The sequence below is a fragment of the Barbatula barbatula genome, assembly GCF_947034865.1.
Source record: "Barbatula barbatula genome assembly, chromosome: 8".
NCBI lineage: Eukaryota > Metazoa > Chordata > Actinopteri > Cypriniformes > Nemacheilidae > Barbatula > Barbatula barbatula.
The window spans coordinates 19,724,379-19,868,557 of record NC_136771.1 but is presented as its reverse complement, the minus strand read 5'-3'; the positions used below and the strand labels follow the sequence as shown (position 1 = coordinate 19,868,557).

Genomic DNA, 144,179 nt, shown 5'->3' with positions numbered 1-144,179 from the left:
AGCAACACCATGAGTATATTTACCGGGGTACTTAAGTATAATGTGTGATATCTTTGTGTTATATAACAAGCAGACAAAAAACAGCAAATCTGCATCTGTGTATAACACGGCTATTAAAGGCTACTTTGTACATTACGCATTTATTTGATTTAAGATGGAAAGTAGCCTATGTATAGAATGTTTAAAGACTAGTGCATGAGTCTGCTTGGACACAAATCTAAGCAGCATGAATTTATGTTGGTGTTGCTTCTTTGTGACCAAGGGAAAGTTCTGCACTATATGGAGAAAAGTATCGGGACACCCCCTTATAATAAACATGTTTATCTATTCCAATCAAAACAATTATTAATGCTATATCACACAAAACCATAGTGAAGAATTTTGTTTCCGTCCTGGTTGCAACATTTTTGGAAGGGCCTTTTTCTGTTCTAAAATGATGTCGTATTGATGGGTTTGGGGGATGAGTTTTTGGCTCAAAGGTGTTTAGCGAGTTTCAGATCTGGCCTTTATGGAGACCAGTCAAGTTCTTCCACACAAGATTGAATAAATAAATAAAACTATTTTTGGACCTTGCCCAAGCATACCCATAACACCCAGACAATTGATAGAGAAGTCACTAAGAGACCAACTGCAACTAATAGAGTTGCAAAGCTATTTGGCTCGAATTGCAGAAACAGTCTAGACATCAGAAATCTTTGCAACCCTTTACAGATTTGCCTCTGGGATGGTGGCTATAAAAAGGTGGCTATAAAAAGTCAGCATTAAATCTTGCCTACAGTTTGGAAGTCATGTGTCAGAAGTTGAAAAATTTGGGAAAAGCAGTTGTGGTCTGATGGGACCAAACCAGCAGCTTCGGTCTGAAATAACACCAAATACTGCCCAAAGCCTGTTATTCCTGTCCTTTTACAGTATCGCACCATAATGCTTTGGCATTTCTTTTCAAAACCAGGAAATATAAATCGTATTGCTGTGGATGGAGCCCTTTACGGGTAAATCCTTAAAGGTAAGATGTTTCAGTCAATCAGGTTGAAATGTAATTCCTCTCTCACTCCATACATTCTAGACATGTTTTGTTTTGTTATGGAGGAACATTTTTATTTCATCACGTTACAATTCTGAGATTAAACTGCTGCAAAATATAAAGAACGGCAGGAGATTGAATAGCTGCTTTTAAAGGCACTGAACAGCGTTTTTACACCAAAACTTTGATTATGAGACTAAGCTGCGGTGTTAATCAGACTTTGAAAACACATTTATTCACACACACCTCATTGTTTGGTAAGAAACACTCATTGTTCTGCCACAGAGAGATGGCTTTGTCACCTAAATGGAGCTTTTCTGCCGGAGCTCTGAGGGGACTGACAGGACAATTGTTTTACAAAACAGCTTAAATACCAAATTATCCAATGGCCTTATGTTGGCAGTCTTGCGAACATCAACGCTGTTTTATTTAAGTGCTGATGGAAAATGTCTTGCCTTTGTAAATCTCCATTTACCAGAATGGTTAAATCACTATAGATGGTTTCATCGGACACGCATGGTGTCATGTTGTTTATTGGTCTCTATAATATAACAATTTCTAATATAATTAATTTATATCATTATTTTAGATTAAATTGATTGTAATAAAATAATGTACTCTACATGGACTCTGTTGTTATTGATTCTTTGCAGAAATCTACCGGAAGTAAAGTTTGAGCCACATAACGTTTGTTTGTGTTTTTACAACTGAAACTGATTTTTGTCAGGTCCAGTGTTATATAATAGAAATTAATCTTCACTCAAAAAATACTCAAAACCAAATTATAAATAGAAATAATTTATTTAGCAAATTCGTAAGGGGACAGTTTTGAACACTGCTTTCTCTTTCCTCATCCCTTAATTTTATACAAAGTTAATAATGATTTATACTGTGAGCTGTTGGTTACAGTTTGGCAAAAAAAATCAGTTTGATGTAATTTAACATAACGATAAATACAGAAAGTAACCTGTTATTTTATGTTTCAAACAGAGATGGCGATAGAGAGAAAAAAAGTTACAAATTGCAGTGGAAATCGTTTTTCAATCTGTCCTCCAGTGTATCTTTACCTATCTGTCCAATCTTTGCCATTTTATCAGGTATACCAAACCTGTGGAGTCACATGTTGTAATGCTGCAATATGGTGCCGACTTTAAAAACTATAAAAAACATCTTTCTTTGAAATGGCTACATTTATTGTGTATGTTTTAAAGTTATATACTGTAGAACATCTATTTACTAAATGTTTACTTTACTGATTCACTTAATACTTTTTAAACAGATTTAAAACACAACCATATTTTGAAGGAGACTAGTATAAATAGCCTATTTTCTTTAATATTTTGTTAACTTTTTAATCATATGTGTCATATGTGGAGGTGCTGTAGGATTTAGGTAACAGTATACATGATTTACATGGCCCCTTGCAAAAGAGGGATTCAGATGGATTGCCACACCTGAGATACATTGACATCACTCAACCGTCTAACAGAGTTCCTTCCACCTCCCACCTCCCAGGTGGTCATGTGACATAACAACTGTTGGCATGCTGACCAAAGAAACAGTGTGACAATGTCTTAAAATCTTTATATGTGCTATATTACCTGCAAACTAGTTGCTTTCCGGCAAAATTCACAGTTTTGAATCAAAAACTTATGTTAGTCGTGTAAATCCGAAGTTTTTTTGGGTGGGGGGGGTCTTCGCCGTCTACCCTGGAGCATCTGAAAGGTTTTTGGTCCTGCACCTGGATTTGATTGGCCAACCAGAATCAAGATAACAGCCTCATCTTTTTTGGTGGGTGGTCCAAGTTTGCAGCGACTAAAAACTTTAGTTAAGCTATTCGTTTGTTGCAGTGCTTAATGGCATTTCTTTACTCAAGTGATGTAAACAAATGTTTGACAGGGTTTAGAGATTAATTTGGGTGACAGGCAGTGTAACTAGCCTCAATTAACAGTGCTATTCATCTCTGTCGTGTGTAAACAGGGCTACCCAGTTTTTAAGCGTCCTGAAGATCCTTATTTAAGTCACTAGTCATTTTTCAAAGGCATCCAGTGATTGTTTCTCTTTAGGAGTGATTAATCTTGTTGCAGGTTTTTCATTAAAGATGAAGTGATTCATTAAGGAGAAACTGTGGACCATGCAATTAAAATAGGCTTTAGAGATGTAACTGTATAGTACATTCAGAAGGAACACGCACGCAGACGTTTGTTTTGGTGATGGTACACCTGACACTTTGTATTATTTCTAGGAGCTAATGATAGTTTATATCCCGTCCCTAACCCTCACACAAAGCTTTTAGCATTTCGGATTTTAATTAAGAATTGAATAATGTTTGATATTAGAATTTAGTTTATGAAGCTGTTTTCGTCCTGGAGACTGTTGGCTGATTCCTACGGTGCTGGGGATTTTAGTTATTATAACTACACAGTAAACTGGAAAAGATGTTTGGAGCCCCAGGTGTTGCTCACATGTTACATCAAAGCCTAAACAATGAAATAATAGCCAGTACAAAGTGTTCCTGAAGGTCCGCACTAGCGAGTTGTTTCAAAACACTACATCTTTGGCAAGATTTAGTTTGAAATCACTTTAGCTTGCTTAGTGCAAGTCTAGTTTATGGACTGAAATTCAGTCATCATTTACTCACCCAAGTTGGTCTAGACGTTTACACATTTCTTTGTTCTGTTGAACACAACAGAAGATATTTTGAAGAATGTATGGAAGTAAACCGGTCTGGGGCTATGGTAGTCAGCAAGTTTGTTACAAGAATTCTTCCAAATATCTCTCTCTGTGTTCATCAGAACAAAGAAATTGATACAGATTTGGAACAACTTGAGGGTGAGTAAATGTTGACAGATTTCTTAGGGGGTGAACTGTTCCTTTAAACCCACCCGAAGATGAGTCCGAAAGTAACCTGCAATTGTATGTTTTAAACAGAGACGGAGATATAGAGGCAAAAGTTACAGCCTGCAGTTTTCAGATCAATTGAAATATCAAAATAATAAACATTTTCAAGATGTTTGGTCTGTTATTAAGAAAAAAGGTATCGTAAGATATGCATACACATCAAAGCCTCCTCCGCATCATGCCATTAAATAGAACAAGGGCTTGCAAGGCAGCAAAAGAATCGTGTTAATGTTAAGTTAAAACTTTAGGCTTTGGATTTTACATAAATGAAATGCCACTCATCAATCGGAATAGAAATGTATTCTTCTGGATACATCACACAATATTGAATAGTGTGAATTAAAACCCATATTAAACTGCAAACCCATTCAGCATTGCGTTCATTTTATTACCATTGGCATTCCTTCAACTATTTACTCTCAAACTAAAACAATCTGAAACTGTGGTTTAAAATGACCCACCAAGATCCAATTAATCCATTTAATGAGAAACCAGAGCTTGAAGAAAGGTTTTTCAGAAACACCCCAAAACAAATGTATTTATTAATGAAATCCAATTTAATCTTGATTTTTGTTTTATAGGATTAACAAAGTAATGGGAGTGCCTTTTTCTAGTACTCCCTGCAGCCTGTTTAAAGTACCCCCCAGGGTACAGCCCCTGGGCGGGTATTGCTGGTTTGCAGCATGTGGATGTGAAAAGCTACTTAAAACAGTAATTGCAGCAAAACACAAACTGATACAAACGTATTCAAGGGTCCCTTCATGAACTCTTGACCCTTTCACCCCATGTTGTTTGTCGTCCTTTGGTCAGCTGTGAGATGAAGTAAGGTCACAACAGCGGTCAGTGAACTAGGGCAGGAAGTGAGGTCAAATTACGCCTGTTCGCATAAATCTTGACCATTTTCACGAAGCTAAGTGTGGTGTGCAGAGAAATGGAGAATATACTTTTTTTTATGTCTGTCCGACCGGACTAGCACGTGTTTGTCCTGCACGAGGGGCTGGAGCCTCCTCAGTGCCAGATGGACTGCTAGCAACTCTAGGCAGTTGATATGCCACCGCAGCAGGGGACCCGTCCAGTGACCCGATACTGCGTGCCCGTTGCACACCGCACCCCACCCTTGCAGGGAGGCGTCTGTCGTTACCACGACATGCCTCGAAACCTGTCCGAGCGGAACCCCCGCTCGGAGAAAGGTCAAGTCTGACCAGGGCAGTATAGTGCGAAGACACTGAGGCATTACCGTAATCCACCTGGTGCCGGCGTGCCACGCCGTCCAGGGAACCTGACTCTGTATAGACGACATCTCGGTTATAGGGACGGGTTCGACCGCACCCTTCGCCAGAAGGGCGGCAACCTCCTGCCGAAGTATGGAGGCATTCTCTCCTCGCACCGAGGTGAACAGAATGCCCCGAAACTTGGGTCGAGTAACCGAGATGGATTGTCCTCTCTATCCAGTGTGACGGGCTGGTGCGCTGCCAAGCGCCCAAGAACCGCGACAGCGGGACCAGAGGGACAATCTGCTTCACCGTGCCGGGGGAGGCTGGTTCGGTGGCTGACAGTGCGGTCACCTCACACAGGGGGGACCCCCAGGGAGGTTGACGGCTCTGTATGTTTACCTGCTTCAGGCTGCTTGACGCAACGTCCGGGGGAGATTGCAGTCGGCGGCCCGATCCATCCAAGACACCGTCTAGATGAAGGTGCTGTGGAGGAAAACCCAGGGGAAATATCTCTCTTTGTGAGTATGTGGGCGCCGGGCCCTGAAAAGGACTTGATGGAAACGCGGCAGGCAGCGTCATTCTCCGATCCAGCCTTGGAAAATCCGGGATCGGGCCTAATGAAACTTCCCCCAAGTTTCATCCCGTCAGGGCCGCTAAAAAGAACTCTTGGTCTGCTTCTTGGTGGCACTGTTGTGCCACGTCCTCCACGGTATCACCGAACAGCCCGGCTTGCGAGATGGGCGCATCCAGAAGGCCGGCCTTCTGAGCATCGCTCATCTGCGCAAGATTAAGCCACAGATGCCTTTCCTGGACCACCATTGTGGACATCGACTGACCCAAGGCACTCGCCGTGGCCTTCGTCGCCCGTAGCGCGAGGACCGTGGCAGTGCGCAACTCACTCATGCGAGTTGGGTCGGACTTCCCGCCGTCCAAATCCCTCAGGATTTTCGCCTGAAAGACTTGGAGGACCGCCATGGCGTGGAGAGCAGCAGCACTATAAGCCTTCGACACGAGTGTTGAAGAGAGCTTACATGCTCTGGACGGGAGTCTAGGTCGACCCCTCCAAGTGGCAGGCGTCTGCGGGCACAAGTGGCCCGCGACCGCACACCCAACCGTGACCGCAACACCCTGATTGCCATGTCCGCACACACGGGACATGCCGAATCAGTGAAACCTGCCTCAGCATCCTTGATCCCCAATGACATGCAGGTGTCATGGCCGTCTACTCCGGGATGAGTCTGTCGCACCCGAGGATACAGCTACGAGACATGCTCGTAGCCAGAGGGACTTACCTCTTAAGGTCTGTAGCCTTCTGCCGAAACGCCCATGGGAAGTCCACCGAAAGGAGAAGTCCGCTGCTCCGCGCCGTAAATCCAGCAGGTAAAAAAGAATCTCGAATTCGAGTAACGCGTGTCGCATGTAGCAAAACACACAGGTTCCGAAGAACAAAGCATAAGTGAATGACCGCCGCCATCTTCCTTTATACCCGTATGTACGGGGCGGAGACTGGCGTGCGCGTGCCATTCGCCAAGCCCATTGCCGTTTTATAATGAATTATCTCGGAGAAGGTAGGTTCTCAAGATCAAACCCCAGTCAGTCTCTCACAACGTCGAGAGACCGACTGAAGGGGAAAGGATGTTATTATATGCATATTTAATCATTTTTTCTCTTACGTTCGTCTTTTCTAACATTATTTACTCTCATCTTTTGTCTGCGCAGCATTCTCTGTTATCATCGGAAAACCTACTAAACCTTTCTAAAGTTCCTTATGTTTGTTTTACATTTATACAACCTTTGTCTTTAATATACTACGTCTAATCCAGATACATTTGAGTTTTCCTTACAATTGGAGTTTTTCTTTCAGAAGGTGCAGAAAGAATCGTCAGGGTTGCCAGAGTCTACGCAGTAGTGAGCACAAAGTGGAGCGTGTTATCAAGGACCTGCCCATATTCCCTGATGACTCAATCGTAAACGAAGAAATCATGTTACCACACCCCTTTTATACCATCTTATAACTTACTATACCAAACTTATTCAAACGTTTGGGCATAGATCAATGTGATAAAAACTGATTAAATTAACAGAAAAAGTCTTTAGAAAAGAAATATTTGAAGTGTAATTGGATTTTATATTTTGGCCCCTGTCCCATTTGTTTACATGGAAAGGGCGGGGTTTATGACCTGTACTGCAGCCAATCACCAGGGGACGATCAAAGAGACCGCAGCTTCACTTTTCAGGACGTGTGAGGCACCCCTGATCCACACTAAAACATCTGAAAATGCTTGCATCAGTTTCCTGTCATACGTCATTTCTATCAGGCATTTATTTACTCTACGCTTCTTGCTGCGATGTAGATGAAAGGCACAGACGGACGGACAATGGGATGTGACACAAGACTAAAAAGTTGCAAAAGCGAATTAAAATGTCTTAGCGTTCCACCGCTGAACAACAACTGCGAGTGAAGATCTAGTTTCCTACACTGTAAAAAAACTGTAAAAAAAAATTTTTCAGTACAAAATGATGTTAACTGTATTATATTGGCGAGCAAGCTAATTATGTGCATCACATGAGGAAAAATATTGAATCGTTTTCTAAAGCCTGCATTTCATAATCCACACTACAATGCGAAACTGCAATATATTTTTGGGGCTTTAATGATATAAAGTACAGTGGAGTAGACAGAAAGGCATTAGTAGGAGACAGGGGAGCAGGGCCAGCAAAAGAACGTGAATCAAACCCAGGTCGCCGTGAGTGCAAGGGCGCTTTGTGTGCATGCCACAAGACTGTCAACGCCAACCCAAACGGCGTTATAAAATGTATCCACTTTGAAGATCCTTTTTGGTTTTGTTGACAAAACATTGCGTCAGTGTGGATGGACCGGCGTTGGATCAACATTTATATGTAAATTGGACTTATTATAGATTGAGTTTTCTTACAACACTTTATTTGCCAGGTGCAATTAACATTGCAATATTACCGCCCACTGAAAGCATGGGGTAAACAGACTTTCGTGACAAAGAGACGATTCTGTACATTTAGCATTTAGTGCATGGCAGTAGTAGTCTATTAAATGATGTGAACGAGCATTATAATTATACATTTATCAAGACACGCTGTCTAAGCAAGTCGATAGGTGTTTAGATCACAGTGGCAGAGCGATGCCAACTCAGTATTGTCCTGCAAGATCAGAAATCACGTTCAAAAGTTTTTTAAGTTTCCAGATTTATAAAACTTTTACAAATAAGGTGCTGAAACAATGTAAAGTTTGCAAAAAAAAATGTCATAGTGAATGAATTCACAGGCTCATTGCTCAGTCCACCACATGCAATGTTTTCTTATCAGTCTAGGGAGGTTGTGTGAGCACTCAGCCATGTTGTATCTATGTGTTATGAGCAACAGTCCTCATCCCCTGGACATTTGTTGTTGAATTGTCTTCACCCAGCATGCAATGAAAAAAATCATGCCCCGTATCTCCATCCCCCTACCTACCGTGTGACTGCTAAATGCTCAGGGCACTTGAGGATGACCTTCTGACCCAGCACCCCAATGCCTAAGCCAATCAGAGCACAGATGACACTCTTATCTGTAATTGGATAAAGATGCTACCGAAAGTAGCAAGATTTCTTCATGAGAAAAGAAAATCACATTTTCTTCTGTATTTTAGCATACGATTGCAACGTTTTGATGAGATTAACCCTGTGTGATATTTTTATCTAGATTTCATGGAAGGGAATCCAAATTGCGGTTTTCCAAATTGCAGCGCATTGCACCTGCACCCCATGTGACACGCTGAGGATATAAAATAAAACCCAGAAATTATAGACTACATAACACTAACCAAATGCTCCAAATGTGTGAATCTAAATCAGTTACGGACCTAAATTCAGCTGTTGGCCCCAATAAACTTGTGTAACCATGGTAACACGCTTTAGTGTATTGAATGATGCTCCATTGTTGTGTGTACCATAAAGCCTTTTATGCTGGTTTGAAATATCCTTAACATCCTGTCATTCCCTCTTCATCCATGTTGGCTCTTTTCTAGCCCCCTGTGACATCATTCTTTTAGCTTTGTTTTGATTGAAACAAATACCTGTCCATAACAGAATGCAAGTCTTTATAACACACTTAATTCTAGAAGTATTTTAAATTCAGTTTTATTTCTGTAGTGCTTTCTCAAGTGTAAATTGTTTCATAGCAGCTTTACAAAACAATATTATTAAACAACACTCTTAAAACTGCTTCACAAAAAGGTTCTTTGTGGTGAAAAAACCTAAATAAAAGTACCTGTGGCATAGACTGAGAAATTGTTTAACGCTTGCCGCGTCCAGTGTAGTTACAAAGACAATAAAAAAGATTAGAACCATTATAATTTAAAATTTTGTCCACACTGGATGCCATACAAGGGGAGATGCTATAATGGCATTAGAACAAGCCGTGTGTCGTGTCGTGTCCGGTGCAGACATGGAAGGAGACCATATTTTTGTTACATCCATTTTTCATCATGGATTCCACAAATTCATCAATTCAACAAATTCTTCAGTCCAAACTTCTAAGAAAATGGTCAGCTCACCCAAAATAGTTCACCCAAATCTTTATACATTTCTATGTTTGGTTGAACGCAAAGAAAGATATTTGGAAGAATTACTGACCTGTCTGTTTTTTTAGAGAAACTTCCAACTCAATATATTTTCTGCTGTAAGTCATTTCAGCACCAACTGGAATTGCAAGATTAATGACTAATGTTTAATGACATTTTTGTTTGTTTTGCTGTTTCCAGAGCCTAGAGCTGTTACAGAAATAAGCATGATTTTTATGTTCAAGCATCTGAACTATTTCAGTGAAATTTTTGGAGAAAACCATTGCACTGTCATGGAACTAGTGTATTGTGGGTAGATATGAAGGGACTTGACGGAACACTGTCCTGGTGGGATTTTAATGCTGAAAACAAAACTATTCCTTAGAGACACCCTATGAGATTACTGCCCTGCAGCTGTGGAGCTATCAAATCACCTATACACACACACACACACACACACACACACAGCAGCAGTATTTATGACAGTTACTTCTGACCTCTGTGCCGTCTTCTCTCTGCCCGAGGTGACGGAAGTGTCACACTTATTTACCCAGAGACAGATCACTTACTCTCATTGATGAAGCATTCCGTGTGTGTGTGCGTGTGCGTGCGTGTGTGTGGCGTGTATGTGTTGTTTGTGTGTGTGCTCCAGAGAGACTTTAAAAGGAAGAGAGAGGAAGACAAACCGGGTGGTCTGGCACATCAATCTGACAGCAGCACATTTAACCTCCTCTACATTTAAACACAGACTAACAAATGAGAGCCATAACGGTTGCATCTTGCTTTGGCTCTCTCGCTCTCTTTCTTTTCCTTTCTTAATCTCCCTCTCTCTCTCTCTCTCTCTCTCTCTCTCTCTCTCTCTCTCTCTCTCTCTCTCTCTTAATCTCCCTCTCTCTTTCTCTCTCCCTCTTAATCTCTCTCTCTGTATGAATTTGATCAAATGGTCTGGTGTCTCTAGACTTCCCATGCTGATTCAGTTGCATGGAGGACAAAGTGACTCAGAGTCAGAATACAAAATATTTACAAAGGAGGAAGGTCAGGTCAAGTGCGGATTCAAAACTGAGTGAGCTCGACTGTCCTGCTTCAAAACGGAACGGATACTTCACCCAAACATGAAAAGGTTTTCATCATTTATTCACCCTCATATCATTCTAAGCCTGTATGACTTTCTTTCCGCTTAACACAAAAGAAGATATTTTGAAGAATGTTGATGACCAAACAACATTGGCTTTTCATTGTATGGACATTTCTCAAAATATCTTATTTTTTTGTTCTGCAGAGGCAAGTGTCTTGTACAGGTTTTGAAACATTTAAGTAATGCTAATTAGTCTCTTTATGCATTCCTCCCCCACTTCGGGATGTCCACCAGGCCCAGATGAATGTCATATTCCCATCCCTAACTAGAGATTACACCAAATCCAGATGAACATCCCTGCGAGAGCCTGCCGACTGACTGACCATCCCAGCTCCAGTTCAGGCAATCCCATCACCAACCAAGAGCAAGGTACCCATCTGACCATCCCAGCTCCAGCTCAGACAATTCCATCCCAAACCAAGTAAAAAGACGAACTACTTGTCACATTAATGCTAAACAGTATTTATAGTACTTAGTTTTTAATGCTAAACTTACATCACATGACAGTAGTTGGAAGTTACAGCTCAGTTACATTATGCCATTACTATTTTCCCTGCTTATAACATTCCTCTATTGTCTGATATCAGTCACAAAATAAGACTAAATTAGACCTAAGGAGTTTCAACAAGTGAAATTTCCTAAATCACAACTCTTAAGCTCTCCCTATTATTCATAAACATTTACTCAGTAACTTGTAATCAAAGTAACTGAGTGCATCTGTGACGCGTCAGAGGAGACCGGGCCCTCCCGGCTGAGACTGGTTTCTCCAAAGGTTTTTTCTCCATTTATTTAACACAGGGCTGTGTTGGTTGCTCACCGGGAGACTGCTGATAATAGATTAGCTTAAATGTTCTGTAAATTCTGTTAACATTGCTTTGAATGATCTTGCTATTGCTGATCTCGACTGAGTTTTGTCTTTGTTTTCTTATTTTTTCCTGTAAAGCTGCTTTGGAACAATTTACACTTTGAAAAGTGATATATGAACTAAACTGAACTGAACTTAATTTAAATAGTGTACGAGGGTTGTCACAAAATTGCAACATTGTATGATTTTAGTTGTTAATTGTTAAATAATTTAATGTAAATGTTAATCTTTCTGCTTATTTTACCTAAAAGAAACATTAGATTTGTGTCGGCAGTGCTTCTCACCCACTGGTTGCTTGTCAACTTGAAACATTATAGTAATAAGTATTGATCCCTAATCTTTAGATAAACAAATCTTTCATTGAAATTAAAAAGGTGCATGTGGCAGACAAAGAGTACAAAGAGTCCTCTATTAACTCAGCACTGGTTAATACCAGGCAAAGTCAGTGCATACGTCTCTCTGACAGTGTAATTGTTTGGAGGCGCAAGTGGCCAATTTCAATTGAGTGCAAACAAGAGTAATCTGTGATAGTGGACAGTAAAGAAAAAGGCCAGTGTATTGAGGAGTTGAGGAGAGAGAGAGGTTCTAATTTCAGATTGTTATCAGTTCTGTTGGAACCACGGTCATAATAGCCTGTTTTCTCCAACGCACAGAAGACAAAGTGGTCGAAACGTTTAAGGGAAGTAATCTCGATTGACCTTGCCCTTTAAATGGATGACCAGCAACCGCGGCAAATTAAGTTGTTTTTTGCGCGGGCCGGGGACGCCTGCTCCGTTTGCTATGGTTGAACAAAGCTTCATATCTACGTTTGATTTATTCACCCATTCGTTCGTCTCCGAGAGGTCATAGGCAATTATTAAAGAGAGGAGAACGAATAAGTTTAATCATCTCCTGCCCCCAATATGTTCCACACAATGTTTGTCAGTGATCGACTCATTTTGACCCCTGGGTAAACTGATACGGCAGCAGGAAAACATCCATTTACTGTCTGGTGCTCTCTCTTTAGCACAGTGAAATCTCTGTTAAAAAATCTGTTGAGAAATCCAGGCAGCACAGAGTATACTTAGGTTTTAAGGCAACGTTTTAAACAACTATTTTATTCATATATTTCAGTATTGCTTTTTTACATTTAAGTTGCAATCCATAACTTTTGCCTGTATATCTCAACCCCTGTTAAATTGCAGGTTGCTTAAGGTACTTATCTTTACATGTTGATACAAAAATAATAGATGATCACAAGATGCACCACTGTAAACTGACTTGGGTTTAGGTCAAATAAAGTCTGACTGACATTTCCCGAAAAATATATCCCAATATCTCAATATATCAATCATTATTATAAGCTTACACTGTAAACTATTTCCTTGTATTTTACTGTAGGTTACTGGCAGCACGTTTGCCAGCAAGTTACTGCTTTTTACAGTACACAAAATATTACTGTATAGCTACAAAAATGTACTTTACTGTATTTTGGTATTTTGGTCCATTTGTACTGCATTTTTATAAGACTGTAATTTAGTTTACTACCTATATTGACACAATACTATTAATTAATATTGCAATAATTATATTATTATGTGTGTATGATTATATATGTTATAATTAGTTAATATAATTGTAATTAGTTAAGTATATACATCTATAGTTATTAATATTGTAATAACTATACTTCAGAAGTACATTATGAACCAAAAGGCAATCCAAGCAATGTTTGTAACAGAAATGTTTTTATCGAATCATTTCATTGAAACATAATAAAGATAATAAAAAGGTTTGAATTAATATCTGTTAATGCTTTAGCTACTATGAACTAAAAAAGAACAATATTTGATAATGTTAGTCAATGCATTTTCATTCTGCATAAACTAATGTGAACAGAGACAAATTGATAAAAAATGTGAACGAAATGTAGAAATGTGTTAACATGAATAATGTTAACAAATGGACAGTATTTTTTACATTAAAAAGGAAACACAAATAATATATTTAAACAGGCGTTTATCCAATAACAAACACAGTCATTTTACATTGCTTACCTTTGTAAACTCACTTCAAACAATTAGACAGTAAATAAACTTACCAAAACCCTAATTTGGTTTAAATAACCCTATATCCGTTGATTGTTTAAGCAGCAGGTATACACCTAACTCTGTAGGTTTCATTTCTGAGTGAAATTGCAACTTTCATTGGCAAACTTCTCTGTCTCAGTCCACGTTTAAAACAATACTGTGACAACATTTTTAGCAAAATACTAAAAACTAAAGGATATAGAATAAACCAAATTTACCAAACAACCAGAATTGTGCTTTGTGTGACTTGACAATAGGAGGGGCCCTTTCGCGGTTTGCAGCAATCCTGTATTATTGCCTGACATATTTCAGCAAGGCTACAGCAAGGTTACAGCAATACCAAAATTTACTCCCGCTCAAATGTATTCCCGCTCAATCAAAATTACCCAGATCCTTTATAAACTGCATTATTTTACTATAATGTATAAATGCGGTATTGTACTGTGCATTTTTACAGTAATGTGCTGCTAATTCTACAGCAACATCTAACAGTGTAACATTGAAAAATTAAATTAGTTTGAACACCATTTTTATGTACTTGCTGAATACGTAAGTTTTTTTTTTTTTTTTTTTTAATTGCAGCTTTAATATTTATGCTTTAAGTTATTATGGGATTAATTTATTTGCTTTGGTACATGAAGCATTGCCTCAAAAAAGTTATTTTAGCAGACAATTGAATTGCCCACTTTTATGTTTTAAAGTAAAGAGGTGCTTAAAACGCCAACCATTTTGTTAAATTCTTTTTTTATATATGTGGTTCGTCATTTTTTTGGATTCTAAGAATGATAAGAATCATCCTCTAACTCTGCATGGCATCATGGGGAAAAGGCTCTTTACCCAATACTGATTTCAGACACAAACCAGCAGTCCGAGTGACAGGTACACGGAAAGGAGGAGAGCAGAGAGACCACTGACCTGCAGTCTGAGGTCACTGAATCCTATTACTATCACATAGAGCTTCTGCCAGTATCAGAGCAATGCTGCAGAAAAAGCACGTCTCTCAAATCCACAAAGTATTGAGTCGCCTAAGCACAGCGCTAACAGAATCGTGTGTATGTGTGCTGTTTAACAGCTCTTTTGTAATGCTTCAGCTAGAAATAAAGATGCCATCGTTATTACTTCACCGTGAACATGGGTATAGTTACTATCTGAAACTGTAAAATTACATTTGCTCATCCTTGTGAGCGGAGGATCATAAGGCATCACAAGAAAACCTCTCTCCTTTCAAGTATTTCAAAGTTATTGGCTACATAAAAGTCAACTATTACCTGCCTCCTGTTAACCACTATTAAGTAGGGAGAAAGGTTCCTGTAAAGAGTGACAGTACCCATGATTTCCAGGGTATACTTTTTTTTAATCCAGAAACAGTAGCCGTATCTCCCTTTGTCTGCTTTGCTGGGCTATTTTCAACTGCACTGTTACTTATTATTTCTCGCTTTCTATTGTAAATAAATACGGTGCTCTTTGCTGATTTGGTCTGGGTTTTATGTCCCTCCGTTGGCATTCCCTTTCTGTTACTTGAAAGTAACACCTGATTTTGTTTTATCACGAAGTTACACCTGAAAGAAGAGGGCTGAGAGGAGATTCATCATTGTTATCTGCTGTTTCCTTGTGGTAAAAACAGATGTTTTCTTGCAGGAAGACTAAAGAAAATATGCATCAAGAGTCACATAGCATCTTAATGTGTTATCTTAATGTGCATCTTAATGTATTAAGCTGTATAGCGTGCACTCCTGAGAAGGATTCATATGCTCCCAAAGCCAGAGATTTGATGCAAATGTTATGCAAAGATGATGATGTGAAAGTAAAACACCTGCACTGTGATAGTTGCAGGTTAGAAAGCATGTGAATTTGCTGTTTTGTAGTTTATCTTCACAAACAGGGAAGTTTCAAGCTGCAAATATTTAGGTTTTTTAAATATTATTACTTCCACACTTCTGTGCTATTTAAAATAATAGTTCAAATGCATCACCTTCATCTCTCAAGTTCCATAATGGCTGTTGCTGTTTTGCTTCTCTGTTTTTGTACCATCAGCAAAGCTTGAAGGAATTCTGTTTTGTACGGACATGTTTGAACTCAATGCTGTGCAAGGTCATAGGTTTAACGTAGTGAAGAGCAGGCAGGGTTATGTACATTTGAGATCTGGTGTTAGAAGAATGATGCATGATCTGACTCTGAAAAGGGGCTTATGAAACTAATTTGATGTGTGAAGCTAACACAGTCGTAACCCCGACAAAATGCATCCAGTTTACATGAATTTAAAATTTGTCTTTTTATACTGAACTAGAAACCTTTGTGCAACAGTAGCCAGTAAGATGATATTTGATGTGTAGTGCACAGGATGAATGGGACGAATGAGATTTCACTGTGGGTTTCAGAGGAAATGTTGTTTTCTTGTTGATTTTGGGTTGAACTGTGCAATAAAGAGGTCAGTTTTAAAGACCCACTGAAGTGCCTTGAAATGCGCAACTTTGTTCAATGAATTGACCATTTTCAGGGAAACAGGAAGTTAAAGGGGTTGTTCATGGTCTTGTCATTTCAAATCTGTATGCCCTTTCTTTCTTCCGCAGAGCACAAAAATAATATATTTTGCAGAATATTGTTAACTGGCACCCATTCACTTTCATTGGTTTTGTGTCCATACAATAGAAGTGAATGGGTGCCAGCACTGTTCGGTTATACCATTCTTCAAAATATATTTTTTGCGTTCTGCCGAAGAAAGAAAGTCATTGGGGTTTGAAATGACAAGACCGTGAGTAAATTATGACAGTTTTCATTTTTGGGTGAGCTGTCCCTTTAAGGCCCATTGACTTCTATTGTATGAACACAAAACCAGATATTCCTTAAAATATGTTCTTTTGTGTTCCACAGACGCAGCTTTTGACATGAGGGGGAATACATGTTGACAATATTTTAATGTTAATGACACAGGCTGTATAGGCGAAAGACTGTAATTACTGCATACTTTTATCTTCTAAAAGTACATTTAGTCAATGTTTTGAAGCACACTTTAAAGTGAATAGCTATCCCTATAGATTAACTTACTCATACTAATTTAAAAAAAATGATTTGACTTTAAAGTTATTTTTCATTTGATCTCACTCTGTGACATAGCCTTGAAAAAACCACAGTAGAAGATACATCATGACAGTAACATTGATTCTCATTTTTAATTTCAACTCATCCTTATGAACTCTTCCTCCTGTGACTTTTGTGTGAGGTCTGAATGACCTTTTAAAGTGGGTAAGCGCCGGAATATCAGGAAGCAGACAGCGGTTTGTTACGTCTTTGTGATGGACCGGTATTGACTGAACTCATTTGACAAGGGCACGGTTCTGTGAGACTGAGCACACTATAAAACTACTGAATAGGATATGGTAAGGTATTTCAATTTAGTTCTATCATTCTCTCTCTTTCTTGCACTCTCACTTGTTCTCAGTCACTATTTTCGTATTGGTACCTCGCTACCAATTTGCCGACAATCATTTGACACGCTTTCTGCTGCTTTCTTTCGGCAGCTTCTAAAGTAAAAATTGCTCAAAACATTGGTATTTGAGCACGAGTTGAAAGATACATGTCAACTTTTTGTGTGCGACACATGCAATCAAATTAGTTGCTTTGCTGTCATGCTGCAAGACTTCTTGACACCAAAGAAAACATAAAGTGATTGAAATGTAAAAGTAAGGGTGATTGATGACAGCATCTTAACCATGGTTTGGGGTTTAAAAGAAATGGTCAGCCTCTATCTTGCTATTCTTGTGCCTCGCTCACAGCTCAGTGTCTGAAATAACAGACCTCCCAACGCTCTGTGTTTGTCCTTTATTCAAGCAAATAGCTTTTCTGTTCAGCTGTCAGTCAAACTGACATGAAGATTCTGAGAGGACACAACATATAAGTGTATCAGAATAGACACAGAAAGAGAGAAAAACACAGATAGAAAGAGACAGACATGCCTTTCTCTGTTTGAAATCAAAACCCGGTCTACACATGTTTTTCTCTGGATTTTATCTCCTTTGGCAAAGAAATGAAAACTTGACGACGGGTTTGTCCTGTGTCAGCTGCTTTAGTGCTGCGAAAGGGAGCAGGCAAAGTCAGTCGTTGGTTGCAATTCGCAACCTCACCACTAGATGCCCCTAAAATCTCCACATTGCTCCTTTACGATAACATCTAAAAAAAGATGAACAAAATTATAATTTGTTCACTTTTTATAGATAGAGAATGATTTTATTTATGTTACAATAGTCATATTCAAGAAAAACAGCTAAAACGTTCTATTGTTATAGGGATGATTTTTATTGCGATCGTGGTTATTCATTTTGTTCATATACAGAGCCAATAATAATTTGTTCCTTCAACTTCACATCCCAGTTACTTGTTGATAGCGTAAAATAAATGGTGTGTATATGCCTTGAACCCAAAAGTTAAACAATATTTTGAAAATGAAATGACCTCCCACATGAAATGACATGCACACACATTGAAATATACATCAGGTGACGCTGAGTGTGTGCGTCAGAAGGATAGAGGATGAGTTCTGATGAAGGATATAAGGCCCATGTGGACACTGCTAGAATAGCTGAGAAACATTTTGTCTAAATAGATAAAGACTTTGGTCTCTTAAGTGTCCCTGTGCCCCTGAAGGCTGGAGGAAAGATTGCAGAGAGAAGAAGAAAAGCAATAGAAAGAAAGAGGGAGACAAACACACAGAGAGTGTGAACGAGAGAGATTCAGATTAATAAAATGAGAATGAATAAAGTTTTACTGGTGGATTCTTTTGCAACAATCGGAATGAAAAATAGGATCCTTTATTGGCTGTCACAACAATACAATTAGTTCAGCAGAATTCAAAAGAGATGGATGTCAAGGTGTATATTTTTTAGACTTTCAACTCAATGTCCAACACTGTGAAAAGTACCGTCATGTTGTTCCTCCGCAGGGATGTTGAGTCATCTTTCACTTTCCTTTGATCTCGGTGATAGCACATCCACGCAACTCAATTACTAACAAGATTTCATGATTCAGAATAGTACATTTCAGAAACGGCGTTTGTTCTTTTTTCAGGTATCTGTTCGGGTATATTTCATTTTTGTTGGACCAAAGCACAAACAACTGCTGCTGTAAGCATTTGTGTATGTGTTGCTTCGATTTAAAAAGCTGAGACATTCATTGAGCTCAAAATACGTGTAAACTGTTTAACTGTGTCCTTTATACAGTGTACGTATATGGGTAATTCACTTACAATTCTCAGTTACCACATTTTTCCCTCAAAATCTGTTTGATTTTCTTTTATCTGTAACCTACAATTGACTTAAATGTCTAACAAGCTGCTATTTTTCACGCAATGAAATTTGGCGATTACAAAGATGTGAGTGTGTACTTGGAATATTCTTTGCACAAATTGTATCTCACTTTAGGTGAACTTTTTAAAGAAAATGTGATATAGATCATTTGTGCTTTGTGCTGAGTCTTTTGATTGATTGAAGGGTTCATGTTTTATTCAAAGGTGAGAGAAAGTGAAAGAATGGGTATTAGACTCCTAAGGGTTGTATGCAACAGACAATAGTATTTACATGGGATGCAAATATCTGGAATGTGTACTAACTCTGTGAACATTTCTTAGTAATGTACTACATTACCATAGATCGGATTGGAACGTTTCAGACTTTAGTGTTGCCTAAATTAGCGTGAGCAGAATAACGTGTAGACTTGTTGAGTGTGACTTTGGCATGTGGAGCTTTTTTCAGTCAAAGGGCGGTATCACTTTTCAGAGGTGTAGGATTAGAAACATGAAGCCCAGGGCATTCTGTAAGCCTGTAAATCTCATAGAATTATGATCTTCTTACAAAGGGGAAGGTGCAAACTAGTGAAAACTTGTGTTTTTATTTTGTGTGTGTGTGTGTCTATACATTTTTCGGACGAAAAGTATTGGGAAAAAGTGCACTCTTAAAAATAATATTAATTCAAATGCAGAAAACTTAAAGGCTATCCACAAATATAGGCTATACAAATCTGACAATACTCATACAGTATATGTCTCATATATTACTTTTCAACCTTTTCTTGTTTTGATTTGTTTATAAAATGGTTTCTATTTCATTTAGGCTTATACATTACCCAAAGGGCCAACACATCACCTCCAGTGCACAAAACTGAAATGAAACCCAAAAATGGGACAACAGTAATTTGCTATATTTATGCCACAGTGCATGCTGAGTACATTTTGTTACAAAGAGAAAGATTTGGACGAATGCTTATGCCCAACAGTTCTCGGACCCCATTGACTACCATAGGATAAATAACCTTTTTTGTTTTATTGAACACAAAATCTATTTTGAAGAATAGGACAGCAGACAGTTCTGCGGCACTTTTGACTGCCATTGTCATTTTTTGTAGTCATTGGGTACAAAAACTGTTTGGTACAAGCATTCATCCAAATATCTGTCTCTGTGTTAAACCAAACAAATACATTTATACAGGTTTGGAACAACTAGAGAGCGAGTAATTCATGACAGAATTCAGTTTTGGGTGAACTATCCCTAAGCCACCAAGCAGCATTTTTATTTTACTGAGTAACATTGCTCCAGGTTTTATAAATCAGCACATTTTTATTATAAAACAGAAACTGTAGCTCATATTTACTACAACGACTTTGAGAAACACCTTGAATGATTACCATGTGTTTTATACATGTGGTGTTCGTATAGAAATGCTTTGGTGAAACTCGACTCGGATGGGTATTCACAAAAATCCCGAAGGGTCACAAGGACGAAGCGATCAATCATCAGGTCAATCCCACAAACGTCTCAGACTGGCCATGTTTTTCTCTGATGCTGATCCATTTCCTGTTTGCAATAAAGGCTCAGAGATCCTTTCATGAAAGGAACACATGGGAAAATCGCCTGTTGGAGAATGCATCAGAGAAAACAACAGCTACACTTACAGATAATTCACAGCATAGCTGAGGCAGAACGACACCGGTGGTTAACAAAGAATCTCCACATGGTTTTAATGTGAGTGTGCGGAAGTGCCTCAAGACTGTACTAATCCAAGCATGCAGAAACATGTAGAAAATGCTGCTTTTGTGTGTAAACCACAATTTCCATGAGATTATTATTAAGGGCATGATAGGGAATTGAGAAACTCAAGTCTGTCAAAATAAGACTGTGACTCAGACACCCTTCAGAGTATTTCTGTTCAAATAATCACATCTCTAAATGTTAATGTAGATTATTCTTTTGGTAAGAATCTTTGCATGAATTTGATGTCGCCACATTTCGCTCTGGTGTAAGATTGTTTTTAATATTTTATATAAAATAATTGGAATGCGACAAGCTGATGCTATATTATGTCAAATTTAATTGCAGATCATTGTGACCGTAGGCTATGTTTATACAGTTGCCTGCAAAATATACGTTTGACATACAGTTTTTGAGATCCTATTTGTCATTCCTGATGTAAACAGTATGTCAGCAATAACAATATCTCTGAAACTAGCAATGGAAATATAATGTGGCATAATTGCAATGAAAATAATTTTATGATGACCAAAACCATCCTGACTTTTTGCTCGCAGATGAAGTTTATGTTACAGGGTTGATGTCAGTCTTGGACAGAACAAGACTCTCTCAAGATCTTTTGAATCAACTAACAAAGATCACATTAACAAGCTCTGTTTGTCTGTCGCTTAACTGCTAGGATCTTCCCTTGTTTAATAAAGCTAATCGCAAACTTTGGTCACCTGATCTGTCCGACCATAAAATGCTGGATTAGACTTTCGCTTACTGTACATTCAAGGACAGTGTTTTGGTCCCTCTTTAACATTTGTGCATTTATATATTGTTTTTTTATTTTATATGTATAGTCCTTTTTCAACAAGGCGCTTGTGCCCAATACGACCCCCAACTACACAGAAGAAAATGATGTTCTGGACCAGAAAAATTGGCTCCAGTGGAGTCTTAAAACTGAACCAGGAGGCACTAACACGAGTGGCTGGAGTGAGAAAAAACTTTATAGCCGTGTAAATTTCCACAACAGCTGAGTCTGAGTCTTGTATTGTAAATGTAATACAATTGTTATCCTTATTTTAAATAACACTTTCAGGTGATAGATACTGCTTAAACTTACATTTTATTAGTTATATATTTAAATAACTTGGCAAACTCTGAATTAAATGACTTTGGATGTTAAATTATTTCAGGATGTTCTTAAAACTTGTTCATGTGTGATGACCTGTAAACTGCTGTACTATATGTAAGATCCAAGTGTAGGGTTTTTTACTATTTGCATGTAGACCGGACCGAGTTAGGAAGAATGTTTTCCTTATCATCATCATCATAAAAGAAGATAACATGTTAATTTGTATGCAATTTTTGGCATGTATTAGTGGGGTGTTTCTCCTCTCTGATAAGTGGTGATTATAACGAGTCTTTCAGCTTGAATGATTTATGGAGATAATCTTTCATGTTTACAAAAGGAAAAACTGAAAAGTTTCAAGTTCACATGACAGTGTTATCAAAACGGTCTGCATTTACGCGGATCCATGAAAACGGATAAAAATGCTGTAGTATGCATGCCAGGTCAGTGGGTGGCAAAACAGGACGTGCCTTGGCACATACACATGCATACACATGCACAGTTATAAGCCAAAAGTGCTTTTAATACTGTTGGTTGACGTATATGTGTATTTAAAGACTGTAGAATGTAAATAGTGTGTCTAAGCTGGTCTTATTAGTGCAGCAAATCCATTTTACTGGGAAACGTTAATATGCAGTCGAGCTCACAGTATGGGAGACCGCCATATTGTTTTGGCTAGATACGCGTGACGTCATCGTTTTCAGAAAGTTCCGTCTTGCAATTTACAGGGAAATGAAAACGGCGTCATTTTCAAATAGTTACACATTGAGACCCATTTTCAGAAGTTTGCGTTTTCTGTCTTTAAAAAAAGAGTTGTGACAGCCAAGTTCCTCGCAAGCTGCCAGATTTTCTAAATACTTCTGGACTTCAGTCATGCCTCTTTTTTTCTATTTGTTAATTGTTTTATATGTTCATGTTTTTGTTAAGGACATGCTTGTTCATTACCATATGATCTACAAAAATGTTTGCCACTATCTTGTATACAGTATGCACTTATTACCACTCAATGAGGGTAACTGCTCTTGTCTTATATATTTGTATGGGTCATTCTAAGTTTTCAGGAGAGCAACGGTAATCTATGCCTGCAGACGTGCTGCTCTCTGTTAAGCCAGCACTCCTCAAACTCCAGACTAGCATTGGAATGTTTTGGCTCTGGCAGGATCAAAAGCACCGGCAGGCTCCCTCACGTCACCTGACCGGAATCCAATTAAACCTTTATGGGGGGATCAGAGTGAACCAGCGCGTCTTTGTGAGTGTTCAGAGAGTTGCAGTGGTAGTGGCAGGGGTGACTGAATGACCCTGCCTCTCGATAAACTAACAGAGAAGAGGAAGGCACACAGGCACACACACAAGGGACAAAAGTTTTATGAACATCAGGTGGTCATATTGAAGCAGTATGCCACAGTCCAAGGCATCTTAAGCAAACTTTCAGAACTACTAAACCGTATTTTTTATAAAATAGGCAGGATGTTCTATTTTGTTGATCCTAATGTGATGGATCGACACAGACAGCTGGGATCTTGAGTTACAAAGTTCCATTACGCTGATAATTCAATAAACGGCGTTCAATGTCAGCGCGAAACGTCCAAGTGTGCGATAGAGGTGAACCGAGATCACCGAATCAAATGATCGACTCCCCGAGAGAGCGAGGGGTGACGTCACAACGGCGGAGAGCCAGCCAGGCATCCCGGAGGATCCGCGCACCTCCTCCACAGCCTGAGCGCACGAGCTTCGTGCTAGTACTGTGTGTGGATAGTCTGCGCGCGTGGCCGCACGGAATGCAGCTCACGAGGATCTCACGTCTGTAAGGAAATGTAGGAGTTACCGCATCGCGAGCCGGATTTATTAGCAGTTTTTATTGAATCTCCATGCGAAGATATGCTCACGTATTCTTTTTGCCAAAGCGTCCTGGAGATCATTTAGGCGCAACTTTGGAGCGGCTGCTTTCGCCCGCTGAATCTGGTGAGCTACTTTTACACTACCTTTCCAACTTTGACAAATGTTACCGATGGGTTTTAATGCGAAATGTAAGAAAGTAACATTCAGAACACTTCCTATTCCAACCCGTTTAGTTCAACCACGTCTGGCATCATTTTGTAACTTAAACAACAGTAAAAATCATAGTGGTCATTATTGGCGTTATTTGGATATATTTTGTCTGTAGTAATATCAATGAAAGATCATTCGGATGCAATGGGTACACGCAACTCGATGTAAGGTTTACAAAGTGAGTTGCACAGATACAGAGCGCACAGCCTCGTGCATCGCTCGCGCAAAGCAGTGAGACAGCGCCATCATTCGCGAGCAACAGTGTGCATGTGAGGCGCTCAAGATCTGCGCTTTTTAGTTGGGGTTTAAGAAGGGGTTTCTTTCTAAAACTCCACGTGTTGGTACATTTCACAAGTTTTGTTATACTTAACCTCAACGTCTAAATATCGTAGGTAATAGGTAAGGTACCTTTACCTCGGTGCTTTTATAGTGTCTAAGAATCCAAACGCGGACTGCCATGATGAGGACGTGACTTCTCCAGTCTGTTCCAAAAACGCATGGTGCAGCATATTTCTTCATCAAAGACAGAAGATTGGCACATACAATGAAACATCAAAGACTTCGTCCGTCCCACAGCGAGGGGAGAGCGACGGCTGTTTCATCTTCGTGCCAATAGGAAGTAGATCCGTGCGCAGAGCAGGGAACGCGGAACGATACTGAGCGCTTTGTACGTGTGCGAGAGCGATCTGGAGAGTTGAGTGAGTTGGAGTGAGCGGCTGAGACTATCAGTAGCCTACCATGCAGATATTGGGAATTTATAAACTTCATGGAAAGCCACCAAATAAAGGACGCTAGTTTTGTGACAGAACAGGTAAATACGATTAAAGAATGCTTACAAGTTCTCGACGTCTGTTCTTTGGTTATTGCATAGTGTTGTGCTTTTGTCAGAAATGCCTAAAAGTTTCGCTCGGGTCTCTTCGCTAACCGTTGGCTCTCCGTTCTCGAAGTTTTGTTTACTGTATATGGTCGAAGCAGTTAGGATACACCGTGTGTGTGTAGCTGCGTTTGAATTATTTAAGAGTCCAGAGTGGTCCGCGAATTGTTTTCAAACGGAACTCCATACATCTGCCTGGCTCATAAGTGCACCAGTGTGGCGACGTGAAATGAATAGGGACCGACGGGACTGGGGGATGGGGATGCACTTTAACAACAGAGCAGAAGCTCTTCTTTTGTTTCTTTATATTTCTTGCGTTTCAAAAGCTGATTTGACGCATTTTGAAGAAAGGGTCTTGTGTTATGTAAGACACCTGAGTCATAGTTAGTCCGCCGACAATAAAGTTGTTTCTGAGGTGTTTGTTGCTGAGAAACTTCAGTCAGATTTTTCATTTTTGAGCTGAACGTTACTGTAACAGTTATGAGGCTTTGTACACCCGCGGGCACGAATAGTTGCGAGGACACGTTAGAAAAGCTTTGCGGAGTGTGAAGTCCTCTTCTCCGCTATACATGTCTGTTCACGTAATATACATTATGTGTATATTTTAGGTACTGCTGCATAGTTACGCTTTCATCGGATCGGGTTTGATTTGAACAATGTGTGCCGAATTTATATTATCTTTCAGCGAATCGCTATATGCGAACACATGATGGATACGGACGCTGAAAGTTTTCCACAGATTTGTTTAATATGGTTAGACATGCAAATGGTATTTTCACAGAGTTGATCATAAATAAGACTAAACAATCTTATTGTACTGCTAACTTAAATGGTAATAACGAATAAGTGTGCGTGGGTTTAATATTGTACACATTATGACTATACAGGTAAAAAGCTGGTGTTGTGTCAGTGGTGATGGTTCTGTTCTGATATACTGTGCGGATCAATGTAGTGGGGATGATCTGTAAAATAAAACTAGTAGGCTAGTTTTTTTAAATGAAGTATTACATCTATTTGCATTTAACAGTTTTTCAGATGAATTAACAATATTGGTAATGTTTGTTTTATATTTTGTGTTTGTATTGACATAACGTTGAATACATCTTTCTACACAATGTGCTGTTTATAGGTAAATAAGATACAAGGAAAGAGCATTTTGAGAATAATATAATTTATTCAGGGAACAGTGGAATGTGGCTGTGTATATATACCAGAGGCACTTCCATCCTCACAACCGTTCATCATTTGGCCTATTTGCTGTCATGGTGTCTATGGTGAAAGGGGAAATATAGACCTAAAGGCAGAGCCTGCTGCTTTGGACACTGATGCCCTAATCATATCTGTTCACTGTGTCATGATGTGCCATAAAATAACATCTCAATTAATTTGTTCAATAAATTTGTAAACTACATCTGCTGCAACCTATTATTAACCTATTAACAATAATTTAACAGTTGTTTAGCATTAGTCTTTAAGCTCATTCTCATAAATGTGTTGAAAATTTAAATGAATTGATCAGAAAATGTAGGCAACATTTTTGGTGTATATACAGGAGCTGTATTATCACTTAACTTTGTTGCTCTGTTCCCCACAGTTTCAGTGAAGAGTGCTCTGCTGACATGCAGAACCACGTGACTTCACTGCTGGTGGCTCTGCTGCTCCTGTGCGGCTGCACCGGGAACCAAAGCCTCGACACCGCTCCCATCCCCCAGTTTACCCTGTCTGTTTACAACGCTACCATTTATGAGAACTCTGCTGCTAAGACCTATGTGGAAAATCCTGTGAAAATGGGAATCTACATCACAGACCCCACTTGGGAGATACGGTACAAAATCGTGTCGGGAGACAACGAGAACCTGTTTAAAGCTGAAGAGTACCTGTTGGGAGACTTTAGCTTTTTGCGAATAAGGACCAAAGGAGGTAGCAGTGCCATTCTTAATCGGGAGGTTAAAGACAACTACATTCTCACAGTAAAAGCCATGGAAAAGAACTCAAATGCTGAGGCTCGGACAAGAGTCAGGATTCAGGTACTCGACACAAATGACCTTAGGCCACTGTTCTCCCCAACCTCTTACAGTATATCATTACCTGAAAACACAGCTATTCGCGCAAGTGTAGCCAAGGTAATGGCAACGGACGCAGACATTGGTACGAACGGAGATTACTACTACAGCTTTAGAGAGTGGACAGACATGTTTTCGGTCCACCCCACAAGTGGTGTGGTTACGCTCACTGGGAAGCTGGACTTCTCTGAGACAAAGCAGTATGAATTAGAGATTTTAGCTGTGGATCGTGGGATGAAGCTTTATGGCAGTAGTGGGTTTAGCAGCATGGCTAAGTTAACGGTACGGGTAGAGCAGGCCAACGAGCACGCACCGGTCATCACTGCTGTAACGCTAGCACCATCAGACACTGACAAAGACCCAACTTATGCTATTGTCACTGTTGAAGACAGCGACCATGGGGCCAATGGTGAGATAGCGTCCCTCAGCGTTGTCGCAGGTGACCCTCTTCAGCAATTCAAAGCCATGAGAACGAGTCCAGGCAGCAAGGAATACAAAATCAAAGCGGTCAAGCAAGTAGACTGGGATAGTCAGCCCTTTGGATACAACTTAACACTGCAAGCCAAAGACAAAGGAAGCCCGCCCCAGTTTTCATCAGCAAAGGTCATCCATGTCACATCCCCCCACTTTAAAGTAGGGCCCCCTAAATTCACAGAAGCTGTATACAGAGTCAACGTTAGCGAATTTGCTCCGCTGCACACACCTGTTGTAATGGTAACAGCTGTGCCAAAGTATCCTCAACTTAAGTATGCATTTAAACACAAATTGGCAAAAAATCATTTTGTCATTAATGCTGATTCAGGCTTGATTACAACAGCTGGGCCTCTTCATGCGGACTCCGTGGCCAGATATGAATTAGAAGTTGTGACCAGTGACAGAAAGGCAGCCGCTAAAGTCATCATTGATGTGATAGATGTGAACAACAATGCCCCAGAATTTAGACAAACGTCTCACAGAGCCAGCGTTGATGAAAATATGCCAATAGGTACTAGCGTGCTTACAGTGAAAGCCACTGATCTAGATAGTGGCGAGAACGGATATGTCACGTACAGCATTGCCAATGTGAATCCCCAGCCGTTTGTGATAGACTACTTCTCTGGTGTCGTCAGTACTTCAGAGGTTTTGGATTATGAACTGATGCCAAGAATTTATACTTTGAAAGTTCGGGCATCCGACTGGGGTACTCCATTTCGCCGGGAAGTTGAAACTCAGGTTACAGTCACGCTTAACAACCTAAATGACAACAAGCCACTTTTTGAGAATGTGGACTGTAACGTAATGGTGCCAAGAGACCATGGCGTTGGCGAACAGATCACAACCGTATCTGCTATCGATGCAGATGAGTTGCAGCTGGTGCGGTACATAATAAAAGCTGGCAATGACTTGAATGTTTTTGATCTGAATCCAAACTCAGGCGTACTGTCCTTGAAGCAGCCTTTGAGTGAAGGTGAGGCATCAAAAGTGTCCCTCCACAGCTTGCAGATAATAGCCAGTGATGGAGAACACGAAACCCAACCTATGTTTTTAAACGTTACGGTTGTCACAGCACGTAAACCGGTTCAAGTAAAATGTGTCGACACTGGAGTCGCCAGCATGTTGGCCGAGAAGCTCCTTCAGGGTAGCAAGCTCCACAGCCAAACTGAACCCGAAGACAACTTCCAAGACATTCACTCAGTGAACCGTTATGCGCCCCAGTTTGTCGACACTTTTCCGAGTGTGATTGAGGTCAAGGAAGACTTGCCGGTTGGAGCCAGGATTGTCCATCTTAGCGCCTCAGATTCTGACAGTGGTTTTAATGGGAAAGTGGTTTACGTTATATCTGGGGGCGATGCTGGGAGTCGATTTGTTATTGACATGAACAGTGGGTGGCTCAAAGTGTTTGCTCCCCTTGATAGAGAAACAACTGACCACTATACATTGAACATCACTTCATATGACCTTGGGATACCTCAGAAGTCCTCTTCACGCTTACTGGATGTAAAGATTTTGGATGCTAATGACAACAGCCCACAGTTTTTACAAGATGCATATTCAGTGGAAATAAGCGAGAGCACAGCTGTTGGCACAGAGATCATTCAGGTTGAAGCAAAAGATAAAGATCTAGGGGATAATGGTGTAGTAAGGTACTCCATATTAGCAGACACTGATCAATTTGCTATTGATGCAGAGACTGGTGTTGTTAGGGTGAAGAAGCCTTTAGATCGTGAGCTACAACCCAGTTTTGTGCTGAAGATAGCAGCTCGTGATCAGGCCGCTGCTGAGCCACAGCTTATTTCAACTGTGTTACTTAAATTCACACTGGAGGATGTAAACGACAACCCTCCAAAATTCATTCCCCCAAACTATCAGGTTAAAGTACGAGAGGATCTACCCATCGGTACAGTCATCATGTGGCTGGAGGCTCATGACCCAGATGTCGGACCTTCCAGCCAGGTCCGATACAGCCTCGTAGACAATGGGGATGGGAAATTCGAAGTGGACAAATTAAGCGGTGCTGTACGAATTGTGCAGAATTTGGATTACGAGACAAAGCAGGTGTACAGTCTCACCGCACGAGCAAAGGACAAAGGGAAACCGATATCTTTGTCTTCAAGCAGCCATATTGAAGTGCAAGTTGTGGATGTGAATGAGAATCTCTACAGACCGTTGTTCCCATCATTCGTGGATAAGGGATTTATTAAAGAAAATGTGCCCGTTGGAACATCGGTGATGAGAATCACGGCTCAGGATGAGGATAAAGGAAGAGATGGAGAAATCCGCTATTCCATTCGGGATGGGTCTGGTCTGAGGATCTTCACTATCGACGAAGAAACTGGTAAGTTATCTTCCTTTTTTTTTTATCTGGTAAGGGCAGGGGCGTGTGCAGGGGATATTTTGTCGGGTCATGAATTATTCAACTTACAACTCTCCCGTGCATGAAAATGGACAGTTATTGGGGTGCAAATGTGAAAGGACTTGCTGTATCAGTGGCATTTTTGCGTACAGAGGGGGGATTTTATTTTCTGTGGCATGAGTTGGATACTTTGCGCAGGTTGGTGGTAGCAGTTGGCTTTGAGAGAGCTAATGAAGAGCATCCTGATTCTTTTCATTTTTCTGCTGGAGGAGAGAAAATTGATGGTAGGAACAGATGGAGCAGCTGTCTCTTAGACCTGCTATAGACATTCCAAACAAGTTGCCGTGGTATTAAGAGGATTGCCTGCCCCCCCACCCCCAATTTCCACGCACCACATATTTTTCCACTCGATTTTCACGTGTCTATTTTTCTGTATAAATAAGAAAATCAAACACTGACTATTTATCATTTTATTGTTCATTTTTAATGTAGGCCATAAGATACTTTACACTTATTAATGTGTTCTTCAAAACCGTTAATAGTTAGACTGTTGCTTTTTGAACCAAAACATTTCTGTGGCAAAAGTCAACATCTGGCCCCATTATCTTTATACAAAGAATGTATTAATATCTCACTCAGCTGCCCGTTCCGAGCACCTGTGCCAAGAGTTAAAATAAGCAGTCTGGAATTCCAACGGTCTTTTCACACAAACCGGTATTGGCCACCCAGTAATGCCTAATATACATATCTATTGCAACACTAAATATGAAATCTGAAGTTGTATTTTTCTCAGATTTATGTATTTTAATGCTTGAGCTGAATGGTTAATGTACAGTTAGGCTGGAGAATGAGCATACATAAAGTATTTTTTTTTGCATACATGTGATTAAAGTCAGCTAAAAAGGATCCCTGAAGTTAAATCGAGAAAGAAACAATATATCTAGTTTGATTGTAAAATTGCCAGCCAAATATATCAAATGAAGTAAATCAACATTGTCTCTTTTGAGATTTCTTGCTTTCTTTGGTTGTAAATTTAGGATGACAGGATGAACTGGCATAGGGTTGTCCTGCAACAAGACCATCTGTCAGCCGTTGTGACTGCACAGTTAAATACTTACAATGGAGTACAAGGATTATTTGAATGCTTGTAAATTGATTTAGAAAAATATATATTATATAAACTGTTAAAAAGTTTTCAAGACTTTTTTAACTTATATGTGCCTTGGTGCAGAATACATGCTTCATGTATGCATGTTAGTTATAATGTAATTTATATTAATTACCACAACTTAATTTTACTCACTAGTGGTACTAAATAGTGTCCATGACGGTCCTCAAACTTAAATGTATTGCTCCACATGAGAGATGCAGGTCACCAGGACTCTGATGACCTGCTTCCTGTCTTTCTGACCCTCAAATTGATCTATCTACTCTGTTGGTCATGCCATTGTCTTTTTCTGAGTCCCATTGTTAAGGATCATAGGCAGTACTGGTAGCAATGCAAATATGCCTGAGGTATGAGCAACTCTCCTGGGAATGGAAAGATTAGAACTGGGTCTGATCTGGAGGGCTGGGTAGGAGGTTTAGAGGTTTAAGGTCACTATATGTGGGTTGAGGATCACATTTCATGTAGGAATCAATCTTAAATCCAAGGCTGGATCTATGAGTAGTAGAGTAATTTGCTGATGTGCAGTCAATGTTTTTTTTAAAAGAGGTGGTCACAACTAGGGCTGGGCAATCTTCGCAAAAAAGCATATCCTGTAAGCATTTTCATAACAAAAAATCTCGATACATGATCTCAATTGAAATCCAGGGTTGTACATTAACATTTTTGCACATAGCACTGGTGCTACAAAGGTTTGAAGTTTTGTAGCACAGGCCAAACAGTTGTACAGGTAGCACAAGTATAAAAGTCTGTTATCATCTTTAAAAAACACAAATGCACATATCATCACATAAATAGACTGGTTAACAACAAAGGACATCAATGTTTGTTCACATAAAAATACTGTCGTAGCCATTAATATTTACTAGGCCTATAGTACACTGCAGTAAAATTCCTAGATAAAATAGTGTGTTTGAACCTTACTATAGTCAATATTAAAGTATACTTCTATTACTTCAATTGATCAATTTACAACAAGAATACCACATTTTGCATCTATAGAACACTACAGTATCATTCGAGTGTTTAGGTTAACCTGTGTTTTATTATGAAAGGTTGTCGTTAACACGCTCCCACAATAGACACTTTACTTTCAGCATAAGTAGTTCAGTGACGATAGTTTTTTCAAACAGTGAAAACAGTTAAATGCACCTGAAACAAACTCTCAGGGCAACTCTGTACATGATGTTCATGTATTTATGTCCTCATACTAGGGCTGGGCGATATATTGTGTGATTCTTATGCTCTCAGTTTCTCAATGACTTACGGTTAAATGCCGCCAAACCCAAAAGCCAAAGGGAGAAAACTCAGAATATGGAAAACAGAAGAAGAACAATTAGTTCCAGGAAATGCAAGTGGTCATATTCTGTCGCTTTTTCTGGTATTTTCATGATAATAAAGTATATTTATAGTGACGATGTTGGCGATTGTTGCTTATTCAAATGTATGTTATAAACTACTTAATCTCGTAGGGATTTTAGATAGAGCAGTACGTCCTACTGATCAAAGAGCGGAAGCGCTGTGCATTAAACTTCGAATCGAAGTAGCATGAATTGTCATACACCAATGGGTCTGTGAAGCTCTGAATGTTGTCGAACACGCCTCTTGTTTTAGACAACAGACAGATCACGATCCTCGCGATTAGGTTGAAATGTGGATTGAGGACGCCTTCAAGATCGATCTCAATTTAAGATCGTCAGATCGCCCACCCCTAGTCACCACCGCCAAAGGCTATGGGGTCATGTTTTACGAGAATGACTGAGGCACATCTGGACTAATCTGGCTAACTGCGTGTTGGACTATGTTTTCGTGTTTACCTGTTTTATTCTCTCATTGAAGACCCTTAGGGGTTGTAGAATGTGCTAACTTAATCCTCTCCCTTCTTCATAGCCAGTAGTTTTGCCCTGTAGGAACGTGAAGCTTTCATCATGCATGTCATGTCCTCCAATAGATGTATTTTTAGTTGAGTGAAGCCAAAGTTGCCCTCAAAACCCTCAGATTCAAACAATGTTGATTTGACATGTTTTAGGTTTCACTTTGTCAGTAATGTTTTCATTAATTTTCTTACCATTCGGTAAGATTAGTTATGCTTTAAACCTAAATCGGGTTTGTCATTTTTATGGCCTACCTTTCTGCTTTGCTTTAGTAACCAATAGCTAGCGGGATGTGTGTGTAGAGTTGAACCTTTAGCAGCAATGTTTACATCTGTAGCTCTCCCAAACATAGCAAGAGCTTGGAGCTATGTTGAGCCCTGGTGAGATGTTAGTGTTTAAAGCAGGCTAATTCTATGACTGGTGTGTGTATGTTTGTTTGAAGCCAACACACACACAAGCACAGATGCACAAGGCATTGAGGTATGCTGCTAAACTGATTGATGTCATCAGAGCCACGCAAAGAGTCTTATGCCTTTATTTAATAAGCCTCCTATGGTAAAAATGGAACGAGCAGAAAGTAAAACTTAGACTACAGGTCAAATATGAAGCTAACAGCATTTTATATTTATAAAATGAAAAGCTAAAATGAAAGTGTGAAAAGGGAGAAAACAAATGCTGGCCAAAGTTGTAAGGTTACTTATTTTGATGCAGTTTTTAAATAATTAATTAGAAGTGATTTAGTAACATTTGTTTGTATTATGAAAAAATCCAATGAGGCTAATGACATTAACTTGTCATTTTAGTCGTAACACCTCCTCCTCTTTGTCCTCCTCCTTTCAGAGCAAGGATCACATGTACCAGGCACGTTACTCATCTGTCTTCTGAGAATAGTACATTTATGTCTATACTTTACAATTATGTCCATTTGCCCTGTAATAAAGTCTGCTTAGATTTTTTGACCCATTGAATACACGAGATGTGATAAAGCAAGTTTCTCCTCTGGTAAAAGCTTTTAGTGTTCACTTAAAATTTGAAAGGTTTATATAAGGTGAAACTAAATTTGAGCTTAAAGATTGTGTTTCACAGGCAGTTTCTGCCAATCTCATATTAATCTCGAGTGCCTATGCAGTATTATTACATACGTCGTATCTTCAAAGAGTATTTAGTTTGATCAAATTTATAAAAAGAGATACAGCTGTACGATTATTTCCAGAAAAATACGAGATGCTAGAGGTGGGACTAGTGGGGAGAGTGGTACGGAACTACAACACAAGCAAATCATCATCACATCATACCTCTGTGTTTTGTAAATTTTGCACGTACACACCGATTGCCAGCAAAGACAGACATATGACTAAGTTTGACTTACCGCACGCAGTTCATGTCCGACATCTTTTAGCACTGGGACTGCACCATCTATCAGTTTTAAAATCCAGCGTTACATCCACCGTTTGGTGTTGTATACACCTAAACTTCAATATCGCAAGAGTAACAAGCTGCAGCGCAGCCCATCTTGACGCAGCACAGATAAGCTTGGCGGTAAGTGGCTCTAGCTCGTCGGTTGGTGTGTGGGCAGGCTCTTTCTTTCGCCTTGCCATGCTTTTCTGGATGACACAGCAATCCAGAATTATAAAAAAAACTTTCTTAGAATGCATGATACCCGATCTTAAAGTCCGTGTTCTTGTACCATCCTGATCTTAAACTGTACATAAGTGCATGTGTAGGCCTACCGTCCCATTAAGTAAATTAACCAAACAGCTTTTCAAGAAGTTTAACATACTTGGATGAAAAAGAAACAATATTCACCGTGGTATAAATAGGGAGATTGTTAATAGGGAACAGGTGTGCGTAATGAACCAAATGATAATTGGGTAAAACAGCAACCAGTCGGGAGGAATGTTGGAAATGACAAAAGTAACCAAATATAACAATATATAAATAATACAACTATAGAAAAAAGGAGAACAAAGTGCAACAAACATAACATGCTGGACATTTATTGCTGGACAACAGATGTATAGAATGTGTAGATGTGAAATGTAAAATCCAGATGTGTATTTATATTGTGAAATAATTATTGCATTTTCCCAAAAATATGTTTATGGGTGGACCATCTGTATGTCTACTTCACATTTTAGCCTTCTTTACTTATTTTGGCACTCCTGTCAACATCACCCTATAAATTTGTGTAATTTGCAGTAACATTGCAATTGAATTTACCGCTAGTGTGTGCACACGATGACTAATTCATGTTTCATTACAACCATATATATAGCAATTTGTAATTTCTCATAAACAGTGGTTCCAAGTTTTGTGGCCATAAAATAGTTTTGTCCCAAAGCATTAGGGCTGGGCGATATGGCTTAAAAAAAAAATCTTCGATTTTTTCACAACAAACCCGATTTTCGATTTTAATCGATTTATTTTTTCTATTTAAAAACAAACTACAACTGACAAAGAAATTGCTCAAAACAAATGTACTCTTTATTTTGTTCTGATTTTCCTTTATGCAGTTTAATCTAAATTTCCCATTGGGGCATAAGTGTAACAGGAAACAAGCCTAAAAACATGCTTATAAACGAGATGGCAGGCCCTGCCATTGTAAACAGTGAAAATGTAGCTTATCCGTTTTCTAATAACCTCAAACTTACAGTGACACAATGCACCTTCAAAATAACTTAAAATATGAAAAAATAATTTAATTGTGTGTCCCTTTTTGGTCAAATAAATGTGGCAAAAATGACTGAATTAGAATGTACAAAAATACATACAGCAGTGGTATTCATAAAGTGCAAACAAAACTTTAAACAGTTTTCCTGAATCCCTGAAATTGTAAACAAAATGAAACATCTACATCCATTACTTTAGTTTCAACATTCTTCATTTACACATTTTTAGCCAGGAAGACAAGCCTGTCTACTACTACCTCTGGCTTGAGGCATGCCCGGTTACATGTAACAATGCCCCCTCCCAGACTGAAAAGCCTATCTGATGGGGCACTTGTAGCAGGGACAGACAAGTGTTATTTGGCCAGATTACTGAGCCTTGGGAAGTTTGGTTCGTGACGCTTCCACCACTGCAGTGGATCAGTGTCTGGGTGTGCCGCTACCCTCTCAACAAAATCCATGTTGCAATTAGACGAGAGCCGCTTGCCAGAAGCCCCTCCCATAACGCGTATTTCACTCACGAATGGCGCGAATTACACGCGCAAATGGCGCGAATTACACGCGTGAATGAAGCGAGTAAAATCAAAATGTTCAAGCGTCCAACTACTCGCGAATAGCGCGTTTTATTCGCGCAACTCGCGTTTGGTGTGAACACTCGAGAGCGTCGGTCGTAGAAGTTAAAGAGAAAACCGATTTTCATTAAAAAAAATCGCCCTAAACGTCAAATTCGAGTTAATCGATAAAATCGATTTATCGCCCAGCCCTACAAAGCATCTTTAAAATTTGGTGGTCAAGACATACTGATTCAAGCTTTCATCAAAATACACATGTTTTTGCTCGAGCCAGACACTGTTAGGTCAGCGGGCGCCCCATAGCACTGAGCGCGCAACCATGTCTGATTCCTCTCCCTGACATCCACAGCTCAAAAATGTCTTGTTTGTTTCACGAGCCAGCGTAAAAAGCCAGCTGCGTTTTAGCACTATTCCTTGTTTGATTGATGAGTATAGAATACAGACTGACTTGTGATATAAGAACACTATTTGGAAAACATTTACAACTTCTGGTTGGGATGCTTCAAAGATAGATTACTCATCGGGTGAGGCCAAAGATATCTTTCCTTCATTTAAGCCTATGCTCTAAAAGCATTTAATTTATGTACTTAGTCATTCAGTTCTGTTAACATATTTCACTCATTTAAGCATGTGTACTCTGCCAGGCCATGTAAGAATTTGGTTGAAGGCTCATAACCACACTGTCATTTCAATGTGTTACATAAAGCATTTTGAGCATTTTTATGGTACCCAATGTAGCATTCTGGAAAATGAAAACACTCTGTCCGCTCAGTAGCAGCTTTTTTTGTGAAAAGCTATACGAGTACCTCTCTTTTGGAAATTAGTTTGATGTAAAAAGTGTCTAGTAGTAGAGTGTACATGTACTGTTCTCTGTGAACTCTAAATGTATCCCCCATATGCCCTTCCTGTTGGTTGGAGGTTGGTTGATTCTTTCTGATGCCAGATAACAGAGGAATGTGTGGTCAGCTTTGTCTTCTCATGTTTGGCTACCTCTCGTTTGGCTATGGAGAAGGGAAAGGGGGTCATTAAAAAGAAAACAGGCAAGTAAAGAGATTCATATTGAGGTGAGGTACCAGACAGATATCGCAATGGCCTATCTTTTTCTCTTGTACATTTCTCACCATGTGTCAAAATATTGAGCCTCCGTAGCCCATCTTGCCGTTAGTTTAGTTCTCTCAAGAGTGTGACCGCTTCTTTTCCAATATTTTTGCATCGGGGGCATGACTGACTGACTGACTCTGTGTAGTAGAGGTCTTCACAGAGGACCCGAGGATCCAAATCTTATTACTTCGGGTCCCGGGTCTATTTAATATTTCTTATAATACCCGAGTCCGTTGGGTCTGGGGTAGTACATTTATGGCATTTCTCGGGTTTTAAGGGGTTCGGGTCCAACTTTAAGAATATTGGACGGGTTGGGTCTGTGTAGCACAATCACGGGTCTCTTCCGTTTGGGTGCACATTTTTGAACCTGTGAAGACCTCTACTGTGTAGTCTTTGCTTGAGCCGTGTTGCTGGGTCAACAGGGGTTTGGAATGCATAGGGATCAGGACTTGATTGTAGGGTGCTAAATTAAAAGTCTCATTTTTGGAAACTTGTGCTGATGTTAATGCTTGTTGTTTTAGTATTGCCCAAATAGAAGTCAGCAAGGTTGAGCAAAAGACCAACTATGACTAAACAAATCAGAAACTGTTTCTGCTTTTAGAAATGCACACTGAAACAAATGTGGCTCAGTATGTCATATTTCATCAGATTTCGTGTGCCACAAACTGCCTTCCAGCAATGCCAGTTCGCATTACAGTGCCCAATATCACCATGCTCACTGTTCCCCTGTGAAGTCACACACTGTTATAACAGAATTGAAGGCGAATGACAGCAGATGTAAACACAGGGCTGGTGAAAGCGTAGCGCGAAAGCAGAGAAGCTCGCCACCGACGCGAGACAAACAGTGTGATGCATCTGGTCTCAAACTGTATCTGACTGTGCGTCAAAGTTAACTGGCATTTTAGCATAGCACATCTTGGGACCATGAATGTCACACCCACGCCTTTTCCACTCAGAGGTTAGGGATGAGAAATGAAAATGAATGTTTTTTTATTTCACTGTTGGGCTCCTGTGTTGGGCAGATAATCACAAGAGCTTGCAACGAAGGCAATAGAAATCATTACATCATGGAGAGTTAGTGAATCTGCCCTTTTATCATCAGAAACCTGCACCTTGTTGGAATGTACACTTTATAGACTGGTCTGTTTGATTTGATAGCTTTCTTTGGCAACACAAACTATAGTAGTAGGCGCAACATATCGTTGCATCACGGAACGTTAGTAATTTTTTTCGCTATCATGCTACAATGTTGTTATTTGTTTTGGACTGTCGGTGTTCAACGTTTTCCTTAAGTATAAATTCACGTTTGTAATAGTATATAAAGATGTAATTAGGAGCCTAGTTAAGAGTCAAACATCTGGGGTTTGAACCAAATGACTTCTATTCCCTGTGTTTTACTGCCTCGCCAGCCTCCTCCCCGCCACATTTAAACGCCTTTGATCCTCGCCACATAGAAACACTCCAAGGAGCGTGTGTTTATAAATAGAACGTGAGAGGAAAAAAGAAGCGAGGCTTTCAAAATGTCAAGGCGGCACCCCGTATGAAATGCACTTCATAGCCTTATCAACCTTCCCAAAAGAGGAGAGAAAAGCTCTCTGGCACGAACCTGGATGCTAATGCTCCATCCGGTGATAATGCCAGCACCGACTATGCCATTGGGCAGCTATTTCATGCTTCAGAAAAATGTTGTTCTATCGACGATAAGTGGTCCTTATCAGGAGGGGCTCGTGATCCGGGGGAAAAGAACAACCTCAAATACTAAATGTGATATTTAAGCAATCAAACTCGCTGACCGCCAGACTACAAGGCCTGTGCGATAACATGAGGTGTTTGGAAGAGTAAGATTCGTTTGGACAAGTGACAATAGAAGCTCTCATCTGGAATTAATAGGGTAAAGCAGGAAGGAAAAAACAGTCCTGTCAGCCGTGTTCAAATCGTATCACTCCCTTTCATTCGTTGATACATTTTCTTTTCTATTTTCTCGTGCGCCTCGAAAATACAGGCTTCCAAATTGTCTGTTTCAGGCTCCATGCTCTAAGAAAGCATGTTATAACAAATTTGCTCATTTGATTAATTTGTTAAAAGTTCTTTCCTCAAGCTTTCCTGTTGGAACATGGATGTGCTTTATATCTTAATGGTTGTGTTTTATAAAATGCATTTCCGCTTAGCATTTGCTTTTAGGATGAGATTAGTGGGATAGGTCGTGCTAGACAGTGTGCCTGTATTAAGTCGCTCAAATCATTCTGTTCCTCTTGAGTACGGGTTTTCCCTCCAGCCAAGTGGTACTTGAAGTTTCTTTAGCGCTAGGTGCTTTGTTTGCCTGTACGATATAGTGAAAACGCAATGATGCGTAACACGGAAATAGAGCGTTGAGTCAAGAGCCTCTGCGAGGCCGTAATCTCTTGTCCAGGATGCCCAGTAGATAAGATGGCTTTTGTTCACGCAGTGTTTGTTAAAGTCATCAAGCAATCGTTGTTTAATTGCTTCCTTGATTCAGTGGCAGAAGTTGTTTCTCCAGGTTTTTGCTTGGAATTGACTCATGAAAACAACTTTTACCAAAATGTACAATTAGAGCGTTATTTAATTCATACAGTTCTCTCATACAAACAGTCAGCGTTTGCTGTCTGAAGTCCAGTACGGTATATCTGTTTAAACAAATAGTGTTAATGTTTTCTTAAAGTAATAAAAGGTTTGTTTGAAGTTGCAATCCCCAAACTGGTATGAGGATTCATCAAGCCTTGTGCTGTACCATCTATGCACTCCTGCATCACTAAAGCAAAAGTGAGATGGGGGTAGAACCCTTTATATGATTATAGTCAGTAAGGGGGGGGGCGGTGGGAGCTTAGCCTAGGGTTCCCTTCTAATACTCTTTCTTCTGACATAGGAATCTAAAGTATTCCTCAAGACTCTAAGAAAAACAGAAGGTAGAGAAAAAAATTGCTGAGAAAGTTTATGGAAGCATTTGCACAGGAGGCCTAATGCTGGGTTCGCACTAAATTCGCGTTCCACTCTCTTTATTACTTAGGGTTTGTTATTTTTGCGTGAGTGACGCATGTGGCAATCGCGCCACCCGATTCACATCATTCACTCTGCCTGATGGGAGTTCATGTCTATAAGTGTCTTTGCATTGACTTTGCTGAATTTGTGTTTGGTGTGAACCCAGTGTAAGAAGGCTAAAGAATGCAGGAGCACGGTGAGAAGAATTAACAAAGTCTTCACAAAGTGAATCGGCCAAACCAGCACATTCTAAACTGTTCTAACTCACCCTCTGTTTCTCCCACCTCCGGTACATATGTGAAGTCTTGTAGAGTCACTCGCAGAAGGTCAAAGAATTGCTCAGAGTTAGTCAAGCTTCGCTTTGATGATACGTGCAGCAGTTCTGTGATTGTCGAATGAGCTTACAGTGGCTAAAGTTGCGTGGTTCATTACACATCCTCTGCCAGAATATTGACAGTTTCTGAAGGCAACTCGTCTCTTTATGAAAATGAGCACCGGGGCTAAACAGGATTTTACATTTCGTAATCCTCTTTTTGACAACCTCCATAATCTTTCTTGGCTTTCTAATTTAGCAGTTGCCAGCTTTTTGCTATCTCAAATTGACGCTGTGCCATGTGTTTGTATGTGCAAATAGGAGAGAGAGTGAAAAGAAGGTTTGTTTGCATATATTACATTTGTCTCTTGTTCTGTAAGTAAGTATGCGCCATAGTGCAGAAGGTGGTAAGGACTTTTCTGTCCGATTTTTACTGAAATTGACCGTTGTTAAGGAGACAGTGAATGATTGAAAGAAGATGGCGTGGGATTGGTAAATGACCCGAGCCAAGAACTCGGTCACTACTGCACAATATGTTGGAGCACATGCCCTACCCACCAGGCCATGGCTCTGACAAGATCCTCGTTCTGACCCTTATTATGGCCAAGCCGAGAAACAGAAGAGGAAAGGGAGAATGGAGACTAGGCTATTCCCTAATCCACTTAACATTCTCGTCATTGTGGTCCTTGATAGTCTTTGCCAGGATACAAGCTTTAAAGGAATAGTTATACAGAAATTAAAAATCAGCTGTCATTTACTTTCCTTTCATGTCCTTCAAAACTCTTTCTTTTGTTTAACAAAAAAGAGGTATTCATAGCAGAATATGAATGGTGGTTTTTGCTTTACAATTAAAGTGAATTGTGACCGTATTTTAAAGGGTTGTAAAAGGAATACAACCTTCTAGGAAATAGAAATTCTATCATCATTTATTCACCCTTATGTCATTCATAACCCGTATATGGTCCTTTCTTCTCTGGGAGATATTTTTAGAAATGTCTCAGTGGTTTTGTGACAATACAATTGAATTCAAAGGGGACCCGTGTTGTTTGGTTACCAGCATTCTTCAAATTGTCTTTTTTGTCTCCTGCAAATGTTTTATATAAGATTTTACTATTATTTTTGTCCCGTTGAGATCTTGATATCCCCTGGACCCCATCTACTTTCATTGTATGAATGAAAACCAAAAGTTTTCACAGCTTAAAGTGATAGTTCATCCAAAAATGTAAATTCTGTCATCATTTATTCACCATCTTGTCATTTCAAAGCTGCATGAGTTTATTCCGCAGAAGACAAAAGAAGATATTTTGAAGAGTGTTGGTAACCAACAGTTCCCATTTACTTCTATTATATGGACACAAAAGTGAAGTGAATGGGGGCCAGTTAACAACATTCTTCAAAAGAAAGTAAGTCATACAGGTTTTTGGAATGAAACTGAGAGTAAATATGGGTAAATGATGACAGAATTTTTTTTTTGGGTGAACTATCACATAAAGATTAGAAGCAAGTATTGATTAAGTTAATTTATGGTTGTTTAATATGTCATTGGGTATGTTAAACTGCTTTTCCACAGATACATCCAAGGTGAGCCATATTGAGTCAGTGTGGGCCGGTCAGATAGCTGTGAAAGGTCTCGCTTTAGGGTAAAAAAACGAATAGACAAGAAAAAGCAGAGAGAAAGAAAGACCTGCTGAATTTCTGTCATCGTATTCTGTAGCCTTAAGGCAGGTTTCACAACTTCCTGAACCACGTTTATTCGAAGGTGTGGCAGAATAACTTTGAAACACCTCAATGTAATGAGTGAATCACTGCAATAACAGACTGTTTGGAAGTTTTTATTTCCTGAACACTGCTGTGACTCATTTGTAGATACAGTAATAAAACAGTTTGGGAGAGATTTTGTCCAAAGTGCTGTAAGCGAGCTTTCTGTGCAATTTATTTGTTGACGATTATATGAACTATTAAGTCAGAGATTTAGCTCTGTAGAATTCCTAAAGCTTCTTTAAAACAATGAACAAGTCTTGAATTAACAAAACCTTTTCTCAGTCAGGGTTTGCTGTTAGTGCAAAGGGCTTGTGTTTATGAATCAAAATCCTGTTGGGAATGTTTATTGTTAGGTAAATGTTCCTGCATGTGAATAATGTGGTTCTAATCCACTCAACAGGGGGTTTAGAACGAATCGCTTATGATGTTGGGTTGAAGATACTTTTACACAAGGCATAGTTTTGGCATGGAAAACAAGCATGACATGATGGTTGAACTAAACAATGGACTTTAGTTCTGTTAATCTGAAATATGTTTATTCAGATGTGCAAGTATATGTAAATATTTTGAAGAATGAGAAACATTTTAAATTCAGCTTATTGTGAATAATACATTTGCATATATTTTTTGTGAATATTCAGTGAAAATTTTACAATTAACGGCGTCTGTGGTTGTGTGAAATAGCTCTGAGCATTTTAAACCTTCAACTAAAGTAAACCGTCGTGGGCCAGCAGTTTCTGCGATCATGTGGTTGGTGCAAGTTTGAATCTTGCTTGCAACTTGATCTGTTACCCACTTTAGTCCCCACCATTGTCATCGCTATATTGTTTTGTATTTTAAGGGATACAGCGGACCAAAAAATATAAGAAGTAGCTAGCCTTCTATGTCTTGCTGTCCCCATGAAGTGTTTGTTGGCATGTTGATGAAGTCATTACCCACTGCCGTAGGTCATTAAACCTCTTTTGGCTTTGATAAGGAATTTTCTTTTTGTGCCTATCCCCCAGTCATCCAAATGCACACTCAAGTACGGAGACCAGTACTTGGCAGTCAAAACGTATATCTTACACCGTGTCTACACAGGACGTGGCACAATGTGACAAGTGACAATAGAACGCATTAGAACCCATTATAATTTAACATTTTGTCCACACTGGATGTGTTGCGACAAGACGATCCCATTAAAACAAGCCGTGTGTTGCATCGCAAAGTCGAAAGTTAAGAATTGTAAATGTAATAGGTACAGAATAGGTATCCGTATTGGCATCGGCAGATATCACTCTGAATAATCGCAATCAGTCTCACTAGAGAAATTTTGCATCAGTACATCTCTAGTATTTATAGACCGATAAGTGCAGGCCAACAGTAGGACTTAGACTCATGATAAGTTACACCCCTACAGCTAATACTAAGTGTTAGAGATTTTACTCCAAGTATTACCCTTAGGCATGTAACTCATCCTCCATGTAACCACCGTATTCTGATCATTTTTTTGGCAAAGTTTTGCACGGGCACCAATGCTGAACATTGAAAGTTTGCAGTTGTCAGCCATTTTGTGTTCTTTTTAACAACGTTTACTTCATTTCTCATGCACATTTCTTCAACAGTCGTCGACAGTGTAGAGTTTATAACAACCCAGATGTATGAGCCTACCTACACCCAGATAGCCATAAGCAAGATGAAGAGAGCTATCCGTTTCTTTCTACCCACCTCCTATATTAGAGCCTTAAGCTAGCCAGCTAACGTCAGGTGTTCCTGATCAATGATGAATAGAAAAACAGGGTAAAGAAAGTAAAAAACACCTTGAGCATGTGAAAAGGAGCTGTTTTCCCTTGTCTGTTTTAAAGCAGTACAGCTCTTCTTTCTCATTTTAACCCCCTCGAGGTTGCGTCAAAAGTTTGATGAAGCCAGTTAACAAAACAACGAGCCCGTAGGACACTTGAACTGGAGCTGTGCGCTGTGGAAAATATCGTTCTGAAACAAACATGATATTGTTCTCGCTCCCTTACGTCCTCATGTGACGTGAAACACGATGCGCGTTCTCATTTACGGCTGTTATCTGCTTGTACTTTGTAACTAAACAAAAAAGTGCTGAGTTGGCCTACATGAGGTTTAAGAACCAGTGAATGAGACCATATAAGTTTGAAACCTGAACAAGACCAGGTTTTAGGATTTCCTCGCCAGCTGGATATAATCTCAAAGTTTAACGGCTCAAGTTTAATGAGCTTGAGTTTTCAATGACAGGGCCACTGTAAACTTTGGCCAGGGAGTGTCTCTTTACCTCTCTCTCTCCATTCATGCAAGCTCACCTATGCCTGCTTCAGAAACGATGAGATCACTCGGATACAGATAACCTCACGACAGGGTTTTTTCAGGCAAGCCGAACCTTTTTTGCCCTCAGATGGCCCTGCTCTTTATTTGGCAAGATGATACAATAAAGCCTAATGAATCATTGTGCTACATAAATTATGCCACACCTTCATACACCAGTGCGCCTGCAGATCTATAGATCAAAGTCCTTACACTCCTTTGCATTCCTGTTGTCTCGCTTTCTTCCCTTCATCTCTACTCAACATCATATGTGATGGATTTGGTTGCTCTTTGTAGGCAGAGCTGATGTTTGCGCTTCGGCGGCCTCCACCTCCTCTTCCAACCCCCTCTCATTCTTTTATGGCCTTGAAACAGACAGTTTTGACCGTCTGAATAGGCGGACTGTTGACACAGCTGAATGCAATGCAGCACACATGGCCCGTGCTCCAAACAGCTGTAATGTTTTTAAATTGCAAGGTGGAGAGCTGAACAGGTGACTTACGCTCAAAGCAAGCTGAGTTTAATAAAGGCATTTTACTCTTAAGAGGTTCAGAAGACGATCTATAAGAGGTATTAAGTTCCCTTCAAACCTCTCAGAGCCACTTATCTGCTTCTTAAGCTTCCATTATCATAGGCATAGAATGATGGACATTGGATTTTCAGGATGTAAAATGTTAGAGATGCTATTTACAGGTTTGCATAGAGATTCACACCTAGAGAAATGAATAGGACGGCTAAACAATACATGTTAAATGATGTACAGTCATATTGCTGGTCTAGAAAAAATAGTTGACACTTTGTTATATCACATGACCCGACAAACATTTATCTCTTTTTTCAATTTCATTTGAATTATGGGTGGGAAATACAATTTTGAATCGTGTTATCCAAAAAAGATGATGTATATATGTTGATGCTTCCAATGTATCGTTTGTTCTCCTCAGGTGTGATTCGGACACAAGAGTTGCTAGATCACGAGACCGTGCCACACTACTGGCTGACTGTCTATGCCACTGACCGCGGCGTGGTCCCACTCTCTACCTTCGTTGAGGTGTACATCGAGGTCCAGGATGTCAACGACAATGCCCCTCAGACTTCCGAACCCGTATATTACCCATCCGTCATGGAGAACTCGCCTAAAGATATCTCCATCATCCATATCGAAGCGTTCGACCCGGACACAAAGTCCAGCGAAAAGCTCTCCTACAGGATCACCAGTGGGAACCCTCAGGGCTTCTTCAGCATCAACCCTAAGACAGGTGAGCACGTCCGGGCTCTCTTTTATCATCTTACGGATCTGTGTAAAGATGCCTGGAAGGGAGACAGGAGTAGAAGCAGAGAGAGACATTTACTCAGAACAGTGATCGATCTGTTTTTTTGAATTACAGATTCTAAAAAATGTAATTCAGTCTTCCTCAGTTCAATCAAAAATACATGTTTAACGTCGGCTTCATTTGAGCTCAAAGCCCGTTCACACAAAGTGTTTTTTGATGCGAAAAAACATTTCAAAGCTTCACACTGAGTCTGAAATATCACACAACAGTGGTCAAAAATAACATACCAGAGTGAATTTTGCTTTCGTTCAGATGCGATGTTTTCAGAGAATGGCAAATATTGGGCATTGGAAGCAAAAGTGAAATGTTTGTGAATATTTTGTACTTTCACGTGGTTGTTTATTTCTGACTTTGTGTGTGTATTTCTCTAATCTAAGCACAGTCTAGTATTTATCCTTTTACAAAATATGATATGGCGATGGCACTTAAGAATTACGCTGCAGTCACACTAGACTTTTGTTGACTTTCATTCATACGTATGCGAATGCGTCAGACCGGAAACGCCCGTCTAAAGATATTACTCATTTCACCGCATAGCAAAGTTTAGGTTTGGTGAACTCTGACCTACGAATGCATGAGACCAATAGAAGATCAAAAGTCAAAAGTTTAGGATCACTTGACAAAAATGTTTCTCGTGATCTTAAAAATCTTTTTAACTATACGTGTGTGTTTCAATGTTTGAACTTTCTTTTTTTAGACAAAAATATAATTGTGCCAACATATTAATATCTTATGTTAGAAAACATCATTTTTGAAATAAACAAAATTGTGAATAAAAAGCAGCCAATAAGTGTCCAGCATAGATGGAAATTCCTTTACTGTTCCCAGGTTGAGACATCAAGGATATGGATGATAAAATAGAGTGTATGATTTAGCATTTTGAATTCTAGGCAAAGGGGACAACTTTTAAGATGCTTAAAGTTCATTTATTTGGGATGCTTTTGGTCACATAATTCCCACAGTTACGGTTGTGTTTTTCTATGGTTTTTAGAGGTTTACTTTTATTTTAAAATGTGGAAAAATAAATAATGAGTAAGTGATGCTAAACTTTTGACCAGTAGTGTCACCACATCACAATGAATGCTGCGCTTGCATGTTAACAAGCAACATTTCTGTTAATTATTTATTTCGCACACACGCTACTCTGTGATTAATTTACCAAAGAAATATCTGCTTTTTAGTGCATAATATGTCCCAGAACTCGCACCACACTCATTTAGCATTTAGTCCATCAGAGTAGATATCCATTCTGAGATACTCTGAGTGTCGTGCTGAGGTCTCAGACCTGTATTTTTACAAAAATCTGCTGAAGCATAACGTTCAGTACAATACGCAGGGAACAAGCCTCGCCTTATGTCAGTTCCACTGCTTGTTCTTTTTTTCTCACTCCGTCTCACTCACCCACTGTCACCCTGCTCTATTTCTCACTCTCTTCATGGATCACTGTGAACGCATATGGGGTTTGCTAAATGGACCCACACTAAATATTCTATACGGCATTGGTTCCCCCCTCGTTCTTCACTCCCCTGTAGAGCAGAACACAGTTTTGCCGCATACTGAAGAAGAACAGGCATTAAAAAACGGCAGATCCAGAGGTGGGCCGCTGTGGGGAAGTATGAAATGATTCACGTCGGAAGTTTAGGGCTTTTTTTAAACATGTTAGGTCAGATAACCTTGTGCCTGAGATATTGTTGTCTGAACTTGTTTTAGTGCGTTCAACAACTTTTCAAAGAATTGTAACTAGTGTAAGTACATTCCATCATGAGAATTGTTTTGCCTTGGGAGATATTAAAATAGACAAATGTCAGTTGTTGACAAAAGAATAGCATATCCCATATCATTTGGATTGGAAGAATTGAATGAAACATTTCTGCATTTTTATTTACTGAAGAGAAGGTATCTCGCAAATCTGAGCACAATGCCTCAGATTTATTTTAAAAATTCCAGAGGAGGCACGTGTGATATTACCATTCTCTTTTTTCCAGAAGAAAAAACAGACCAAATGTCTCCTTCTTCTCGAGTGCGTTGCTGTCTGCAAGGAACAATAAAGATATACAAAATATCTCATTATTGATTTACCGTTGGGTACACTCCTCTCAAATTTTCAAGATTTTAAAGGATGTAATAAGGACACGCAATGTGAAAGTCGGGCTTTGTTACACTTGAAAGTAACTGGTCTGAGAAATTCTCCCTGACGTCCCATTTCAGTTGAAGGTCTCGGCCAGTCTGTGAAAGCTGGTGGCCAGCCTCTCTCACAGCATTTTACAGACTTGTGTGGTCTTTTTCCCCCGTGCAGTCACATACACAAACGTGAAGGTTATTTTTGCTAGCGGTGGCCAGTGAGATTTTTCAGACCAAATAAGGGTTTGTCCTCCAACAGTCTGTGTTCTCTCACTAACTGTTCCACACTTGGATCTGTTCCAGGGAAAGAACGAAAAACAAAAAAGAGAGGAAAATTGAGACAGTCTGACTCTGCTTAGTCGTTGAACATTAACCGTTCTGCCACGGGTGTGTGGGTTATTATGCCGTGTTTGTATGTGTAACCATGAGAAACAGATAAGAAGCCATTGCAACACTTGTAGTTTTAAGTGCCGAGGTTTAACATTCATAGTAATCGACGGTTCAAGAGACGTTCCTATTTTGACATCTTTAAGGTGCCAAGCAGATCTCCGTAGACATAACAGATATCGCTGTAATGTGGACGGCACATAGCACGGGGAAAGCACCCAAACACTTTTTTACTCCGACATAACAACTGAGAATCATCAGGAATGGATCCAGCTCGCTAGATAACATACGGCCGCATAGGGTATACAAGTCTGCCAAATGAATTCAGTATCTTCAAGAGATTTGCTCCACTCAGACCTGTTTACATCGTGTTCCTCATCCACTTCAATTTGCATCATTTACTTAAACAGTGTTTCTAAAAATAAATACGGGTGGTTATTTTCGATCAGTCGAATGATTCAAATTCAGCCTCAAGGTTGATTGGTTTGGTACACATTGATTTTCATTTAGAGCAGGTTTACACCGGCTTATCATGGACGATGAATGACAAAGATGATGATCTCACTCTCTGCTTTTGAAGAAAATAAAGGTGCACCTACACAGTGCGACTACAGTGTTTTTTATTGACCTAAAAAAAAGATGGTGAGTGAGTCTTTATCTTTTACCAGAGGTTAATATAGCCTGTATCTGGATTAAAGGTACTTAGGAAATCTGCTGCGGTGAACTGAGAGAGATATTGAGAGCGAGGGCATGTTTGAGAGAGGCGTTGGGTGTGTACCTGAATATCAAAGCCTGTCAAACATTCATCACAAGACACCTCAGAAGTCTAAGAAGCAGGGCTGAGGATAGAACCGAATCTCTACACATGGGTAAAAGCAGCCATTTTGTGTGCGTTTGTGTGTGTGAGACAGTTTCGTAGCCCTTGGTTTTGTTTGATTCAAACGAAGCCGTCATTCACGAATTTCCTCACAGCTGCTTTATGTGATATGGCTCAAAGCCATAAAGCAATTAACTCATACCACTCACCCTTATCGTAAGTCGCAAAAACACCACAGCTACCTGCATTGTTTCTATTTAAATAAGGTTTCTTTGGGCACCCGGCCAACAAGTGTACCACAGAGTCCCATTCGTCTCAAATCTAATATCGTGTTTAATTGTAATCACCGCTGACCTCTATATTAGTATTGTTTCTTTTCCAAAACGTCACGCCTAGTGATAAAGCAGTTAAATATACAGGAGGCTAAACCTCTGTAATTACATGCCTGGAAACAGCGAAGCGCTGCGCTGGCGCATCTTCAAAGCTGCTTCGGAAAAAATAGGACCTGTGGGAAGAATCCGAATAAACTTGTTTGTTGGTTCGTTGGTGGCGCACATCTGCAGCATCTTGAGTTTGATTATTTGTTTGTCGGCAGACATTTTTGTGCGCTCGATCACAAAACCTCCTCGGACGATATTGACTGGTTGATTTAGTTGTGAGCGTGTGTGCGTGCGTGTAAGGGCTTGGATGAAAGGTTTTGTTTGTCTTTTGGCAATAGTAATGAGGTTGTAATGCTGCTTTTGAGTTTCATTGAAGGGGACATGTCATGAAAACAGGATTTTCCTTGATCTTTTGAAATAAGAATTCAGCGTATTCACATTGCAAAGCTACTTGCCCAGTCTTTCCAGACCATTCATAGAAAGCAAGCTGCAAATGTGGTTCGTTCAGGGATGTATGAATGACCGTCTGATCTTTATGCAGAGGTTGATATAGAGATTATTTACGGTGTTGGCTGAAAGTAATGTTGAAGGGGGCATATTTGTACAATATTTGCTTTTAATGATCCATCAGGTTTGATTTGCTTTTAATGATCCATCAGGTTTGATTATATATATATGGTGGTCGGCATAGCTGGGTCATATCTGTTTGTGCTGTGTGGGAAAACAATCCATTACAATCAATGCATGTGGACCTCGCTAGGTGCTTGGTGCATGATCTTAGCTTGTTGTAATGATAAGGACAGATTTTTACTTTACTTTATTTTTACTAGCTGGTGGTGTTCTGGATCTCGAATAAGTTATACGTTTTATATAAAACCCCAAAACAAAACAACCACCATGTATAATCAAATAATTAAACACATTTCTTTACCACTGATATCAAACATCAACAGAATAAAATAAAATTCTGTGTTCTTAGTTTAGCAGGACTTGTGGGAAACCATCTCGTGCTGCAGTCAAAACTGTGCATAAAATGTATTCATTTAACATGTTAAGACATACTAGTCTTTTAAATTATAGCTTTAATGGAATAAATATATAGACTGTTTAATGACCCTGGGATATTAATATTACAGTCGTCACCAAGTACAAAAATGTTCTGAAACTACACCTCCAGGCCATTCCGTTGGGTCGTTTCTTCAGTCACAGAGACTGCACGGAGTCTCCCACCCAATACGCCTCGTATTTTCTATTTATCTTGCCCTGTTGACCGGAAAAAGTGATTTTATGTAGACCATTTTGGCTGACGCCATGCATTTTCAATGACGTCCGTGCCCCCAGCTATGACACGACACCGACATACAAGTCTATATGTACTACACAGCCCCTGTAGAGCGTTGCTCTCGTTGAAAGCTGTGCCACAGCTAGACTAGAATGTTACAGGGAGAGAAATGTGGTTCTGCGTCGAGTTTAGGTTTCGTCCTAGAGCCGCATTCATTGTCACTGTGAGTGCAGATTTGTTCAGCGAGTGTGGCTGAGGATAATGAGCCCATGCTGCAGGTGAACGGATTGTTCCTTTGTGTCAGGTCATGCAAAAAACAGACCGTTTCAACTGACCTCAATCTTTTCCTTACAGGGCAGTTAAAGTGATGAAGAGAGGGCAAGGTTGTGTTCTTGCATAAATATCCGTGTGTGTCTGTATAATGTGTGAATAACAGTACACCAGTGTGTGTTCCCGCATAAATGTGATTGCATTTGTTACACACGGCGTATGCTATGCTAGTGCGTATTTTTTACTCTCTGATTCTCGTTTGCACCTTCTTCTTTTTTACTCCCCCGGTATCTTTGTGGTCTATCCCAGAGGCCTTTGCTCTGTGCAAGCTGTGTGGGCGGACCGCTAGCCTCTCCATCTACTCCTTTGCCCTCGTAAAACACACCCTCTGAATGACTACACAATGCATTTTTTGCTCGGCCGTGTGTAAAAAAGATCTTCCCTCACTCTACCTGTCAGTGTAGAGAAATTAACCCACCTGCTAGAGAGCCGCTTTCAGACTGCTGTTTCCGAAAGCCCCCTGCTGAGTCGGACTTTGAGCAGTGCGATAAAGAAAAAAAGACTGGATTAATAGAGCAGATGCATTCGTGCAGAGAGTGAGAAAGAGAGAAGACAAGGGAGGGGTCAAATGTCAGTTTTCTTTATAACCTTCAATGGCGTTTTGAATTTAAAGAAACAGTTGAGCCAAAAATTCTGCCTTCATTTACTCGCCCTCAAGTTGTTCCAAATCTGTATAAATATCTTTGTTCTGATGAACACAGCTAAATATATTTTGAAGAATGTAAGAAAGCAAACAGGTCTGGGGCACTTTTGACCACCATTTAATATTTTTGGTGGCCAAGAACTGTTTGGTTACAAGCATTCTTTCAAATATCTTTCTCTGTTTCTACAGGAAAAGAAAAAATGTATACAGAATTGAAACAACTCAAGGGTGTAAATGGTGAATTTTGGGTAAACTGTCCATTAAAGTGATATTAAAAAATACATCCATAATGGCTCATGTCTCTTAAAGCATAAAAATAGCTTTTTGGTATTGTCAGTTCTATTGAATCGAGAAAATGTATTTGCTGTAATTATAATTCCTATGAGAATTGGTACTGCATTTTGGATTGTTTTTTATTTAAAAGCAACATTGAGCTATTTTTTCATCACATATTTGCGGCAAAGTTTGTAGTCTCTAAGTCTGTGAAACACCTCTCACAAAAACATGACACATCATGTTTGTTCCTCATTTTTATAAGGCATAATGCAGTACCCCTTGTGTCGCCACATGAAGTTTCTAAACATTTGCCAGTCAGGATGATTTGATTTACTCACATCACAAAAAAACAACAAACTATTGTTCTTGCAGATTACACAATGCACGTGTTTCTAGTCAAGTTAGCAGCCACATGCTTCAGTTTTACCCCCAAAGCCATTTTAACAGCATTTGGCGCTCATAAAGTGTTCATTTTGCACTTTGCGTATGCAGGTAGTCTCCGTGTATGGGAATTATTCATCTCGCCGGCGGGCAAATGAGAAAGAATTGTGCTCGGCACAATGCAGGCAGCTCTAGTTCTGTAGCACAAACCACACACACACAAACACACAATCACGTTCTCAAAATCTCAGATCTCAGGTGTAATACCTGATATCTGCATTAGCTTTCTCTTTGTCCCTTTCACACTGTAGTTTTTAGCTCGCGGTGCTGATAATATCAGGAACACAGGCTGCCGGGATAGAAATCAACTCAGATAATTAGATGTCTACGAGCCACCTCTGCGCCTTTGAGCTCCGCTCGGCTTGTTTAATTGGAGTGAAAGGAGGATATCACGGCAAGACCTGCTTTCCTCTCCTCTTTCCTGCTTTCCACTTTCCTAGCATTTTTCTGCGTTTTGATAGCAGACAAATAGGGGGTGTTTGGCAACAATGCCAGGCACCCTTTTCAAAGGGTTCAACCTTGAAAAGAAATGGATACAGCGTCTAACAACTTCCTGTCGTTTCCTGCCTTTTAAAATCCCACAGTTGGCACGAGTCACAAAAGGTTATTAAGGATGTAAAAGTAAAATGAGGCGCCGAGGCAAAAACACGACTCGCACCCCCCTTCCGTGTCATTCCTGTGGATAAAGTTGCAGGGTTTTAGAGGCCCGTGAAGCGTAGCCAGCAGCGCACCTGTCCTGCTTGTTTACTGCTAACCTACGGATTTCACACGCCGGAAATCTTTGCTGATATTCAATCCGTAAGCAAAAGTCCACAAAAGAAAATATCCTCTGATCTCAGATTGTACTTTGTGCAGCGTTCACAGAAGCTCTCCGTAGGCTATTTTATTGTTTGTCTGTGTAATATATGCAATGTAATCCACCACAGTGAAAGAAGCTTTTTAAAAATCTTTCCCTTAAAGAGGAAGTTTACCCATTTTTTTTATGCTGACATAGTTTTTCTAATCCAGTTTAATGTGCGAACCCATTATTAGGCTCTCAAAGAATGTGTTGCTATTTTAATCAAACAGCAGGTTTGTTTAAGCAGACATGTCTTCTGGTTCAACAAATGCTACATGCTCACGTCGGTAAGATCTGTGTGTCAGAACAAAAACCGCGGTTTTGCATTTATTACTTTCGCTTGGTGGCGTGGAAACACGTTTCACTTTTAAAAGACAGGGCGAGTGCTTTTATGGCTCTAGCAATCTCACAAACAAAATTAAACATACAGTCGTGACCTTGCATGCACATGCTCGTACACAGTTAGGAATGCAGCGATTTATCTCTGTAAATCCAGGTCGTCCTCATGCATGAGTGAGCCATGAGCCCTGGAATACTCTCATCAGAAAGAATGTTTAGAAAGAGACATTATCTGGCAGGGATTTGTCTCTTTATTCTTGTTCACTGTCTCTCTCTCTCTCTCTCTCTCTCGCTCTCTCTGTCTGTCTGTCCCTCACCCACACACTAAATGGAGTTAGTATACCGAATAAAGCATAGGTCTAAAAGCTCCCTGTTATCTTAGTCACTCTCTGATAGGAATTTCCTTCCATCGGCTGCCCCATTTCTAGGGGCCTTGGTTGCTAAATGCGGCGACTGAGTTGAAACCGCTGGACGGGGCTGATGGGAATTATACGGATGATGTCGGCTTTATCCACCAATGAGTGTAAGAGGTCCTAGTGTAAAAATATGCACTCTCGAATATGCACAGGGATTTCAATCAAATTCATTGAAAAGGCAATGTTTTAAGTTGTGATGATGAGTAGAAATATCAGGGAAATGGTTATTCAGCCTTTTAAGTTTAAAGCGTTTAGACAGGCAGTAAATAAAAAAGGCATTTAATGGGACAGTTTACCCAAAAATTCTGACATTATTTATTCACCTTTGAGTTGTCCTAAATCTGTATACATATCTTTGTTCTAATGAGCACCGAAAAATATATTTGGAGGAATGCTTGTAACCAATCAGATCTTGACCACCGTTGACTACCCTAGTAGGAAAATTACAATGGTAGTCAAAAGTGCCCCAACAGTCTGCCTTCCATACAGTCTTCAAAATATTTGGTCACACTTCAGTATAGGGGGCAATTGTCACTATTAACAAACCATTAACCTCTTAATATGTTGCTTATTAACAGTTAGTAAAGTAGTTGTTAGGTTTGGGTATTGGGCGGGGTTAGGGATGTAGAGTATGGTCGTGCAGAATATGTGCTTTATAAGTACTAATAAACAGCCAATATGCCAATAATGTGCATGCTAATAACAACTAGTTAATAGTGAGAATTGCCCTCTATACTGAAGTGTTACCAATATTTTTTTTTTGAGATTTTGAAATTTATAAAGCAATTTTCCCTACTATGATAGTCAATGGTGGCCAAGAACTGTCTGGTTACAGGTATTCTTCCAAATGTCTCATTCTCTCTGTGTTCATCAGAACAAAGGAATTCATACAAGAATAATAACAACTTGAGTAAATTAAGACCGAATTTTACATTTTGGGTCAACTGTTCCTTTAAATAGTTGAAAGTTGCTTAGTTGCAGTACCCATTTGTCATGTAAGCTTCACTATGTGAATTCCCATTGGAAGTTGCTTTTTTTACGTTTCTGTGAGAATTTGCATAATGTTTGCAAAAATGTATTTCTAAGTTAGTTTAGCTTTGCAGTACAAATATCAGAAAATTAGCTTGACCTAAGATATCAGGGCTTGTGTTCTGAAGAAGTTGGTTTTATTTTAAGCTTACCTCTTAATGAAGCAATTAATTCGTTTATTTTTCATACCTCATTGGAAGATATAATTTTCTTGTTTTTAGCATAAACTTTCAGCAAAAGAGTCGTAGGGTCTTAACATCTTAGGTCACTTTTCTTTTTAAATGTATCTTAATTTCAGAATTTGTTTTAAATATTTGTACTGCAAAACAAGACAAAATACCAAGAAAGTAATGTATTTTTGCAATGCTCATGTCGTTTAAAATTACCACCTGTCATCAAAACGAACGACTTCCTCACACGGCAAACCTGTTTAAACACCTCTTAACTATTTTTGTTGCTCACAATATTACAAACGCTAGTCTAAATAGTGGCAAAAATATATATTTTAGCATTTGAGTGTTTTTTACTTATTTTGTGCATGTTGAGTGTGAGTGTGGCTGAGTCTGTATGTGCGTATCTCAGCTGGGTCTTTGATAAGCTACATTGAATGTTCTGCTGGAGGTTAATGGCGTAAGGCTAATGTGAGGCTTCTTAGAAGTGACAGCCCCAGCAAAGACCTGTTTTTTACCTCAAGTGTTACCCCTTTTCCTCTCTCTCTCAGCTCTGAAATGGCTGCCATTCACAACACACACACACAGTAAGTGTGAGTGTGTTAGAATGGGGAGGAGGGCAAGGGGGCATTCGGGAACGCTGCCCGGCTCTACCCACTATAGTGCGCATCTTTGTATGCATGCTCATTTGTCTATGTAGCCGTGACACAGGCTGTTTTGTGCTTGTTAGTGGGCCGCGAGAGCGTTTCGCATATACATTTATCTGTGACTGAGAGCAGTCCAAGCGCGTTCAACATGTGTTGGAGGACTTTAATGAGGAATGCGGCGCCTCAGCCTCACATACGAGGTGTTGCATTCCTGCCTGTTAAATGATACCGCTTCTTAAGTCCATCAATGGTCTTCCGTCTGAGCGAGAGAAAGTTCAAGAGAGGCTGAAAGAGAAAATAGCCCTTCTTTTTTCAACAGAGCAGAAGTGTTTTTGAGGAATGGCCAGAGTGTCATTTACCAAAGCACTCCATTGCTCTTTTTTTTGCCCCTTTTTCTCTCATTTCATCGCTTTCTTTTCTCCAGAGGGAGTGTGGTGGCACTTTCATCATATGAGAGATTTCACAATGTGTTTATTGTAGGAGTTACAGCGGTTAGCATTGAAGATTTTAGCCAAGGGTCACCAGTGCCAACTCTAAATACCTCAGAATACAGAGTCACGGATCAAATAATGAAATCTTTGGGCAGGATTCATTTGCTTTCTCAGAAACAATGAGGGTAAACATCATCCGAGGGCTCTATTACTAATGAAACGAGGAGGCTGCAAACAGAGCGTGATTCATATCCAACTGCCAACCTTCAACCCAATGCTGAATATCCATCATTAATTCTGTCTGTCTGTCTCTCGCTATCTCTCTCTAGCTTTGCTCTACCTACTCTTGAGTTTCTTGTTTTTCCTCTTTCCCAAAATGGCAGATCTATAATTTTCCCTGGCCACAATGCCAGAGACCGCTTTTTGGGCAGGGAAAAATGGGTTGTGGGTATGAACCATAGGCGTCTTTTTTGCAGCTTGTTCTTGTGTGTCTGTTCAACAGCCGTAATCCTCGGCCCTGAAATGAAATATACACATGCGCTCTTGTGGAACAATAGCCAGGTGAAGAATGGGTTCATGTCTTGGTTTTGTATTTGTTCCATCGCTACCACAGCAGACGTCATTCCACCACACCCTGCCTCGCATCCCTTATTCTTGTTATACATGCGGTAAACGGATAAAATGTTATTCAGCCAAAGTCACTTCCCGAGAGACGGTTTAGAATAGGCAGCTTTCACTATTATAACTTTGGATTGTCTAGCACTGAACATTCATATGATGATAAAAAATACCAGTTTTTCATTTCAATCATTAAATGTTCATGATAAATGTATAAATATGCTAAAAGAGCATACATTTGAATGTCTACCCTCACATATGCTTTATTTCAGTTGTCATGCGCGATTGAATGGAAGAGACGGTTAGTGGTCCAACACAGATTTGAACAGGAGCGAGAGGCGAGTTGTGGCCGAGCTATTTCTGCCTCCTGCATGTGTGCCATTGATGGCTTCTGGTTTCGGAAATCCTTTTTTCGGCACTAATCAGACGCGGTGCGGTCGGCATGCGGCTCTCGTGTGGCCGGAGCTGGCAACGTCCGCCACGCTCTCTGCCCCGTTTAATGTACCATTATAGTGACGGAGAAACACAAGTGTGCTTATTATCTGCAATCGAGATGCTCGGTAGAGAAAGCGTACTCGTTTACATTGTTGTTCGATGGTTTTTCTGCTATTTTATTCCAGTTTTTTAGCGTTCAATGCTCGAATTCAGTTTCAATTGGATTTCCGTTAACCACAGATCCTATTTTTCTGTAATGTTAAGCCTTTGAGAGAAATCTTATAACACTCACACACAAAATACAAATTCACACATATAGTAAACAGAGTGATGGTTTCCATCAGTGGAGTTGAAGTTGTTTGCAGTGATTGTTGTGTGGATGGCTAAGCATGAGGTTTGTGCTTTCAGGCGGTGTGTGTGTGTTTTATGCAAAGTATTTATTCAGCTTTGAAACAGTCAAGAGACAATAGCAAGGCCTGTTTCTGCTGTTCTGTGTTGCTGAATATGTGGTATTTATTTAGCGCTTATGTGTGTGTGTTTAGTTAACTATGCTTTGGGGGCAAAATTGTCCCCAGAAGTTGGCTAAATCTTTCAAAAAACCCTTTGGGAAGTAAAAATGATTAATAAGTAAAGTTAAAAAAGGTTTATTTTAAGAATGCAAGTCTGTTGTTTGTCTGTTGTTGTTGTTGTTATTATTATTAGCTTTAAATAAATGTACCCTTTGGATGACCAGATACTGTTAAAGGATTTCTGTTGCAGTATGTGAATTCGATTTTACTTGGATATTAGGATTGGATGTTAAAGTTGTGCATTTTTATTTACAGGTCTGGTCACCACCACATCTCGAAAGCTGGACCGAGAACAACAGGATGAACATATTTTGGAGGTAAATCAAAAACCCTACTAATGGCAGCCAATAATAGAAACACGAACTCATGAAAAATATGTTGCTTATTGAAAAACATGTTCAAATGCAGCCATGAAAAACCTCAGGAATTATATAAAGTCAGCAATGTGAAAGATTAAGAGAATGCAAAGATGCATAAAAAATCATGCTTATTCCATATTTATTTTTTAACTGATCCTTAAAAGAATTTCAAGTATTGAGTATTGTGGTGTTTAAACAAGAAAATGAATGTGTTAATCTATTTTTAAACCACACTCTTGCCCTATAGACATCAAAGTGCATAAATCGAAATTTAACTGGTTGCAAGACCAATTTTTCCCGCGATGAGAATTTTTCTATGATATATCGCAAACGATAATATATCGCCCATCCCTAATTGTAAATCACTTAGGATAAATACATCAAAATTTGTATGCAATAAACTTTCAACCTTGATTATTACTAGGGAATTTCCTAAGTCTTAAAAAGGGAGAAAAGACATTATTAACTCACTTAAAGCCACAAGCTTGAGTTTGCCACCAAACTAAACTGCAGGCATGAGGGGGATTTAGATATCCGGTGTGTGTGCATGTTTCGAGGGTAGGTGTGTAAGTGTGAGTGTATGTGTGTGTATGGGGGTGATGGTTTGCCTTTGTTCTCACTCAGTGTACCGTCTCGGGATTAGGCAGGCCAGAACAGGAAGCGTCACCTTGCCCTGCCAAAGTTTATACTTGCGGATTTTAATTGAGCTGCAAGCCTGTCTCTCTCTCTCTCTCTCTCTCTCTCTCTCAATAACGCTTTACCTCCCACTCCATATGTCTGCCTCCCAAAAACTGCAGATTGCTGATATCGTTACAAGTTATGTGGCCGAGACTTGAGAGACCAACGCTCCTTTAATTATCATTATGGATTGTGCAATTCATGGCCCGTGGCACGTTGTTTAATTTGGCAAATTTGTGCCCAACCCCTCCCAGCACTTTCATGCCATTTCTGCAAAGTGGAGCAAATGACAGGAGGGATGCGGACAGGAAATAAAAGCAGGGAGTTTGATTCACCCCGAAGCTTACGCTCACCCAGTCCGTCCTCCCGTCTCCTCTGCACGCCTCGGTGATGTGAGGAGTTCCACTTGACTTCAAAGCGTAGCTCGCTGACCGACAGACTGGAGGCTTGTAATTACCTAATGCCAACAATTCAGATAAATATTAGTAGTGCCAAACTCCCCTCAAGGTTAAATCTGTTCTTCTGGGTTTTAATTAAAGAAGCTTTCTGTTTCTCTTGAACTGCCTGAATTGGAGTTTGGTGGTGCGTGTAGATTTATTTATTTAGGTTGGATGCAGTTTATTTTACATTTAAGAGCTGTAAGGATTGATTTTGCAACTGACATTGCCTACTTAACTTTTATATTGCACTTTTAAATAGAACAGCGAGATTGCATACATTGCATTTGTGGCCGGGCCTGATTTTGAAATTCATTATAATTATCACACATGGATCTCTATGGGTTTAATAAAAAGAAATATAAACACACAATTAAAAGCATATTTATAAACAGAGGAACGGAATGCATCTGTAGAGAACTGTCTGGAGACTACTTGTCGTGGGTTGCCAGAAAAAGCTGGTGCTAATTAAACCCTGTATAATTAGACTGGTTTAGGGTCAGGACCTCCAGACACAAATCAGATGTATTATTATTGTGGCGTTCACAGGAAGTGTGGTTGAATTTAAAAACAGCAGAATGTGGAGTTCTCACAATACACTAGTATAAACAATAATGGGATATTTGATGTTGTCATTGATATTGTGTTCTACTACACATATCGTCCGTGTCCTTGCGAATCTTTGGATGTCCAAATTCGCTGTATATTAGGAAAAAAAAACGTTATTTTAAAATGATAAAGTTGAAAGTCGACAAGCACTTTAATGCTTTTCATAGGTTAGATATTCGCAAATCCCTGTGACAAACATAAAAGGTGGCAAAAAAATTAAATCACGAAATATGGAGATACAAGGTTTCAGAAGGACAGCAGCGATAATTGATAATAGTATCTGGTTGACTCTCCAACATAGTAGGTGGTGATATTGCACCAGTTTAAAGGAAAAGTTCACCTCAAAATTGTGTTAATTTTTAGTTACTTGTTTTAAGACAGTGTCTTTGGAACAAAAATATATTTTAGCTGACATCCTTGAGATTTCCAGGCCTCCTCATAGACATCATGGTTATAGTTGTTGTCAAGGTCGAGAAAAGTACTAAAGACATCTTTAAATTGGTTCATCCGCTCATAGTGGCTCAACTGAATTTTTTCGAAGCGACGAGAATACTTTATGTGCGAAAAACAAACCAAAATAACGATATATTGTTCACAGCTGACAATTTCTTTAAATGCTAATTGAAAGCACTCAATTTGTACCGATGCGGCACTTTGATGTCTGTAACTGGCGCATAAAAGTGACTCTCGGAAAGGGTTAATTGGTAGGCTGTCAGCGTGTTAAACCCCTCTTCTGAGAGTTTATGACCCTAATTTCGTCCCCTTAAAGCTTTGCTATTAGATGAAAAAGTTAGAAAAGGCTCAAGCTTACTAACTGATTTGGACAACTAGGCCACATCCACACGAAGCCAGAGCTTTGCCTGTCCGATCTCTTTGTTCCTTATCACAGCGTCTTCTCAAGAAATATCTGCGTTCACACGAATCCACTATACCGACTGAAACCAATGTAGTATACACGCCAAATCAGTATGTGTCGCTGTAATTCTGCCACAGAGATACACTAAAACAGAGAAGACGATTTGGAGCATGCGCATAAAATCAGCATGACGGAGTGATGACAAAATCGTTTTAGAAAATGGATCGACTGTACACGAAAACTAATGGGTTTAAAAAAATATCAGTTTCAGGCACCCAAAACATTGGATCCGCGTGGACAAGCGCTAATACGATACAAAATCTTTATGTATACAGCTAAATGCGTCTCCGTGTGGATAGCCTCCTAGTCTTATGGATGAAAGAAGGCAAAAATAGTTAGTAGCGATTAGATGGTAGTACATTATATTTTATACCATCTTTGCTGTCTATACATCTTCAGGAACTGTACTGATTGCGTGTTTAATGAAATTACCCCTCAGCTTTAGACTGTCTCAGTGAAATGTAAATAAACAAATGACTGTAACTCCAGTTGCTTTTCACATGCAATCTTTTAGATCCCGTTTCTCTTTTGCTTTCCTGGCTCCGGTGGCCCACTGTGGTAGTCATGACAACCACAGCAATTTAGTTTTTGGCTGCTGTTTAGTCAGGGGTCCAGCAACAGGAAGGTCTTTATTGACACCGTCCCCCCAGGGGTCTCGTCTCACCAAGCCTCCCGCCCGGGAGTCTGGATGTCCCAGGGGCTGTTCTCTCCTGCTGGGTACAACGCCCCAGGAGACTGCGGAATGAGCTGGTGGTCAGGGGTCCCATTAGGTTAGTTGGGGAAGTCGATGCCTGGGGGAGGGTAGAGGGAGTTTTATGGGGGCAGGGTGAGACCGTTTCTGTGTGTGTGTTAAAATTTGCAGGAAGAGATCTGGGACATGTTGAGGCATGCACTGCACATCAGAGCGTCAAAGTCCTGACAGTCTTTGAACTTTAGAAAGCTAAATATTACCAGGATTCACTTAAGTGGATTTGCAGAGTAAAGTTTGTGCATGGGAATACACCTTGAGCATCTGAGAATGTGAATGTTGCTTTGACTGTTTGCCAGGCATGTTTATGCAGTTACTACAGTTCCTTCTAATATTCCTCTTAGAATTTTGACTTATTCTTGTAGCTAAATTCGTAGAGCATTTGGTCAGCAGCATCCCAAAGAACACCTTAAAAAAAAGTTTCATGTTTAGGGTTTGGGATTTAAACTAAAACCCTTACATTAGTGAACATACTTCGGTACATAATCCATATTTAGCCAATTTCATGCATGTAAACCTTAAAATGAATAAATCTAGTTTTTCAAGGTTTCACAAATCTAAAAAGCTGTGTCTCTCCTTAAGATTTCAAAGCATAGTTTTCCATACTCAGGTAAGTGAATTGTCACATCCATTATATCGTCCAGTCCATATTCGTCATAAGTGGGCACATGAAAATAAAAATATATTTTGTGGTCTTTAAAGAGCCATCCTTTTTTCAATTGTTGTGTATTTTTGCTTCTGGTTTGCACATTTTAATTCACAGAAAAGTATGGTGTCTCACAAAAACATGCATCCAATTTTTGTCACATGCGTAACCAATTCGTTTTCTCTCTTTTAAAAATGAAAACTTGCATAGCCAGACAATTTCAATGTCTGGACTCTATCATCAGGGGTGTAGTAAAATATAATCCAGTGATTGGTATATTGGTAATAAATGCATTCTCTAAGAATCTGTTTCAAGGTTTGACTGAAACCCTCACATCCATAACAACGTAATTTCCCATTTGGAAGTATATCCTGTGTAAAAGAATGTGAATTCCTCACATTGTACAGCTTGTTTAGACATGTGTTGTCTACTTATGATTTTTCTTTAGATAATGAAAAAAAATCTACTTTCCCCTCTGAATTCTCTCCTGACAGTTCTGCCAGGAAGCGCTTAAAAAAAAGCAATGCATCGCAAGCATACGTTACAAACAAACAGTCAGCTCAGGAGAATCGGTTGCTGGAGCTGACCAAGTCCCTCTTATTTAATTAAATCTGTTTGGCCGGAGCGCTTGGACAGCTTTAAAAACAAATACACCTAATGGATTTACTAACTGTTAACACCAAACGCTATGTGTGCATAACTACTGGCAAGTTTTTACAGAGTGTTGAACAGATGCTTTTAAATGACTGCGCCGGCCTGTTATCCGTCTGTGCCCTCTGTAAGCTGCAGCCATTTCACATCGAGCGGTGCGCGAGTCTGCCGAGTTCATTAGCGGGAAATAGTGTGTATGTCTGCGTCTCCCCGTGTGTTTGCATTCATCAGCGTATGCACCAGCGTACCATTAAGCTGCCTCAAATGGGCATTTTCCGAGATTAACTGAAGATATCCAGCGGAAATTAATGAGCTGGTTAACGGGTACCAGCTGAGATTGGACACGGCGTTCTGAGCTTGAGTATATGCTCAACAAACCACCAGCGTCTGCTTATTGCCCGCGTCTTCATTCGTTTGGAACAGCTCTCATCCCTATTACCATCCACAGTATTGACAAAAGTGCTTTGCTGTTAGAACCGGCACGGATCTGCAAACTTTTCGTCTCCGTTTGTAACTAGAATGCCGCCCCGTTTGTTAGATTAAAGCTCAAAACATTCATTTGTTCTTCAAACGAGAGGGCCTGTCTTGAAGAAGAATGAAATTCATGTTTATTTGTCAGACGGTTTCAAGTTAATTGGGTAGTTCAGATTTTTAGGTGCCTTGAGAAAATTTTCATTCACCCATGTTAAAATGATGATGTGTCAAAAGCAAACCAAACCATCGCGGTACCTATTTGACACAATTTTTGCCTTGGTTTTGTGTGCGTAGTAGGACTGGGGAACGATTCTGATGTATAATCACAAACCTGTATAATAAACTTAAAATGCATTTGAGTATATTGAAACAGAACAGGTTACTTTACATTTAAGATACAGTATAACAATCTAAATTTCACAAAATTAGCTGTAAAGAGGGGCTGCAGCATATGAATTGCTGCCTTTTATGTAAAGGTGATGTTAAATTCGAGGACACTCCCGCATCCGCCATGTTTTTTTAAGCTATGAATGATCAATATGCTCCCTGTTGTAACATCCACCTGTTGTAAAAAGAAAAGTGACATCTAGTGGAATGTAGTAGCAATAACATTCACATTGACCACGTTTACATGGACAACAATAATCCGATATTAACACGATTAAGACAATACTCTGATTAAGAATGGTAGTTGAGAAAATGATGACAGAATTTTCATTTTTGGGTGAATTGTCTCTTTAAAGTCCCCGTGAACCAGAAGTTGCAATCGTTCTTACTTCCGTATTCTGACGCATTTCTGAGTGGCTCTACGATTTGATTTATAAAAACTGCCGTTATACGTTTTAAAATGGAACTGGGAGCAGACTGAGAGTTGAAGGGGAGGAGTTTACAGATGCTCCGCCCAAGCCGCCTAACCTATGTCATTTCAGTTGGATAGTCACTAGGACGGTCCATTTTAACAAGATTATGAGGGCACATGAATTTTAAGAGGAGATTTACTCAAATCGGTTAGCTATTTACAATAAACGCTGCAATATGTATAATGTTTCATGGAAAAAATCAGGAATTGTAATTTTTTATTTCACTGGGACTTTAATGTTTCTTAAAGCTACAACAAAGAAGTTTAACAATAGTGCAGAATGTGTTTTTAGGATGTTCTATTTGGTATAAAAAGAAACTGCTCACACGGTTGTCTGGGTAGCATTATCGTGATTCAAGCCTACGGTGCTCTTCATCAAATGATATAAAAAAGAAATTATCTATGTATAAAATGTCACACAGAGTAACGCATAACGCCCCGTTCTCACCCGCAAAAGCCTCTTCTCGCACTCCGTTTGTCTCTGAAAAGATTGCTTGACAGCTAAGCGCATGGGGAATTACTTCAATTTTGTCAGCCAATTGACTTAGATAGGAACACTTGCCCCGGTGTTCCGAGCAGGAGATTTTTCTTTACCTCTGAACGGCGATTGATTGAAGCGCTCGCTATAATGAAGGTTTTCAATCACTTGTGTCAGATATTCGCGAGTTTGTACTTTTATTGTCCTTTGCACCTCACTCGGTTCCGCTCGTTTTGTGACTCTAATTGAAAATGTTCATGATGACACGAGTTCTCCCGGGTTTCGCGGTTATTCAACATGAAAGGAAAAAGGAAACGAGAACTGAGCGAACGAAGCTTTACGCCCCCTCAATTACAGGCTTTTTTCCTCCTCCCGTCTGAAACTTTCTTTCTTAACAGATCAAACTTTGAAGCTGTCGGTGGATATCTGTGTGATGGATGGAAATGTCATCAACAGAACACTTTTATGCGAAAAAAAGAGACTATGAAAGTAGACGGAATTAGTCATATTAATGGATTCAGGGTTTGTTAGAATTTTAACCATCTGTTCTTTTTCCCTCTCCCTCGGTTTCTGGCTACGTCCGTTCTTCACAGATCACAGTGTCTGATCAAGCCGTTCCTAACAAGTCCACTACGGCTCGAGTCATCGTCAAAGTCTTGGATGAAAATGACAACAAGCCGGAGTTCATGGAGAAAGTCTACAAGATTAAACTCCCTAAGCGAGAAAAAACTGAGGAGCGGTCACTCAAGAGAGATCCCCTGTACCGTGTCATCGCCTCGGATCGAGATGAAGGACCGAACGCTGAGATCTCCTACAGCATCGAGGACGGAGATGAAGAGGGCAAGTTTTTCATCGAACCCAAAACTGGCTTGGTTTCTGCTAAGATGCCGTCCAATCCTGAAGTGTATGATATCCTAACGGTAAGGACTTTGTATTATTTACATTATACAGTTTGATCCAAATTTCTTTATTTAAATCATTTTTACATTTGTGCCTTAATAAAACATGATTTTTATTGCAAATATATTAGCTTTCTAGAACAGGGCTTGAGTGTAGACTTGGTTTAGAATTGCAAACCTAAGCTTGCAGACCTGACAGACTCTACAATCCTGCTGGAAGTCCATCTGATTGTTAAGTTTTACAAGTGAACTTTCTGCCTAGCCATGTGGCCCGAGACATTCCTGCCAGAGCCCCTTTGTGACATTACCTGACATCTGTCATGTTGTAAACGTCACAGTGACAGGTGTTCTGACACCGTGCTGACTTTACTGTGTTTAGTGGTGTTCAGCAAGTTCTATTCTTTTTTGGAAAGGACATCTGATAGGAAAGTTCCACTGGCAGTGCTAACACAATCGCAAAAATAAGGTGTCCTATTATACGGATTCCTATAAGTGTCAATTAATATCATTTGAATTTTCTCAAATTAATTAATTTAAGCCTCTGTGGTATTAAACGATTAATCGTGATTAATTGCATCCAGAATAAAAGTTTGTGCTTACACAATATATGTCGGTGTACTATGCATATACATTTTGTATTTATAAACACATACAAATACACACAATAATATTAACATGTATTTATTAAAATTTACCAACTATTTAATTTATACATAATTGTTAATTGATGTTTATGTTTTATTTTTCTTAAATTTAAACGTATGTTTTTATAAATACAAAATTGATATACTGTATACCGTACACAGACATATGTTATGTAAACAAAAAAAACTATTTGGGGATACAATTAATCGTGCACATTTTTTGCAATGGCCTTTATTCACTTTTAATGAAGCTTTTGTTAATGCTGCTTTCCTGCTGATAATAATTACAGTAGAAATGCATTTGTATTTTTAATGTTTTTTCTATTTAACAAATATGTACCAGATTAAAGCAGTGGATAATGGCAGACCCCAGAAATCAGCCACCTGCCGTCTACACATCGAATGGATTCCCAAGCCGGAGCCGAGCGCTGCCCCTCTGGCATTCGATGAGCCGTTTTACTCTTTCTCTGTCATGGAGAGCGACCCTGTGACACACATGGTCGGGTTCATCACCATGGAGACCGTGGAAACTCCAGTCTGGTTCGAGATAACAGGTACGGTGCTCTTTATAAGAGATATTGGTTCTGTGCCCTCTGAATGATTTAATAGTCTTGAAGTGCCTAAGCTTGTATCCTAACAACGAAAATGTGATTACATCTGCTAACTAGTCTCTGTAGAGGAAGTATCTTTGCATGGTATAACTTCCTTTGCGTTTATCTTCTCAATAGAACTGTCATAATATGACTTAACAGTCTGCATCCTGTTCCTGTCCGTTTATCTTTTAACCAATCACTGACGGCTTTTACTTCTACTTACTTTCTCTCTTTTTTGGAATGTGTCTGCTTCTCTCTTCCCCACTTATTTGTTTCCTTGCTCCTCTTTTTGGCTTTGGAAGAGGACGTAGCGTCTAAAGATCTGTTTTACATCGTTCAGATGGCTTGCGACGTGAACTGCACTGCAGAAGGTATCTGCTGCAGATCTCCTAATTCTTCTGCACGTGGCCATTACGAGATCTGTCAAGTGCTTTTGTGCAAGATGTGCTTTGTCTTGTGCCTTTGTGGTGTTGTGATCGTTCCTTCATAACATTGGCCTCACTACATTATCCCAAATCATTGATTTTCTTTCACTAAGCGCTTATGAGCTGGCAGAGAAAGGGTTACATTACGATTGGTTTATTTTATCAAAGAGATTTGACTGTACATCCTATGGGGGTGTCCATTGAGCACATACTTGAAAATTTGCCACCATTTGCACTTAGTGTTTTTTGGAAGCCCAGTGCTGTGAAATACTTTAGTTTATGGTGATTTTATTGTTGTTATATGTTGGTCATACTGTAAAGTGATTTTCCTCTGGGAAAACTCATTGAACTTTTTTTTTTAAAAGTGGTTGACCGATACTGGCTATTGTGCTGAGATACATAAAAAGAGATGGCCATTTTTTATATTTATATATTATATAATATATTATTATATTTATATTTTAAAATAAATGAAAAGAAATGTATTCAATTTTATAGACTTTTACACATATATTTTTCTTTGGAATCTACAAAATGGAAAAACAGGCAATAATCAAAATCTTGAATATACATCAGTTGTTGGAAATGTTAACTTTACCATGTCACTCCCGAAATCTACCGAAAGCTTGATCTCAGTCTACCACTTTGCCTGAATTTGTTTCACATTTACATGTTTTGCTGTTAAATGATGTAATCCAGCAACATTTGAGAATACAGAATGTATGTTAGTCAGCCATTATCGTGGCAAACACCAAGTGTGAATCATTCGCCTCTAAACCACAAACGTGTCACTTTACGCCACCTGTGCCATTCTCTCTCTGCCTGTCCTCAACTGCCTAACTTGTGATGATGGCTGTCTAATTTCCTGTCCATTTTGGTCCTGGTGAAAACCTTCTCTCAACAGGTGGTAATTCTGACAGTCGATTTGAGGTGGGGAAGGCGAGCGGGACGGTGATCGTGGCCCGAGCACTGGACGCAGAGCAGAAATCCCATTACAACTTGACGGTGGACGCAACAGATGGCACCAGATCTGTCAGCACGCAGGTAATTGAATTGCTAATGAAGTGTTTATGGAAGCGAAGCATTGTGTGCTCACCGTAGAGTCCTGGGCTCCTTTTTTGCCATCGCTGTAAGGGCCAGGAAAAGCCCAAAGATGTTATGTGGGCTTGCTTGTGTTTTTACATGTATGTTGTACGCAGCTGTACATCTCAAGCATTGCTGGGTTTCTGGTCTGTATGGACACTAATGTATATGTTGATAATACTATAGAAAACAAACGGGAAAACATTTTTAACACTCCTGGTTATATCTTCTAAATAAACTTCTAAATGAGGGCTTGAACGCTTCAAACTAAGGCAGTCCGGATGACTACACGTGAGTCAAGTGACTATTTTAATTGCTTTTTGGTTAAAAACACTGAACCTTTATTTAAATGCTAATTTAACAGGTCAGACTGGAGGGACATGGCTCTGTTTCGATTTGAGTCAGATATTGCAGATTTTCTTTAATGCGATATGAAAGTTCCACAGAGGTTCTTCAAATACCTCACGTCACAACATACTGGCAGACATTCCTTGGCCTGGGGTATGGAGAGTTTTTGGCCAGGGTTCCTGGAATCTTCCATTGTCTCATTCCTGGAACGTGCGAGGAGGATGAAGCCGTCTGGCCTTCTGCTCTTTCATTTAGCTCTCTAGACAGTCTTGTTCTCTTTAATTGAATTGCGGATTTATGTGTTTGTGCATTCACCACACCCTTTTCTACATGTATTGTGAATTTGATTCTTTTTAAACAAATCCATTTACTTTGACCTTTGTGGTTTTCGCACAGCATAATATATGTTGCTTGTACACTGGTCACGCAGTTTAAACGTGAGTAAATCTTTGCATATGCTCCTAAAGAGGTCACTGAAGAGTGGGGCTGTCTGGTTAAGGGCCATGATTGTGCCCTCACTTGCTAAAACAGAGCCTGCATTGTGACCGAGTGCAGAAAACCCTCAAGCCCCCTCCCGGGATATGTTTAGCCAACACTGTCGGAACTCTCTTGTGATCAAGCAAACCGCTGCGGTCAGCTTTACCGCCGGGCACATACATGTACATTCTTGCATGCAAAAATAACTGCCACGAACACACCCCTAAACTCGAGCCCCCCCAATCCATCTTTCTCCCTCTCTTTCTTTTTGAATACATTTGCAAACACAAAGGCGGTGACATAACTCAGGGTCCCGGCACTTCGGTGCTTCAAAGCGTCTGTCGATCTCCCCTGCTTAATCTGAAGCCATTGTTGAGCCCCTCAGACCTTTCAGCTCAAATCAGTTACAGTCTTCACATTCCAAAAAGCGGTGTCCAGACGGCGCAGCGCCTTGCTTCGGGTACTTGCGTGTATTTTCCTGGGCTTTGGCTCCTTTGTGTTGGGTTTATCAGGTTCTGTATTTGTTCACCTCTGGAGTTTTTGATGTGAATCACTAAAGCTGGCTCTAGGTCAGTGGTTGGATTGCTAAAGTGGACCTTCTCTTTTTATTCCTGATATTAAGATCAACACAAACTGTGAATCTCACAGAAAATCTTTCCGCAGAACTTTTCTGGGTCATATTTCTTCCCAAATGTATATTGTATGTTTTATTTGTACTGTAAGTACAGTGAAAAGAATCTGGGGGAAATTTAACTCATTGTCGACAAGTTTAACAAATCTTAATTTTTTTCTAAAAAAATCTATTTTGCTGTACCAAGACTGTTCTGCTGAAATATATCCAGTCTTACTATAAGGTGTATATAAAATAGTTGAAAAATATGAGTGCATGAACAACCAATTAACCATTATATAGTATTTAAACATCTATTTTTATAATTCATCTGATACTTTTCTATTTATACAGTATATTTTGATAGCTTGTAAATATTAAGTTTTTCATTCAATAATATTTCTGTAATACAGTAACTTGAAATAATAGAGATTCACCGATATATATGAACCAACAATTGATAAAGCTAATTTTTACACTATTGGCTATCGGCAATGATCAGGGACGACATATTCTGTCAATCAAAAGAAGCTCTTTATGTATAGATTTTTAGAAACATCACCCTTCTGATGTTTAATATTAATAGTCATTATATTAATTAATAACTTTTAGAAAGGTAATAAATGTAATCTTCAGTATCTTAATCAGCATAATCACGCTGAATAATCGGCTACTGTATCTCTAATGTAGAAAGTTATATTTTTAAATATAGAAATGAACCAAGGGTGCTATAAGGAAGTGTATCGTAAAGTGGAATGCTTTTTCCATTGCATTAACTAATGTTAACGGATCTCATTTTAAAGTGTCACCACATACTATTTATAAATATAAAAGTTTTTTTAGATTTCACAAAGGCTTTTTTTTTGCCGTGGCCTGGTACCACAGTTTACTATAGCTGTACTAGACGGTGTACTCAGTTTGTTTTTCCTTTGTAGACATCCTCATCCACATGAGACCACCTTGACAGGAGTTTTCAGCTCACCGGTTAATTAGCAAGGGCAAAACTCAGTTTATACCCATCAACACTCTCAAATACCTCTGCAAACGCTAAGGCAGGTGCTGGAGAGGAAGCTAGTCCAAAGGAACCAATAAGGCAAATATTTGCTCTTAAACCATTACAGAGGCGATATTAAGCGCACGTCTACAGGCTTTCATCTCAGCGTGAAAAGCAAGAGAAAGACGGATTTGTAATGTGCTTTTGATTTAAACCTTTTGAAGCCTGTTTCATTTTTTATTGTCCAACTAACGAGTTTGGCTATGAGAAACACTTGTTTTGGAAACTTCGCATCTATGTACGTAAAGGGTCCGGAATCTAATTTCAGCATGCAACTCGAGGTGCTGGTTTAATAAGCCTCTATGTGCCATTCATCTTTCGAGAAAAACAGAATCCTAAACAGATTACAGGTGATAACGCATATTTTGCGAGCTGTATTTATACATTGTCTGTATACTTGCGCAAACCATCAAACACGTGTTTTTAATCACGAATCCGCTCGCAGGCACGGCTTTTTTCCTTTGAATGTCTGTTGACCCTCTCCTCAAGCGACTATCTCTCTCCTCCTCGCAGAGCCGTATATCTCTGTTGAAATCAAAGTCATGTGTATTCCACATGGGCTTACTAGACCTTCTGCATGCTCCGTTTTCATTGTTTCTGCCGTTTATCTCAACGCTTCTTTTTTCGTTCACCCGATCTTTAGAAAAGCGCCACATTTCAGACAGGCAATGAGGGATTATGATTATTTTGGAAGGGAAGAGAAGAATGCAGAGGGGGAGGAAAGCGTACGCTTTGTGTAATCCTATTTTAGGCCCTCTGCGAAAATGTGTGGCAACTCTGTGCATTTGCAGGCGTGCCAAAGTCATTTACCCCAAGACATGTCACATATGAGGATATTTGGATCGCATAGGGATTGGACTCTAGTATTTTGGAAAAAGTGACTTTTTACTTAAACTCATTGTTTGAGAAATTGGGCGAGATTCAAAGATATTTTAACTCAGGGTTTGAGATGCCAGTGTGTGGGAGGAAAGGCCTAATGTTTTACGTATAATGTTTTAGAAGAATGAGTTCGTAGAAGGGATTTCTCTTCAATAGTGGGCTGCTAGCTTGTGGAAAAGACCCCCTTAGGGATCATTTAACGTGGGCTTGTGTATGTATGTATATAAACATGTATATATCAGAATCTCTTTACTATTCACACAGTGTTACATTCCTTCTCTCTGTCTCTCGTTCCATATGCATCTTATTTCATAATGTACTTCGCTCTCATCTTTCTCCTTCTCTGTCTTTCACACAGCATCCCTCTTCATCTGTCATTCACACTGTGTGATCTTTTCCTTTAATCATTCCATCACTCAGCACTTCCTCTCCAATCCCTCCATCTGTCCTTTCTCCACGTGTGTGTTAGATATTAGATCTTCTGGGTTTGTTGCTGTAATCATGCTGACAACTTGCCTGTTTTTATAGCGTTTAGGTGCAGGATTTGAACATATACAGGACACAAGCTTTGCCTGTTTACACGCCGCTTTCAGTTAGCTCTGCTGGCATGATTGAAAAAAGAGGCAAGGGGACAGTCTCTAGGGTAAGGTGTGTGAAAGAATGGCAAGAGAGGAGAGAAAAGGCGAAGATTTTTCTTCTCCGACCTTTGGCTTCCGATAAAACCGAACGTGCTTTTCAGGGACAGAGGACGTGCTGATGCTGTCAAGGCTAAAGTGAGCATTGCCCACACTCGCACCCACACGGTCTGATCTTGAGCTGAGACAGCAAGTGCCAGCTATCAGCTAGGTCTTTTTTTGGCTACATCCATCAAGCGTGGTTGGTAAATATATTTTCTTATTTGAAAGAGATGATGAAAGCCGAAACCATTAGTAAAGCTGTACTTTAAGTACATGCATAAGGGAAATTTTACATTTTAATTGAATATGTAATTTCTCTCATAATTTACTCATACTCAACCCATCCTAGATGTATACTCCATCCTTCCTGATCTATGTGTTGCCATGGATACAAGACATATCGCTGAATAATCTTAAAATATGGGTGTAATAAACGTATGGTTTCACTTTCATATTAACCCACTTTTGGATTACTTTAATGATGGATGGATGCGCTCTTTGGAGCTTTGCCATGCTGACCTCTAAATAAGTAAATTAATATTCAATTATTCGTGTTGAAACTGAAAAAAGTAATATGCATCTGGGATGGTTAAAAAATTTGAAGAGAATTGTCATATTTTTTTCTTTAAGGTTATATGTAAATCTGCTCGTTCCTCAGATGCATTCAAGCAGTGCCGTATGTGGCTCTCTTTTTATTTTATTTTCACAAATTCATATTAGATTTCAGTTTTTTGTGGCAACCCAGGTATCATAAACTGTGTCGCATAATTTCCTTTTCATGTCCCACCAGTCTGTGTCTAGAGAGAGATTTATGTAAGTCTAATTCATTTGGAAGATTTGAATCAATCAAGCCTCTGTGCTGTGTTTTATGTAAAACACTGCCCCCTAATGGTATACATACTGATTTGTCTCTTGAATCGCTCAAGTTTTCTTATTTATTCAATGAAGCTTCAGCTGTATTTAGTATGGTGCTTCCTAATAAATCACTTAATAATCCTCACCTGTACACCAAATATATGTATGATGGACCATTTGAGTGGAAAAAAAGATGTTCCTCTGGGTTTTTATGTTTCAGAATCATGAATCAAATGATCTGTTCACTGCTCACAATTGTATGCCTAAAGATTCACTGTGTGTTGTGTTAATGTGAATTATACGGGCGCGTATGTACAAGTATGAATTGATAATTCCTTGTGCTCACAAGTGCAGTGAAAGGCTTGGCATTTCTATGCATGACTTACAAGACTTTTAAAACGTTAATGAAACACATCCCGTACAATCTGTATACAATCACTCTCTGTTTACCTAAGGAAATGTCAACATGTAATGTTATCACCATTTTTATGTGCACAGGTTTGCTAACATCGATTGCTGAATCGATGTGATTAATAGCCAGGCATTTAAAATATTTTCCTGAGTTATTGATATTGATCTGGTCAATATCAGAGTAGCCATGACAGGAGTTCTAATCATTTCAGGCGTGAGTCTGTAAACATCAATGTGTAAAACATGTTGTCTCATGTTATCTAGTTGAAAAGTTATTAGTACATTTTAAAAAAATCTTATTTAGTCACGTGAGGTCCACTAAATATTGCTGTCCTTGTGTCAATTCATTGTTTTGTATTGTTTTGTGTGTGTGTTTTGAGTCGCTGAGCCATGGTAAATTGGCATGTGATTTTTTTGTATCTCTAATCGAGACATATTGACCACTCAGTTGGTCATTCTTTTTCTATTCGCCTGTATGGTTTTTGTAAGCCAAATATAAACTGTTCTTCATAGAGTTTCAGTGTTCATTGTAATGTATGCTTAAATGTACACACTCATGCTTACAATATTTTAATTATGTACATTTTTACAGGTTCTTATTAAAGTGATAGACACCAACAACCATCGTCCCCAGTTCTCCAAGCCCAAGTATGAAGTGAATGTCCCTGAAGACACCCCACCTGATACAGAGGTGCTACAGATTACAGCAACAGATCAGGATGAGAAGAACAAGCTTACTTTCACCCTCCTCAGCAGCACTGACCCGTTCAGTCTACGCAAGTTCCGACTAGATCCTGGAACGGGTGTGCTGTACACCGCAGAGACACTAGACCATGAGACCATGCATCAACATACACTAACTGTCATGGTGAGCTTACTTAGGTTACAAAATCGATATATTGTCTAATTGATTTCCCTGACTTAACCCAAAAATCCTGGCAAAATTAGATGTTTGAGAACAGTTTGTGATCCCCTCCCTCTGCCTTCCACATTTAAAGGTTCGTGATCAGGACATTCCTGTGAAGCGGAACCTGGTGCGTGTGATTGTTAACGTGCAGGATACCAACGATAATGCGCCGTGGTTCTCCGGCTCACCGTATGTGGGTCGTGTGTTCGAGTCTTCTGCCATCGGCTCTGCAGTGCTTCAGGTCAACGCTCTTGACAAAGACAAAGGCCAGAATGCTGAGATTGTCTACAGCATTGAGTCAGGTAATTCATCCGATTGATCTAATTGCTTCTTGACTGGTTGGTTCAGTCAACTTCATTTTGTGCACTGTACATAAGACCAAAATGCATTCCATGGATAGAACGTTGGACATTAAAGACAATAAAAGTAGAATCAGACTGTAAGTTTGCAAGCTTCGTCATGGTTATAGTAAGAAAGCCTCAGTACTGCGGATGCCCATATGGGGAGACTTAGAGTTCGAAGTGTGGGACACAATGAATGTGGCAGCCAAGGGTCCTGCAGCCTACTAAACTGTGGGAGAGCTGTGAAAGCAAAGCATAGCACAAATATGATGTCAAGTGGCCTTTTGAGAAATATGTGAGATTACATAATCTCATTGAAATGTGTGATGTGTGAGACAGCCAACATTGTTCACATAGATCACATACTGAATGACTGCTTTGCTCGGCTATTTGCTACTCAAATATACAAATACAATTAAAGTACAGTGTTAAACAATAGCTATCAGTTAGAATTTTCAACATAGGCATCCATTTTTATTAAATCTTCAATGTTTATTGTTTGCTAATAAGAACAGTTTCGACAATGAAAATAAAAAAATTTTGGGCAAGTCGTGTGATGCATCTTTATCGTTTTTCTTTCATAGGAAATGTTGCCAATTCATTTGCCATTGATCCTATCCTGGGGACCATCACCGTGGCAAAGGAGCTGGACCGTAGCAACAAGAACCAATTCGAGCTATCTGTGAAAGCAACGGACAAAGGCACACCGGCTCTTAGTGCTACTGTTGCGATAGACATAACTGTCACTATTTCAGACAACGCCATCCCTAAATTCACAGAGAAAGAGTTTTCTGCAGAGGTCAGCGAAACCGCATTGCCTGGAACTTTTGTGAGTCTGGTTTCCGCTACCAGTCAATCATCTGTGTTCTATCAGATTAAAGACGGAAATGTGAACGGAGCATTTGATATCAACCCCAATTCCGGAGTGGTTGTTACTCATTCGGTTTTGGATTACGAGACGATTCCATCATACAAATTAACCATTCAGGGAACCAACATGGCTGGTCTGGCTAGCAACACTACTTTGCTGATTCACTTGAAGGATGAAAATGATAATGCACCTGCATTTATTCAAGACGAGTTTATTGGAATGATCAGCGAGTCTTCTCCGGTCAACAGTGTAGTCCTTACAAAAGACAACACACCACTTGTGATCCGTGCTTTGGACAGTGATCGTGAGGCTAACTCCAGGCTCGTCTATCAGATTGTTGAGCCATTTGCTCATAATTACTTTGCCATTGATTCAAGCACTGGTGCAATCAGAACTATAAGTGAACTGGATTATGAGCAAAGATCAGTGTTTCACTTTTCTGTTCAAGTCCACGATATGGGCGTACCTCGTCATTTTTCAGAGAACTCTGCCAATGTGACTATCGTGATCATTGACATCAATGACTGCCCACCTCAGTTTAGTCAAGACTTGTTTGAAACCACAGTCTTACTGCCGACTTACAGAGGAGTGGAGGTGATCAAAGTCAACGCCACGGATGCTGACTCTGGTGCAAATTCTCGTCTTTTTTACTCTATTGTGGAAGGCAATATAGGAAACAAGTTTAAAATGGACCCAGTCACAGGTGTTATCACTATTCAAAATGTCACTCAGCTTAGAAGCAGGTACGAGCTCAGAGTAAGAGTGTCTGATGGCAGGTTTTCGAAAACAGCTTTAGTCAAAATAAACGTCAGAGAGAGTAAGGAGAGCAATCTCAGGTTCACCCAAGAATCATACAAAGCATCCGTGCCTGAAAATAGCGTAGAGCAGAAGACTTTAGCTGTAATATCTGCGGTGGGAAACCAAGTCAATGAACCTCTCTTTTACACCATTCTGAACCCTGATAAAAGATTCAAGATCAGTCGAACGTCTGGAGTACTATCCTCCACAGGCGTACCATTTGATCGGGAAGAGCAAGGCACGTTTGATATCGTAGTGGAGGTGACTAGAGAAGACAAGTTATCTGACGTGGCTCATGTTCTTGTCACGGTAACCATCGCGGATGTTAATGATAACCCACCTGTGTTTGTCAATCTACCCTATCAAGCACTGATTCAAATTGATACCGAGGTGGGTCACGTTATTAGGCAAGTGACTGCAACCGATGGAGATATTGACAGAAATGCTGAGATAACTTACCACCTTCAAGAGCTAAATGAGTATGTTCAGATCAGCACTGATGGAGAAATCTCTCTAAGAAAGAAACTTGAAAAGGATCAAGTTGATACTGAATTTGTAATCACCATTCTGGCCAGGGATGGAGGTGAACCAGCACTTTCCTCTACAGTTGATGTACCAATATTGGTTGTGAACAAAGCAATTCCTGTTTTTGAGAAAGCGTTCTACAATCTGGAGATTCCAGAGAATATACAGTTACTAACACCGATCATACACATTCAGGCAAATGACTCCGAAGGGCCCAAAATAGTGTACACTATTACCGAAGGGGACCCTTTGAATCAGTTCTCTATCAATTTTAATACCGGCGTCATTCAGGTTGTAAAGTCTTTGGATTTTGAGAAACACCCAGCCTATAAACTTAGCGTAAGGGCTACAGATTCGCTAACTGGCGCCAAAGCTGAAGTCTTTGTTGACATAATACTGGAAGACATCAATGACAACCCACCCGTGTTCCACACCGAATCATACAACGCAAGTCTTTCAGAGGCATTGGTGATGGGAACGTCTGTATTACAAGTGTTAGCTACAGATGATGACAACGGTAACAACAAAATCCTCTTTTACCAGTTTGTAGACGATAAAGACAAGTTGTCTGACTACTTTAGCATTGACCGGGACACAGGTACGATCTGGACAGCCCGCATGCTCGACCATGAAGAGAAATCCTTGCACAAGCTGACAGTTCGAGCGGTGGACGGTGGAGTGCCTGCGCTTTCCAGCGAAGTAACAGTGTTAATTGATGTAACAGACCTCAATGACAATGCTCCAGCGTTCTCACAAAATCTCTACGAAGCCACAGTTGGTGAACTGGCACCCCGAGGTCACTTCGTCACCCAGGTTCAAGCTTCAGATGCCGACAGCTCTGACAGTGGTCGGCTTGAGTTCTCAATCATCTCGGGCAATGAAGAACAAAACTTTGCAGTAGATCCAAAGTCTGGTGTCATAGTCATATCTAATCACCGAAAACCCCACATGGAGTCTCTCTACGACCTCAATGTGTCCGTGTCAGATGGTGTTTTCAGAAGCTCAGCTATCGTGAAAGTTAATGTCACGAGTGCTAACTTCCACAATCCTACCTTCAACCAGGTGGATTATGTGGTTGAGCTCCTTGAGAACTCACCAATTGGAACGATGGTGGTGGAAGCTCAAGCCACTGATGAGGACTCTGGCACATACGGAAGACTCACCTACCACATAGTCAATGACATTGCAAAAGACAAGTTTTCAATCTCTGAAAAGGGAGAGATCTTTACACTTGAGAGTCTCGATCGAGAAAACGCATTCGAGAAAGTGATTCCAATTTCATTAATCGCAAAGGACGGGGGTGGCAAAGTTGGGTTCTGCACCGTAAATGTGATTTTAACTGATGTCAATGATAACGCCCCACAATTCCGAGCTGCCGATTACACAGTTAACGTGGCTTCTGATGTGCCAAGAGGAACAACAATCCTTAAGATTGCAGCGTCTGACATGGATGAAGGTAGTAACGCAGACATATCCTATTCTATTGAAGCAGATGCCGATAATGTTGAGGAGAATTTTGAAATACATCAGTTCACTGGCGTCATTGTAACCAAGGAAAGCCTCATCGGATTAGAAAACCAGCTTTACACGTTTCTTGTGCGAGCAAAGGATGGTGGCAACCCCACCAAGTCCTTTGTTGTTCCAGTCTATGTCAGGATACTCCCCCCGGAAGCCCCAGTGCCAAAGTTCATTGAGTCTCACTACAGATTTGCCATTGATGAGGATCTTCCTCTTGGTTCTGAAATAGACGTCATTCAAGTCGAGAGCGATCAGCCCGTCTTTTACAGTCTGGTGAAAGGGAACACTCCTGAGAGCAACCAGGATGAGGTATTCATGGTAGACCCTGACTCAGGATCTCTGAAGCTGGAAAAGAAACTGGACCACGAGAGCACCAAATGGTATCAGCTAACCCTGCAAGCTCAAAGCCAATACGAAGGCAATAAAATTGTCTCGTCCGTCGACATTAGCATTCAAGTCAAGGATGTCAATGATAACCAGCCACTCTTTGAGTCAAACCCCTATGAAGCTTTTGTAGTGGAGAATCTCCCAGGTGGCACATCGGTCATGCAAGTCAAGGCCACAGACTTGGATTTGGGCACTAATGGCCAAGTGGTCTACAATCTGGATACTAACCAAGAGTCAGCGGACATAGTGGAATTGTTTGCTATCAATAGTGAAACCGGATGGATTACCACGTTAAAGGAACTTGACCGTGAAAAGAGGAACAAGTACATCGTTTCAGTCTTAGCCATGGACCGCGGAGACAAGACACAACTAACGGCCAATGCCAAGGTGGACATCACAGTGGTTGACGTGAATGACAACCCACCACGTTTCACAGCGGAGATTTATAAGGGAACAGTAAGCGAAGATGACCCACCTGGCGGGGTCATCGCCATTCTTAGCACAACTGACTTGGACACGGAGGACAATAACAAACAGATCAACTACTTCATCACAGGTACGCATGTTTTCTTCTTGTAGTATTCCATAAATCATCAAATCAATAAAGAATTAGGGGAACCGGTTAGACAGTGACTATTTATAACAAAATCACCCATGCGTGAAGACATTTCAAACCAACGCAGAATTAAATTTCACCACGTGAAATTAAATGTCCCGTGATGCATAATCCAATTGTCACATTTTAAAGACCCTCTGTGAAAATAAAACTTGGATCACAAAAAGATTATAAATAGGAAACTAGATAATTTCCCAATAACGCCTTTGAAACGAACCAGGAATGTTTCACCTCTGGTGCTAATTAATTTGCACGAACGTCTGCGCCAAGCAGGAGATGAACACTTCCTGGCACGCAGAACTCTCATTACATCCACTCATCTTTGCCTGATCGTCGAGTGATGACAGAAATTGGCATAACAAGTCACAGTGCCGCTTATTTACATAGACGCTTTGTTTTAATTTTGTAGAGTCCAAGCAAACATGAAGTTGCACTGAGCTGATTTGCTCAGTGCACAGATGTGTCTGATATTTAACAATGCCCGGTGAACTGTAAGCAAATGTAATTGAGTCATTACTATAGGTGCTTAGTACCAGAGGTGTGATGATACAGGATTAGATACAAAACATAAGATTTGGGTTCACAATAGGGCTGGAATGATATCAGATTTTCACTACACCAAAGGACTTCATGATGGCAACATTATTGCGATATCTATCGATATATTTAAAAAGAATTAAACAGTGTTGGTCAAATTCATCGTTTATTTTGTTTATTTTCCTAATGATCTATTTATAGCAAAAAAGAAAAGCTGAAAATACGACTGTAGTGAGGCAGAGAGAGAGCGTTTTGGCAAAAGTTGGTCAATTATTTACGATATTATCACATATATCAATAATTATGGTATTTAAAGGGATAGTTCATCCTGTCATGAAATAACTCACCCTCACGTTGTTCCATACTTTATAAATATTTATTATATAAATATTACCATTTTAATGGTAGTCAATGATGCCCCAGAAATGTCATTTGCTGACATTCTTCCAAATATCTTTCTTTGTGTTCAGCAGAACAAATACATTTTTACAGGTTTAGAACAACTTAAGTTTGAGTAATTCATGACAGAATTTTCATTTTTGGGTGAACTTTCCCTAATATAATAATATGAAAAAAAAAAAGATAAGACTGCAATATCAATAACATTTATAACAAACTAGGGGTTTAATTAAATCCTCTTTTTGTTACAAATAAAATAATGTAAAAATAATTATATAAAAAAACATTTAATGGGTTTCTGTCTAGAAAATAAAACAGAATTTGAACATTAAATGAAGAAAGCTAAACCTTAAAAGAGTAGTTCACATGTTGACAGATCAACCAATAGGGTTAAACCGATTCTGTAAAAAAACCCACCATAGCTCTACAATACATATCATTTACAAAATGTCAATGCTCTCATTTGAAAGTCTCTTTGTACAAAAGTGTCTACTATATATATGTTTTGCGAGATATTGTGCCTGGTGTTGCTGCACATGTGTGATTGTAGAAATCTACACAAATGTATGGTCATTTGCTTTTACTGTATGTTCATTAGTTTGATTGACGCTCTTAACATTTCATTCTCTGAAGGCGGAGACCCCTTGGGACAGTTTGTCATTGAGCACACTCAAGGCGAGTGGAAGGTCTCGGTGCGGAAACTTCTGGACAGGGAGGAGAGGGACAATTACTTGCTGAACATCACTGCCACCGACGGGACCTTCACAGCCAAGGCTGTGGTGGAAGTCAAGGTCTTGGACGCCAACGACAACAGCCCAATTTGCGAGAAGGTAGGAATGTTTTGTGTGTGTGTAAGGAAGTGCATTGCAGCAAAATGTCATGTAGTCCAGCTCTGCCAGTTAAGGGGAGGGTGCTGCCTACCCGCTGTGCATGCTAAATGGGACGAGACTTAAAAAGAAAAAGAGAATGTCAGGAGGGATTTGAAAAGGTCCTTATGTGAAATGCAGCATTTAAGAAACAAAGAGGTTGATTTTGCACACTGAGAGGTTTTGTGAAACCCAATGTGCTTCTATTACGTATTGCACTTCTTTTTTTTAAATGTTAATTTAATAGAACACCCGCTGGGAAAATCTCCTTTTCAATCCATCTTTTCACCAACAAATCTTGTTTTTTTTCTTCCTATTGTTCCATTTATCTTAATGTCACTTCCTCTCTTCGTATGTCTACCCCATCTTCTCTTTGCAGTCGCTTTATGTGGAGACCGTCCCTGAGGACTCCCCTGCTGGTAGGCTGATCCTGCAGGTCTCCGCCACAGATGCCGACATCCGTTCCAACGCACAGATTTCCTACGAGCTGCACGGGCCCGGATCGGAGCACTTCAGCATCGACTCGGAGACAGGTACCCTTATTCGTTTAAGTTTGTTTATGTCTGTCCCTAGCCCTAGTTGTTAAACAAAAGATGTGTATATATATCTAATTGCGTTTGCCCCTGTTATGCCGATTGCATTACTTTGTAGAGGTGTATTGTTTGCCATCATCCTCCCACAGGTCCACAGCAGGGCTAATATGTATTCCAAACATCGTCGAGACAGGAGTCAATATAATTTTTGCTTTCAGCAATGGCTATTTTGAAGGCATTGCATTGCACCGAATCTGTTCAAAATAAACCCACAATCTTAAACCATTGTTTACAGCAAGACAACAATATGCCATATGCATTCGCACAGAAAAGCAATTTTCTTTTTGCTTGCCCCTGCAGTCAAACACACATTACTTTTAAAACTGTAATGATTATTTTTAATTACTCTTATAATTCAGAGGGATGGGTAAACCCTCCGGTGTTCATTACTGCATTTTACAGTCAACTAAGCTGATTCCTCTGAATTATTATTCGTTTCTCCTCGGCGGTTGGCGCGCTCCAAAGTGCGTACACACAAAATATTTAACCAAAACATTTCTACTAGTTAGTCATTCCACCACAGCTATTAAAGCGATTCAGCTCGACTCCCTCAGCTGCGTTGGTTAGAGCCAGAAGGACAGCAGAAATCAAGAGCGGGTTTGTGACAGCGTCACACTACCATCACACAAAAGCTATTGTAAAGGCGTAACTCACTGGCTCTTTGATAACTCAAAGTGTCAAGGCAGGGGGCGCTGGCTCGAAGCTGAAAAAGTGCTACTGTTCTTGTGTGTGGGTTTATTGAGCACGGAGGATTTTCTTTCCATCGTGGAAAAGAAGGGGAGCATTATTGCAAGTTAGCAATGCCAAGAGAACTGTCGAGCGAGCCAGCCAGACCTCTGAAAGCTGGCGGCTTCTTTTCCAACTGTGACTTTTTCTCACTCCCTTTTCTCAATTCACGCTCAGAGCAACCCACATGCAGACTGCACTCGATCCTCGCTTGTTATTTCTTTATTTCCCACCATCCCCCTTTTTCTATTTAATCTTTTCTGTGCGAGAATGATTCGAGGGTGCTCTCCATGAGCGTTTTGTCACCCCGTATTGATTCCTTCAAAAGATGCTCTTCTGCTTATGGGACGCCACACCGAACAGCTGGCTCGGAGTCACCTATTGGACACAAAAGAGCTGTTTCAATTCAGTGACCACTAAAGGATGAAAAGGACACACGCTTGCGCATGCTGATATTATTAATGTTTTGTCATGAAAGATACGACCGTCTCCCTCAGTCGCTGATAATATAAACCGCTTTTCTTTGAGAGCATCCTTTGAGAGTGTTCTCTTGACTTGACAGATGAGATAGTTTAGAATGGAATTGGATTGTGTCTTATTCATTAGTGTGGTGCCAGTTGATGTTCAAAGTGATCGATGGCGAGCAAATTTTGAGTTTCGTAGCAAGCGACAGCTCTAATAAACAAATATACCTTTGCAGACGTGAAGAATGAGAGAGCAATTAACTGTTTGCGAGTGTTATGTAGTCAAATGGTAGGTGAATAATGACGGCAGATGTATTAGAAGTCGAAAAAACGCAGTGTATTCATTGATTTCAATGCCAATAATGTGCCGTAAAAGAAAACTAAGAGGTTGTACATTTTTTGTTTCACCAGGTGAATTGAAAACACTCCTCCCGTTGGATCGAGAGGAAGAGGAAGTGCACAAGATGAAGGTGCGCGCTCTGGATGGAGGGGGCCGGTTTTGTGAAGCAGATGTGGAAATCACAGTCGAGGATGTCAATGACAACGCTCCGCTGTTCACCTCTGACCCTTACACCTTTACCGTGTTTGAGAATACAGAGATAAACACGCCCGTGGCCCGCCTGTATGCCTCTGACCTCGACACAGGTTGGTTCTCCGGAATCTAGATATTAGAGTGGCAAAAGCGAGCTTTTAGACTTTTCTTTATTTTCATCATTAGCACAAAAAAACATCACCACAAGTTAAAGGAATACAAGAATGTGTTCACTGAGCAGTGTGCTTGTGTAATATCAGACTGTTATGAACACCAGTAATTCGGTTTGACATCTGCGGTGTAGAATAGAATAGTTTGTGTTAACTGACTATAATGAGTGACTGTTTCCTGATGGATAGGATTGTAGAATTACACAAATAAGACTTACTCAGAAATGCATTAGAGGGATTAACGTGCTCTATCTCTGTCTTGTTTGCGCGTGCCGTTTTTCCCAATATAAAAGTAGCACCGATGCACATATACACATCATTTTTAATATACAGCTTAGGACGAGAGGTTTTACCACGGACTGTTTTGTTCGGTGAACTGAGAAGTCATCATAGCTGAGCAGACGAGATTGAGATGCATTCACACATTATAGCTCTTAGAGGTTTAGTCATTGTTTTTAATTGTTTTTACTGTATCTGTACTGATGTGTTGGGATTGTTTGTGTGTTGACTTCTCTTTCATTATAAGAAATGTGCAAGCCAAAAATTGGTTTGTATATTTTTTATACATTTTGCACAGTATTAAAGGAATATTATGGGTTTAATACAAGTTAAAGGGCTGGTTTACCCCTTTCCTCTTATAATTTACTCACCCTTGTGTCATTCCAAATCTGTATGACCTTCTTGTTTCTGCCAAACACAATATGAATTATTTTGAATAATGTAAGCAAAGAGCATCGGCCCTCATTGATTTCCATTGTATGGGCACTGAGACATTTCTCAAAATATTTTCTTTTGTGTTCTATACATGTTTTAAATGACATGAGAGTGAATAAATCATGACAGAATTTTGGTTACATTTTATGGGGGGAGGATACTGTTGATCTGCACAATACAACTCATACCTTGTTTTAAGCCCTCTGTGTGTGTTTCTTCAGGTTCTAACGGCGAGATCTTCTACTCCCTACTGGACTCAGCTGATGGTGTATTCTCCATCGAGGAAGAGACGGGCATCGTGCAGCTGAGTCACCACCTTGATCGTGAGGTCCAGTCGCTCTACAACCTCCGAGCCCGAGCCACCGACCGCGGCTCCCTGCGCCGCCTCTCCTCCCTCACTACCATCAGCATTTCTATCCTGGACATAAATGACAACCCACCCGTCTTTGAGCGTCGTGAGTACACGGCCACCGTCGCTGAAGATGTGTCTGTAGGCACTCAGGTGTTGCGGGTTCACGCCGCCAGCCGAGATCCAGAAGCAGGTGCAGAGATTACATATGCCATCATCAATGGAAACGAGAGGGGAGCGTTCCGCGTGGACCCACATACAGGTGAGCAGCAATGACCTAGATGCTAGACCATCACAGGATTGTGTTAAATGTTTGCGGTATCTAAAATAGTAGAAGAACAAGAAATAATAGAAAAATAGAGGGTTTATTTTATTACAGCAACTTCTTTCCACTGCTAGTGGCACTTTGTTTTTCTGTGATGTTCTGATTTTACACCATAACAAAACCTTCTTAAAGAGGCCATTACATGATGTTAAGCAGGCAGACTCAAATTTGTGATCTCATGTTAAAATGTTTTTCTTTTAATATTTAATACACAATCTATGTATTAAACTAACTTTAATACATACTTTACTAACAAATCCAAATTTTCCCATGTTTTACTCACTCTTAAGGTATCCTAACTCAATATGATTTTCTTCTTGAAGAAGAATGTAGTCGGAGTTATAATTCCACGTATCATTTTACTTCCAAGCAGTAGAATGGGAGTGAATTTGTGTCTACCTTTCTAAGTTCCAAAAAGTGCATCCATCAAATAAATGCTCAACATGGCTCCCTGGTCTTTAACAAAAGGTCCTCTGAAGCGAATCAATGCGTTTTTTTAAGAGAAATATCCACATTGACAGTGCTATTAGTGTTGATGTCTAGCTTCCATCATCTCTCGAATGCACATGAACCAGAGGCTTGTTTTTCCGGCAATACGTGATATTATAACTCCGACTGCATTATTTCTCAAGAAGAAAGCCATATTCAGTTACGATGCCTTGAGGGTAAACATGGGGACATTTTCATTTGCTAGTAAAGTATCTTTAGAACTGTTTCTTACAAAGTTTTTTGGGGGGACATTTAGATAATTGATCAAATGTGCTTTCACGGTGCATATTTGCGGGTCACAATTAAACTAGCATGAAAAACACATTTCCCCTCATTTGCATGAATAAGAGCAGAAACTAATATAACATATCTTGTGTGACAGCCTGTTAAGTCTGTCTAATATTAAAACAAAAACGAGTTTATTTGTTAATAAGTTGCAGTATTTAAAGAGCTTTACTGTACCTGGACATAATCAATTCTTTTTGCAGGTGGTATCTTTGTGATCGAACCTTTGGACTACGAAACAGCTCATGAGTTTTATCTAACGATCGAGGCTACGGATGGAGGCACTCCTTTGCTAAGCGACATGGCTACGGTAAACATTAACCTGACCGACGTGAACGACAACAGCCCCATCTTCAACCAAGACATGTACTCAGCTGTGATCAGCGAAGACGCAGAGCTTGGAAAGACCGCTCTTACCGTGAGTTTGTCTTTTTCCAAGTGTAGGATCAAAGAGCTTTGGTCATTTATAAGAGATGTTCATGTCTTATCGTGTTGATTTTAAATTGTCTATGTGAAACTGAAGCTTTGAAACCCAGCTCTGTTTCGCCTGCGTGCCTTCTGATTTCCCTCGAGGGTCTCAGCCAATAGTTACGAATGGAGGCAAGAAGGACAAAAAGAGAGGGTGTTGCACACCGGTGGCAATCTTTATCTTATCCAGATGCATGTGTGTGTTTGTGTGTGAAGGTCATGGCTGATGATGCAGATGGTCCTTCCAGCAATCAGGTGCGCTTCTCCATCATTGATGGCAATCAAGGCAGCCCGTTCACCATCGACCCGGTCAGAGGAGAGGTCAAGGTGGCCCGGCTGCTCGACAGAGAGAAGGTATAATACACTCAGGTGTATCAGCGGCAGCCGCATAGTCCGGCTTCACTTAAATCTAAATCTATTTGACATGTTTTTGTGTTTTTCAGACTTCAGGTTACACGTTAACTCTGTTGGCCTCTGACAACGGAAGCCCGGCTCGATCCAGCAGCGCTACGGTTAACATAGACGTGTCGGACATAAACGATAACCCGCCCGTCTTCTCCCAGGCCAACTACAGCATCATTATACAGGTGCGAATGCTCGATAATCTCACATGTAACTGAGTACGCTACCTGTCTGTGTGTCATGCCAGATCTGCCTTTAAGGTGGAAATGTCTGAATGTGGTTCAGAATTGCATCGATTAAACACATTTGTGTGTGTGTGTTTGTGTGACGTGTAGGAGAACCAGCCAGTGGGCACAAGCATCCTCCAACTGACTGTGACCGACCGTGACGCCTCCCACAACGGACCTCCTTTCACGTTCTCCATCGTGAGTGGAAACGAGGCCGGCGCCTTCGACATTACTCCTCAGGGCGCGCTGGTCTCCACAGCAATGCTGAGCCGGCAGGCACAGGAGCTCTTCCTTCTGCAGGTTCAGGTGAGACCTCAATCACCGTTTTTCTCGGCAGCTGCGGGGTGTCGTGTTCTGCTCTCAGTCTGAAAGGACGGATGAGCAATAGTTGAGGTGAAGCAGTGCTTGTTCAGTATTCCCCACACAGGTCAGGCATGGCCTATAGAGAGTGATGAAAGAGCAGACTGGAAAAGCTGCAGGCAGAGTGGAAGTACTGTAATAAATTATTACAGCGATTTCATTCCCGCTTACATCCTCTTCCAGAATCTATTGGACTTCTTTGGTTGCAATAGTGTGATGTTGACACGTATGTTCTCAGTTGGCCTCTAGATGCGACGCTAGCTAAATTCAAACTTGTATTGCCTGCGTAAGCACCAACATGAATTGTTTTAGAACATTTAGAACATTGGGTTATTCACAAGACTCACATTTCTGTTTATATGTATCATACATGGAATTAGCAAATAATTAGATGTGCTGTACGACTCACTTACAGTATGTAAACCATTTGGTTTGCACATGAGCAAATCAAAGCCCAAGGGCTCCCTCTACTGTTCCTCCATATGAAAGCTATTATGGCCTGCATACTATTTTACACTTCAAACCACTGACAAATCTCAGAGTTTTGTGTCTTGGAATCAGACATCTTTCTGCTTTCCCTAAGGCGGGCATCAATATTACTATTTGTTGTATTTTTGGTTAGTGACCTGAACTAAGCCTAAGCACACACAAACACCATCGACAGGTTCTTTAGACATTTTTAAAAAGTTTGCCGTCCTTTGATTTTAGATATTCTCAATCCTGACCCCCTATTTTTTGACCCAGGTAACAGACAGCGGTCGACCGCTGCTATTATCCACAGCATTCGTGGGCATCCGATTGATCGAAGAGAGCATCTACCCTCCATCTATTCTTCCCCTGGACATCTTCATCACCACAGCGACAGACGAATATTCCGGTGGGGTTTTGGGTAAAATCCACGCCACGGATCAGGACGTCTACGACACTCTAAACTACAGCCTCGCCCCCGATAGTTCCTCCACCTCCCAAAACTCTGGCCTCTTTTCCGTCTCACCTGCCGATGGAAAACTTGTTGCCCGTGGGAATCTGGACGCCGGTCAGTATGCCCTTAACATTACAGTGACAGACGGTCGTTTCACCGCAGCTGCCCGTGTCAACATTCACGTACGGCAGGCAACAACGCAAGCCCTCGATAACTCCATTGCTGTACGTTTCGCTGCAATCGCACCGGAGGAGTTTATTGGAGATTACTGGCGTAACTTTTTGAGGGCCTTGCGAAATATCGCCGGAGTGAGACGAGGAGACGTGCAGCTGGTCAGCTTACAACCTGCTGCCGATGCCTCTGGTGACCTGGAGGTGCTTCTAACGCTGGAGAGGTCAGGAAGTCCATTCCAGCCACAGGAAGTGGTGTACAGGAAACTCAACGCATCAGTTGGAGTAATCGAAGAGATGACCGGAGTCCGTATCGTGCAGGTTGTGAAGAAACTCTGCGCCGGATTGGACTGTCCTCTTAGTTTCTGCCAAGAGGCGGTGTCCTTGGAAACGGGAGCAGTGTCGGCCTATAGCACAGCCAGGATTAGTTTCGTTACACCACGTTTCATACGTGCAGCCAAGTGTCTTTGTGAAGGTACAAAGATGAATGCATCCACAAGATTGCTATTAATGTGTTTTGCTACCAGTACAGAGTGGCGTTAACCCATTGTGTGTGATTGTAGGAGCTGAGTGTCCTGTCTTAAGCAAGCTGTGTGAGGGAAGCCCCTGTCCTCAAGGCATGGAGTGTGTAGAAGATCCCTTACACACCAAGTTTAGCTGCGTCTGTCCAGACGGAAAACAAGAGGAGTGCTCAGGTACAGTTGCAGATTTCTGTCCTTCTCCTTTAAAATTTCAGTCAAGGTGTTTTAATAATTCTGTGGCTTTTGAGAAAGATGAGATGATGTCATTGTCATGAGAATTGTGATTGGCGTTCTTTCTGCTTTTAACCGCTGAAATGCTCAAATTGATTCTTTATATTATATATCATTCTAAATGTGCATTATAAATACACTGTTGAGTGTAGGGATTGATGATGAAATTAAGGTAATTTTATTACGGTTTTAGAGCGACAGTCATTGACGTTCAGCGGTAACGGATATGCACGGTACAGGCTGATGGAAAATGAGAACAAGGAAGAAATGAAACTGTCTCTCAGATTGAGAACTTTTTCCACACACGCTACTGTCATGTACGCCAAAGGCACAGACTACAGCATACTGGAGGTGAGTCTGGACTAAAACCGCCTTCAAAGGAACAGAGAGTTGGAAACGAAGAAATGGGGCGACTTTCTTAAAAATAAAGTACAGGAAGAGCAAAGGATTGTGGGACTTAAACACAAGCAGCTTCAACTTCCCAATGCCACAATTTATAATAACAACTAGTTTTGTACTATTTGTCCAAATTCTGCCAACTTAAATGTCAGTTGTGGTATTGTTGGTATTAGTATTGGATTTATGGTACATTTTCATATAAAAAATACCTTAAAGTAACAGGGAAGGGAAATGAATTAAAATAAATACAAAATAAATGTAGTGAAAACATATTCATTACATAAGCTTATTGCTAGAGTTAAAACTAAAAAAGGCAAGATGCAGTAGTTTGACCATATGGGATAATGTACAATTTTGAGTTTTAAGAAACAAAATCGTGACTAAAATGCATTTACCTAGTGAAAATAAAATTCTCATTGAAACACTGAGTCTGTGTGTTGCTTTCAGATTTTGAACGGCCGTCTGCAGTACAAATTCGACTGTGGCAGTGGCCCCGGTGTGGTGTCAGTCCACAGTACCCAGGTCAGTGACGGACAATGGCACACCGTGTCTCTCGAGGTAGACGGCAACTACGCCAGACTGGTCCTGGACGAGGTCCATGCCGCTTCGGGCACGGCTCCCGGCACTCTCCGCACACTCAACCTGGATTCCAGCATCTTCTTCGGAGGTCATGCGCGGCCAGCAGCGGGCTCGGGGAGGATGGTGGTGAACGGGCTGCGCGGCTGCCTGGAGGGAATCGTGTTGAACGGGAGGGAGCTGCCGCTGTCTCAGGTTCGTGGAGCTCACTCGGTGCTGGAGGAGCTGGTGGATGCCGCCCCCGGATGCAGCTTATCTGCTCCGATCCAGGGATGCTCCAGTAACCCCTGCACTAATGGGGGAACATGTTCGTCGCTGCCTAATGGAGGTAAGCAGGGTGCTGTTTTGGATTCGAGTCAGTGCAGTTGTTAAAATGGAGGTGGTCTGGCTAACACACTGCGCTCTGTGATGTTTTGTAGGGTACTTCTGTAAGTGCACAGCTGCATTTATGGGGACCCACTGTGAAGTCAGTATCAGCCCCTGTGCTTCTAATCCCTGCCTGTATGGAGGCACATGTGTCCCACGGGGAGGAGACTTCTACTGCCAGTGTAGAGGACAGTATTCTGGTCAACGGTGAGAACATACACATTCAGAAACCGACAAATACATTTTTGGGGGAATTTCCCCTTTAAAGGAATGTCATAAATACGTTTCGGGCCAATAGTACGATGTCCGCATACACCTTTATATTCATTATTCTTGAAAATGATGATAATTTATAGCAGATATGTCTGAAAGTTTTTATTCTCATACTTTTTTAAACACTCAGCTGTTGGTAATACATTAATTAAAAGTAAGATTTTATCTTGAGGCCTTTGTGCTGAATCCTGTTCCTCTCTGTTTGCCTAGTCATATTAAAATTTTGATATTTCGTTAAATTTGATATTTCTCAACTGCATGACATTTTGTATAATCCAGATACCTAACCAAATAAAATGAAAGCTCTGTCAATATTTTCCCCAATTAAACTGGATTTATATGCAGTTTGATTCAGCCTTAAGAAAATACTACACGTATCATGCAGCTTTCCCAGTAATTCCTATCTAATAAGAAACTGCGAGATGTGATGTCTCATCAGATTCGAGACAGAATAGTTCTTATATTTGCCAAATTTTATAAACCACACAATTCACGGTACTAAGTGAGTCTAAAGTTGTGCGTGAAAGGTTTCTGACTGACATTTTGGCTCTTTTTAATCTTCTCTCAGGTGTCAGCTGGGTCCGTACTGCACAGATAACCCATGCAAGAACAGCGGCAAGTGCATCGATAGCCTGGACGGCCCAGTGTGCGAGTGTGAGCCTGGTTTCCAAGGAGACAGGTACGTCCTTCCGTCCATGTAATGAACCTGTGAGACTCAATCGGATCAGTCAACACTGATTCTAATGCATATAATTGAAGTACTTCTCAAGATAAGTCTCCTGAGAAGTAAGTCTCCTGACATCTATATTTGTGTCTTTGAACAGGTGCCTCAGTGATGTAGATGAATGCCTGAAGAACCCTTGCTCTAACGGTGGTCACTGTCAGAACACGTACGGCTCCTTCAGGTGTAACTGCTCAGTGGGCTACAGCGGCACCCATTGCGAACTCCGCTCGGAAATCCGCAACGAGTTCGTCTCTACTTCCTGGAACATTGGCATGGAGGAAGTTATCGGAATCGGCGTTTTCGTTGCCGGCATCTTCCTTTTTGTCCTCCTCTTCGTCTTGATCCGCAAGCGCATGTGCCGGCGCTCAAAATCCAAACCGGACGATGACGACAAGCTCGGCCTAGGCGCGGCGCCGCACGCCTTCCTCCACCGGCCGTACTTTGATGCCAATCTCAACAAGAACATCTACTCTGACATACCTCCGCAGGTCCCCGTGCGGCCCATTTCCTACACTCCCAGCATTCCCAGCGACTCCCGCAACAATCTGGACCGGAATTCTTTTGAGGGCTCCGCCATACCGGAACACCCGGAATTCAGCACGTTTAACCCTGACTCGGTGCACGGTCATAGGAAGACGGTGGCCGTATGCAGTGTAGCACCTAACTTGCCTCCTCCACCACCCTCCAATTCAGTTTCTGATAGCGACTCTATACAGAAGCCCAGTTGGGATTATGACTACGATGGTACGTGTATATCAACGTCTGCTATGCAAACGTGTCACACATGTGAACTTTTAGTGGGAGTGAGGGTTACAGTGGGATTGTGTTACAGGTTCATTGTGTGAGTAAATGTCTTCCTGATCTCTCCCCTTACAGCTAAAGTGGTGGACCTGGACCAGTGTCTGAGTAAGAAACCGGTGGAGGACAGTGCATGTCACCCTTACAACACCAGAGGCAGCATGTCAGAGGTCCAGTCTCTCAGCTCCTTCCAGTCCGAGTCATGTGACGACAACGGTATGTGTAAACAGAAATAACCTCTGTGTTTGCTTTGACTTTTATATCTTACTGATGATTGATGAGCTGATGGAACTGCCCATTAAGAGTTTTGGAAATGTTAATAGACATTGTTACTAATTACAAGAAATAACACAGCAATCAATACCGCATGTCTTTTTTTGTGAAAACAAAATAAGAGAATACATCAGTAAAAGGTATTTGTAGACTTTTAAGAAGGCTGTGTTCAGGATGGAAAACTAGCATACTGATTTTTAACTTATGTTTATGTTATTAACAGCAAATATTGTCTTCTTGTCATCTCGGAAATAAAAAATATTGCACTTTTTATTTAAAAGGATGAAAGGTAAGCAGCAACATTATAGTTTTGTTTTGAGTTTCATTGTAGTTTTAATCATAATTAGAATTAGGTTTTATTTTAATATTTTATTTTTGCATATTTCTTTTTTTACTTTTTGTAAGTTTTTTGGAATTTTAGTATTTATTTATATTAAGCTATATAAGTCCAAATTATTCATATTTAATTTTTAGTTTTAATTATTTTCAGTTAATTATTTTTTGTTAAGGCAACTTTTCAAATTTTTATATAATATTTTTTATGAATTTTCAGAAATAATACTTTTATTATATTAATACATTTTATTGGATTTTAATGAACAGAAATGATTTAATAGTTTTAGTAACAATGCATTGTGGAATACAAAACCCATACAATGCACTGTTTTTTTACGTCCATGCAAGTGTGGTCGGTCATCTGAGAATATCGTACATACTGCGCAGAGAACAGACATAGTACTTGTAGTATGCTAGTTTGCCATGGTGAAAACAGCCTCAGCCTGAGTCTCTGGTATTCTCTGATAGTGTGTGTAACCTTAGTAGTGTGTAATTCTTAATTTGCCCCATAATATGATTTTATTGTGTGTTTTGATATTGAACATCTATTAACCCTGTCTTTCTCTCTTTACCTGCTGTAACCAAGTGTAAAGAATTATGTTTTTGGGTCATGTGTTATGTCGTTTCTCTCTCTTTCTTATCGCTGCACTGGGGCTTCAGCTCCCATTTGGATCAAATCTCACCACAGACATCGAGCAAGGTTTTAAATAGAGGCCTGCTCGTAAGTGAACGCTCGCCCACTGTGGAAGGAAGCGATCGCTGAAGGCCCTGTGAAATTCTCAATGCATAAAATGAAGCCCCCGCACCTTTTTCTTCTTCTGTTGCTTTCGGGGAAATTACTTTTAAGTTCAGGCAACATCTTAGGATGTTCTGTGTAGTATTTCTATTAGTTCTCACTATTGAATTCACGTTTTGGATCTGTTCTCTTCTTTTTCTTGTTTCTTTTATTGAAGCCAGTGGATGGTTGAAGACATCAGCTCAGGGTGTAAAAGCAGGGTATGAAAAGTACATTTGATGGGTCCCCAACATACATTTCTGTTGGTCACAACTGACTCTGATAACTGTCTAAAGCTTCTTTCACATGACTCATGTCAACATGGACTCTTTTGAGCGAAGCGTCACGTTGCACCATTGCTGCCGGCTCTGAACAAATGTTGTAACAATCCAACATTGCCATTGACAATACATTGAGATTCAGGAAATAATCATCATAATACGTATGTAAGATATTATATGTGACATCATAAATGCTAAAATAAAATAAGCATTTTTGAGACGATTTTGACATTCTTTACAGCCCTAACATGAGTCATGTGAAAAGCACTTAAGTCATCTAACCTTTGACTTTTGACCCTCATTTGTCCTTTTCAGACCCCTCACCTAACAACTGCCCCCCTGAAAACCTGATTTACTAAAGCATTCAATTAAAACATGATCTGTATATCCCCACCAACATTTTTCCAAAACACCAACCATGCAAATTTTGCTTTTTTACTATGTTTTCGATTTGGGGCTCGAGAGAGAGTCTTTGCTTTCTTTTATCTTTGAGAATTCTCCCGGTCCTTCCTTCCATCTCTTTGTTCATGTGTGTAATCATGAGATAACGTACGTCAGCGTCACTCCCACAGTCCTTCACCAAAGCTTAACCAATCCAGATCCCTGTGCCATTCACCCATCCCTCAAATCACACCGTGTTTACACCCAGTGTTGAGATCTGTCCTAAGAGGCATGAAATGCAAGCAGCCACACAAGACAGATCGCTTTCCTATAGATGATAGAACGTGGCGCTAACAACGCCAATGTTATGGCTTCTACTCCCATTGCTCGTAAGGGGAATGAACAGGGAAAAACGCATCTGGCTAATGCGTAAATGTACTTCTGGTAGTGACAAGCCACACATTTATCAAGAGGGTCAATGATGTAGTGCATGCATACAAACAAAGATAATAGATACAACACTTGACACGCGTTTCTTTCAAATATACTTAAATCTGAATCTTATAGAGTTTAATGTCAGTTCAGAATTTTTTCCATCGGTTTCGTCAGATGTCAGTTTTGTCCTGGAATGCAGTGTATCATCGTAAGACTACTTTTGTCTCTCTGTTGTTTCCTTTCTCTCTTACTATCTTAACGTCAAGTGTCTCTTTCCTGTCATGTTCTCTTCTGAAAAATTAATGTCAGATTTCTCTTATCTGCCCTTCCTACAAGCCTCCATAGTGACTGTAATCCACCTTGTCAGCTCTGTTGTTGACTCGGTGGAGAATGAAGGTATTCTTTTACTGCTTCCTTAGTTAAGTCTTGGCTGTCTGGTATTGGTGCATTATGGGTGATTATTCGGGTCTCAAAAATGCCATTTTTTCTCGCCAGTAAAAGAAAAAAGATTTCAGTCATACGCCTTGTTAGCCAATCACGTGCCTCATTTGATTCCGATGCCATATCATCGTTTGGCTAATTTGAAATGCTTTATTAAAATCCTGTCATATTAGATTAACACATTTCACTGTACTTTAGACATTTTTCAGTGTATACCCGCCTTTTCCTGATGAAATGTTTACTTGCGAGCAAATGGCATGAAGATCATTTCCACATACGCACATGTTTCTCTTGTTTCCACCTCCTACTACAGTGTTTTCAAGTATTTGACATTTTCTCATTCTCTTTTCTCTCCGATTCTGTTCGCCTTTTCTTAAGAGTCATTCTCGGCTCACGAACACAAGAACCCAAGAGGTGATGTTTTTATTTCGCTCGGTTTGCCTGAAGCCTGTCGATTTTGTTTGGTTCACACCCCTTCAATATAACAAAAACGCTGCATGTCCACAGTTCTGTGACAACAAATGTGTACCTCTTTAAATTGACTTGCTCATTTTAAAGCTTATTTCGGTGACATTGAACCCACGAAAGAGGCCACGCTGTTTTTGTCACAAGACTAATAGTGTTTTATTGATTTTTGCCTTTGTGTTCCCAATTAAACCTGCAGCATCGCCACAAAAATCCAATCGAAACTCACTGTGAAAAGATCCATAATCAAATTTGTGGTCAGATGGATCTTTGAGACTTAACTAATTGCAGATGTCAGATTCTGTAAAAGTTGTTGTTATTTATACAAACATGCTCACATTTATTGTGGTATGTACATTTGTGGTGTGTTTGTGTATGTGTGTGCATCAGTAATATTTGCGTGATGTGCATTGTGTTGTTGTGATTCTGACATTGCATGCAGTTGGTTTTAATGATTGCTAACTCGGCTGGTATTAACAGTGTGGTTTACGAGGAGGTTCAAGTCAATTCAGTTGTTATTTGAAGTACATGAAAAAAATGTCATTGGACAGGAATCATGAGATTCAATCTGTAATGCTGAATTGACCCCAGCCCTCCTCTTGTGATTGTAACTAAAATCTAATCGTCAGATTTTGTTTCGCTCGTGTCATTGACTCTTTTCTTTCGTCCAACAGGCTATCATTGGGACACATCTGACTGGATGCCGAGCATTCAACTTCCTGGAATCCAGGAGTTCCCTCAGTATGAGGTAGTGGAGTCCCCGCCCACCCTTTACACCGACCCCGCCTTGCTGGACACAGACTACTACCCCGGCGGGTATGACATCGAAAGCGACTTCCCTCCTCCACCAGATGACTTTCCCGCCCACGACGACCTGCCCCCTCCTCCGCCCGTGCCGGAGTACGGAGAACGTTATGACACATTGCAGTCCACCATGCGGGCACCCAACAGCACCCCCTCCAGTCCCGGGGGGTCCGGAATACGCCAGCGCCCACCCCTACCCCAGCTCTACAGCCTCACCCAGTTCCTACCCCAGCACCATTATTCCTCAGACGCAGAACCACAGACCAACCCCTCCAGCATCATCACGTCCTCCACCACCGGAGGGTACCGGCGCGGAGGCTACCCTCTGAGCTACGGCAGCGATTTCAATCCTCCGGGCGCAGACAACATGTCCCTGTCGCTTTACACGTCCACGGCGTCCTGCTCGGACATGTCCGCCTGCTGTGAGGAGTCCGAGGTGATGATGAGCGACTTCGAGAGTGGCGGAGAGGAAGAGGGAACTCCGTTGCAGAGGCTGGTGATACCTCCACTAGACTCGCATAACCCACAGCAGCATACTGAAGTCTGACACTGGATCCAACGCAGCAAAATATCAAAAGTGCCTAAATGAAACCCTGCTACAAGAGACTGTGCAAAACTTGTACGGTACACGAACGTAGTCTTATAGTTAACGTAAATGCCAAAAGCTCGCACGCGCACGCCGTACGAGTCTTTCTGTCACCGGAGAGGGTTCTCGCACAAGTTCTCTCCGCTAGCTCTTGGGGTATGTTGTTATTATTAAACATAGTATTGAAGAGAACACAAGACTTGGCTGCGCCATTAGAAAACAAAAAACAATCCTCATGCACAAGATGTCTGACTGTACCATGCTGAGATGTACAATTTACACAAAATCATAAATGTATTGTCGTTGAGATAAAAAGCATCATTTCAAGGTGTTATCTGAATTTGAATAGCTAAAACCATGCACAGTGATTTTTATTCAAATCTTCATTCGTTTGTAATGTAAATTTAAATGTACAGTTTTGATTTCAAGGTTTTACTAGGTTTTTGTAGATATCTTTTTGCTTTTTATTTTCCAAAAAAGACGACAGGAAAAGTAGTATACCGACTCAAATGATGTGTCATTATCCGCCTTACTGTATGTTCATCAACAAGCAAAGATGTTAAGAGAATTTAAAAAAAAAAAAGAAGAAAAAAGGATATGAATTGTGTTACAACGCGCATTCATCTCTGAAAGGATCACATGATGTCTGTCTGCATATTCTTGTAATGTGTTGGTTTTCTTTTGTTGTCTGTAAATTGTGACTTTGGAACATCTTTATTTTTTCCACCATGAAAATGGGACCCAATATATTTATAGTGCGAGATGATTCACAGACATGTGACTTTTTCAGGGGTCTGTGTGTGAGCAATTCAATGGTCTTGTTTTATGATTTTTATTAAATACTGCCACTAGCTTAACTGCTTTACTACTGGCAATAAATTATTCTCTAAAATGGGTGTTTGTCTCATGCATTTATTTATCATTTGCATGCACAGAAAAGTTCATCCTTAATGCCTTATAACTACAAAGTATCAGTATTGTCTTGTAACACATACAGTAATGTCATGTTGTGACTGTATTTTTAGCTCCCTCTAGTGGATGGGGAAAAAGCACTCAAACAGATTTGCAGTGCACAAATAAGTTTTGCATTAGGTAAATGCCAAAATGTAGGGTTACGATCTTCGCTAAAATGAATTGAAAAGGTATCTATTGTATTTCGATTCTGAGTATGTAAGTCAAAGTGGTCTACAATGCCTAGAAAAAAAACATGATCTCAGTGGCAGTTGCCCAGATGATGTGGACTGTTAAAGGGATTGTACCCATTCACTATCTTATAGACACAAACCCACTCCACATCAATGGGTATCATACTGCCGTTGCTCGGTTACAGGACATTCTTCAAAATATTTTCTTTTGTGTTCTGCAGAAGAAGAAAGACATAAAGGGTTGAAATGACAAGAGTAAATTATGACAGAATTTTGGGGTTAACTACTCGGATGCACCCTCTGCAGTGTTGCAAGGTCCTGTTTTGGGGGTCGTTTTATAAACACCTAATGAGATATTTTTAATATATAAGTAAAATATTCGTCTTCATTTCAAAACACGTCATCATTGCTAAAACACACTGATGATGAGGACAAGGAAGATACCGAGGGACAGGACATGGAGAACACTGAATAAAACGAAGTTGTCGTTTTACCTTAAGATGAATAGTAAAGTAGCCTACTAGTAATATACCATATTAAACTTAGTATTACTGATTAATATTATAATATAGTATTCAGTAGTTGACAAGTAAATGGATAAACTGCACTGTACAGTTAGGATGGAAAACACTACAGTATCATGACATTTTACAATTTACAATGGTAAATAAATTAATATAGCGTGATTAATGTTTGTAAATGTGCAATTCCAACTAATGGACGTTATATTTTGCATTATGGACGTGACATAAAAATGCTCAGAGAACGAATTTGTTACGAATATAATGAACCATGTTCATATTTTATTGAACCCTTGTTGAAAGAGTATAAACATAAACAATGTCAGTCTATGAACACATTTTTTATTTAAAAAGAGGAAGAGGTGTTACGGATGTGACAAAAAAGTGCGCGTTTTTGGGGAGACGACAAACTTTGAAGGATTTCTGTGAAATAAAACGCACAATTCTGAAGCAATAATACCCAATGAATGGAGAGGGGATGCCTCTTTATCGAACATTAAATAGTTACTTAAATGTTCATGCGTCCATCTATGAAGAATGTGTAACGTTATGGATGTGACAAACCTGAAAAAAGACTATGAAAAATGCACTAAAAATAAAACACATGAGTATATGAACCACCAAATGTTAATATCTGTGCTGTTACCATAGTAAAAAACGCTCTATTCTTTCATGGTAAGGTCGACATTTTCACGGAATTGTCCAAATGCTTTAAGTAAACTGCTATTTCTTGAGATTTAGAAAACTATATAAAAGTGTCCGGCAGAGGGCAGATGTTGTGGCGCAACGTCATCTGCGCAGAGCCTCTACAAAACCTCCTTTAGCGACTTCCTGGATGCTTAGCCACCGCTTTGTCTTCGTAATCTTATAACCTTACATTACAAGCTCTCCGTAACAGGGCGATTTCCCGGGTAAGAATATACGGCATTTTTCCAGCAGTTCTTTTTTAACAACTTGCTATTATGTGTAGGCTATAAGTTGATATATGTGTATCTGCCAAAGCGCTCGAAGCAAACAAAGAAACCGCATACATACGCATGCATGTTTTAAACCTTAGAGTTAATAGAGCAACACGTCGCTTTTCCAATTAGTTCGTTGATTCACTTGAGCACTAGATAGACACACAGACATTTCTGTTTTCTGAAAGGTCTGTTCGTTGTTCTTTCTGTCAGCATGTCAGTACTGTGTATGCATTATAGGACACGCGGAACTAGACACCGGTTGTGTTTTTAAACGTACTATGACAACATATAAGTGCGACATATGCGTCTTCCACACTAAACCGCAGTTTATGTAACGTTAGGAAACTTGGTACGTTGTGCTCTTACGAAAATTAACCTTTTTTTTGTGGTACAAGTGTAGTAACTATATTTTTGAGTGCATTGATTACTTGGGGCAAAACCGTGCTTTTACTACACATTTAAACTGTGGTAAAACCACAGTCAATTTTCGTAAGGGTGGTCACACCCGGTATGTTTATTATCTATAGGTTTTAAAGGTATTGTGTCACATCTTTAAGTAGACAATATACGTGCGATCTAAAGCTTAACGACATGTTGCACGTTACATTAAAGAAGGCGGGGCGTCCGATTTCTCTTAGCCGTTGTTTGTTCAAATAACCAAAACAAACACACCCCTCCCTGCCCCCGTCTTTCGCTTTCGTCAGCGCTCGACTAATGTCCGTCCTGTGCATCTTACCACTGCCTGGCTACAAGGTTGTTTTGGTACTCGGCCAGACTTTGTCTAAAAAGCGCAATTCGGAAATCGGACACATCGCGTTTAATCTTACGTACAGTATCTTTTTTTGCGTAGCCGTTGAATCCTGACGGTGTCGTCACCGCTCGTGCTTTTTCTCTCGCAGCGTCTCATTGGCTGCAACAAAGGAAGAATCATCCGCGTGCAGTGGGGTTTTAACCTTTGAACTTCCTTCAGAGCTTGAAGATGAGCGGAGACTGCGTTGACGCGCTGCCTAAGGACACAACAAAGTAAGATAATCTTGACGACTGTTGCTATGCAGCTTTCAGGAGTGAGTGACAGACGCAGTGTTGGATTCTCCGTTTTGCTTTCCTTGTTGTCCATGTCTATAGTAGTATGAAATGATAACAGGAATTCACCTATTGACAATAAATGCAGATTTGTTTAGTCTGACTTGTACATTTGTTCACACGTGGCATCCAGTGCTGGGCCGTCAGGACAGCAAACCATGCAGGTGGATGCAAAGCATCACTCGCACCCCTTCAGATACAGCCTGGACTACCCCAACAAAGGGTATTGTGTCATCATCAACAACAAGAACTTTGACCCCAAGACCGGTAACACTTGCTTTTTATTTCTTTATTTTTATTTGGTCTTTTGATAAACTGCAACGACCAAACCTTTTTTTGGAAAGTTGTCATGCGCATCAAAATGATTGTTAGACATTCACATTTTGTACTCTTAAAAAATAGCTTAAAGAACAATATTAGATGAATATTTTTAGAATAACGTGATTTAACAGTAGCTGCGCTTTACTTTCCACAGGCATGAACCAACGCAATGGCACTGATGTAGATGCCGGAAACATGATGAACGTGTTTCGTAAGCTTGGATACGCTGTAAAGGTTTACAATGACCAGACATCTCAGCAGATTGTGCAAGTTTTAACCGCAGGTACGGACTGAATGTGCTTTTAAAAAAGGTTTGTTGGCCTTAAAAATATGCATTGCATGGGCTCACTCATCTCTTTGCATTTTGTTGAACATACTACTCACACCATTTATGAACTGAAGTGTAACCAGTCAGTGTTATTTCCTACTTCTTTTACAGTTGCCAGGGAAAACCACAGCCGCTGTGCTTCATTTGTGTGTGTGCTGTTGAGTCATGGTGATGAGGATGAGTTTTTTGGCACCGATGGTCCGGTGAAACTCAAGTCTCTTACCAGCCTTTTCAGAGGGGACCGCTGCCCAACACTAGTGGGGAAGCCCAAACTTTTCTTCATTCAGGTGTGTATGTACAGCCGTGTGAGGGTCTTCTAAGTTGATGTTCGCTAATAATTGCTGTGGTTTTCTGTATATAGGCGTGTAGAGGCACAGATCTGGACCCTGGTGTAGAGACGGACAGTAGGCCAGATGAACCAGACGTGAGGATCCCTGTTGAGGCCGACTTCCTGTATGCCTATTCTACAGCACCAGGTGCAGATACACAAAAACAGGACACAATGACGTCCAAATGCAATCACAAAGGCTACATATGCACTCTTTATAATGTCCTGTCGCGAACACACAGGGAAAGACTTCGTAACTTAGTAAGTATGGTTTTAAAGAGTAAGTGAATTTTTCTTCTTAACACATGTTTCTCTTCTGTCAGGTTATTACTCCTGGAGAAACACTATGACTGGCTCGTGGTTCATTCAGTCTCTCTGTGAAATGATGGGACAGTATGGCAGAGAACTGGAGCTCATGCAGATCATGACTAGGGTCAACCATAAGGTGGCACTTGACTTTGAGTCGACCTCCAACATGCCAGGCTTTGATGCCAAGAAACAAATCCCCTGCATTGTCTCAATGCTTACCAAAGAGATGTACTTCACTGCTTGAGGATTATAAATTAGGTGCTAAAGGGGAAGGGTTAGGGGTAGGGATGAAACGATTAAACACAAGACTTCACAGAAGTGCTCACTCAGAAACATGTTTAGAACATGCTCAGTTTGCGATTACAACTCTCTCAGGACTCTAGTATCATGTTTACTTATGTTAATTATGTGGCCGTTTTTGCTTTTGTATGTGAAATATAGGTGTAAGTCTTTTTTGTTATTGTGGTGTTATCATACATTTGCCTCTCATTTTCTAACTGAGGCATGTTGGGACTTTTTCGAATGACCCATATAAGGTACTTTGATAACATATCTTATAATGATACAGCAGTAGTTAGTGTTGAAAAAGAACTCAATCACGGGGCATTCATTACATAGAGGATAGGTCCTCATTGAACAGAAACCAGTGTGCCTATTTTAATGTGAATGAAACACAATCAAAATAACTCAAGGGTCCCTCTATAGTGAGCCATTTTATAAAAGTTCAGCAATGTTGCGTAAAGCTGTCTGCCAAGACACAACATAAAAGGTTTCAGCTTTCATTTTCAGAAAATTCCATCAAATACATATATAGTGCTGTGAATTGTTAGACACAATATAAACTTGAACTTCAGTTTGTATAGTCATAAATGCACTTACAATCTTTGCCCCATAGATTTCTCTTAAACAAATACTTTATAAACTGAGGAACATGTTTCTTATTTGTGGTAAGTGCAGCATCCATTACCACTATAGATAAAAACGTTTAGTTAATATTTTCTCAGCAAGGTTTCTTTAACTAGTCCCTTTAAGAGTGTTAGTGTCAACATCAAGCTGAGAGAAACTGGTCATGCATGCTCCTAACTGTCTGATTGTTGTGCAATGAACTTAAGTTATGCTGTCATGTGCATGTTTGTTATCTAATCATGTTTGTTATACATAAATACATTCGTTTTTGTATGCACAAACTAGACCTTTCCTATATACATTAATAAACTTCTGCAGTGCACCATCTGAATGTCATTCATTTTAACAGCTTCTAAAGAGCTGACAGACAAAGAGACTAGCAACTATAAAAACCAAAGAGGATGCAGAAATAAAATTCACGTTGTACATACATTAATAAACTTGTGCTTTTATTAGCTGGTTGAACTGTTTAAGGTCATGTGTTTTGTGTAATGAAAGGATGGTCATTTCAGAATTTTTATAAATATATATTTATTTACAAATATTTAAACTCACACTTTTAATAAGAATGTGACCGAGATGATCGTAGAGCACATCCTTGTTTACTTTGATGCAGGTCCAAATGCAGCCACACATATTTAAAATGGCACAAAACAACCAAACACTATTAAAAGTCAAGCCATTGTTACATTTCTTAAACACCCACATGCTGCAAAGAACATTTTTCACAGTTTACATTACAAACTATAACACAATAAAGAATTAAAAACAAATAAATAGAGGACTTATGTACACGCTTTACTCTATAGGACAGTGGCACAGTTCAGCTGTACCAAGATGTCAAAGTGCTATCGGTGGAAATTGATCAACTTGACCTACTGATTGTACTGTCATAAATTACAGAAAAAAGACATGATGTTATTTCTGTCAAAACCAGTTTGGTGAATCCCATGTAAAAGGAAATAACTCCTTATAAGGCCATACAAACATTAACGTAGGGCATGTTCAAATCAGTCCAGCTTTAAAAACATTTTAAAAATACCTTTACATTTCAAATGGGTTAAAACAAATGATTTTTAGCAGTTTATCATAAAAGGTAAATCAGTGTCATTTTGTTTTACAGAACCATGGTAGACTAAAAACAGACTTAAGGGTGTGTTCTGAATATGGTTATTAAACACAAGGCATTCACTGGCCTAAAGCATTGGGTTAGTCATTATTTTGTGAGGCCAGATACACTGAAGGGTTCAGGAAATGTCTGTGGCTCTTACCGCATATTTTATAAGACACCTTTGGCGCCCCAAAGTGGTGAAAATCATGTTTGTACATTACAATTTTAACTTCATCGAGCCCTAAAGTACATCAACATTGTTTATGAAGAACAACGGTGTCCCCATACGCCAATAAGCGTGCAAGTTCAGGAGTGTTCCAGGTACGTCTTTCATTTACATTTTGATTTTGGCGTAGAGATGGTCGATCTGATCCCTGAAGTGTCTCCTCAGCTCAGCTCTCTTGGCTTTCAGTGTTGGTGTGAGAAGTCCATTCTGAACAGAAAACATCTCTGGGTGCAGAGTAATGTCTCTCACCTACACATGCAAATAACAATGAAGGCGTAAAAATCATTTATTTACACCAGGGACATTTGTATTGTATGAGTTGTATTTGTTAGAATATTTCACCTGTTCAAAAGATTTGAGTCCAGCTTCTTTCCCAAGTCGAATGATATCTTCTAGAATGGCATTTTTAAATTCCTGTTTGAAAGCACCAAGACAGGTTCTTCAGGAATGGGACATGATCAATTTACATCAAAGTCTATGTGATTCTGACAGTAACAAATTGAAATATGATCACTTAAAGTCATCTTATCATTTCTCGACTTATTGAGGAAATGTATAAGGTGGTCTTTGCTAATATAAGCATCACTAAAAAAAAAAAAATATTATGAAAAGCAATTTAAATGTTGTTACCTTGTTCTTGCACATTTCTGTATAGGAGCCCCCCATTCCTCTTTTCTTTGCCCATCCTGGCAGGAAGTCTGGATCAGGTACCACGATACCCACTAAACATGCCTGCAGAAACACAGCATGGGTCACGTACTTCATACGAATGTACATATTCTATCCTGGTACCCACCACCCGATGCCTCTGTAGGTCTTCACTTTCATCAGTTTCCTTCTCACCTGTAGACTGTCTCCATGTACAAATATCTGTGCCACAGGATCACTGCGGGTGTAGATGTTCTCAATCTTTTCTGGAGCGATGTATTCACCCTGAGCAAGTTTAAAGATATGCTTCTTCCTGTCGACAATCTTAAGAGTCCCATTCTGGAACAACATAAATGCACTCGTTTAAAATTCAGCAAATTTTTGCTGGAACAAATACAACATTCTTGTAAACTACACAATAGATTAAATTCGTAATAAACTTGCAGAATGTTTTTAAAGGAGTAAATAAAGTAAAGAAGTAATGAAGAGTAAAGAAGCAGAAGGCTTACTGGAAGCCATTTTCCAATGTCTCCAGTGTGCAGCCAACCATCTTTATCTATGGCCTCTGCTGTTCTCTCTGGGTCATTCAGGTAACCCTGAAACACATTTGGTCCTTTCACACACACCTGTGGAGAACACACACACCAATAAACCAAGATGTACATTTTCATTCTAAAAATATGCAAATGATAGAAAGTACCATACATTATTTTTCAATTTCCCTTTTAACGGGAATGTTCCTGGTTTAATACAAATACAATTTTTATAACAGATTACGTTTAAATAACCACAGAAAACCATTATGACTTTTCGACCCAAAATAAATAAATTAAACTATATAGGAACATATGGAAAAATAATCAAGACTGAATTTAGGATTCAAGTCATGACGCACCTCTCCTTCTCCATTTACTGCAAAATATTTCATTTCGGCCACATCCAGAAGCTTTACAAAACTACAGGGCAGCGGCGCCCCCACGTGACCTGAACACAGGGACCACAAAAATCTTCATAGGAATGTGACTACATCATCTGTAATGCCAGTATCCATTAAACAAGATATATCTGCTGTTTAGAGTGCGTCTTACCTGCTGTCCAGTCTCCAGGAAGTGACATAGTGCAGCCGGCTGTACACTCTGTCTGCCCGTAACCTTCATAAAACTACAATACAAAATAACCTGTGACTTTAAGAACAACAGGGGGATTTGTGATGTTGGGAGAAGTGTGTGTGTGTGTGTGTGTACCTGACAGCCCAGTGCTGCTCGCAAAAAAGTGAGAACAGTGGGAGATACTGGAGCAGCTCCTGTGATCATCAACCTCACACGCCCACCAAGACTGGCCTGCAGGGGGGGTCATGTGCATTTGTGTCACGTATAAATGCTGAATAGTAGAATGACGAGTTCCCGCCAGGAAACCGACTTTGTAGATTCTTTATGGCATGTACAATTAATACTCTAGCTGTTATGGCTTAAGTTGCTCCCACACAAACCAAAATAAAAATAAATGCAGAAGTGAGACTGATAAATGTGTGAAGTTGACTCTAGCTAAATGAACACTTTTCTCGGTTGAGCCATTGGTTGCAATTCACAACATCACCACTAGATGCCGCTAAGGTCTGAAAGCTTTGACCAATAAAATTTTTTAGAAATTTAAAAGGAACATGAATCTTAAACACATTTTCCCTTTTCCGATTACCTGCACTTTACTAAAGATGAGCTTGTCCCACATGCTGTCTTTCCTCACAACTCCGCTCCTCAACTCTGCCTCTTTTCTGCTAGTTGCAAAATCCAGCATCCATCTTTTGAGCGGAGTATTAGCCTGTCCGAAGATCTACACAAAAACACATATCCAACTCATCGACTATTGTGGAGTATATTGAGTATCAGATATAAATGCAAGTGATGAATATACCTTATCAAACATACGGTTGAGTAGTCTGGGTACTACAGGAAACACCGTGGGTTTAAGAGCTTTCAAATCATCCATGAGCAGACGAATATCACCCTGAAAATATCCTATCTTGGCCCCATGGACCAGAAGCACACCCTACAAAACAGAAGAATTTAAATTACATTGTGCATTACATTGCTCAATACATTAGTGCAAAGTCAACCAAAGCGATTGTTTTAAAGGAATGTTATTGGTTCAATAGTTTAACGCTATGGACAGCATCTGTGACATCCTGTTGATGATCACAGACAATAATTTCAGCTTGCCGGTCACAAAACTGTATTTACAGTTATGAACTTACAGTACCATGAAAGTCTATAGGGCAATATGTTCCAAATGGTTTAATCTGTAAAGTAAAACTGCAATTCAATATATTTCAATATATAGAATTTTATATTTTCTAAGCTGTCTAAATTGTAGCTATAATGCTGGGTCTATTGTGCTAGTCTTATACATCTCCACTGAGTACTGTACTTGCATATTGCATTTTGTTAAAGGTCCAATGTGTAATATTTAGGAGGATCTACTGACAGAAATGCAATAAAATATGTGATGCGATCTGCGAAAACTAATGGTAAAATTGTACATATTTCATTTTCATACCATATGAAGGCTGTGTTCCAGCGCTTTCCAAACCGGTTTTATTTTGTTCATACCTTATGCAACAAAAGTTATTGTTATCCGAAGTCACGATACCCTGAAGGGGTGGAGTGAGCTGTTGGTTGCAATTCACCTCCTCACAACTAGATGACGCTACAATCTTCACATTGATACTTTTAGATAAAAATGTAGCTAAATTTAGCGCAGAGTTTAATTCTAATAAACATTTTATCAATAAAACAGTACTGAACCCAGAACAATCCTTTAAAATCACCGTAATTTTATGCACACCACAAATTGTGTTAGAAATTGTGTCAATAGTAATACATTTTTACTAAAGATAAAGTCTCATGATGCATGTGTAGTACATACCTGAACAACTCTCTCAAACATGTGTGCTAGTGGTAGATAAGAAATGTGAATATCTGTCTGGTTAAGCATGCAATGTACCTGTAAAATACACACACACACACACACACACACACACACACGTGCATTGTAAAACATCATGTACCTCCACTACTCTCTCAAACATATGTGCTAGTGGTAAGAAGGAGATAAGAACATCGCGAGGACTAGGCTTCAGCAACCCCTGACCACACAGACACAGGAAATTCAACAGGAAACGGACGATTAAAACAGGAAATTAGGCAAAAGTAACAGACAGAGAAAGAGAGCAAAAAAGAGAGAGTAAAAGAGAGCGAGTAAGTTGCATAAATTCATCAAGTAAGAAAACACTACAGCATGAGAAAGTTGCCTTCAGGAATGAATATCTCTTATTTAATCTATCATTTCACAGATAGTTGTTATTAATAAGCTTATTTGTTGCCATTTTTGCTCTCATTGTTGCTTTCTGGCATACATACACAGATAAAATTATCATCATGTTGTTGTTGTTGATGTCAACAAAAATCTGCACAACACGTGAAGTGAGGACCAAATATGTTTTATTTTGTTGACGTCAAACCTTACTGTATATATGTCTTAATGCACAGTATCACGATGACTGTGAACACAAATGAGATTTGAACGCAATGACGAAGATTACAATTTCAGATCGCCTTTAACTCTGATGTTGTGAAAAATAGCAGTCAAGACTAAATGAATCCCTTTTTTAGTTCACAGACGTAAGAAAATAATACAGGTTCGGAACAACACGAGGGTGAGTAAATAATGACAATATGTCTATTTTGGGTGAGCAAAGAAATAGATAAACTCTTGGCTTACCTCTGTCACTTTAATGAAAGCTGAACAGTTTGAAACAATGTTTCCATGCGTGATCATTGCACCCTTTGGATTTCCTAGCAGACAAGATTTTATTCTCAACATTTATTCCCTGTGTGGGTAGTATAAATATTGCCATAATCTGACAGGAAACAATGAGGTTACATCTGAGAGAGAGAGATGTATCGTGATGCATTATGTATTACCTGTAGTTCCACTGGTAAAGCAAATAAGAGCAATATCTTCTGGTTTAGGAGGCTAGAAGTAACAAATTTCAGAATAGCATCCATGAGTCATAATAAACAGATATTGAATCAAACGCAGCGCTCCGTTTCACTCACAATGGGTGTCTTGTGGTTGGCTTTGCCAATAGCCTGCAAAAATAATGAGTTCATTTAATCCAATACCAGTACAAGACTACCAGGGATCAGTTTACGGGTGTGTTTGTGTGAGTGTGTCTTAAATACCTCCAGCTTCTTCATACTCAGGATTTCAATGCCGATCTGTTGTGCCCGAGCCGTCAGCTCGCTGTCAAAGTCCTCCATGATCACTATAGTTTTGATGCTGTGTTGACGTCCAGACATACAGGCCAGGATGAGACGGGCCTTATCCGCCATGTCACAGATCACCGTAGAGATGATGGCTATAAAAACAGCTCTGTTACACACCACAAATTTCTAACAATTTCATCATGCCAACACAACCTGCTGTGTCAAATGTTAAAATGAAATAATTCAACTTTAAACACATTTTCATTTGCAAGGGAAAATCAGTATGAAAATACACATAGGAAAATACACATACACATACTGAAAGTACATGCATAACATTTAAGGACTGTGATGAATGTTTTCCCCTTTAAATTCACAAATCACATAATGCAAAAAACGAATTTTAAGAAAAGACAAAAAGTTGCATTAAATGACTTAACAAATATTTTATCTTTCAAAACATGTAAAATAAACATTTTCAAAATATATTTATATCATTTGTTTAGTAACAATATGAAGAAATTGTACATTTATTATATTATTTCAAATGTATGAATACATTATATCCGGTTTTATGCCTATACCAATGTATTGCATATCACCAGACTTGACTTGAATAAAACAAAAAATGCTTTAATTCTTTTCAGAGTCTATGTGGCTCATCACCAGCCAAAATGTCACGTGACAGCCTTGTTTCTGACAGGTTTCCCTCACCTCTGTCGATGACGTAACTGATGGCCTCCGTGCCCAAAGTGTCATACAGAGGAACTGCCACCAGAGAGTATGTGTAACACGCTAGTTCTGAAATCGTCCACTACACAAACACACATAGTACGTTATGCAAATATGGAATACAAAAATAAGATAAATAAAAATTTTAAAAAATCACTCAGATTGAATCAGGCTTATATATATATAACAATAGGGGAAGTTTCTTTATGTGATTTACCTCTGGTCTGTTCTGTGCAAAGATGCCAATGTATTTGTCTCCGGATTTACTGTGACCTCTGTGGAGCAATGCTGAGCCTGTAAACTCAGCCCTGTCTGCTACCTACAAAACATACATTAAACAAACACATAAACATATCATTAACTAGACTAGAACAGAATGAGTGCTGGGAAAAGGTGTTAGAAGTCCATCTATAGAAATAAACAGATTAAAGCAGTCTTACTTCTTTATAAGAGAGCCATTTGTACGGATGGTTTGATTTGCGTGATCCTAGGCAAGGGCCATTATCTATAAAAAAGGGAAAATAACTCATTTTACTTTATATAGTTTTGAAAATAATAAAACTATATGTACTATAACAAAATGTACTTACTAGACACTCTCAATCCTCGAGTGAAAAACTCGTACATCGTCCGAGCGTCATTATAGTAATATGTCATGTGCGTGTCACTGTCCAGCAGAATGGACCGTCGGGCATATTCTCCACCCTAAAATATAAAAAACAATAAACATTGGCGATAAGAATTAGCTGTGCATATGTAGAATAATACTATTTTTACAGTATTATTTGCTGAATTATTCACCTCTGCTGCATTGCCCAAATTTGCATTTGATTTGATTAAAAACTATGGCTGCGAATTCATATTTAAATCGTGATAACAATAGCAAGTGCAAAACACCATCATGATACGGTCAGAAACTGTTCACTTTTGGGGCGGATTGTATGAATGACATCAAACTTAGAAATACAACAATTTAGAAGTCTATCAATTGGCTGTAAAGTGTAATAAAAATTCCATGTGTTACCATAGCAAACATATGGTGTTTCTGTTCTCTAAAGGGAGAGATGGACAGACTGTAACAGTGACAAAGTCGACTTATAATCTCGCCTGTCTGCATGAAAGATGCTGTAATTATTTATTGTTCCACAGACAGGAAGCAGACGGGATGATTATCTAAACCACAATGCACAAGCACATTGTTCACCCACTAAGAGGTTAAATGTAGAGATGAGGACAAAGACGGACAACTAAAGATATAGTGTTCATGCATGCAGCATTATGGCTCATTTGGTGTCTTGCAGTGAGATAAACCACTTCACATGCTGGGTGAACCACAGTCTGTACTGCTGAACCACGCTGATGTGCAAGATGAAGTTTGCAAGTAATCACTGAGACGCTTTTATGCATTTAGACTTGACTGAATAACTGGATCCGCAAGACATTTTAAACACTGCATACTTATTTAATACAACTTTAAATGAAACCTTCCAGGTTTAAGACAGCATTGTAAATTAGAACTATGACTGAATGCCGATTATCGACAGAAAAAGTTGTAATTGTCAAAGATATGTTTCTTTTGTGAGTTGCTCTCAAAGATATCTGTGCCATTACCGATTGTAGAACAGCATCATTTAACACAAATAATGGTATCATATCTTCTGACAACTCAAACCCGAAAACATCACAACAACAAACTGATGATGTTAAAAATTCTGTGTGTGGCTCACATGACAACTTAATGTCTGAGTTGTCTGTTCACGCTCAGAATAAGCTACAAAATATAACCAAATATGATGTCGACAGTTAAACCGTGTCTACACGGGTCGCAACATGACAACCTGCTTGTTCTCAATGAGTCTGTCATACCATATCCAGTGTTGACAAAAATTAATTTTAATGCGTTTCTAATGTCTTTTGTCATGTGGCGCCTATATAGACACTGTGTCAGAGGTCCCACTAAGCCAAAGGTCTAATCTTTTCATCAAGAGATATTTCACTCCTGCTCTTTGATTTTTAATGAAGTATTTCCACACCTACCGAGACCTCCACAGACTGCAAACTGAGGTCGCATGGTGGTTTGAGGGCTTTGGGACGAGTGGCCAGCCAGTAGGTGGTGATGGCAGCGAAGGCGCCCATGCCCATGAGCGTGTTGGTGGGTAAAGTGCGCACATACTCCCTCAAGTCGTCCAGCTCTGGTATTCTCAAGAGGCTGATCAGATCCTGGGCCTGCATTGCTCCGCCCTGGTGGGAAGCAACTAATGCAACGAACTGACGTCTGTAATGAAAAAGAATTGCTGTGGAAAGTGTTACATTTATAGGAAAACAAAACAGATATTTAAGCAAAGGTCAGGGTACTTTAACAAGCATATTGACTCTTTAAATACATTTTTAAGCATAACTTACCAATGAACTATAATCATTATAATAGTATGTGTTATGTTTTAATAATAACCAATTACAATTATTGATTTTGGTTGTTTTTCCTTTTGCTACTGCCATGCCCTCCAGTTCCTTTTGTATTCACTATATGTTTTTTGACAAAATATACAGATGACCAAATGTCAGATTCCATAATGCATCGCATTGCACACATAGGCACACATTTTACTTAAAAAACCTGAATCAGCAACTGGCAAATGCCTATGCTTTATACATTTTAATATTGATATAAACATCTTATCTTTATTTGTATGCCAGTGCCCTTTTATCATAAATCACATTTATTACAAAAACGCGTTGTGACGATGCATAAACAATTCTCACTTTATTAAATTTAAGATTGCTTCCGTTCGACTTATCTAAGTCTCTTACAACATGGCAACCCATTATGCCATATTTTAAATAAAACGGCCAATTTAGTCAAATCTAAAATAAACATTTCCTGAAAGATTAAGCACTCCTGTTAATATGACACAGAAAAACAGGTTTAATTTCAAGCCCCATTTCAAACCTTATTCACCTGATTTAAAGAAGATCTTATCTTTCATCCCTCTGTCTAGTTCACAGTCCACACAGAGAGACACACACTGTGCCTATAATAAATATTTCATAGGCATCAGTCTATAGCCTCAAGCAGTGGTTTCTCTCCTTGTGTGTAGGGTTGGGTCACGTTTGCATTTTACGGATTCCGATTTCGATTCTGCTAATCGATTCCTAGTTTCGACTTCACAGTTGAAGTAAAACATTTAGATAATCAACCAGGGGTGCGTTTCCCAAAAGTATCATTAGCCAACAATGGTCGCAAATTTCATCGTTCCAGCATAGTTCGACGGTTTAAGTGTTTCCCAAAAACATCGTTCCAACGCTCAATCGCAAGCAACACCGCTAACGCTGAGGTAGGAAGCTTATTATTATGACATGTAGATTTACACGCATCAAACTTTTGATCAAAGCAAGCAAGAAACATGCAGTGCATCGCATTCCATGCCATCATTCTAAATATATACACATTCAATTCTACATATTTTAGTTTGTGAAGAAAATTGAAGCGCTGTTTTTTTAAAAGTGCGAACGGGCATAACCTGTGTGCTCTAGGACCCTGGGGATTCCCTGGCGAAAAAACGGAGAGGACACTTATAAATTATCTAAATATCGGGAAATAAACATCAGATAAAAAATAGGATAACAAAAGTAGTCCTTAAATGCAATGTATGTTATTTACAGCAAGAATTTGATATTCATTCGATCAGAATGTATTTATTAGTAGACGTTATTCCGCATCGACTACATTGCTGAACCAAACATTTGTAACTACACCATTAACTTCCCCAACGATGCATCGTTCTATGGTGGTTAACCAGCGAGTTATATCGATGTTCAGGAAACGCACCCTGTATGGTCATTTAGCCTCCTTAAAATAATAGCCTAATGCAAAGCATTCTGGGAACCAGAAATTCACATAAACCTTTTCTGATTTTGGTTTCCAGAATGCTAAATGCTAAGCATTTATAGTTTTGTTTTCTGTAAGGATAAAGACTTTTTAGTGTTTAATGATAATTTATCTTTGAACAAACCGTTGCCAGTTAAATACATAAACGTAAAGCTACAGTAAAATACCGGCAAACTAATACTGTAATTTCAACAGAAATTCTTTACAGCGTATTGTAAATTTGTGGTTCCTGTGCTTTATCACAATTTTTGTTTCAAGTATCCGATTCCTATCGATTACTAGCCTTTCGATTCTGATTCTCAATCGATTCCCAATGCTATACTTGTGTGTGTGGACTCCTTACAGAACCAGAGGCCTTCATTCAGCGGAGACCTCAGACATGTTCACTAAAGCTGAAACCTTCATTTAAAAGCTGATGGTTTTCCGGACCAATAAGCTGTGTGTCAAGTACAGCTGATAAGATACTCTCCAGCTATACCGAGGGTGAAAATGAGTCATAATGCTCGTGAACAGCACTGTTCATGTCCAGTTGATAATCTGATGGGTACCTCAGGGGTCTGTGTGATGTTGGTCTGCTTTACACTCTTCTCAACTATATCTATATATACTGCACTTTTGTTTCATACTGTGCTTATCATAATGGTAAGCAATGTATATTAATAAACCAATTAAACAAAAGCTTGATAACAGATAACGTAATTGTCACATTGCCCCAACTATTTCCTCTGACCCTACAGCTCCTCTGCCCTTGAACTGCTAAGAAAGACACACACAAGCTCATGCAATTGAACAGATCATGCTGAGCCTAAACCATACTACTTCTGCACTTCCAGCGTAAACAAAACTGACAGGCACAAACATCGATACTTACTGTGTACCTCTGCAGAGAAATTATGTGTTTTTCCCACGTATCTACTGTATGTTGCTGCAGTTAAAGTGACCTATAATGCAGCCCTAAAGGAAACTATTGGCTATGAATAGTAGAATGACCCTGACAGGCAGCAATACCACCACGTGTATCTCTCTCTCTGTCACTCTATAAAATGTCATGTTTTTTACAAATGGCTTTCTTTTACAGGAAGTTACAAATGAACATGGCTGAATCGCACAGAGTCTTATTTTAAATATATATTTATTTTATATCCTATATCTAGTTACTACAAAATGAAGGGTCTTTAGAGCATCAGCCCCTCACAATGAAGAGGTCCGAATCTGTCTACATTCACCTCAAAAGAATTAGAAATCCAGAGGTTTTTTATTATGGCGATCATGTGCATGTAAATGTGTGTTCCAGCAGGCGTGTGTGTGTATGTGTTTGGATCGCAGATGGGAAATGGCACGCTGGTCATATGACGGCCCTGGCAGCATATGCCCTCCGAGTGAAACCCAACCTCTCTTCATACTTAGACTGGAAAAAGCACAAACCAATGACGGAGCTACACTTACATTCACCCCACAGAGGGAAAGACAGATACAAAGAGAGACAGAATGTAACTTACAGGAGCCAAACGTTTTTTTCTTATATCCTTCCATTTCTGGTCAATTTCTTCTAAGCAACAATCAGAAACAAAGTTTAAATTCTCAATGATAAACAACTGAGAAATTACATTTAGTGGCTTTTATAAATAGATGATACAGAAAAAAGAAAGATACAGGCAATACATTTAGTCAATACACAGACATATACAGATTGGAATGATTATTTCTGAGGCTGGGCAAGGTCTCTAAAGCATTGTGTCCTGTAAAAGGAAGTCAATGGAAAAGAGAGAAAGGGAGGGAAGAACAGTTGTTCTGGAAAACAAATGAAACTCGGGATACAAAACACAAAACACTCACTTCTGTGAAAGTGTTATCTACTCTTGAAAAAACGAGGTGAAGAGCTTGCTTAAATCTTTCAGATGCCAACACTTACTAAGCTACATTCAACACTATTTATAACTCCACGTATTTTTCATATTCTATTTGAAAATAGCAAGCTACGTATCTTAAAAACAAGGATTGGTGTATTTACTATCAGCTTACAACAGAAAATATGGTATGGGTATTTAAAGGTTTTTAAATGAAAGGTGCTGTGTTAGGATCTATTGACAGAAATGCAATATAATATATTATACATAACTAACTATGTCTTCAGAGGTGTATAATGACGTGTTATGTTTTGTTTATTTTTTTCAATGAGCTATTTCTATCTACATACACCGGTACGCGGGTCCCCTTGCATGGACTCCGCCATGTTGTTTCTACAGTAGCCTTAAACGGACAAACTGCTCTACAGAGTGCTTTTCGTGAATACGTTTCTTTCTTCCGCAGCACACAAAAGATGATATTGTACTAAATGTAGGTATGACCGAACAATGGCGGTACCCAATCACTTCCACTGTATGGATACAAAACCAATGCAAGTCAATCGGTACATTGTTCAGTTACCAGCATTCTTCAAAATAGGATTAATTGACCAAAGATTATAATTATAAAATTCTACCTTAAATATCATCTATACAGAGCATCATATAGCAGCTGTGGAACTATTCATGGGCCACATGAGATCGAGCTTAAGATGGCTGATCGATACATAGACTGAACTACTGACAAGTGCATTACATCAATATTCAGAGAAAGTCAATGGGCTATACTTGGTCATCATAGTAAGACAACTGATACAATAATATAGCACACTTTGTTTGCTAAATTATAGTGCATAAAGTTACTGAAAAAGCTGACAGAACAAGACCTCCACACTAGACAAAGAATTCAGGTAAATATTGATTTAAAGCAGTTGATGCATTTGTAACGTTCATGTTTTGTATGATAGAATCTCTACATAGTAATTTCACTGCATCCAGTTACTTGCATAAACGCCAAATAAAGACACTCCAGGCATGAGAGGATGAACAAAGAAACACCTCCCCGATGAGAAAAAGGAAACCGCATAACCTCAGACTGGCAGAATTTCAAATCTGCTGTTCAAAATCTGAAAAGGTCAGCCCACAACATTGCACACACGTACCCTCTGCTCTGCACATAAAAGTGGGATATGAAAGTGAATTAAAGTGTCATGATATGGAGAATGGAGACAACATGTGGAGACAAGTTGTGAGAATATTATATTACAATCAGAATACTTAAGAATTTCATAATTCAGTATTGAACAGATGTGTCACCCTCAGATTAAAAAAATGTATACACATATTCACTTCTTTGAGGAATTTATACAATGCAAATTTAACTTTTTTCTAACTAAATGAGGCCAAATCGTCTGCGCTAAGAAGGTCTGCTTGTCATAATCAACCTGTTGCATGATCATGCTCTATTTGGATGCTTTTAAAGTCAGCATAGGCCACACGTCCTACTGCACATTATATAAACAATTCTTTTTAGAACGTCCCTTACGCATTTGCTCATAAAACCACACTGTTTAAGTTACCCCAGAGTTAAATGGCATGTTTAGTGCCATGTGATTTGTGATGGCGATCAAGTCGGAGGTTAAACGACAAGGAGTGAGGACATAACATGCTGCTAACAAGTGCTGCATTGTCTTCCCATTCGATTCCGTTTTGTGTCAGCCAAGTAACTAACAATAGAGTAAACGGTGCGTTCAGCGCGCGTCTCCAAACGCGGTCCATCTCCGCCCCTCGCTTTGTTTCCACTCTTTACAGCGATTCCAGCGCAACTTCGTATTACATCGATACCACATACAAACGTCAAAACCCCACTGATAAAATGTACAGCTTGAAAGCACCGTGAGTCGCGTCGCATCGGATCAAATCGGCGTCTGCCAGATGCATGTTAAAGTAAACTTCAGCCAACCCAACACCACTAAGTGTGGGTGAATGAAGAAAACGATTCACGAAACCAAGCGTATCTTTTAGGAGCGAGTTTAACTGAGCGACTGTCTCGGAGCATTCCGCACAAAACGCAAAGATATGGACGCGCTCTTGCTCACGCCAACGCGTACGGCATTCCTCCGCTGTATGACAACGAGTCGTCATCACGCATTACATGTTAGTGTTAAATCGAGCATGCATGAGCCTAAAATAAATCCACAGAACCATTTGCACTGAACGCGTTTTGTGTGAACATTTGAGAAGTTTGAAAATTATAATAACGATACTAGTCAAGATTAGAACAGAAGCGCACAAACCTGAATGAATGGTGCAAATGTTGCGTCCACACGGATGTTATTTTGAGACGGATATGGGGCTCCGAGCTGTTTTATGATAGGAAACCGGCCCTTTATCCAATCAGATTTAGCTTCACATGTTTGGGCGCGTATGAATTTAAAGACTGTTTTGCATTGGTCAATATTTAGGAGATATTGTGATGTTGATAAACAATGTGATGTTGACGTCATCTCACAGACATAGGACAACAACATCAGGGGTTACAATCAACAAATACATGATACGGTTAACGAAGATTAGGCACATATACAACAAGACTGTTTTATTTTACATTGTTTAAAGTTTGTACAAAGCACCATACAAAAATATGTTTAAATATATAATTGGTTCAGTATATCTATGTGCAGATGTTTTCAATTTTAATTTATTTTTAAAGTGCATAGAAATTAATCTGTACCCTACATGTGACTTTACCACACAAATACACAATCCTTCTAAACTATATGGCTCCCTCTAGTGAGCAAAATAATGCAATGATATGAATTTGGTAATTTTATGAATTTGTCTAAGACGCATTTATAGGAGGAAAAATAACAAGGATCACTAAACACCATTAGTTTCACCAGGGTAATCCATTCAATGAACAATAGTTTAATATAAGATTTTGCAGGTTTTTCTACATTTTACGTATTATTGATGATCTATTGTGATGCATGAACAATGCTGAATGTCTCGTGTGAAGTGATGCAGAGGAGACTCACGGTGGCGCGCGAAGCTAAAGGATTGTGTGTGTCTCTGGCCCCAGGTCACCACGGGTCACCGCCTCTTGCATGACAACACGTTGTCCAGAGATCAACATTTTTTCCCATCAACGTAGGATTTTCAAATCTCATGAAGGTGCAACACTGCAATACTGTTTAGTATTCAGATAAGGTTTACTTACATAGCCTATGGATTGCAGCACATTGCATGGAATTACAATTAGCTGGTCGTATACAATTTATATTTAAAATATAAAAATGTACTTTCACCAGTTGTAACATCAATTAACAGTGACAAATTAAAATACATTTGTAATCATTTAAATTACCTCTAAAAGTGACTTGAAAGTTTATAGAAGTTTTTTTTATCTCCACATGATGGCGCTTTAGAATTACTAATAAACTTTCCTCATTATTTGGCTGGAATAGTAATGGCTGGAATACACTACGAGACTTTGCAACTCTGAAAAGATATATTTTTTAAACTAGACATCATACACTTGCAAACTTATTGAAAGTTACAGATATGAACACACTAATTATAAAATCTGGAAACTGAAAATCTGGGCAAATCTGAGCAAAAGTCCTGTAGTGTGTTTTAGCCTTAAGATGTTCTGAAAAGGTCAACTATGTGTACATACAAACTTTTTTATATTCAAATTAAATCGTTACATTGAAAACATTTATGTTTTGTAGCCATAAGCCATAAAGAAAGAAAGGAAACATGGAGGACAGTCAGTACAGGGCAGTTGCTAAGACTTTAAAACCACACTTAAAAGCTTTGCCTTAGCAACCCCTCACACAAGTGAAAGCATTCCCTTCTGTCAGCTGGTTAGTCCTTCTGTAAAAAAGTGTTGTTTGGTTAGGATATAAGGCGAACTGTACTGCTTTAATCAGAGTGACATGCATGACTGCGCTACTAATTCTCTTTCACATGGTTAGATCCTTACAGACAAAGTTCAGCTTTCAGGTAGCCTCCCTTTAAGACTCTGATCCCTATACAGAACAATGTTTGGACAGCTTTAAAGACAGCTTTTGCATCGCAATGAAACATTGATACGACAATTAGAAACTTTATGACAATTATGACATTTATAAGCCAAACACTTTACACAGACTTGTGATAGACTAAGTGGGTTTAAAATGGTCAGAAGTTTCATAATTTCAAAATTTTAGTATGTTTTTTATTAACATACTGTACGGTAATGATTTAAGAGGGATTTGCAGCTGCCTCAGATTTAAAAAAGCACCTGCCTGTCATAAAAATCTGTTTCTTGAACATTTAAACAAGAATAAAATCCAAAACGCATCCAGGCGCTAAAATACAATAAAAAGGTTAAAAAAGACTTCACAATTATTACTTTACATTTCTCTTAAATTTGTATAAATACATCTGTGACTATACAAATACAGAACTGTATTAAAAAGTGACGTTTTTTATTTTTGCACTTTTGGAGACGCTGAACAAGAAACACGAGACACTTATTAAGTTTAAGTCCTGTAATATTTTACGCAATAGCTTATTTGTTGACGCATTCAAAGTGAGGTTTAAAATATTTTAAAACGTAATTGTATTTTCCGTAATATTAATTAATTTTGTCTTAATAAAATGTCAATATGCAAAAATGCACAATAAACTTGTTGCTTTGGTCTTGTTTTTCTTTCCAGCTTTTTCACATACTTTTTGTTTTCTTTAGGTGCTTTTACATGAACATGACTGCATCCCATCAGATCGTTTTTTAAACGTATAATATTTTTGTAGTGTGTTGTATTGTTAAGTAAAGAGAATTAAATTACTGTCATTGGACACATTTCTGCTGACGTATTGTTTTTCATCAATTCACAACACGTTTTAAAAATAAGATTAAAGATAGGGACATTACAAAACTTCAATATCTGAAACAAATTCGAAACATTTGTCGTGTCGTCTCCAACGAGTGTTTGCGTAAAATTTGTTTGATATTCAACTATAAAAGTAATAGGATTTTATGCTTTAGTCTACATCGCTGGTGCTTTTCTTTTGCGCGCTGTAACTCTCCATAGCTTTGGGTATCCAATAAGCTTGGATTCTCTAAAAGAATCTCCAAATCTTTGATTTTTCCCTCCACGATGCACACACGATTTCGAACTTTAAACTATGGCCAACCTTCCGGATTAAAACGTTCCCAGTGGAAAAAAGCAGATGAGCCAGTCTTATTGGCGCATGAAGTCTGAGACTGCTAGTCTGGGTGAACACAATAAACCTGTTGTTAACCTTGCTGTGAAAATATGTTTGATAAAAACAGCCAATTGTTGTATGAAATGTATTCAAGTATAAAATAATGCCCTTTGTTGGGCACAAACGTGAGCAATGTGGGGGTACAAAAGTCCCCTGTGGCATGAATTGCGCTTTGGCGTCGCCACTTGGCGCGTTACCCAGACCCCTCTATACGCGATTGTTTCTTTCTTTCTAATGACATTTACCGGATCAAAACATGCTGTTAATTCGATCAGAAAGCTTCACCCTTCACAACAATACCAGAATGATTTCTCTCAAAGTTTGTTAAGTTGACCGAAATTAGGCAAATGAATAGGGGTCTCCAGGCGCAGGTGACGGACAATAATGCGCGTCAGCACCAGCTGCATTCTTCTTTATTTCTCCTTTTCTTTTCTTTCACTGCATTATTAAAATTTAGGCCAATGAAACTATTCATTCCGCTCAATAGACATTTTCTTATAGGATAATAGGATACAAATTGAGCCCCTCTGAAGGGAATCCAGCGGTGGGTAACCCTCGTGTGCCAAAGACGGCTAGAGTCTGTAACATGGTCGGAGGGGCCGCTCGTGTGCCAGGCCGGGTCCCCACACCTGCCGAAGTCCCTAACAAAACTAGAGAATGTAAACAAAAACCCGACCGTAGCCCATGAAAGATGGACGTGTCACCAAGTCGTGTGAGAAACGCCTCGAACAAACGGGGGGACTCCGTCTCCAAAAGGTCTCCCCTGAACTCGGCGGAACAGCCTATTATGTGCTTACTTAATTACTATAATAACAGTAGACAGGCTTTAACCCTGAGACGGGCCTGGGGTGGAAGTTAAGATCGCTTGCTGGGACCCATAAACAGGCGATCGTGTGAGAAACGCGACGTGGAACAGAAAGAGACGCCTTGCTTGAGGGGCTTTGTTTTCATTGCGCGCACTGCGCTCGCGAGGATCCTGTGGCCATCACAGCTCACATCTTCAGCATGGGCTCTTACTATGCAAATAATATTCTACAACTCATCACGTGTCTTTAGATAGGCCACGTGGATTAACAAAGTAGGTCTGCCCCCCGCTAGCCCGCTGCTTCAGGTTTTACTATTTCTTTAACTGATCCTAAGTGCACACATTAACCAAAAGCTTGCTTTTAATCCTATGGAATAATTTAAGGCAATGAATGCGCTTGTCATCGGGGCGAGCGCTTTATAAGCCTCTGCTTCCAGTGTTTCTCATCTCAGTTCGAAGCTTCTGGAGAGAGGAAGACATACGTAGTCTGGCACACTTTTTTTAGTTTGATCATTTATCCTAGTTTTACCAAATGATGGCATCAAAGATGAAAGATCGCAAGGTATGTGGATGGGTACTTTCCAGGCGCACACGAGAGAGCACTTTGTACATGCAGACAGTTTTTGTGTTGTTTTAATATTTTGCTTTAAAATACCATTAAAACTAACTGACATTTTTTAACTTGATTTTTTTTTCAGAATGGCACTATTTGAATGTACAATTGCTATACACGCAGGGCTGCTCACTCGCCTTTTTTTTAGAAAGGTTCATCGCAGAATATAGTGCTTGCTTGATTTTACTGGGCGACGTTTAATATCTAGAACTTTTATTAGAAATGACAATTTAGTTAATTTAATCAGTTGATATGTAAAAGCGATTTGTTCAATGACATAGCCTACTGACTCGTTTGCCAGTGCGTGTCTAGGCAAACGCGCAACGCGACTTTCCACGAGATTGCTGATTAAGTGTTTTTACTGTAGGCTATTCAATGACTGATTTGGGTTTTTACACAAAACAATAACCACCAACAAGCCAATGCAATGAATGCTGTTTACAATGGTGACCTGTCCAACCTCATTTAGGAAGGCTATCCAAATCTCAATCATGCGTAACTATGTATTCCGTAACTTAATATGCCATACTATGTTTCCTACCCACAGAAAACGCCTGTTTCTCATAAGGTTATTGAGAAAAGAAGAAGGGATCGAATCAACAGATGTCTAAACGAGCTGGGAAAGACAGTTCCCATGGCACTGGCTAAACAGGTGCGTATTTAAAACACGGACCGATTTGCCAGTGTTTAAATGGCTTGTGAAATGTGATTTGCTCATAACTGCTTTTATTTTTGGTAAATATTGTTGATGAACTGTCTGAAAAAAACGGGTTTGTATTAAAACAGAACTCTGGGAAACTGGAGAAAGCTGAAATCCTGGAGATGACGGTCCAGTATTTACGCGCGCTCCACTCGGCAGATTTCCCGCGCGGGAGAGAAAAAGGTGAATGTGAATTAAAACGAAACAATATAACATATAAATGAAAAAGATAGATATATGACATAAAGCATTCGTTCTCACACATATCTTTGTTTTCGCAGGAGAACTGCTCACAGAGTTTGCGAATTACTTCCATTACGGCTACCACGAGTGCATGAAAAACCTCGTTCACTACCTGACAACAGTAGAGCGCATGGAGACCAAAGACACCAAGTACGCACGGATCCTCGCGTTCCTTCAGTCCAAAGTCGTAACCGAGCCCGTGTTTGGCGCTTTAGGTACCATTTCACCAGATCCAACAGACCTTTTGTGCCAGTTGGAGTACCAGAGTCCGAGCCCGACAGAGTCGGTTTTCCAGCAGAGCCCACCCGGACACTTTTCCTGGCACAGTTCGGCGCGCAGCCCCACGCTCGCGTACCCAGCAGTGTCTCAGCACAGTGGATATTTGTCACCGGTTCAAGGACTTGATCATCATTACATGAACCTCATCGGGCATTCGCACCACAACGCCTTTAGCTTACACAATGCACAACACGCTGCTCTGTAAATACAACCGGTTCTGTCTTTATTTATATGTGTACATGTGATATTTTAATATGAAGATATTGGATTGAATAAATTGCATTTGAATATAGATATTTCTTATGTGTGGTAATCTGCTTTTGAAATCAATCATGTTGGCATTTGTTTATTATTTACAGCATTAAAAATAGAAGCGATGTTTAACAGCTCATGAAATATACAAGCAAAACTAAGGAAGGAGAGGTTAAAATATGTCCATGTTTATATTTCACCGCACAACCACTAAAAGAAAAAGAATGATTACATTGTGCAATGAATACATTTAATACATTAATTCATAAAATATAAATGTAACAACTTTGTAGCCTATATAGGATAGTTTTCTTTTGCATGAATTTGCAAGACCCTCCCACTTTCTATTCACCCCTGAGAAAATAAATTATAGCATGGGATCAAACTGTTACAACATGTTGTGGTTTATATTCTCATCCTCCTGATCAGTATACTAGACTGTAGTATTCCTCAGATTAACACTTATTTTAATGGTCTGCTGGTCTGAGACCCCTTGATTGACAATAAGTTTCTTTTAGGAGAATCTGTTTGGACTCAAATACCGCCCTCAGTGTCTCTTCCACCTATATTTAAATAAAATGCCAATATCAAATCATATTGGCCAAAACTGAATGTTTTTTGGGAAGGAGACTAAATAGAAAAAAATTATTAGAGGCTAAATGAGAATGTTTATCATATATTTATCTTACTTATATTTATGTCTCTTTCATGCACACCTTAAATCTATTTCCAGCACAAACAATTATAAATTGTGCCATTTGTATGCTGTGTGTTCATACAATTTACCAACGTCTAATTCCGTTTTTTTGTATTAAAAACAGTTGTGAAAAAAACCCTGCAGAAAAACAGATTTTAGTTTCATTTATCTTTTATTTTCCATTAGTTTCTAGGAAAATACCAAAAACCTAATATGCTTTCTACCCTGGTTATATGTTACATACTTCTTTAAAAAATAAGACTTTCAAACGATTAATCACCATTAATCTCATCGAGAAGTTTGTGTTTACAAAATACTGGATGCCTGTATACTGTGCATATACATTTTGTATTTATAAACACATACACGAATATACATATTTAGGAAATACTTACAATGCATTTATATATATTAACCAAATTTTAAATGATATATAATTATATATTTATATATTATAATTTTTTTCTTAAATATATGCATGTGTGTTTATAAATATGAAATAAATATGCACACAGACATATTACGTAAACACAAACGTTTGTTCTTGATGCGATTAATCGCGATTAATCGTTTGATAGCCCTATAAAAAATGTAGTTTTTTTTCTCATAACCTATTTAAGATTTAAGAAACTGAAAACAGTACTTATAGGAAAGTATCATCAATTATATCTTTATAACAAAGTTTTACCGTGTAGTTTTAAGGAATATTTCTTTATATTTTATTCATTTTTAGTATATAGCTCTATTAACAATAAAATACTATATATAACTATATATAAAATGACTCCATGTCCAATTAAAAAACTGTTTAAAAAATATATACAGTGATAAATACAAAAATATGAATTTATGAGTGCTTACTCTAAATGTCCACGTCCAATACACTGATATTTGATGTTAACACATTATAAGACACAGAAGAAGGCAATTAATACTTATGAGTAGTTCTTCTACCCACATATAAATAATATGTCACAAGTGAGTCAATCTGGAAAATATATGTGATTTCCATACTTAAGCAAACCAGACAGACAGTTGTTCAATGTGATCAGGACTAGTTCAGGGGAGAAATGGCCACCAAAGTGGGAAATAAAAGAACTTGCTGTCAGTGCATATTATTTTACCAAGTTCCAGTCAGCCATGACGCTGATTATTTCTAAGATGTTGGCACTTATGTCCCTCCTCTTTAAACTGTAGAGGGTTTCACTCTTCTTGGCCTCTACAATGGCACAGAAGAAGAGAGCCACATCCCTTTTCTCCCCATCTCGCCTGATTTGTCACCCTAAATACCCCAGAAACCAATATCACTGACATCTTCAGAGACATTAGAAACTACATTATTCACCTATACAGTGAGAGAAAGACACACAGAGCTAAAGCAAGATGCTTGTAGGTTGACTTTCTGGAATATCCAGGGTATGTTGATTGGTACCAGGCAAGATTAATTCTCTCCAGATGACTTAAGCATTTCAACCCTCCTTTTCAAAGTCTGTATTTAGCCCACCGCCTGCAAGTCTTTCTTTAAGTAAGTTGTATGGCACTAGAGTAAAGTGAAAGAAAGAGAGAAGGATTCTGAAGAAGGTGGGAGAGTTTGTGCTAGTTTTGGCAGGGGGTTGCTCCATTGTGGCAGGGCTGAAAGGAAGACGATCTTGGGTTCCTTGGGCTTCATCCTTGACTGGACCTGAAGAAAAATAATCAGCCCCATGAAATCAAAGCTCCTCAACAGAGGAGCATTCGGGAATTAGCCTGAGCTACAGCAGAACAAACACACACATCCAAACACACAAACCTTTAAGTGCATGCAGACTAAAAAACGATTTCAACTAAATTAACAACAATCATTTCGTAACCAAAATATATACAATGAATCTGAACCATGTTGTAGAGTAGCATCTTCATAGAAGCAACCTTTCCGCAAAAAAACGAATACTTGATGAATAAATGATAAAATTAATTAATTATTGTCGGCACAGTTATCATATTCTTACTTTGACTTATTTCAAATATTCAGACATGCTCTCAGGTATAAATAATTTTTTAAATCATAAAACATTTTTTTAGTGACCATAAACTTAACTGCCTACCAACTACACTTCTGCACTTTCGGATGGAAGAAAAGTGCTGGTGTCTGTCATCTGACTGTCAGAACGAGGAATTGACGGATGACCAGTCAGATAGACGGGTGGATGAACAAATCATTAGATGGATAATATAAAGGCGTTTGCCAAACGGTGTTCAAAACGTCGGTGCGGAAAAGAAGCGAAAAGAGAGAGAGAGAAAACAAAGAGGGCATGCAGATGGGAAACGATAATGCCATAAAAGACGAAAGCATTGAAAGAACACAGAGTGACCAACAAGCCAATATTGGTTTAAATCCCCAGAGGGAACACTGAGTTAAGCGGAGGATGAAAAGCTGGTAAAATTAGAGTCCTTAGCTTCATCACACAGTATGAATCAAAACAAATGAAGCAGAGCTAAAATGGCTCAGGGTTTTATACCATTGTCATGTAAAATGCCTGAAATGCCAAAGAGTTCACTCAGAAAGTATCTTCACATCTAAAGTTTGATTTGATTATGTTATGATGGTATAATCTGAACTAAAAGTATCTTTGGTCAGTTTGGTATTAACTGTATATTGCAATGTTGACTCGATGGAAACTTTCCCAAGTGATAAGAGAAAATAAAAGCCGTGGAATGTTTGACATAAAAATGCTCCAGATTTAAAAAAGGAATGGCATAATTCACCGTTTGTTTGTTCAATACTCATTTTGCTTTTAGATATTTCAGCCATAAAACGCTCAAAATAAACAATAAAGTGATTGAATTCTTTTTTACTATTAGTGCTACTATTTTATATGTAAATATAAATATATATAAATGATATATAAAAATCAATTGACATACTCTTGGCATTTGACAAACCCACTTTTTATTAATCAAACATTTCAGTGTTTTGTATTTTGTTGTGTTGAATGTGTGCCACTGTTTGTGCAATGTTACAGGAAACATGAAATTGTGCGCACAACATAAAAGTAATGAAATGCATAGAGTCAAAGCAAAACTAAAGTAAACTAATACAGTAATAATATTCTTCCTGCATGAAGTTCTAAATCTACGCTATTGTGTAAAGCTTCAAACTTGCTAGCCTTTATTTGCCTCTGACCTATTGACTTCTTTGGCTGAGCTGCTGTTTGGTTTGCTGGCTGAAACTGGATGTCCTGTGTTTGTCAATTAAGAGCGGGCGGTAGTCCAGCAGTCCAGAGGGGTGTGCATGAAGGGTGGAGAACACGCTTCTCAGCTCTTCCTGGCTCTCACACACGCCACACAGCTGCAGGACAGCACCCAGCTCAGACACAGAGAGAAGCCCAGTGTCGGAGCTGTCCAACCGGCCGCAGGCCCTGTGCAGAGCTCTAGCCTTACGCCGGAGCTACAATTCAAAACAAAAGTTATATTTTCACAGAATGTATGCAGAAAATCCCACACACATCACAGACTGGGCCACAGTTGTGAAAACGCATGTATTTGCAGATGTGGTCACCTAAAAGCCATAAATTACCTTGCGCCTGATCTTGCGGCTTAACGCTCCTGGAGTGCTGATTTCTTTAGTTTCTCTGGGTGACTGCAAAGCAGCTGCCATGTTGGATCCATGCTTCCATGTTTGACTCTGGGATAGGAAAGGCCTGAGGAACTCTGTGTAGGATACTCTGATAGGATGACCATTCAGACATTCAAACTTGACATGTTAATGATTAAAGTTACTACTCATGTAACAAAACAGAACAACATTATACAGTATTATACCTATAGCATATTATAAAAAAAGCTTTAAAAAATGTTTTATTATTAACTAACGTTGTTTTTTGTGAAAGTATTACTATGACGCTTTGGTTTTGGTAGTTTAACAGGTAGGCTGGTACAGGCTGCATATAAGAGGATTTAACCCCTAAATTATCAATATATAAATAAATGTTCCCTTTCAATTATTATATTTTTTACAAAATAACAAAGTGTTCCTGTAAAATTACACATTTCCTCTATTTAAAAAAGTGCAGTCTTTTCTATAAATACATGAAAAATCTGTGATGTTGGATATTACATGTGAGAATCTTTAAAAAAAAAAAGGGGTGAAATTCTGGCCGGGAAACCAACCAAACGGTTAGGTAACTAAATTATTCCTCATGATCTTAAAAATCTTTTGAGCTGAAGGCTTCTGTCTGAATATTTAAGTAGGACACTTTAACATCTTCATTTTATTACAAAATCAGAATAGGGAACTTCAATGTGAACTTCAATATTGTTCAATAACCATATCATGGTGAGATCCTCAAGAAGCTGCCAAGAATGTTGTTTTTTAATTCTAGGCGCAGGGTTGCCACTTTGAAACTGCGTGGATATTTATAAAGACAACGTATAGTTACATTTGTGTTATTCTATAGACTTGATGAGTTATTTCTTAAATGTGGGGAAAATGAAGAATGTGAAAAAGTAAGTAATCATAATGAAAAAGTAAGTGACTATATTTGAAATTGTAGTAGGATATGTTTTTATTTATTTTAGAGACTCATCTCTCCAAGCTTGTGTGTAGTGCATCTACCTGTTATCGTTGTTGATGTCAAACTTCTTGGCCAGCACATCACACTCATACTGGCTGAGAAGAACACATAGATTCATAAGGATCTCTTTGAATATCTCACTGCTTACAAAACCAGTTCCAGAAAAATCCATCTCAGAAAACTCAGTCCAGAGATCAGAAACGCACAGCTCCACCTGTCGGAAGAAAGAGATCTGCTGTTCACTGACAAATATACTAACACACACGCTATTGAACAAAGAACTAGACCCAATTGCAAAAGTACTGCATTGCACCCCCCACCTTGGCCCGAAGAGCATCCACCACTATATCTGAGACACAGTTGAGTGTTTTGGAGAGGCGCATGAGGTCATTATCTCCACGTTTGGGGGGATTGTGCTTGGCATTAGGGTAACAGCAGGATTTGGGCGACGGGCCAAAATGACGAATAAACTGTTGAAAGTCCACCGTTCCGTCCTGCTGGGTGAACAACGAGGTCCACAACCTCCGCACCTCTCCACGAGTAACCTCAGGATGGAGCTCTAACCTGAACGGGGTGAGAGGGAAAGGGGTGAATGAGGAGAGAGAAAAGATTGTCGGAAAAAAGGGCAAAAAGATGAGAATCACGAATGTTCTGAATGTGAAGGTTTAGATATATCTCAATTTCTTAAAAGAATACAGACACTGTAACCCCCACCCCCGCCTCTTAGGCTTTCCCACCCCATTTATTTAAGCTGTATTTAAGCAAAAACTTGGCAGCCAACAGCACAGAAGCAACAGTTTTTCTCACACAAATACACAAACATTCTGTCACGCTTGAGAACTGAAGAAGAGTGCTGTGAGAAAAAGCAATGTGAGGGGATCTGACAGCAAACAAACACAAGTCTGTATCACATAACCCTAATCTGCCATTCAAGCTCAACTAATTCAGGCTCAACAGAAATCTAGCTGCAAGGTTGCGAATCATGATTAATCGATTCCAATTTAAAAGTCTGTGTTTATAGCCTATAATACATGTGTGTGGCACGTATATTTACACGTACATATAAATACACAAGTGTTTATGTATATATTTAAGAAACAGGAGTAATATATTTATACATAATGTAAATTATATTTATGTATTTATGTAAATATTTAATGTATATACACACACACACACACACACACACACACACACTCACACACACATACCCACTACATTAGTCTATTTTATATAATTAAATTTTATTTTTATAATATAAAATATTAATATCAAATCATATTAAATTATTTTTTTTAGTTACGTTTTTTAAGTTTCCACTGCATAGGACACATTTATGGTTTATTTTTCAACTATAAACGTAAACATTTATTTTGGAATCAACTCATTGCGTTTAACTGATTTAACAGCACTAGTAACAACATAATTCCCAAGTTCAATTGTTTTGTTCCGGTTTTAATGCATTTCCTATTCTAACATTTTGGGTAAAAATATTAATAAATAACAAGTGACCCTAAACCCTTGAACAGTAAATAATACCTAGAATGTGCCTTATTGTGGATGGGTGCGATAATGTCATCTAGTCCTTTACCTTTTTTTATATGTGTGTATTTTGTGTGTGTGCAAGCTGTATGAATGAGTTTCTGCTGTTTCCACAGAAGCAACATTTTCTCACAAGACACATACTGTGGGAGCCAGAGGAGTTGGCACTGACATGTCAGCCAAACCCTCTGTGAACTGGTCTGCAGTAAAGCCTGTTAGTGTCACTAATCTCTGAGCTGGCGAGGCGAGTTCAGTTCACCTTGGACCGGTTGGCACCGTCTATCTGTCTCCGTGCACCAGTGCCACGCCACAGATTATGCAAATACACTCACGATGTCCCCCATTCAGACCACGGATACTTTTGGGCCCTTTGCCATATTCGAGCCCAAAAATGAATAGAGAGATAAAAGAGGGTGATGTAGAAAAAGGATTGAGAAGAGGGTGGGAGAGAAATCACAAAGAGGGTCAAAGGAAGAACTGGAGAACAGCACGGGGAGGGGAGAGAGCAGAGTAAATAAACAAATAAATAATTTATAAAAAATGGAGGAGGTTCTCACGTGGGGTGAACAGTTCAGGAGAGTTGGTTTTGTAAACAACAGTGGGTTTAGTTCACAGGCTGAGGAAACGACAGAAAACGTACAGGAAAAAAACCAGGAAAAGACGTGCAAGGTTTGTTTTGGATAATGACTGGAAGGTTTAGGTCTCTGTAAATTCTCTGTAAATGGGTCAATGGCGTGATTTCCCTAATTTCTTTCTATATATATATATATATTTTTTTAAACTTGACATTATATAGACCTCCTCTATAATCAACATTATGAAAACATAATGTAGATTTTCATGCTTTATTTTCTCAGGCAAAAATTTATAGTTGGTGTAACCGTTCACAGATTGTAATTCTTTCCATGTCCAAAGAAAAGCATCTGAAAAGATTATATCACAGAGAAAAGCCCTGTAGATCCTCATGATTGTGTCAAGGTGTGTTAATACTACAAATCTAGTTTATCACTTGGCAAAGTTGAAGCAGAGGTGCTCTATTTTTTTCTATAATTAAAACTATATATATATATTTATATTATTATATATATATTATACTAATACATTTACATACTAATACAATTAAAATATTTAAGATTACCATTATATTATACTTTTTTGAAAATGCAAAATTACGCTCATGAGTTGTCAAGACTTTCATCATGGTTACAAAAGTAACAAATAAAAACAGTAAATGAAAAACTGACAAAAGATTATTTTAAGTCGCTAGGGAAGTAATGTATATGGTGAATGGGTAATACAATAAGGGTCGTGGGTTTTGAAAACATCTAGCAGTAGGCAGTAAATCCTCACAGTCTTAGATCTTCCCTGTGCCAATAGCTTTCGAAAATACTACAACAAACACATTGTTATTCAAGGGAAAAATGCAGGTTTGTTAACTTGCACAATTAAGGCATCATTTTCAGAGAGAAAATACATCCTATTGATGGCTTTGTCTAAGGGGACAAAAGGATGCAAGAGCTCTGCAGGAGCATGTGCTGGGACTCTTGTGAGACACACAAGGGATGCTTGTCACGATGCTGATTCTGGTAAACACTCAGTGACTCACAACATAGACGGAGATTCACTGATTTGGCATGTTGCTATAGACAATGTCGAGGAATGTAGGCTACATTCCTTTATACACTTCAATAAAGTGTGTGTTTGGAGACAACCATATAAATGCCTTTAACATAATCTCCAGAAATACTGACTAGAAAGAAAGGTGATAAAAAGACATTATGCCTGAAAATAAATAAATACATTTTCACAATAAATGGGTAAGTGTACAGACTGTACAAAATGATTTTGCAGTTTAGTTGTTTCGACATAATTTTTATGTTAACACAATTTACAGTGACTGAATTTGTCCCTGCTGTTTCTTAATGTTTCGAACGTGAGTCGAATGAACAATTTCAGAAACACGCTGGGTCAACTGATCTGCCAATGAAATTTTTTTACAATATAATTACATGTATAATTTTAGTCACCAAACAGGCTACAAGGAACGTTTAGGAAATGTGAAAAACCACCTTTTAAGTAGCTGATACATGTCTTCTTGAGCGAGACGCCTGGTGTTCTTCTCATCCAGCTCTTCAAACTCTCTCAGTAAATCTCTGTAGCGGTTTGCCACCACAGTCCTTATCACCCTAAACAACTGAAACATCACATATTCACTATACAGCAAATTCTCTTTTGTTAGGTACTTGAAACTTGAATTAACAGATGTTTAGTCAAACAATGTAAACAAAAGTTTTATAAATGTGGCTCATAAAATAAAATGTTAGTGCCGGAACATCTTTTGTGATTAATATTTATTATAAAATCTGTCTGTAAAACACACAAGAATTCTCAAAACCTTAAATGAAAATTCTGGCATGAATTATTCCCTCACAAACCTGTTTTCATTTCTTTATTCTCTTGAACACAAAGAAAGATATTTGGAAGAAAACAGTTCTTGGCCTCCATTTACTTCCATATAGAAAAATTACAACGGTAGTCAAAAGTGCCCCAGAACTGTTTGCTTTCCTACTTTCTTCAAAATATATTTTTTTGTGTTCAACAGAACAAAGAAGTTTTTAATGCAAGTTTTCCAATACTATAGTATTGTAGTGTTGGAGATTTCAAATGATGGTTCAGCTCAAAACTAAAATTCTTCCATCATTGACTCACCCTTGTGTCATTCCAAACCTGTGTGAGTCTCTTTCACAAAACACAAAAGAAGATATTCTGAAAAAAGTTGGAGACTTTCTTGACACTATTGACAACCATGTCTTAAAATATGTTCTGTGTTCCACAGAAGAAAGTGATGAGAATAAATAAAAGATGACAGATTTTTTATTTCTGTGTGAACCACCCCTTTAAAATAGATTTATAGACGAAAATCGTACATATCTCAACTCTGTTATCATGACATCATACCTCAAGGTCACTTCGATTTTGTTCCACTGAGTCCTTCTCTTCATCTGAATCGTGACTGGCAGGCTGAGCAACAGGCTGGAAGAGGCTGGGAACTCCTTTCCTGTGGAAAAAGAACAGCAAAAGTCTTTCAGGACATTTCTTTGCTTTTCAAATCAAACTACGTATAAGAAAACCTCTGAAAAATGGCATTGTGTCTCTGAATTCCCAGAATTCCACAACAGTTCTCGCTTGAGTGACGAACAAGGAGAGCTACTGGACCTGACACTAAAACGCTGCAACTCACCGCTTTAAGAGCAACTGGAGTGGTCAAACCAGGCAGACACCTGATGGTCTTGAAGTCTTAGCTAAACTATGAAGAAGCACATGAGAAAAGAAGGCGCAAAGCTCAGCCTAGGCTAATGGGTTCCCCGTGCGCTTGGATGGGTTGATGGGGGCCGGGCTCGGCTGAGCGGATAGCCGTGGCTCTTTTGTGCTCGGGAGAGGACAGCCACACCCCAGGCTTTGGGCCAGAGTCCTGGGCCATCTTAAGGCCACAGTCCGAACGAGGTGGGCGGACCGCTGGCTTGAGAGGTCATGGGTAGAGCAAAGAGTGACGTACTGGATAAAGACTGAAAAGAGAGCAGGAAAAGAGAAAGATGGTGAGATTTAAAAGACACAGTTACTTTAAATGAGAATGTACACAGTAGTTCAGAGAGATGAAAGGAAGTGACACTGACAGCAAGAGGCAATGTGTTTGTGTTTGTGCATCCTTAAAGACAAAGTTGCTAGCGTGCCTTCCAAATGTTTTCTTCAATGACAAACTGCTCTTTTCAGCAGCTGTGTGCCATTCTTTACTTCACTGTTGATACCGCAAACCAGAATGAACCAGAAACCATCAACAAGCTCGATACAGCATCACGAAGTTAAACAAGTACAATTTCGACATAGTATTTAAACATTGTTTTAAATGTTTCAAGGTTTTGAAAGGAATTGTTCAACCAAAAGGGAGAATTCTGTTATCATGTATTCACCCTCGTGTCATTTCAAACCTGTATGACTTTGTTCTTCTGCAGAACACAAATGACGATATTTTGAAGAATGCTGATAACCAAACCACAGTGGTCTTGGGCGGAACTGTCCCTTTAAAAACACTACCAAAAAAGTATGTTTTCATTTGCCTCTTCTCTCATGCTCACAAGAGAACTATACAGATCATAGCCAGAGGTTAAGTCTATTAGCAGACCTGTTGTATGTCAAATGGAGAGGTGAGGGAAGAGACCTCCTGACCCAACCACGGACAACTCAGCAGGACTTCCATGTCCGACAGGCCGGCCACAAAACCAACACAGCAGGACGTGACATCGGCGTAACGCGAAATCAACTTCACACTACACAAAGACACACACGCTTAAAGTAAAAAACGACACTGAATCCAAGATCCATTGAGTGAGTTGGAATTGTTTTTCACAAAAAATGTCCATATTGTTGCTATAAATGACTGATAAACTGATAAAGTTTATAGCTAATTGTATTTGTATTGAATGACTACTATAAAATGCTGTAGTTTTAGTTACTGCTAATTATTTTACTCTTAAAAGTAACCAAGATTTAATAAACACGCCACAAGTAGCTTTTCTGCCCACAGGGGGCACTTGACTCTAACGGTGACTGACAGAAACAGTCTCTCAAATAAAAACAGGACTTAAAAGAGGCATTTAATCATTTTAGTACATTCATTTATCATTTTTTGCTTTTTACCTAAAAATACACTCTTTTTAAAATAATGATATTCTCTTTATAAACATGTTTTTAGTCGAAATGACTTGACTGAGGAAAAACCAACAAATCAATAAAGACGAACTAGGTTAACGTATCATAAAAATCAACATGATTGTCAAACCATCAATTTTAGTTTAGGTTTAATAAACCATTTCTTATTATAATATAAATGCTATTGAAATAACGTATATTGATTTGTCAGAAAAGTTTGTCTTTAAAATGCCTCTGAAAGCTCCCCAAATCCACCAACAACACAATCTCACTAGTTGTTCCTCACACTATCTTCTTTGTATTTCAAACAGGTTCATAAGTGATTCAGGTTGGTCACCAGACCCTTCTCAACCTCAGACGAATGAGAGGTGTTGTTTTAACAGACGAGGGGTCGTTTAAACTCCTCACACACACACAGTACTCTCCACACGCAGAGATTGAAGGGTTTGACATTAAAAGAAGAGAGATCTCAAGTCCCATCACTCGCAGAGAGGAGATATCCACAGAGATAACTGGTGAATGAATAGGCAGCTTATTTCTCTTTCCTTTCATCTCGTCTGAGGATGTAGAGAGGAGTGAGGGAGGGAATAAGTAGATGCACATTTACCACATTTGAAACTGTATTGTTCTGTTTAATCTCGGCCACCATCTGAGAGCAGGAGACGAGTGGGGAATTTGTGAACGAGACTACAAGAGCCACATGAGTGAGCTGCGGGACCTGGGCCATGAATATGTGTGTCAAAGATGGACACACACACACATTCTCCATGTAAACCTGCTGTCAGTGGATATGTTTTATAAACTGTGAATGTAAGATTCGGGAAGAAAACTTGTCCCGGACATACAGATCTCAAAATGATCTCAACCCCTCAATGTGCCACTTTTATAAGTGATCAACCCGATGGAGCATAAAATAACAGGTACAGTAGAAATATATTTGCAGCGAAAGAGGGACTTGAGCCATATCTAGCAGCCTAGCAACTCCATTGCAACATGCTTACAACCAATTTGAAGTGTCCCTTTCGTATCCATACAATAGGAAAGAATAGGTGCTGATGTTGTTCGTTTACCAACAATTCTTTAAATTTAATATTGTTTTGTGTTCTGCAGAAGAAAGAATGTCATTCAAATCAACTATCTTTTTAAATGCACAGTTATATACAACAAATAGCATTGTGGTGGTGGGTCATGTTTTGACGTTAGAACTATGAAAATGTTTTCTCTAATTTGTAATATTCCCCTTTATATCCATCCACTGAACACTCCTCATTCTAGATGTTCTTAGAAATGATTCACATTGTGTAAACATGCTGTTTGTGTGTCTCCGTGTATTTTTTGTGTGTGTGTCCAGAGTCCCCTACAGCTGCAGCTTCAGCGGATTACCCATCATACACACGGCAACATTACACAAGTCGCTCTTTGAACAAAAGTCATGGCTGCTATTAATGAGATGGTAATCCCGGGCACCGCTACCTCCCAGATCTGCTTCCACTGACAGGGGAAGAATGTCCAAACGGCCTGCTCACAACACCCAGCACAACACTGAGGCCATTGTCACCAGCGCTGGTCTGAGCCCTGGACCCAGCTCAAGGAGTTATCCCCTTCTATCCCGATCCTGTCCCCACACCCCCGTTTCAACCCCTTCACACCCCATGAATAAAAAATTAAAGCCCTAAATGGGCAAAGGGAGGAAAGGAAAGAGAGAGAGGGAGAGCCGAGAAAGATAAAGGAAAAACTAAATGTTTTGGCTGAGATTAGGGTGGGATATCTGGGATTTTGACGTCTGAGGTTCCCACACGGAGATCTGACATCTACCCATCCCATGACTGCTCGGTCTCTCTGTCTCATCGCAGAGACCACACAAACCGCGAGGGGCCCGACAACCGCTGGGATGCTTTAACACCAATGGGAGAGGCCAAAGAATCGAGCTGAAGAATCGAGGCCGAAGAAACATACTAAACACTACAAGTACTCTTAAAAACAGATGTCTACAGTATAAGAAGCACTTTCACACCAATACGTACTACTTTTCTCTTTAATACTGAATTGCCAAAGCAAACAATAATGACATCTTTGTATAATCGCCAAGATAGCAAAGGAGCTTAAATTGAGAGCACATAGAAACCTTTCCTAAGATTTTCCCCTCAGATAAACACCATTGTATCTCACAAATATATTATTTAACACACTGTTACACATACTGTCCAAAATAAAAATTTTTGTCACAAAATAAATTTTCCTTATTATAGATTTTGTACTTTATACTGATAATGTATTGTGTCTTGTGTGCTCTTGTAGTTCTTCAAAACAATTGCAGACAAAAGGTTGACGCTCAAAGGTAAAAATATTTTTTGAATCATTTATTTACCCATATATATGTCATTCCAAACCTGTATGATTGTTTATTCTGTGGATCACAAAATATATTTTGAGAAATGTCTATGTAGTTTTGTGTCCACAAGTCAATTGGTTACCAACATTCTTCAAAAATATGTTCTTCTGTGTTCTGCAGAAGAATGAAAGACATACAAGTTTGGAATGACATGGGGTGAGTAAATGACGAAAGATTGTTTGATCTTTGTGTGAATTGCTCCTTATATGCATTAGTGTGCATTCTCATTCTCTTGAACTATGAAACTTAAACATTAAATTTCATTTATGAGTGAGGCATTGAGATTAATGATTAATGAGAAATTTATGATGATATCTTCATTGGGTCGTCATCATGCTTTATTCCCTTTGATGGTGTAGGAAAGATAGTAAGAGACAAACACTTCTCTGTGAAGCTGAGCTTGTAAACGTGCCACAGGGGAGTGTGTATTTCTTTCAGTGGGATAACAAAAGTCACATGATTTAAACTCCATAGATGCAAACTAGTGCATCTCAATGATTCAGAATAGAGAAATCGGGAATGCGGGCATGTTTTGAGAAAATGTGTAGGCCAAAGCATGTCTAGAGTAGATGAAACCTCTTTTTCCAAAGTGTGCACCCTGCTGCTTGCGCCAAATTCTGCCATGCAATGGTTAATGTGATGCTGTTTAAAACAAAATGTTTATTTGTTGTGCGTTGTAACAATTAAATGTTCAAAATAATGTGGCCAAATTCAAAAGAAAGCTAGTCTGGGATGTGAGTGATGTTAATCCGCTGTGGTCTGAATGTTGGCGGCTAATGCTCTGTTTGACAAACATGTCAAATTTTCCCCCGAACAGAGGAAATGCCACACAGGAACTACTGACATCGAAATCAGCTTTAGCTTTAGCATGAATGATTTAGCATTTCTCATGGGACAGAGAGAGAGAGAGAATATTGGTAGCTGTCATTGGCCGGGCACGATCGGCCTTTCTCACTGTTCTCCGCATGTATAGAAGTTCTAAAGTTTTCTTTCTTTCTATTCAGGAGGTCCCTTGGTGCATAGGCTTTTTCCCCACTGTTAGTATTACAAAATCCCCATTCAGTATAACCCTTGTCACCTGTCAACTAAGCCAGCCTGGTTTTCTAGGTCTTTATCCTCTACACACACTGAGAGGAAAATAAAATGAGCAGCTAAGCTCATACCCTGCCCCCATTTGATGCATGCGAGCACCCTAGACACACACACACGCAGTAAAACCGCATGTCTCAGAGCTGCTACTCTAGCAGATTAAAATTCATTACCCTGTTCTATTTAAGAAACGTTTACATTGCGTTGGTTATTGTTGGTCATTCATTAGGTGGTTAGGGGAGTTCACATGGGTCCTTCGGGGTGGTCACATCCTAATCCTCATATGCAACAGTTTTAAAGCATCTTCTTACAAAAGCAAAAACGAAAGGGGCTCGTAGCGACAAATTCACACTTTCTTGTATTTGTTCACTTTACAGCAAATGTATGTTGTCCATTGGAGATCTTTCAAAGGTCAGTTGACTTGACAATTTATTGACAATTTATAGTATCCAAAATACTTTATCCTGAAAACCCAAAAATGTGAATATAAGAATCAATAGATGAATATAAATATAAATTAGACTTCCCATATTCTACACAACGTATACCTATAAGTGATCTAGTTTATAAATCTGACCATGACGCATTTTAAAGTCTTTCCTACAGCTGCTTCTTACCAATAAACACAATGAGAAGAACACAAAGCGGGCGGGTGAGCCACCCTGAAGCATGATGTCATCAGAGAGCTAATCTATCCTCTCTCTCCCTGAATACAAATGATGCAGCACTTGTAGCGACTGTTTCCTCAACATAACATATTATTTTTAACAGTAACTGTAACAACCACATTTTCTGTTAGTAGGTAGAAGTGAGAAGGTCTGGGTTGGGTACAACTTTCAATTTTGGTTTAAGTCCAACCAGATGCCATGGACAAAAAACTAAAATTCTAATATACACTCATGGCGTGATGTAAAACAGTAACGGTAGTCCTTACATCATGACTTAAAAAAAACATATTCAATTTGTCAAAAAAGACAATTCATAACGAATATAAAAAAGATAGATGGATGGATGGATGGATGGATGGATGGATGGATGGAGAGAGAGCAAGAGCGAGAGAAAGATAAAGAGTGATGGGTTATGCACCTGGTGTCAAAGGCTGCCATGAAGATGGGGTACTGCACGTTTCCGCGATGGTCAAGAGGTAGCCTGTCCAACAGCTGCTCAAACTGAGGGTCGGAAATCTCCAGGCCAAACCTGTGGAGCAGGTCAGAGGAAGGTCAATACGAGGTCACTGGTGTCACCAAAGACAGAGCACCCACTCGTCAGGGACGGTCAGTCCAGCGGGCCTTAAGCATACGCCACTCATTGACCCTCTCACACACTGCGGGGTCAGGAGGTCAAAAGGTCAACTGCCCTCTTCACCCGGTCATCGCACAGAGACGGACATACACTGGCCAGTCAATCAAGGGATTAGACGTCAGATACACGTATGCACACCCTCAAATATTCACTTGGACAAACTACAACCTTCACTCGCTCCAGAAACCACAGATAAAGACAAATGAACTTATCAAACGTTATGAATAAGATTTGAGAATCTGCTCGGGACCTGACAGACATGTTCTAGATTGATTTACGTGTAATACTACACACTGAAATAAAGAGGATTATGGTGAGGTAAATGTTTTTTAAAAGACAGGGGAGTTTCGAGTCATAATAAGGAGAGGGAGAGTAAATTAGATTTTACTCGGATAAGATGTTGTGAGCTTCAGATGCCATTAGGCATAATTGGTGCCCTTTAAGTGTGGCTTCTGTTTCTGGTTACATTAATATAATATGTGATGAACCATAACTTTAAATACTCAAATATGTAGATTAATATTAATTTAATCAGCCTCTGCAAACAGGAAAGAGTGAAAAGTGGAAGATAGAAGAGGGAAAAAAACAAAGACAGAGAGAGTTTACCTGCTCTCTATCGCCGCTCTGAATTCCTCCTGACTAACAGTTCCTTTATTGAGCTTATCAATGTTCCTATACACACACACACATAAAAAATACACATTTTTCAAACACGTTTTAGACAGCTTTAGCTAAATGTGTAAGCAATGGGCACAGTAAGAGATTACGGACCCAACTACTTAAAGGGATTGTTCAGCCCAAAAATGTTTCTTCCGTCATCATTTACTTACCCTCTTGTTTTTTAAAAGGGGTGATTCGCCAGAAATTCTTGTTTTTCTTAGTGTCTTTGGTGTGTTATAAATTGCCCATGCATGTATTAGACACAGAAAAAAAGTACAGTCCGAATATTCAAGTGTGTGCAGCGCATTTCACGGATGATTGACAATTCCAACTGTTAAAACTCAGCAAGGACTGTCTGGCGCTTCAGATTCGCATATATTTTCATTGTAAAAGACTTTATTACGGACTAATACGAGTTAAGTATGATGTTATTGTTTCTTTGTGTGATCTGCAAATGCAAACACGCGCACAACCTGGAAAAAAAAAGACAACATAAGTCCTGATAATCAGTAATTATGTTCCAACTAGAGGCAACAAATGTCGTGGTTATAATGGGGTTTATTTATTTTTTTGAGTCGCGACGAGACATGGTGTAACACTGGTTGATCAAGAAGTGGTATTTATTATGTTACCATTCCCTGCTGTAATGCGAGCTTGTTTCCATCTCATACAAAACTCTGTATGATGTATATGGTTGTTTGTTTACTTTTCCGTGCAGTATTCGACCAATCACTACGCAGTATTGAAATGGCCAATCATAGCACACCTCGCTTTTCAGAACGATAAGCTTTGTCAAATATCAGCGCGTTTCAGAGAGGGGCGCAGCAAAGAGAAGATACAAACATGCCCCGTATGTGGAAAATACAGCGTTTTGAAACCTTAATCGTGTTTACACATTGTATTACATCTAAAGAAAACAATAATATTTGTTTTAGCCACGTCAAATGACCTCTTTAACCTGTATGACTTTCTTTCCTCACAGAAGAAGACATTTTAAAGAATATTGGTAACCAAACAAGGGCGGTATCCATTCACTTCTATTGTATGACACAAAACCAATGCAAGTCAATGGGTACTGCTGTTGTTCAGTTACCAGCATTCTTCAAAATATCTTCTTTTGCGTTGTGCAGAAGAAACAAAGTCATACAGATTTGAAACGAAAAGAGAGTGAGTAAATGATGACAGAATTTCATTTTTGGGTGAACTCTCCCTTTAAGAGACTTCAAGTTGAGGATTTGGGGCTGAATGGTTTTCAAAGGCAACTTGTTTGAGTTGAATAGTTTCTGTAATTAGGTTCTTAACAATGCAAAGCTTTAATTAAATAGACTATTACAAAACTTGTCAACCTTTGACCTAGAGGGAAGTAAAACATCTTCTGTTAAAAGAGACTAAAGACACCTGTGTTCAGTTTTTGAGAGGGTTGGTGAGGTCTTGTTCTCACTAGGAAAAAGAGGGTAGAGAGACAATAATCTTACTCACTGAAAGGTTTGAAGGAGAGAGAGGTACTCTGACTGAAACAGTCGGGTTAATTTGGCTTCAATGGCACTTAGAGAGGAAACACAACGGATATTCTCCTTAGAATGAAACCTGCAGAAACACGTTTTTCATTCATTTAGTATGAGCTGTTCAGTAAACATTTAACAAGTGAAATAAACAATTTTGTCATGCATGACTTAAATCACACTTAAAAACTACATTAAAATAAAGCACAATTTTCAAAAAGTAAAAGAAATCTAAGAATTGATTTATAATTAAAAAAATGAAAATAAATATTGGATAACCTCTGGTTTCTGTAGTATTTAGCATTAAGTCAAAATGCTTAGTTTGATATTTTGTTATCTGCAATGAAATTCATGTGTGCCATTACTTCACAGGGCCACTGTATATTATTGTCACCATGGTGAAAGACTCAATAGATGGCAACTGTTTGCCTGCCCCATTTTATTAATCCGCCAATCCTTTAAGCTGTGGACCACCCCAATCAAACCAAACATTGTCGGTCAAGGCCCAGCAGCTGTTTACCGATCCCTGTGTGCTGGCTGACCCGGGCAGAGAAGAACTATGGGCCGTAAGCTTGTTAGAGTTGCAAAGAGTTTGACTACAAGACTTAAAGACACTTTCTCTGGATGCGTCTGTGTAATTTGGGTTGAGTGTTAGGACTGAAAATACTCCAGGCTTATGTTCCCACACAACATTGTAACTGATGACAGAATGGAATTATCCAAAATTTTTTGAATCAATATTGGGTGTGGAAATGTTCAATTTCCTAATCTAGCTGTCTAAAAATGCCACCATATCAAACAGTGAGACAAACAAGTGAGACGATGTTTTACACTGCCCACATTTTCATGTAGAAGATAGGCTTTTTGTATTGCACTTATGTAGGTTTCATGTAAAGGTTTTACATTTGTCCATCCATCCATCCATCCATCCATCCATTTTCTTCCGCTTATCCGGGGCCGGGTCGCGGGGGCAGCAGTCTAAGCAGAGATGCCCAGACATCCCTCACCCTAGACACTTCCTCTATCTCTTCCGGGGGGACACCGAGGCGTTCCCAGGCCAGCCGGGAGACATAGTCCCACCAGCGTGTCCTAGGTCTTCCCCGGGGTCTCCTCCCGGTCGGACGGGCCTGGAATACCTTCCAGGGAAGGCGTCCGGTAGGCACCTGGAACAGATGCCCAAGCCACCTCAACTGACCCCTCTCGATGTGGAGGAGCAGCGGCTCTACTCCGAGCTCCTCCCGGGTGACCGAGCTTCTCACCCTATCTCTAAGGGATCGCCCAGCCACCCTGCAGAGGAAGCTCATTTCGGCCGCCTGTATCCGGGATCTTGTCCTTTCGGTCATGACCCAAAGCTCATGGCCATAGGTGAGAGTAGGAACGTAGATTGACCGGTAAATTGAGAGCTTCGCCTTGCAGCTCAGCTCTTTCTTCACCACGACAGACCGGTACATCGACCGCATTACTGCAGAAGCTGCACCGATCAGTCTGTCAATCTCCCGTTCCATCCTTCCCTCACTCGTGAACAAGACCCCAAGATACTT

General features: G+C 39.5%; 4 protein-coding genes across 6 annotated transcripts; 3 read left to right on the top strand and 1 right to left on the bottom strand.

Moving 5' to 3' along the window:
• The first annotated feature begins 23,684 nt into the window (after nucleotides 1-23,684).
• Nucleotides 23,685-98,325, top strand: fat1a (FAT atypical cadherin 1a). 2 transcript variants are annotated; one of them, XM_079463035.1, is made up of 27 exons: nucleotides 23,685-23,876; nucleotides 26,432-29,715; nucleotides 45,434-45,748; nucleotides 58,248-58,309; nucleotides 65,441-65,767; nucleotides 66,734-66,944; nucleotides 68,313-68,452; nucleotides 74,395-74,670; nucleotides 74,801-75,011; nucleotides 75,635-79,705; nucleotides 81,335-81,531; nucleotides 81,947-82,100; nucleotides 83,762-83,995; nucleotides 84,988-85,377; nucleotides 86,418-86,632; nucleotides 86,899-87,036; nucleotides 87,126-87,269; nucleotides 87,420-87,617; nucleotides 88,416-89,238; nucleotides 89,327-89,458; nucleotides 89,709-89,866; nucleotides 90,362-90,818; nucleotides 90,910-91,063; nucleotides 91,698-91,808; nucleotides 91,954-92,597; nucleotides 92,730-92,867; nucleotides 96,713-98,325. In XM_079463035.1, exons 2-27 carry the CDS (start codon nucleotides 26,457-26,459, stop codon nucleotides 97,387-97,389), a joined length of 13,836 nt encoding a protein of 4,611 aa, XP_079319161.1. In that variant the 5' UTR covers nucleotides 23,685-23,876; nucleotides 26,432-26,456; the 3' UTR covers nucleotides 97,390-98,325. The 2 variants fall into 2 exon arrangements, with proteins under 2 accessions (XP_079319161.1, XP_079319160.1); XM_079463034.1 differs by lacking the exon at nucleotides 23,685-23,876 and adding an exon at nucleotides 24,641-24,774.
• A 1,537-nt stretch (nucleotides 98,326-99,862) lies between these two features.
• Nucleotides 99,863-103,658, top strand: casp3a (caspase 3, apoptosis-related cysteine peptidase a). Its single transcript, XM_079463001.1, has 7 exons — nucleotides 99,863-100,005; nucleotides 100,956-101,079; nucleotides 101,273-101,406; nucleotides 101,615-101,743; nucleotides 101,900-102,075; nucleotides 102,150-102,264; nucleotides 102,440-103,658. Exons 2-7 carry the CDS (start codon nucleotides 101,036-101,038, stop codon nucleotides 102,667-102,669), a joined length of 828 nt encoding a protein of 275 aa, XP_079319127.1. The 5' UTR covers nucleotides 99,863-100,005; nucleotides 100,956-101,035; the 3' UTR covers nucleotides 102,670-103,658.
• A 193-nt stretch (nucleotides 103,659-103,851) lies between these two features.
• On the bottom strand, nucleotides 103,852-118,411 carry acsl1a (acyl-CoA synthetase long chain family member 1a). Of its 2 annotated transcripts, none has more exons than XM_079462406.1 (21): nucleotides 118,344-118,411; nucleotides 112,347-112,588; nucleotides 110,904-111,018; nucleotides 110,754-110,818; nucleotides 110,531-110,632; nucleotides 110,296-110,395; nucleotides 109,558-109,733; nucleotides 109,432-109,464; nucleotides 109,297-109,348; nucleotides 109,094-109,167; nucleotides 108,239-108,316; nucleotides 107,228-107,362; nucleotides 107,012-107,146; nucleotides 106,561-106,656; nucleotides 106,405-106,477; nucleotides 106,212-106,300; nucleotides 105,826-105,942; nucleotides 105,512-105,655; nucleotides 105,299-105,400; nucleotides 105,011-105,082; nucleotides 103,852-104,917 (listed from the first exon to the last, which is right to left on the bottom strand). In XM_079462406.1, the coding sequence occupies exons 3-21, from the start codon at nucleotides 110,968-110,970 to the stop codon at nucleotides 104,777-104,779; spliced, it is 1,851 nt and encodes a 616-aa protein (XP_079318532.1). In that variant the 5' UTR covers nucleotides 110,971-111,018; nucleotides 112,347-112,588; nucleotides 118,344-118,411; the 3' UTR covers nucleotides 103,852-104,776. The 2 variants fall into 2 exon arrangements, with proteins under 2 accessions (XP_079318532.1, XP_079318531.1); XM_079462405.1 differs by having other exon boundaries at nucleotides 112,351-112,588; nucleotides 118,344-118,392.
• A 3,798-nt stretch (nucleotides 118,412-122,209) lies between these two features.
• On the top strand, nucleotides 122,210-125,035 carry helt (helt bHLH transcription factor). The gene is made up of 4 exons (XM_079463361.1): nucleotides 122,210-122,669; nucleotides 123,268-123,372; nucleotides 123,507-123,603; nucleotides 123,702-125,035. Exons 1-4 carry the CDS (start codon nucleotides 122,640-122,642, stop codon nucleotides 124,145-124,147), a joined length of 678 nt encoding a protein of 225 aa, XP_079319487.1. The 5' UTR covers nucleotides 122,210-122,639; the 3' UTR covers nucleotides 124,148-125,035.
• Nucleotides 125,036-144,179: the final 19,144 nt, after the last annotated feature.

Coding starts and splice junctions, on each gene's coding strand:
- acsl1a (XM_079462405.1), bottom strand. CDS start 112,545: ATGCAGGCCCAGGATCTGATCAGCCTCTTGAGAATACCAGAGCTGGAC. Junction 110,633..110,753: donor AATGGCTCTCTTATAAAGAA/GTAAGACTGCTT, acceptor TATGTTTTGTAG/GTAGCAGACAGGGCTGAGTT. Junction 104,918..105,010: donor GACTCAAATCTTTTGAACAG/GTGAAATATTCT, acceptor TTGCATGTGTAG/GTGAGAGACATTACTCTGCA.
- helt (XM_079463361.1), top strand. CDS start 122,640: ATGATGGCATCAAAGATGAAAGATCGCAAG. Junction 122,670..123,267: donor CAAAGATGAAAGATCGCAAG/GTATGTGGATGG, acceptor TCCTACCCACAG/AAAACGCCTGTTTCTCATAA. Junction 123,373..123,506: donor CCATGGCACTGGCTAAACAG/GTGCGTATTTAA, acceptor GTATTAAAACAG/AACTCTGGGAAACTGGAGAA.
- fat1a (XM_079463035.1), top strand. CDS start 26,457: ATGCAGAACCACGTGACTTCACTGCTGGTGGCTCTGCTGCTCCTGTGC. Junction 74,671..74,800: donor AACATACACTAACTGTCATG/GTGAGCTTACTT, acceptor CCACATTTAAAG/GTTCGTGATCAGGACATTCC. Junction 92,598..92,729: donor TTGGGATTATGACTACGATG/GTACGTGTATAT, acceptor CTCCCCTTACAG/CTAAAGTGGTGGACCTGGAC.
- casp3a (XM_079463001.1), top strand. CDS start 101,036: ATGAGCGGAGACTGCGTTGACGCGCTGCCTAAGGACACAACAAA. Junction 101,080..101,272: donor CTGCCTAAGGACACAACAAA/GTAAGATAATCT, acceptor CGTGGCATCCAG/TGCTGGGCCGTCAGGACAGC. Junction 102,265..102,439: donor TGCCTATTCTACAGCACCAG/GTGCAGATACAC, acceptor CTCTTCTGTCAG/GTTATTACTCCTGGAGAAAC.